This window comes from Corticium candelabrum, chromosome 1 (assembly GCF_963422355.1).
Source record: "Corticium candelabrum chromosome 1, ooCorCand1.1, whole genome shotgun sequence".
In the NCBI taxonomy this organism is placed as follows: domain Eukaryota; kingdom Metazoa; phylum Porifera; class Homoscleromorpha; order Homosclerophorida; family Plakinidae; genus Corticium; species Corticium candelabrum.
Genome location: NC_085085.1, coordinates 9352397 through 9492305, shown reverse-complemented (window position 1 = coordinate 9492305; position 139909 = coordinate 9352397). Strand labels below are relative to the sequence as shown.

At 41.2% G+C, this 139909-nt stretch overlaps 15 protein-coding genes and 2 pseudogenes across 33 annotated transcripts in view; 8 read left to right on the top strand and 9 right to left on the bottom strand.

Moving 5' to 3' along the window:
- Window positions 1–10634, top strand: part of LOC134182100 (uncharacterized) — a 13281-nt gene extending 2647 nt beyond the window's left edge. Inside the window, exons 1-8 of one of the 2 annotated variants that reach the window (XM_062649449.1) lie at window positions 3257–3640; window positions 6113–6198; window positions 6284–6419; window positions 6483–7255; window positions 7320–7437; window positions 7501–7586; window positions 8632–8773; window positions 8833–10634. In XM_062649449.1, coding sequence (XP_062505433.1) covers window positions 6196–6198; window positions 6284–6419; window positions 6483–7255; window positions 7320–7437; window positions 7501–7586; window positions 8632–8773; window positions 8833–10298 — 2724 coding nt within the window. In that variant the 5' untranslated portion in view covers window positions 3257–3640; window positions 6113–6195 and the 3' untranslated portion in view covers window positions 10299–10634. Of the gene's footprint in view, window positions 1–3256; window positions 3641–6112; window positions 6199–6283; window positions 6420–6482; window positions 7256–7319; window positions 7438–7500; window positions 7587–8631; window positions 8774–8832 lie in introns of those variants that run through there. The other variant, XM_062649441.1, reaches the window with a different exon arrangement.
- A 7592-nt stretch (window positions 10635–18226) lies between these two features.
- On the top strand, window positions 18227–23625 carry LOC134193591 (uncharacterized). 3 transcript variants are annotated; one of them, XM_062662432.1, is made up of 9 exons: window positions 18227–18278; window positions 18342–18459; window positions 19629–19714; window positions 19775–19910; window positions 19981–20750; window positions 20825–20942; window positions 21011–21096; window positions 21688–21829; window positions 21899–23625. In XM_062662432.1, exons 1-9 carry the CDS (start codon window positions 18237–18239, stop codon window positions 23350–23352), a joined length of 2952 nt encoding a protein of 983 aa, XP_062518416.1. In that variant the 5' UTR covers window positions 18227–18236; the 3' UTR covers window positions 23353–23625. The 3 variants fall into 3 exon arrangements, with proteins under 3 accessions (XP_062518416.1, XP_062518407.1, XP_062518424.1); XM_062662423.1 differs by having other exon boundaries at window positions 19629–19910; XM_062662440.1 differs by lacking the exon at window positions 18342–18459 and having other exon boundaries at window positions 18229–18306; window positions 19629–19910.
- A 1475-nt stretch (window positions 23626–25100) lies between these two features.
- Window positions 25101–29647, bottom strand: LOC134191088 (uncharacterized). The gene is made up of 5 exons (XM_062659656.1): window positions 28932–29647; window positions 28786–28862; window positions 27046–28725; window positions 26003–26222; window positions 25101–25790 (listed from the first exon to the last, which is right to left on the bottom strand). The coding sequence occupies exons 1-5, from the start codon at window positions 28965–28967 to the stop codon at window positions 25317–25319; spliced, it is 2487 nt and encodes an 828-aa protein (XP_062515640.1). The 5' UTR covers window positions 28968–29647; the 3' UTR covers window positions 25101–25316.
- A 20-nt stretch (window positions 29648–29667) lies between these two features.
- On the top strand, window positions 29668–33361 carry LOC134194902 (carbohydrate sulfotransferase 1-like). The gene is made up of 2 exons (XM_062663919.1): window positions 29668–30107; window positions 32438–33361. The coding sequence occupies exons 1-2, from the start codon at window positions 29668–29670 to the stop codon at window positions 33291–33293; spliced, it is 1296 nt and encodes a 431-aa protein (XP_062519903.1). The 3' UTR covers window positions 33294–33361.
- Window positions 33362–33973: 612 nt separating this feature from the next.
- LOC134184039 (carbohydrate sulfotransferase 1-like) lies at window positions 33974–35928 on the bottom strand. The gene has a single exon (XM_062651645.1). It carries the CDS (start codon window positions 35893–35895, stop codon window positions 34219–34221), a length of 1677 nt encoding a protein of 558 aa, XP_062507629.1. The 5' UTR covers window positions 35896–35928; the 3' UTR covers window positions 33974–34218.
- A 528-nt stretch (window positions 35929–36456) lies between these two features.
- LOC134192349 (26S proteasome regulatory subunit 10B-like) lies at window positions 36457–49785 on the bottom strand. The gene is made up of 15 exons (XM_062661085.1): window positions 49674–49785; window positions 49484–49563; window positions 49376–49415; window positions 46257–46309; window positions 46123–46190; window positions 45950–46064; window positions 44150–44237; window positions 44009–44070; window positions 43066–43132; window positions 42896–43014; window positions 41191–41229; window positions 41048–41129; window positions 37120–37200; window positions 36990–37061; window positions 36457–36923 (listed from the first exon to the last, which is right to left on the bottom strand). Exons 1-15 carry the CDS (start codon window positions 49765–49767, stop codon window positions 36805–36807), a joined length of 1179 nt encoding a protein of 392 aa, XP_062517069.1. The 5' UTR covers window positions 49768–49785; the 3' UTR covers window positions 36457–36804.
- A 16-nt stretch (window positions 49786–49801) lies between these two features.
- Window positions 49802–59826, top strand: LOC134192326 (mitochondrial potassium channel ATP-binding subunit-like). Of its 4 annotated transcripts, none has more exons than XM_062661054.1 (21): window positions 49802–49920; window positions 51647–52070; window positions 52481–52633; window positions 53752–53897; window positions 53951–54026; window positions 54091–54231; window positions 55194–55279; window positions 55338–55435; window positions 55500–55605; window positions 55973–56045; window positions 56118–56231; window positions 56295–56367; window positions 56426–56559; window positions 57132–57203; window positions 58696–58752; window positions 58808–58866; window positions 58944–59006; window positions 59335–59393; window positions 59446–59496; window positions 59559–59596; window positions 59654–59826. In XM_062661054.1, exons 1-21 carry the CDS (start codon window positions 49844–49846, stop codon window positions 59735–59737), a joined length of 2184 nt encoding a protein of 727 aa, XP_062517038.1. In that variant the 5' UTR covers window positions 49802–49843; the 3' UTR covers window positions 59738–59826. The 4 variants fall into 4 exon arrangements, 3 of the variants coding, with proteins under 3 accessions (XP_062517038.1, XP_062517045.1, XP_062517055.1); XM_062661061.1 differs by having other exon boundaries at window positions 49806–49869; XM_062661071.1 differs by having other exon boundaries at window positions 49809–50236.
- Window positions 59827–61112: 1286 nt separating this feature from the next.
- Window positions 61113–62142, bottom strand: LOC134191872 (leucine-rich repeat-containing protein 20-like). The gene is made up of 2 exons (XM_062660508.1): window positions 61895–62142; window positions 61113–61668 (listed from the first exon to the last, which is right to left on the bottom strand). The coding sequence occupies exons 1-2, from the start codon at window positions 62100–62102 to the stop codon at window positions 61376–61378; spliced, it is 501 nt and encodes a 166-aa protein (XP_062516492.1). The 5' UTR covers window positions 62103–62142; the 3' UTR covers window positions 61113–61375.
- A 28-nt stretch (window positions 62143–62170) lies between these two features.
- Window positions 62171–64146, top strand: LOC134180306 (acylpyruvase FAHD1, mitochondrial-like). The gene is made up of 3 exons (XM_062647437.1): window positions 62171–62311; window positions 62383–62479; window positions 63653–64146. Exons 1-3 carry the CDS (start codon window positions 62232–62234, stop codon window positions 64133–64135), a joined length of 660 nt encoding a protein of 219 aa, XP_062503421.1. The 5' UTR covers window positions 62171–62231; the 3' UTR covers window positions 64136–64146.
- Window positions 64147–64232: 86 nt separating this feature from the next.
- On the bottom strand, window positions 64233–67705 carry LOC134180294 (uncharacterized). Of its 2 annotated transcripts, none has more exons than XM_062647424.1 (3): window positions 65718–66841; window positions 64989–65045; window positions 64233–64582 (listed from the first exon to the last, which is right to left on the bottom strand). In XM_062647424.1, exons 1-3 carry the CDS (start codon window positions 66160–66162, stop codon window positions 64233–64235), a joined length of 852 nt encoding a protein of 283 aa, XP_062503408.1. In that variant the 5' UTR covers window positions 66163–66841. The 2 variants fall into 2 exon arrangements, 1 of the variants encoding a protein (XP_062503408.1); XR_009969960.1 differs by having other exon boundaries at window positions 64326–64582; window positions 65718–67705.
- Window positions 67652–78471, top strand: LOC134180285 (DDRGK domain-containing protein 1-like). Its single transcript, XM_062647412.1, has 8 exons — window positions 67652–67808; window positions 67875–68009; window positions 71254–71354; window positions 71410–71511; window positions 71705–71827; window positions 71889–71927; window positions 77652–77708; window positions 78170–78471. Exons 1-8 carry the CDS (start codon window positions 67715–67717, stop codon window positions 78368–78370), a joined length of 852 nt encoding a protein of 283 aa, XP_062503396.1. The 5' UTR covers window positions 67652–67714; the 3' UTR covers window positions 78371–78471.
- LOC134190629 (jerky protein homolog-like) lies at window positions 74491–75849 on the top strand. Its single transcript, XM_062659091.1, has one exon. It carries the CDS (start codon window positions 74491–74493, stop codon window positions 75847–75849), a length of 1359 nt encoding a protein of 452 aa, XP_062515075.1.
- Window positions 78472–79383: 912 nt separating the features above from the next.
- On the bottom strand, window positions 79384–82879 carry LOC134179012 (thymidylate synthase-like). Of its 2 annotated transcripts, XM_062645929.1 has the most exons (5): window positions 82288–82879; window positions 80141–80241; window positions 80009–80083; window positions 79877–79948; window positions 79384–79812 (listed from the first exon to the last, which is right to left on the bottom strand). In XM_062645929.1, the coding sequence occupies exons 1-5, from the start codon at window positions 82826–82828 to the stop codon at window positions 79675–79677; spliced, it is 927 nt and encodes a 308-aa protein (XP_062501913.1). In that variant the 5' UTR covers window positions 82829–82879; the 3' UTR covers window positions 79384–79674. The 2 variants fall into 2 exon arrangements, with proteins under 2 accessions (XP_062501913.1, XP_062501909.1); XM_062645925.1 differs by having other exon boundaries at window positions 80009–80241.
- Window positions 82880–82970: 91 nt separating this feature from the next.
- LOC134195030 (uncharacterized) lies at window positions 82971–90618 on the top strand. Of its 11 annotated transcripts, none has more exons than XM_062664052.1 (9): window positions 82971–83090; window positions 83148–83332; window positions 83391–83418; window positions 83491–83583; window positions 83640–84381; window positions 84450–84550; window positions 84613–84690; window positions 85742–85881; window positions 89183–90618. In XM_062664052.1, the coding sequence occupies exon 9, from the start codon at window positions 89223–89225 to the stop codon at window positions 90468–90470; it is 1248 nt and encodes a 415-aa protein (XP_062520036.1). In that variant the 5' UTR covers window positions 82971–83090; window positions 83148–83332; window positions 83391–83418; window positions 83491–83583; window positions 83640–84381; window positions 84450–84550; window positions 84613–84690; window positions 85742–85881; window positions 89183–89222; the 3' UTR covers window positions 90471–90618. The 11 variants fall into 11 exon arrangements, 10 of the variants coding, with proteins under 10 accessions (XP_062520036.1, XP_062520021.1, XP_062520029.1 ...); XM_062664067.1 differs by having other exon boundaries at window positions 83022–83090; window positions 83148–83177; window positions 83228–83332; window positions 83491–84381; XM_062664037.1 differs by having other exon boundaries at window positions 83148–83583; window positions 83640–84225; window positions 84288–84381.
- A 1733-nt stretch (window positions 90619–92351) lies between these two features.
- Window positions 92352–94747, bottom strand: LOC134187705 (protein-glutamine gamma-glutamyltransferase 4-like). The gene has a single exon (XM_062655861.1). It carries the CDS (start codon window positions 94725–94727, stop codon window positions 92655–92657), a length of 2073 nt encoding a protein of 690 aa, XP_062511845.1. The 5' UTR covers window positions 94728–94747; the 3' UTR covers window positions 92352–92654.
- An 8624-nt stretch (window positions 94748–103371) lies between these two features.
- LOC134194802 (uncharacterized protein K02A2.6-like) lies at window positions 103372–104532 on the bottom strand (annotated as a pseudogene).
- A 1955-nt stretch (window positions 104533–106487) lies between these two features.
- Window positions 106488–107196, bottom strand: LOC134194613 (uncharacterized; annotated as a pseudogene).
- Between the last annotated feature and the right edge of the window lie 32713 nt (window positions 107197–139909).

Here is a 139909-nt window from a genome sequence, read left to right as displayed (position 1 = left end):
CTTGTATTTTTCAAAACAACTCTACAGAGAAAAGAAACATCACTCGTTCTATCAATTTAGCACAGGAAGGTCGTTATGGTGATGCTGTACGTGCTCTCACTTCCACGGTTTGTGCTCCTTATTATGACAAAGATGCGCTTGATGAACTTAAACGACGTCATCCTGAACGTGACCTCCCCATGTTTCTGATGACATGCCTCCAAGTTTGACATGTGATTCGACCTTAGTTCTTAATGCTTTGAAGGCTTTTCCCAGAGGTACCAGTCCAGGTGTTTACGACTTAGAGGACAGCACTTGTTATGCAGTAGCTGGATCTGTAGCTCCAGCCTCGCAGATTTGCCTGGATGCCTGAGTAGTGTCGTGGGTACAATGGTGTTATACATCTGCAGGGGAACTCAGATTTGGTTCACATCGTATATCGTCTACAGCAGGGGTTCAACAAGGTGATCCACTGGGTCCACTTCTGTTTTCTTTGGTAATACTGCAACTCTTAGGTGATATTGGTCCTCTCTCAGGTATGCAATTGAATTTATGGTACCTTGAAGACGGAGCGCTTGTTGGCTCTCGTCATGTGATTTGCCATTTATTGAATTTGAAGTTGGAGAAAGGCCCTTCATTTGGTCACAAGCTCAATTTAGACAAATGTGAAATATTTTGTCCAACAGGTGACCAAATGTTCTCAGAATTTCCAATTGTTATACGTCAAATCTGTTTGATCGAAATTGGAGCAGAACTTGTTGGTTCTCCAATAATTGGGTCTGATCACTTTTTTGATGAGTTTATTAACAAACGTGTGAACAGTGTTCTTCAAATGCAGAGTTGTTTACGTGATCTCAGCAATTCATAAATTGAGTTCCATCTTCTTCGATCGTGTCTTGGTCTGTGCAAGATCAATCACATTCTTCGAACTGTCCATCCTAACCATACCATGTCTCGTGTTACTGCATTTGATGCAGGCCTTTGTCATTCTCTGGAAATATTAATGTGTGCTTTTTTACCTAATCATGCATGGCAACAGGCGATTTTATCCATGCATTTGGGAGGTCTTGGTTTCAAACAAGCAAAAACAACTGCACCATCAGCTTTCATTTTCAGTTGCAATTCTACTCGACAATTTAATTTTTGTTACTCCAACTATGTTCAGACATTTGGTGCGACCTACTTTACATCCACAGCAACATCTGATGCCTTACTTTCTGGATACATACCTGGAGAAGATGAAGGTCACAGTCATTTTAGGATATTTTTGTTGATTTTCATAAGGAGGTTACTACAGACTTGTCATCTATGTCTTAGAAGTCTCTACAGTCACAGATAGAGTGTTCCATCTTTGCTAATCTCAAGGAATCTCGCAGCCTTCGAGATATTGCTTGCCTAAACACCGTATCATCGATTCATGTTGCAACCTGGTTGTGGGCATTTTCGAAGTTAATGTTAGGCCTCACTATGGCTTTGCATGAATTTGCAATTGCAGTCAAACTCTGGCTGGGAATTCCTATCTTTCCAGATTTTTTCCAGGCTACACGTTGTATGTGTGGACATACAATTGATTCATTTGGAGATCATCTTCCACAATTCAGACGTCATAATGGTCTTCGGGACATCATGTATCACACGTTACTTGTTGATGATGCTGGTTCACGCCTTGAGCTGGAGAGGAAGAAAAAGATGCTCATCACCAGGCGGATGTGGAAGCTGCAGGCGGATGTTTCTACCCTTTGATAGTTGAAATGTTTGCTTTTTGGACACCTGCTGGTTTAGCTACACTAGGAATAATTGCCTCTAAAACGATGACAAAAACTAGACTTTCAGTTAGTCAAGCATTTAGTAATTTGTTCGAACAATTATCTGTTCGTCTCTGGCAGTTTAATGCTAGAATATTAAATGATAGATTAGATTTAGCAGTGGATGTAGAGTGGTGGGATTTACCCAATGTATAAATACAATATATGTGTGTGTGTGTGTGTGTGTGTGTGTGTGTGTGTGTGTGTGTGTGTGTGTGTGTGTGTGTGTGTGTGTGTGTGTGTGTGTGTGTGTGTGTGTGTGTGTGTGTGTGTGTGTGTGTGTGTGTGTGTGTGTGTGTGTGTGTGTGTGTGTGTGTGTGTGTGTGTGTGTGTGTGTGTGTGTGTGTGTGTGTGTGTGTGTGTGTGTGTGTGTGTGTGTGTGTGTGTGTGTGTGTGTGTGTGTGTGTGTGTGTGTGTGTGTGTGTGTGTGTGTGTGTGTGTGTGTGTGTGTGTGTGTGTTTTACACCCTATATATGTGTTTTACACCCTATGTATGTGACTGACCTAATAAAGTCACGTTCTGTGTGCCATACCCTGCATGTGCACATACTATCTGCTACCTATAGCGAATTCTGAGACAAACCAAAGTAAGCCTATATCGGCTGATATCTGATAGCTGATACAATTATCGGTACAGCACTAATCAAACGACCTATCACATGCCCAAAATGATCTACAGTGTTGAGCAGGAGGAATATGGCACACACAGGGCATGGCATGAGAGGATCAACTTAAGCACGGACCCAGGATTTTGGTGTCACCCAACTTTGATATTTCTTGCACAACTGCAGAGTTCTTGTAAGCCTCTCAGTTTGTTTTATGCACAAAGATTGGCAGCAGGAGTTTTCTTATCTACGGACTCTGGACTTTGCTGTTTGCTTCCCTGTATGGGGATAGCGTGACTGTTTTACAGCTGCAGAAGGAGTGGAGAAAAGGAGGTGTGTGTGTGTATTTGTGTGTGTGTGTGTGTGTGTGTGTGTGTGTGTGTGTGTGTGTGTGTGTGTGTGTGTGTGTGTGTGTGTGTGTGTGTGTGTGTGTGTGTGTGTGTGTGTGTGTGTGTGTGTGTGTGTGTGTGTGTGTGTGTGTGTGTGTGTGTGTGTGTGTGTGTGTGTGTGTGTGTGTGTGTGTGTGTGTGTGTGTGTGTGTGTGTGTGTGTGTGTGTGTGTGTGTGTGTGTGTGTGTGTGTGTGTGTGTGTGTGTGTGTGTGTGTGTGTGTGTGTGTGTGTGTGTGTGTGTGTGTGTGTGTGTGTGTGTGTGTGTGTGTGTGTGTGTGTGTGTGTGTGTGTGTGTGTGTGTGTGTGTGTGTGTGTGTGTGTGTGTGTGTGTGTGTGTGTGTGTGTGTGTGTGTGTGTGTGTGTGTGTGTGTGTGTGTGTGTGTGTGTGTGTGTGTGTGTGTGTGTGTGTGTGTGTGTGTGTGTGTGTGTGTGTGTGTGACTCCATTGTGAAAGAATTGTATTTGGTGAGTGTAAGCATTTTGGGACCTTTGTGTCACAAGTTCAACTCAATAGGTTGATCACAGGCATAAATTTCCGTAGGCAAGGAACTCACACAAAATTACCCATCTTGACTCGAGTATAAATTACAACTTTGTTTTGACTTGGGACGGTGGCAGCCACCAACTGTGACTTTACAATTAGCCACTGTGTTCCTGAAGCGTCTTTGGCTGCCTGCATCTTAGTTGTCATTACAAGTCGGCACTCAATCATGTCACTTTCTTTTTGCTGTTTCATTTTACAGTTGTACCGCTGCACTCCAACTTAATTCTGGGACTGTGCCACATACCCACGAGTTCTCTTCAATACCAAGTTGACAAGTTCTTAGATAAGACTGTAAAGTTCCCGGACTACCAAAGATAGGTGAAGACGCTTTTCTTAAATATTTTTAGCTTTAAACATGTTTACATTACTTAAACTAGGTTAGATTGGAGCAAGTGGGAGCAAGTGGAGACGTGCCCGTATATTCAAACTATACTGTTCAAGTTGGGACATGTAACTAGCAGACCAGAATAATTTCATTTCGAAAGGATGTCTTTGAAAGGGATTCACTGTCTGTTTCTGTGTTTAATATGGTCATCAACGTGTAGGTTGATGTAATTTGCTGATCTTTTATTGCCCACTTAGTCATATTTGCATAGCACCTGTCGTGTCCTGTTAACTCAGCTTGCTGATGGCACCTGTTTGATAACGAAAAATGTTTGTAGTCCTTCTGACAAGTCTCAAGAATTTTTCGTTGGGTGTAGAGATGCAACTGAATGTGAGGAAATCTTGTGTTTTGGTGTGATCCTGAATTAAAAACTTGTCTGAGACAGTACCGTTTATTGCAGACACAACATTCAAACTTCTCTGCCTGTTTTTTAATTCTCTATATGTACAGTGACGGCAGAAACAAAATTTACAAATTTTACACAAAAAGCTTATCATAGTTTTTGGGTAGTAGATCTTCCTTTGTCATGGGTTGAACATTTGTAACAAGACGTACATTGGCCCAGGCAAGAAGGCTAATCTATCAATTCTCTATGTCAAACCGGTAATATTGGCCAATGTTTACTCTTTGTTTCAATTGATCACATCTTACAAGCTAGAACGACTTTTGGACTCAGGCGATTTGGCTGTTCAACGACTGGCACAAAGTGGAGTGTATCAATAATTATCTGCAACTTAGCAACACAAAATTTCTTCCTGCAAATCTTGCCAACTCAATGCCTAAAACGAAAAGCGAATCAGTAGTTCAGTATTAATGCCAAGATGAAAATGAGGAAACCTTGACTCAACATGATATACCAGCTCCATGGCAAGGTCAGTCATAACAACAAACAGCATTTACTATTCGACAATTGCTACCCTTTCAGATCCGATACAAATGGTCTATAATCCCTCTTGTGGACATGCTGTCTCAGAAATTGAACTTAGTGTGATGGGAACGAACCGTAACAAGTTCTTACCTTCTGCGTGCCGGAAGACAAACACTATCACAAGTATGTAATGACTGCCTAGTATTACTACAAGGGGCAGGTACACTTAGAGGCATAATCAAATACTCTCTGTCATGAAAGATGGTCTCAAAAGCTGTTTAATAGATGGGTTTGCAATGGATAGCGATCTCCCTAGAGAAGAGTATTCCTATTTTCAATAAATCAAAGAAAGCTTTGCTCCACTGTCACACCTGACATAATGATTTACAATTCAGCAGAAAAGGTGTTCAACCTAGAATTGATAATACCTTGATCAGATGCCAAACAAGCAAAAGAGAATAGATATCAAGACCTAATTGGTGGAATAGCTGCCACTAGTATCAAACCGCACTGTATACCGTTGAAGTTGAGATTCATGGAAGCACAATTTACTATTAATTTTTGAGGTTGAATGACGTCTTTTCTCAAATATAACGACGAGATCCAATAATTATTGAGACAATTAGTCACTAGGAAGGCTGTCTGTTTGTATGTGGTGACAAAGAGACTCTGCGATTTAGAGTTGAGCCAATAGAAACACGGGTAGTTTGCACTAACTTTGCATAGTTAAATCGAGCATCACTGTAGTGTTGATTGTAAATGCGCTGTTACGTGTAATATATGCCAATGTTGGCATGACTTTTCGGTGCTTTCCTTTAAGACAGCAAAGGATTTTCTCATATTAATAGATATTTGACACCACTCGTTTTGCTGTTTGCCTTTAGTAATTCAAATATTTTGGTTTTAGCTTGAACAAAATTGCAACCTAGACACTGTATTACGAAGATGGTAAAATCCTTTAGTACATTAAATAGTAAGTACCTGAAGAACAACACAGTTTTAAATTGGTTTAGGCAAATTTTCCAAATAATAAAAATTTTGCTGTTAGTGAGTGTATTAATTAACTTATTTGTAACAGTTATTGTTGGCAATTGAATCATTTTTGGTTTACGAGTGACATTGTATATGCATTAGTGCAATGGGATTAGCTTATTTTAGAATGTAGCTATGCTTCAGCTTGCAGAGGGCATTGATATCTTTAGGTTGTTTCATTAGTTGGTAGCATTACTAAAATCGGGTTATGACTTCTGAAACAAAGCTGTTTTTCCTACATCCATTATGGATTTGTAACTAAACTGTTTAAATCTATCTGTCGCAGTTTGAGTTGAGTTTGAGCAAGTGTACTTGCTGTGATGTGTAATCAAAGGCTTACAATGGCGTTTGGCGAAGACTAGTGTTTTGAGTCTTTATGCGCTAGTTAATTAAGAAATCTTTTAAGATGTTTTTGTGTTGAGGTTACAAGGTTTTTATAGTACGTACGCGTGAGATTCGACCGTGGTATGACTTTGTGGATCACATTTATTTTATCTTTGCACAGGAGAGTTTAACTTTAGAGCTGCTGACCATGAAACATCTAAAGTTCGAGAACTAGTTGGCTTTCTTGGCTTTAAAGCAGGCAATATGGTATGGAAATTGTCGATCATATCAGCCCCTTGTATGACCAGAATACATATGTGTTTAGTCATGCGTATGTCATTGTTTGTTTTAGGAGAATGGCCTGTGTCAAGATATGATTATGTTAGGTTGCAGACAGAGCAGACCATATCTAGAAGTATTTGATCAACTTGCTACTGAGGAGTTGGCTTGCACAACATGCCCCATTGTGGACAACCTACTGCACATTAGTAAGCGTTTGATTATCTAATCAAAATTTGGATTGTGCAGTCATTACAGTGAGGATGTTGTAGGCAGTGTTCCTTTGCTAGTGGCTCATCTTGCCTGTAACTACCACTTGCGCTTTGAGCACTTTTTGTTGACGACTCATGACGACTTGATGCCAGTTCTGCAAGAAGATATCCTAGCTGCTGCCGATTGTGTTGAATATCTTACTGCAAAGATGGGAGTGATGTTGGACGGTAGTGAATGCCGTCTGTCTTGGAACAGATTGAAGCAAGCAGCCCAGGACTGTTTTATTCGTCGTTTGTCGCGCGATCGGTTAGACGACATGTTTGTTGATCATGCAAGACAGCTTGCAGCAGAACTGTACCTTACATTGCCAGATGATATAGCGGAAATATTTGTTCCTTTGTTTTCTTTTCAACGAACGGCTTTAATCGTTGGCCATGGAAGTCTTCCTGTTGGAGACGACGTCATGAATTACCTGACGTCGTCAGAATTCGTTGCCCTTGTCTGTCCTTCCGATCGATTTCTGTCGAGCATTGCTGTCTCAAAGGGTCTCCTTATGAAGTCACTTGATAGCACTTTGACTGCAGTGGAGATGCACGACTTTGCACAAGTCATTATATGGCAAACACGAAACTTCATCTACCATTTTGAACCAGGTATGATTTCTGTAACAGGGGAGCCTCTGCCATTGATGTCTTTACCTGCGGAAAGCAATCGTGTCACTAGCCTGTTTGCTGATACCTCAAACGAATCAGAAGGAGAACGTGCAAGTGAATGCATTGATTCTGCTGGTTCACACCCATCCGCAAGTATACCGTCAATTAGAGAAGCAATGGTATTGCTATTACTTTTCTTCTTACTTAATGAAACGCTATAGTCGCTTTGATCACTCGATCTAGGTTGCATTGCGTGAGTCCGTTGGTGCATACCCGTGGAGATTGTTCTTGAAATATTTGCGCAATGCTGTAGTTGAACACATGAATACCAGCGACAGCACAAGAGCGTCGATTAACCCTCGTAAGACTTCTGCACTTATCTGGGACAACCACTGGTGATATATTTAAATCCTTGTATTTGCAGGGGAGCCGAGTTTGGGTGCTGTTTATTTCGACAGTCACCTTGGACGTCAATTGATGGAGCTGATTGGATATCGGGAACTCGGTTGGGTAAGTAATGATAAGCAATGTTTAGATTCAGTCTTGAAGGCGGCTTCGACCAGCCAAGAACCTTGCATGGAGCACAGGAACGTTAGTAGTAGACGCAAAAGACTATATTTTCAAACCCAGACAGAAACAGTTAAACATCTGAATACATAATTGACAGCAGAGTGTTTTCTGTCTCACAGCTCAGCTAGGCTATGTGTCATTTGGTCCTCAGACACTTTTTTTACAGTTTATTTAGCACATCAAATTCGTATTCTGTCAAGTCAAAGTAGTTTGTAATCTGATCAAATTCACAAGACGTACGTCAAATGAATTGGTAGTGTGTCAGATCAAGTTTGTAATATGTGAAGTCAGATTGGTAACGTGTCAATTAAATTGCCATTGTCAAACCTAATTTTGTAATGCATCACACATCACACAATGCCAAAAGCATTGGCCAACTGTAATGGAATTGGAAAATTTGCCTATTGGAAATTGACCTCAATTAATGCGCAATGTCTATCAATTCTCTGAATTTTTTAAACTTCACTGGGTTTGGTGAATGTCGACATTGCTTTGCTATTGTTGCGAAGTAGCTCTATTTGAAATGGATGTGTGTAATAGCATTGATTGTGATCCATACACTAAAGTCTTACCTACTAGATGGGACGTCTTGCGCATTTGATTAGATATCTTGCTAATTTGATTTGACACCATCCAGATTTGACTTGATGGACAACAAAGTTGGTTTGACAAGTTACAAATTTGGTTGAGGTATAACACTTTGATTTGACATATGGACAATTTGATTTCACAGACTACAAACTTGATCTGACATACTACAAATTTGATTTGACGTCTTGTGAATTTGATCTAATTCAAACTACTTTGATTTGACAGAATACGAATTTGATTTGACAAGTGACAATGTTGACCTGTAAATGGTGTATAGACGTATGTTAAGCTATTGCATGTACATGCAGAATGTTATGGGCGTGTAAGCTGTAATAATTGCTATGTGTATATATATAGCGTTTCTCGTGTGTTGATTTTCTTGGCTTGCATGTAGGAGAACCAAACAGCCACTACGTATCGCCTAACTATGTCGAATGTCGGACACCACCGACAACAACTTGCTACATTTAAACAGCTGGCAGACGAAGAATTGGCGTCGACGTCATGCCCAGGCGTCGAGCAGCTTAGAGAAATCGGTTATATAGTCATTAACACACATCATTGGAAACTCTATACTTTCTTACTTTGTTTCTAGATAGCATGCCGTTGTGGATTGCTCACTTGTCGTACAATTTCCACATTCGGGTTGCGCTGACCATTCTGACCACCAACGTCCTCTATTTAGAATTAGTGACGGAAGACATTCGTTGTGGTTTGGAATGCATCGACTATCTCGGATCAAAGTTGAACATCATGGAGTCCGAAAGCAGCTGCCAACAAGTGTGGCATGCGACCAGACGAGCAATAGTCGCGTACACCGATAATCGAATTAAGCATTTCGTGAGCGAAGTGAAGTGTCACTTGAAGTCATTTGCCGGAGAATTATTTAGGAAACTATCAACAAGGATACCTCGTCGACTTGTTTCTATTTTCAATCATTTTTATACCGTTAAACTCGCGGCTGGCATTTGTGCGTCAGGAGAAATGCTCGTTGAAAAGAATATTGTACTCTATTTGGAGAGTTTTGATGACATGCCGTCTCGTTGTATGTCAGAGAGATACGTGGAGAGTGTAGAAAGGATGCGATGTTTACTATTCAAGTCGTTCGACGAACGTCTTGCCTTACGAGATGTGTTGAGAATATCGGAGATCGCGGCGTGGCAGTCGAGAAATTTTCTTTACCATTTCCAGTCTCAAACCGTGTTCGATTCGCAGACAAATCCGTTGTGTGAAGAAAGGCTGCTCATCACAGGTGGCGTGGTCGTCGACGTTGATGTGTCACGCGAAGATCGTGATGAGAAACAAGATGTGAGTGAAAAGGCGGAAGACGAGAAGACGGACGAGGACGACAGCAAACCTTCTGAGATTAAAATTGTAAGAATATTAGAACAAGTGAGATCGTCGTCGTCGTCGTCATCAGTAACTGCAAATGCAAGACATAGTGCAGCAACATATGATGAATTGCAGTCTAACGATAAGGAAGATAATGGAGAATTGGACGATTGTACTTCAATAGTCTCAATAACTACAGATTCGTTACAAGAGATTCGGAGTTGCTTGACTTGTTGTCGTAGTAGGAAAGAAATTGCGAAACTTGAGGCGGATGTTTGTTGTCTTATATCTGCGGATGTGCGTAAGCACAGAACTCTGGAAAATGATCTTCAAGAGTTGCAGTCAGTCATGCTGCCCTCGTCTAAACTACCGGGTGTTATTTGCGCTGCTTTCAAAGATGTAATAAAGGAAAAAACGTCTTTACTTGCTGACGTGACGGAGCGGCTCACTGAGTTAGATCACTTGATGGCGCATGCGCTGAGATTATCGCGAGCGCAAAATTGCGCGATGGAGCAGTTGTTGGCAACTGTGGACGCCTTCAGGATTTTAGACTTTATCTTGAAGACGAGCCGGACTGATGGAAACGTTGTCGACTTGCTTTGCAGTGCAATTCATTTGTTGTCCTCAAATGAAATTTGCAACGTCACCTGTCACATGGGGATTCAATCAGATCTCAGTGTATGCAATATTATTCGACTTGTGAAGCAGCAAACTGGCAACAAGTGGTAGCTATGCTGAGTCTAAGTATATATAGATCGTGTGCAACCCTCTGGACGATCAGACCGATATGGCAAAGAACAGTAGTGTGCTATCCGAAAATCTATTGCTAGACAGCTATATTTTCTGATATTGCATTAAACGCTGCTAGCTGTCAGTTTGTCAGGTTTAGTAATAGATTTTGGAACGCATGGTTATCTTGTACATTGTTTTCTAATGGTACCAGCGTCTTGTTTTATTATTGCTGTCTGTGCTTTTCTATATGACATTGCAATCGCCATGGTTATTGCGGAAACATGTTGAACCTCTACCTTTTAACAAGACAGATCAAATACGGAAACTCAAGTTTAAAAACTCGTTTTTATGAAGTCACAAGTTATGACGTCATCATTCAATAATCAAGTTGTTTTGAACACTCTATAGTCTACTTCCAGAATCCTTGTGCGCCATCGTGTGTGACCACCTTGATCAAGGCGATAGCGCTGCGTTTTAATGTAGTTAGAGCGCGTGCTGGGCCTTACATTTATATATATATATATATATATATATATATATATATATATATATATATATATATATATATATATATATATATATATATATGGGACCTATAATATAATATATATGTTTATATATAAAAAAAAAAAAAAAAAAAAAGAAAAAAAAAAAATATATATATATATATATATATATATAAATTTGGAGTAATAACTTCACAGATTGTTGGTGACAAGGTTACGTCACCTAATGAGTCATTCTAGTTATGCGTGACTCACCAAACAAGGTGGAGGTTACTTGTAGAGAACATAACGTCATAATACTCTAATCGGTTGAGATATTTTATATAAACGCTTTAATTGCTGCTAATCGCGAATTGTTAGTTAATTAGCAAGTTCTGTTTCCAGACAGACAATACACGAATACGTATGACGTCATGGATTACCTACTGTCAAGCAACACAGTCGCTCATTCGATGTCGATGATGTCACACTTGGCCGTGTGACAGAGCTCCTAAACATGACATAGACTCGACTGCAGCCAATATTCGTTCTCATTCGATGGAAGGAACAGTAAAGTCTCTACTTGTCATTGCAGCTGTCTCCCTTGCTCGCAATGGGGCTCTAAGCAGGTTCCGTGCAGTAGAGTAATTTTTAAAGAAGCGGTTTGCCATTGTTGTTCGTTTCTACAGCGTCTGCAAGAATTTGCCTCTTTTTGACCACGAAGGAACCGTTTGCCTTTCTCTAAACGATTATCTTCACAAGGTAGGTCTATTGAAAATGTTCAAGTTAGAACTAAACTTTCATACAACGTAGTTCATCAACGCGACTGCGAAAGGTGAAAAGGTAATTTATAGCCTTTATAAAGAGTATTTGTAATTGTTACTATGAATCTTTATTAAGGGATCATCAGGAAAGATCGGTCCTAAGGTAATGCGCGCTAATTAATGTTTGTAGTATTCATGTTTAATCTAGATAGTAGTATATAGTAATTCAGAATCATAGAGTTGAGTTTAATACGTTTGCCATGTGTCGTATACTATAGGGAGAACAAGGTGAAGTTGGTAGAGAGGGGAGGACAGGCTTGCAGGTAAGCTTTGTAGCGTTTTACCTAGCTAGGACAGCATACAAAGGATTACTATACTCGTGTTTGTAACTGTAGGGAATACAAGGTGATGATTCTAGCATCGTAAGTGTTTTGTTCACATGCCTTACTAACACTGACAGCCTGTCGCGTCGCGAACAAATACCTGCCAAATTGCGTAGATTTCCGACTTGTTCATGTCACCTTCGTGGTTGCAAATGAACGCTCGTTTTGTGGAGGCACCTACGTACACCGGTGTTGACTACATCGGTTTCTCGAAGGGCAGACCGCGGCGCCAAATATTTCAAGTAAGATATTGTTTTTCTCTCGAGTTTGTTTTCTTTAATATAATTTAATGATTTAATATAACGATTTATATTTAATTTAAGTTGATTTCCTCTAACGATTTAGTTCGTAGTGATTGGCTAGATATATTACTTGATACTGTAAAGTTTTACCAGGGGACAGACCATGGACACCCAATGACATTAAGTGAGAACTCGTCTATTAAGTGGTAATGTTTCAATGCCTTTCAAAGAGTTTATTTATTATGCCTTAGCGATCTGCTAAGGCAGAATGGCTAAGTATTTCAACGGTCAGCGTCGATCTTGCACAGAGTATAGAATCATGCATGCAGACGCTAAATTCATTCAAATGTGTTTGATTTCTCGAGAACTGCCTTAATTTTGTAACCTTCGCTAAGCTTCATTGACAGTGAAAACCGCCACAGTCTAGCCGTCATATGTCTTTTGTTTTCATTGAGAAGTCTTCGGCCCATCTGTTGCTCCTATACTTGCTTCTGTAAATTCCTTGCTTCATCTTTCTAATCATATTTTTGGTTTTCTGTTCATAAAGTCTTCGATCTTGTCGTCTGGAAAGGCAAAGAATTGTTCCAACATTTCTGTAAATTTCCAATTTTGGTATGACAGAGTTTCGACTCTCAACTGCCTCCTGGTCGGTCTATGTGATAAGACCAACTGTGTGGGATTCGAATATGCAGACAATGGCGTTTACTACTACACCTGGACAAACCCACCTCCTGACGATCATTGTTATCAGAATAATCACGGAATGCACCGATGGCCTGATAACGCTTCTAATCGAGCTACGATCACGTTTGACATGACAGATTCTCAGACCATTGCTATGACATGGTCACATTACACGGACCATGCAACACTGTACACATCTGACATTGCAATAGACTGCAACAATGGGCTTTGGATCATGGGTTGCAGATACAGAGAAAACGACTCGTTTCGTATGCGTTTCTTTCAGACGCAAGTCAAGATAAACAAACTGTAAACAGTCTTTGCTCTTACTGTGCACTATACGAGTAATAGATTGTTGTCTGATGTGCCTACCGACGATAGTGTACAACGTATTCACAAAGTGTAGAATTTGTCTTGCGTAAAATTAGAGCATCGAAGTTGACGAAAGTCAAGACAATATTCAGTTTATGCACACAAATGAAGTCACGTTATTGTACGGTAACTTGTAGTCTAGAGTCTATTATTACATATATATATATATATATATATATATATATATATATATGTATGTATGTATGTATGTATGTATGTATAGCAACGGGACTCGAAGTGCCTCACTTTTACCACGTGCTCGTCTTGTGACGCGGATGGTACCATATGCACTTGCAAGCATACGCAGACGGATAAAACACTACGCCAAATTGACACTTATCGACAACCAGTTACTTCGACTACGCTCTCACTACTTCACTCCAGTCAGCATGTCGAGACGGTACCGTAGAGTTTGCCCTTCTGCCATGCAGAGATCTGCTGGTATTTACGTTTGCGTGAGAAACTTTTGTTGCTGTGATATTGGTGTCAACAGCATTAGATTGCATACAAAATTTAAGACTAGGTAGTCTAACAGTAACTCTTGATAGCAATAGGTATAGGTAACAGAGTATTCCACAATGCGTCATCGCAAACCCACATACCTAATAATAACATCAAAGACAACCGGTTTGCGCTTTACTAGAGTCTATTTACTTCAGATATTTTCTTATCGGATGTTAGGGTTGCCGTCATCGAAAGAAGATTATTTCATTGCGTTGAGAGTCGTCAGGTCTTGTCGATTAGTGAATAGCAATTTGTAATATAGTACTAAAGCTACAGTTACAGGGGTGGGCATGGTCGGTGGGGTTGACGCTCAAATTCCCTTGCTTGTACCTGGCGCTCCGGATTATACGGGATAGCACGAGGTACTACACGTGATCAACTTTAATTAAAAAATGGCGTCTTCATTTTCCCAACCTGAATCTGTTCCGGATTCTTCCTTGAAGACTAGAAGTAGGAAGGCTCAAGAGAAATCACGGATCCAAACAGTTTTGAAATTCTCGAAAGCGGAACCACTCGGACTCCGTGTAAGAGGTAGTACTAGTAAAACTCGTTCAGAGCGAGAGTGTAGTTCTCCGGAAAGTGACGTCGGCTCGGAAAATGTTTACAGTGGAAGTACCAGGATTGAGGGAAATGAGAGCGAGGTACACGACAGTTATCTCGATAGCAACTCTGTAGTAGCGGTGTCCAGAAATCTAGTCGAAGACGCTGGCGGATCTCTAGAAGTGCACCTAGTTCCTGAAGAATCGGCATGTTGTGAGGCTGCCGCTGTTGACTCTCACGAGGCCGATGAAGATCTTAACGAGTATCGGCATGCACCCACAAGAAAAAGGAGAAAACTTCACTTTCAAGAAATTTGGAAAGAAAAATATTTGATGGCTCCTGGCGAACTAGCAGATACAATGGTGTGCATGATATGTGGTCAGCAACTAACGTCTCTGAAGAACAGCACTGCTAAACGACATGCCATTCGAAATCACAAAGATTATACAACATTCACTAAAGAAAAGAAGCATGAAATTTCAAGACTTTTTCAACAAAGGCAAGTCCAGAAGAGGCGGCAACAAGAATCATTACACCAGTACACTGATCCGTCTAGTCTAAAGGTGACGACGTCTTACAAACTAGATTTCACTCTTGCTAAGTATAAAATGCCGCTTTCATACTGTGATGCTATGGTTGAGTTTGCTGTAGCAACGGATCCAAACTCCGATGTTTTTCGGTCAATTACTGGTAGTCGTCGCACCGTTACAAGAAGAACAATGGATCTTCATCAGAAAGTTCTAGTGCCTGAAGTACTTAAAGGGATCAATGACAGTCACTTCTGGTCACTGATGGTTGATGACTCTACTGAGACCGGAACACATGAGCAAATGATATTGTATGTCAGGTTCATTGATTCGCGTCTCCAGTCTATTGTTACTAGATTTCTGGGTGTAAAGAGAATTGAAGGTCACCCCAACGCAGAAAACCTTTGTAGGAGTATCAAGTCTGTAATTGGCAGTGAAGGATCTGGTTATGCTCTACCAACAGACCGTTTAGTTTCTTTCACCACAGACGGAGCATCAGTTATGTTGTCTTCTCAGAATGGCGGTTTAGGTAAAATCAGAAACGAGATAGGAAATGCTAAACTTCTGTCTCAGCATTGCTGTCCTCATAGACTTGTTCTTGCATCAGAGGCTGGTCATCTGCTGCCTGATTGGATAGAAAAAACTGTAGCCTCAGCCATCGACTATTTCAAAGGCGGTCCTTGCAGGAGAGACGAGTTTCAGAAGTTTTTACAACTGGCTGAACCTGGAGGGGAATATCGTCGAATAGTCGACTACCATCGTATCAGATGGTTGTCCCTCCGCGCTTGTGTCGATACTCTGTGTACTGTTTTCCCCATTTGGTTAATTTCTTTGAAAGGGAGAAAGGCAATCAGCAAACAACAGCCAGACTAGAAAAAAGGCGGGCAAATTGTACAGCGACCTGTCAAAGCCAGAATTCTGTGTCTACCTGTACTTCTTAGGCCACAGCTTGAAATTCTGGCTGACCTAAACAAGGTGCTGCAAACCGGCGAGCAGTCAATCCACACCACTTATCTAAAATCCGGGCATGCAGAAAGACGTTTGTCTCTTCAGTAGTAAGGGACGTTGAAAAAAGTGTTGACGACTTTGACAATCGACTAAGTATGGACGAAGCCATTAGAGGACTGCCAGATAGTGAGTTTCAAGAAGAGTTGAGAAAGTGCGAAGAGCATTCGTTAGTGAGTGAAAGAGAGCTGAGAAATATGAAGAAAACCATGGTTTCGTATGTACAGGAAGTAGGGAGAGCACTAGAAAAAAGGTTTAGTAATGAGAGCTTTTATGCAGATCAATGCAGCTTTATAGAACCACTGAAGAGAAATTTTCAAAAGGCTGACATTAAACAAGTCCTTCAAATGGTTGATAGTGGGTCATGGTTCAACGTAGACAAGTTGGAAAGACAATACAAGTCATATCTATTTGACGGTTCTCTTGACTTTCTATTTACTGACACGTGCGACAGAGACATCACACGATTTTTTCTCACCCTCGTCCAGCAAGAAGAATTCAGCGAGCTTGCTAGATTGGCGTTGCTACTGCTAACAGTATCACCAGACTCAGTAGCCTGTGAAAGAGGTTTTAGTGTTATGAACTACGTAAAAAACGAATACCGCACCTCCTTAGCCGATTAGACACTAAATGCTCTAATGGCACTAGCGCTAGACACCAGATCTGTTGCTGAATTTCCGTACAAGTGTGCTTTATAGATAAAGGTATAGACAATGCAATTATGGACGTTTGTTGTGTGCGTGCGTGTGTGTGTGTGTGTGTGTGTGTGTGTGTGTGTGTGTGTGTGTGTGTGTGTGTGTGTGTGTGTGTGTGTGTGTGTGCAAGCGACGTGACGGTGCGTGCCTGCCTGTCTGTCTGCAAGAACAATCTGTCGCTCGCTTGGCGCTCACTTGATTTTCCGTGACGCTCACTTTGAGCGCCATAGCGCCAGTTGCCCACCCCTGACTTAGTTGTCTGTAGCAGCACGGAAAACTGCGTACAAATGGCTCTAAAATATACAATAAATTAAAGAAATGACTCAAAAGTTTATATTTGCATTGCATGAACAAGAGGGCTGTTCAGCTAAAAGTTGAACGTCTTCGTTGTACATAGGCATAGATACTGTTGCAGTCAAATTAATAGCACAGACCTGCATCTCTGTATATATTTCATTCACATGCTACAGACTAAATCCACTATTGAACATCTAAACAGTGACGTAGACATGATATGAAAATGGGTGCTTAATTATTACCTACCTATGGCGTTTAGCTCGATTGGTTTATATGCATTTTATGTAACCGAACGTAATTTGTATGCCATTTTAATTGTTACTGTTAATAAAGTTACAGATTTATAAACACGGAGTAAGGATATTGTATACTCAAGGTCCTTAGAGGTGACTACCACAAAGAGGTGGGGGGGGCTGTTCATCTTTGTGATGAACAGGGGCTACACATCTTGAAATATACTTTGCAGAGACTATAGTATCGACGATTCAACATTCATATTATCCATGATTGCTTCCATGCAGTGCTATACGAAGGGGATGCTAGCATGTCAAGACTAATTAAACTCCAGTATCGTCACCCATCCGCGCTTGATCTAGAACTTTGCTTTTGTAAATCAAATAAATCAGAATGAATGTTATGAGAGAGTCGCCAGATACTGTACATGAAATAGCCGAGCTTATAAAGAAATCGCCCAAGTTCAAAGTGTTATCATGCAGCCTTTCCCGGTCTTTCAATATCGCATTCTTTGCTTTGCTAACACGTTAATTAGGACGGTCGAAGTCTTAATAGCTGAAGAATTATCAAGCACTGATGGGACGCATCAGAAGATGCTGTATAGTCGAAACAAAACTATACTTTCGACTTCTACTCTAGACTATTTGTTAGATAGCAACTTCCCAATGTTCAATTAATCTTGACCCCAAAGTCTGCCAAAATGTACTCTTGAGTCTTGAATCCGTAGTGTATCATACCAGTCACTGAGATTTAGTAAATATATTTTAATTCACAAATACTCGTACAGTATGCTTTAAATTATTCATTATCGCTCGTAGTGCATTATTCACCAAATTTATGCAAATTTATTGCAACGTTTAGATTGTAGCGATGCTACCCATCTTTGTGGTCTAACGAGGTCAGCCATTAGTAGGAAATAATTCCGTCTGCAGTAAAGTATTGAGCATGATGGGAAACGGTCATTTCTAAATCTGTGCGACTGGATGTTTATCTAACGGCAACAGTCACTGCCAACATTATTTAATAATTCATACGGTATATATATATATATATATATATATATATATATATATATATATATGTATGTATACCGGGGGACCACATGCATAAATGCTAGGAATCTGTATTTTGGCAAATTAATCGCTTCGTGAGGCTTTAGATTTCCATGGGCATGCGCAAAACCGCATGGATACAATTAAGCTAATGGATCGTCACGAGACGAAGCGAACTCTAGAAGAATATCTTGTTAGCTCATTCGAATCACGCTTAGCTGGTTAGTGTCACTAGTAAACATGTTGTGATGTGTAGGTCAACGTGAAAGAGGCAGTTCCTCCGGCTCCCTACAGACTCTTTATGAAAGTACTTAGAGCTGCAGTTGGAACTTATCTCATCAATCGAGACGTCACCACTGGGACCTTCGATCAGAGTTAGAGCACGCAGGACTGCCGGAGCACGTCCCCCGTAACTGGACACCATTACGCAGTCAAGGGTCGATTTCCTTCTAGCAGGATGTGCCCCAAGGCACATAAGACTTCTGATTGCCAACTTTAGTCCGAATTAGAGCAGACGCTACGTCGCTCGCAGCTTCAATTGGAAGCGTCTCCTCCGCCCCCCGTCATGGGGCACCGCCTATCATAAATATTAATAGAGTGGACATCAACGGTCGACAGCCAACACACCATTTACTTTATTTCTGAATAGCCACTACTTTCTGACTATCTAGTTTGTAGCCATGTGAGCATGTGATGCAAGATAATTGGCTCCATGCCTATGCACCTTTTGTAGCTACGGGACAGTGTCCATGCAACAAAGTTGTCTAGAGAAAGAAAACGATATTTTGTACCAACGAGACGTAGAATGTCACAAACTATTACCACTTTCAATCTTGGCAACTACGTCAACCTATTGGCCAGGCCAAGGATGAAAAGAGTCCTTTCGAGTGTGTGTTGATATTTGTGTCATAGCTTTCATCAGTTTTAGTAGTAAAAATGGTTGGGTTTTGCTAACTAGCGTTATTGGACGCTGAACGATAGAAGGATCGAGTGTGGACCACTAACTAAATTAATTTGCACCACATGCTCAGTACAAACCGGATAATTCTTGTACTGACACTGTTGTGAGCATTAGTTTAGGAAACCGTTGAACTTTGATGTGCGTTAGATGGTGGTCGGTCTTCAATACATGGTGGAGACGCCTTCAAGTTGCGAGCAACGTAGCCGTCCACGACTAATGATTAGCTTGGATCAATCGTGTTCATCAGAAGTTTTGTTTGCTTTGGACATATTCTGCAAATTCGATCAAGCCTTTGACTGTGTGGTTTCTTCTAGCCGACTTCCAACTGTAGAGATGATGTCTGGCAACCGGGGCGTTCTCTATTATAACACTATACGTTTACTTACTGCACTTTCATAGAAGCTCCACTTTAGTCGGTTCTAGATTACTAGTAATATCCGTTCAGTTATTTAATTAAGTATCCCATCACACTGTCGTTTATATTGAGTGATTTTAAATACTTTTGATATCTGTTTATGTTCACTACCTTCATTGTTGAGTACCTTGTGCCTCTGTGGTTAACTTGTATTTTCTGTTGCACAGGAGAGTTTAACTTTACAGCTGTTGACCATGCGACCTCTAAAGTTCGTGAACTGGTCGACTTTCTTGGTTTCAAAGCAGTCACTTTGGTATATCTGCAGTATCTTGTTTCCCTCTATGCTCCATGCATGTGTTGTACGTATGTACAGGAGAACGGCTTGTGTCAAGAAATGATTATAGCAGATCATGAAGTAAGCAGACCGTGTCTAGTAGTATTTGATGAACTGAGTACCGAAGAGTTGGCGTGCACAACGTGTCCCAATGTAGACGATCTACTGCACATCAGTAAGCGTTTCTCTAGTCAGAATTGGCATTGCAAAAAATAATGAATATATACTAAGTGAGGTTATTGTAGGCAGCGTTCCTTTGCTGGTGGCTCATCTTGCCTGTAACTATCACTTGCGTTTTGAGCACTTTTTATTGACAACTCGTGACGACTTGATGCCAGTTTTGCAAGAAGATATACTTGCTGCTGGCCAATGTGTTGAGCATCTTACTGCAAAGATGGGAGTGATGTTGGAGGGTAGTGAATGCCGTCTGTCTTGGAACAGATTGGAGCAAGCGGCACAGGAGCGTTTTGCTGGTCATTCCCTAAACGACCAATTAGAGAACATGTTTGTTGAGCATGCAAAGCAACTCTTACAAGAAATACGTCTTAAAGTGCCGACAGTAATAGCGGAAATTCTTTCTAAATTGTTTGATTTACACAGAACAGCTTCAATTGTTGGTCATGACAAGCTTCTTGTTGGAGAGGACCTCAGCAATTACTTGGATTGTTCAGACTTTATTGGTTTTGTTTGTCCTACCGATCGATTTTCATCGAGCATTGCTGTTTCAAAGGCTCTCCTCATGAAGTCACTCGATAGCTCTTTGACTGCAGTCGAGATGCGCAATGTGGCACAGGCTGTTATATGGCAAACACGAAATTTTATCTATCATTTTGAACCAGATATGATTGTTTCAGCAGACTCTCTGCCATTGACTACTCTTGAAAGCAATACTCTCACTACATCATCTACTACTGATACCACAAATGAATCATCAGAAGAAGAAAGTGCATCTGAAAACATTTATTCAGCCAGCGTTTACCCACCTGAAACTCAACCGTCGGTTAGAGAGGCGATGGTATTGCTATTACACTTTCTCATAATTCCCTAATTAAACCTTATATAAGGTCACTTTCCTCCTTCTCTATCTAGGTTGCATTGCGTGAGTCTGTTGGTGCATACCCGTGGAGGTTGTTCTTGAAATTTGTGCGCAAATCTGTTGTGGAACACATGAAAAACAGCGACAGCGCAAAAGCGTCGATTAACCCTCGTAACTCTAAGGCTATTGTGCACATGAGTGATTAGTACTAGAGATATAATCTTTTCCTTTTGTTGCAGGTGATTGGAATATATCTGCTGTCTATTTTGATAGTCACCTTGGACGTCAACTGATGGAGCGGATTGGATACCGAGAACTTGATTGGGTAGGAGGGCAATTAATATGTGTAGATGTGTAAGTCTTAACTTAATCTTAACTTAATCGAAAGCGCCATGCAGGCAAATTTGTATGGGTCAAAATCTATATACGATGTTAGAAATTAACAGGCAAAAAGCAAAGCACAAAGAGGTGAAACACCGCGATACATGTTGGCAGTTAATATGCGTTTTCTTTGGTTTTGAGACATTGCACAATCGGGCTGGTTGACGTGTCATTTAGCCTTCTGGAACTTCAATTTGCAGCCCATTTTCAATAACACGTGTTTCTCCACTGCTTTAAACGCACACGATGTCTAGAACGTCTACTGAAACGAAACAGTAAGATTAGAGGCCTATATAGCAAGATGTCGACTTGGCCCGATGACTTCGGGAAAATATACTTTTTTTGCGTGTAGGCGATTTTCGTAACATATATAATGGTTGGTATACTACTAGTAGTCGTTGTCTTGATACCGAAATTGAGGACGTTTTGCAGCACGTGTTAGGCTCAAATACTGGGCTGCATCCTGGAATCTTCATGTTTGATAAAGTATTGTTTAGGATGTGCCAATTAATTAATATTGTGGTACTGTATGTAGGAAAGTCAAACAGTAACTACGCATGACTTGATCATGTCGAATGTTGGACAACATGGAGACCAACTTGCTACATTCAAACAGCTGGCAGACGAAGAACTGGCTTCGACAGAATGCCCGGGCGTCGAGCAGTTTAACGAAATCGGTTATATGTTTATTATCACGTACGCGTCATATCCTTTGCCAAACTGATACTTTGTATTAAACATTTTAGGTAGCATACCGTTGTGGGTTGCGCACTTGGCTTATAATTTCCTCGTTCGAGTAGGGCTTACCATTCTAACCGTCGACGTCCAGTTGTTTGAATTAGTGATGGAGGACATTCACTGTGGTTTGGAATGCATCGAATATCTTGCATTAAAGTTGAACATCATGGAGCCCGAAAGTAGCTGCCAGCAAGTGTGGCATATAACCAGACGAGCAATAGTAGCATACATCGATAATCGAGAGAAGGATTTTATGGGCGAAGTAGAGAGTCACTTGGAGTCATTTTCAAAGCAACTATTGAGTAAACTTTCGACGACAGTACCTTATTCACTTGTTTGTATTTTCAATCATATTTGTGTTGTTGCAAGTGCTGCTCAGACGTGTGCGTCAGGAGAAATGCTCGATGCAGACGATGTTGCTTTCTTTTTGGGAAGTTTTGATGACATGCCGTCTCGTTGTATGTCAGAGAGATACGTTGAGAGTGTAGAAAGGATGCGATGTTTACTGTTGAAGTCGTTCGACGAACGTCTCGCCTTAGGAGATGTGTTGAGAATATCGGAGATCGCGGTGTGGCAGTTGAGAAATTTTCTTTACCATTTCCGGTCTCAAAACGTGTTCGATTCGCAGACAAATCCGTTGTGTGAAGAAAGGCTGCTCATCACAGGAGGCGGCGTCGTCGACGCTGATGTGTCACGCGAAGATCATGATGAGAAACAAGATGTGAGTGAAAAGACGGAAGACGAGAAGACGGACGAGGACGACAGCAAACCTGCTGAGAGTAAAAGTTTAGAATTATCAAAACAAGTGAGGTTGTCGTCGTCGTCATCAAATGCAAGAGAAAGTGCAGCAACATATGATGAATTGCAGTCTAACGATCAGGAAGATAATGGAGAATTGGACGATTGTAATTCAGTACTCTCAATAACTACAGATTCGTTACAAGAGATTCGGAGTTGCTTGGCTTGTTGTCGTAGTAGGAAAGAAATTGCGAAGCTTGAGGCGGATGTTTGTTGTCTTATCTCTGCGGATGTGCGTAAGCACAGAACTCTGGAAAATGATCTTCAAGAGTTGCAGTCAGTCTTGTTGCCTCAATCTGAACTGCCGGGCGTTGTTTGTGCTGCTTTGAAAGAGGAAATAAAGGAGAAAACGTCCTTACTTGCTGACGCGACGGAGCGGCTCACCGAGTTAGATCACTTGATGACGCATGCGCTGAGATTATCTTGCACTCGTAGTTGCACGGTGGAGCAGTTATTGGCAACGGTGGACGCGTCCAGGGTTTTAGACGTTGTTTTGAAGGCAAGCCGGACGGATACAATCATTTTCGACTTGCTTTGCGGTGTAATTTATTTGTTATCCGCAAACGAAATTCGCAGCATCGCCTGTCACATGGGGATGCAAGCAGATCTCAGCGTAGATAATATTGTTCGACTTGTCAAGCGGCAAACTGGCAGCAAGCGGTAGCTATGCTGAGTCTGATTAGTTATGGTTTCATGCAACTATAAGCAATGACGATCAGACCAAAAGCGAAATATCTAGACACAGTAACACATATGCTATCGCAAACGCCATACACACTCAACTGCTAGATGTGTACTCTAGATGGGAGCTTGACTTACTTACGGTACTTGCATGATTTGAATGTGCTGGCAAAGTTTATAAATTTTTAGCGGCCATTTGCAGTAAAAAGTGTAAGTGTACAACGATTGTAGATGACTTTAGAAAATACGATTAATATATATATATATATATATATATATATATATATATATATATATATTGTAGCCTTTCGTACGGTATCATCACAAACCTTTCATTCACTCTACAGTCCAATAACATACCCGCATACTGACTACAATTGTAGCACTCAGTTTGCTTAACTAAACGGTCTATCATTAAACGATCGGCAATATAATAATTAGGTATGACGCCTATCAGCTGTTTGTTCATTCTAGTAATATGTCTGTGATTTTTGGACGCAAAAATGGCATGCATTTAGGAAATGAAATCAATCTATATTTAACCACGGCGCATTTGCATAATTTTCTAACTTGTGTTAAATTTTGGTTTTAGTATTAATTAAATGGATTTTTAATTAATGCGAGGTCGTCTATGAGCGCAGCAGCATATTCAAGATATTCCTATAGCAAAATTAATTATTAGTTTAAGCGATCAAAATGTTAGAAGATGACATGCAGTGCTACGGTCTTGTGATAAGATTACACAAATTGTTTTCATATAGTCGTAACTACTCCAGAAATTACTAAGTAATTTATTTATTTATTTATTTATTTATTCGTTTGTTTGTGGGTATATCTATTGTTGCTATATAAGTGTAACCATTATTACAATGTTGTTTTGTTGTTGTCGATATTATACTTTTTAATGATTGTTATTCAAACGGAACACGTAAAAGGCACAGTTGGTCAAGCACATACAGCAATTGAAGCTTTACACACTCACTTCCATGTGCTCTGCAAGCCCTCTTACCTCAGTGGTAAGAGGATGGACTTGTCGCGATGTACATATACGATCACAGTCTAAGATACACATACTTCTAGACTCTACCTATATGCGTCGTGTACTTTTGTTGCACGGTCGAGTAATATCAGTTGCCGTATCGTGACGCTACGGGACTCCAAGGGCCTCGCTTTCACCACGCTTCGTGTGCGACGAGGTGCCGCGATACCGCACGCCCGAGTCCTACATGTGCGAGACGAAACAGGCAACCACACGTTCACAACACCGCGCAAAGTACAGTATCAAGTATTTCGGACAGACCGATGTCAATTGCAACCACCTGTTGCTTTGGTCAGACTTCAGCTGCCAGCGTGCTCGGTACATACGTCATCAGCATGTAATCAGCATATCTAGACGGTACCGTATAAGATCGCCCGTCAACCAGAGATTTCTATAATTGACAGTTAATTACGGTCGCGCGAAATGTCTTTGCTTATCTTAAATTAATTGGTACAAAAGTAGTCGCTTCCTACAGTATCAGACAGGTTTGCCAATTACCAGTAATAATAGTTAACTCAATGCCGTTGTAGCAATATCAAGGTGACCGACTCTTACTGAGAAAGACATCTTGGTAGGAAACGATACCAGTCAATTCAGCTCAAATATCTAATGACCATATCGTATACACATATATTGCGGCCTAGTACACATGCAGTCACAAACTGTTTGCAGAATCCTCAATGCAACAAGTCTGCACAATATCAAGATAATTTAATTTATCTTGCACTCTCATTACTACACACCCAACGTCGCCCTCAGGCGTCTGGAATCCGTTTGTATCACACAATACGCTTGAAAGCAAATATGCGTATACGTTTCAACCGTCAACTAACTGTACAGTATGCCTTCACTTAATTAACCATCGCATGCGAGGATCATACACAGAGACCATGCAATCCCTTGCATGTCTACGTCATTACAACAGCCTTACTGACCGGTGAGCCACCTTCGCAGTCCAACAAGGTCGGCCATAAATACGAAATAATTTCGTCCGACTTGGTATTGGCCGAGTAAAATCGAGAGTGATAATCGACGGTGAAGTATTGAGCGTGATGGGAGACGGACATCGGCGGAGACTGGATCTTCATCTCCCAAGCAAGTTGCGAACAGGCGCTGATAAATTCTCTGAGCTGAAAACACGACTGTAGAATGGGTTTGTCGGCGTAGTGTAGCCATAAATCGTTCGCCACGTTCTCCGAGATGTCGCCGGTAGTGAAGTCGACGGCGGAGCGACGGAGATACGAGAGACAGGCCGCGTCCAATTGCTTGGCCGCCGCCGTTCGGATGTTTTGGGCTTTGCTGTCGAGGCTCGGAGCGTGAAGAAGCGACCGCACTCTCTCTTTCACTTCACGCACTGCCGATGCAGCGTAGCTAAACGACATCTAAAGCAACAAAATTATGATTGGCAAAAACGGTGATCATGCATTAAAACGAGTGGTCGTTGTCAAACAACCAGTCTAAGAGCGATGTGTTGTTGCCCACCGTTATACTGTCCCATATCGTCGTATACATCGTTATTTGTTAATACCGGTAGTAAGTCGAAGCGGTAGATATTAACGAGTGCCACAACAACATTATGTGATGTACGCTATACCTTGAGGACAGTAAAGAGGAGGTGCGATTTCCAGCTCGCTTCGTCTACTCCGTCTTCTGATAGGTCGATATCGATATCATCCAAGCCATCCAGAGCGTCGACGCGTTGCTGAGAGTAAAGTTCTTCGTATTGTTTGATGAGCTGCGTCGGTCGCAGGCCTAACGAAACGTCCTCAAATTTGCTGCTTGCCTCGAGTTGCCTTTGAGCTTGCTCTGAAAGCCTACGGTTAAGCAAACATTAACTACAGTCAAATTCGATTCGTTGTCTACACAGTAGAATATCAAGTCCATAGCCGTATATACGATCCATTATGTGTGCAGACGTGCATATATACGTACAAGTATCGTATACAAATCAACGCCTTCTGGAAGCCTCTGCCTGATTACCCGTCAATTTCGTTGGTTACCGCATAACCTGTCCTCACCCCATCTAGATACATCAAAATAGCTTGTTGGCTGCTACAAGACAATCAACTGCATTTTATTTCGGGGTCTGCAAAGGACGAGAAGTTTGAACAGTTCATTGGCACGTCCAGCTACTTCCATGTCTGTACGATAACTATTAAATTTTGTGTTACGCAAAGTTTGCACAAACAATCCTTACTGACTAAGGAGAGTTTGCAATTGACTAACGAGACTTTGTCGTTCCTTTTACTGTACTGCATAGACGTAGGAACAGTGGGGATCAAAAGGGCCGCTGTCCCAATAATTTCCTGCCTCATTGCAGTACTCGTAAATGCAATAAGACAGAAGCATTTCGCACAAGATTCGTAATGTTTGGCCTCCACAAACCTAAAAAAACTTCCAACGCCCATATGTAACTATACCACTAGCCAGTTCGAATCTACAACTCATCGCTACCTATCGATGAATTCAGACACAACAGCTGCACAGAACAACATCATGGTATGTACATGATATATATATCACTATATCACTTTCTTAGACTCTCGTCTCCACGATTGCAAGCATACATACTTGATCTCTCTATGCCACATCCCAACCTAATGCGAACCTCATTGACAGTCATGTGTGTCTACTCACCTGTCGGTCAGCTCCTTCTCTCTTTTCTTCAGTTGATTTATCTTCTCGTATGCAAACAAGAGCTCTTGCCGCTGCCTTTCAAATTCATCGGCAGACGCCGAACCGTCTCGCCGTCGAAATGAAGACGCTCTAGAACCCCCACGCGACATCGAGGGAGACGCCTGAACGCTTCCAGCGACAGACGGTGGCAACGACAGCTGCCCCTGTTGCGCCAAGTCAAAGAAAACGGATCGAAGTCCCTGAGACAAATGAGCCGAGCTCGCTTCGCTCGACGTCCGAGACACATGACGGTGCCCGATCACGACCGACAAAATTTCCGATTTCTGGCTGCTGCTAAGGAAGTTGTCACCGTTTTGAGAAATTTCTCCGTTTGCATGTTCTTCTATAGTTGCCATGCTCGTAGACGATATGCCGTCGGAAGCTCCCATCGCCAGTACGGTCATCTCGGCCTCGGCATCTTCTCTCTCCATCTGCTCTTGTCGCACTATGTCCGCCTGACACTCATCCCACAGCCGCAGCAACAGACCAAACGCGTGCACGTGCCGCAGAATGACGGGACCGACGGGCTCGTCCATCGACACGCCCATGTACTCTACTTCGGCCTTGATCTGACTCATCATAGCCAGCACGTCCTTGTCGTTGCGCAGGCGTTCGTCCAACATGTCGATCAAGGCCGGGAGATTGCCTCGCCGATTGACGGGCTTTACCATCGACATGAGCGTCTGGTTTCGAATCAGACGGTCCTGAATGTGACGCTGAGAGACAGCCATGTCGTCTTGCGGAGCCTCCTCTCCTGACTCGACACTCAAAGAAGAAGAAGAAGACGACGAAGACTTGTTTGTTTTACGTCTTCCTAGACTTCGACTGCTTCCCGGCCTGTTTATTTTATCACCAACGCTGAAACTTTCTAATTTGTCGGACGACGTCTTCAAGTCTTTCAGCGTCTTATTGACTTCTTCTACGATTGCCTCCTTGAGGGTCGGAGCATGCGCTTCAGCTCCAATTCTAACATGTTGAGCTAGAGAGTCGACCAAAAGTGTCATCTGTTTACACCGTGTGTCCAACTTCGCTCTCAGTTCGGGATAGTGGCGGATAATGACGGTCAGTGTCTGACGACTAACGTGAATTTCTTGAGCAAACATATCTGGCTCGTTCTCTCCCATTTCGAGCAGCACGCTCATCTGAACGGCTAACTCGTCACACACAGACTTGGGAAACTCGACTTTACTGTTGCTAGCTGACTTCAAACGATCGATACGCGAGAACAAAGCGTCGACGGCCACGATCGTCTCCGGCATTCCCTTGACTAAGTTTCTGTAAGGAAGCGACTCCAGAATCTCCGTCAATGTTTCGTCGGCGATGTCATGAATGTACGACACAAGTTGAACGTATTTGCGGTTCTCGAGCGTTTCGTCGAGCCGTCTCAATGCCAGATCTTCGTCCGACAGAGCGTTTTCGGCTGTTGTGGAGGAACGATTGGTTGTCGACTGATGGCCACCTCCATAGCCTTGCAGCCACGTCGAGGCCTTGAGCTTGAAGCTTTTCACTTTGTCCATGATATCAGCAAAACCTACACGTTTCGAGCAGTCAAGTCGCGCTCGGCTCTGGTGGAATAGAGTTCTAGCTATAAACTGAGGCAATCTAGTATGGAACGCCCAACTGCTCAATCGGTGGTACCGCCTACCAAGCCCAATATCACGTGATCTGCATGCAGTAACTCACATTTAGACACGTACGTACAAATTCTGGCGTGGCCCGCAGAGATTTGAGCCTACAAATTTCGGGTACACTGTACAACAGAATTGTGATTCAGATGCCTGCAGTCAAATGATACAAAAGCTACAATATCCAGTCTAGATCTACACAGTCGTATGCAAATACTTCACCTTCACAGTGCAAACCGGCCATAATGTATACATCATCTCTAATCAATGTAATGAACTGCAACTTGACTTGGTCGTCTCTAGATTAGCCATCTTGTAAGACCAGCACTGTACTAGATAGACTGTCCATCTATTTCACGTTTCTAGCGTAGTGTAGCTCTACGTATACACACAGCACAAAGACAATAAATCTCCATTTTCCTCCCAACTTGTCTTTGTTCATACACATGTACAGCGATGCAGCCAGCTACAAGTCACGTGACACAAACACAATGCAGACTACTATGGTATCCATTCCAAGTGCCAGACTAGTAAGGTATCCATTCCAAGTAGGCATTAACAGTCCAACTCGTCGGTCTCCCATGGCCAGTTTGCTCACACGTACTATAGCTATACTAGCCTATACTTCTTGTCTCTAGATCTAGCTAGAGTACCTACTATACAGACCAAACGGCTTAGCCGGCCCGTCTAGAACCATCATCTTCCGCAGATCATACACACGGAAACTGAGAAGCTGTTGCCACATGCTGAAGGCATTCACAGTGCGAACAAACACGTAGATATACCATGCGATGACCATATACCATGCGATGACCACGACGGCACCGGAAACGAAGCTCTCACCCTCGGTATCTCAAAACCGTCAATGTAAGACTTCGACATGCATATTCAAAGGCACTCCACAGGAAGACACACACGCACACACACACGTCGTCGTTCTCATCCTTGCGAGCTCGACATGAGGCGAAAATGTCGGCAACAGCGTCTCTGCGCAATCTCCACTCCGCCTACTCTAATCATGTCAAAAGGGCGACTGAAAGTCTTGCTTTTTGTATGTCTCACTTCGTTCGTTATTCTTGTAGTCCACTTCCTCCTTACGACGAAAATAAACGCTAGAGAATATAAAGTCAACGACAGGACAGTCGTTCAATATCGGAAGGAATCCGTTCTTGAGTCAACAAACGGTCAGACTCTGTTGAGGAGGATAGGCAGCCTTGGGATTGCTTCGGGGAAATTGAAAAGTAACAGGAAGCTTATATTATTGATTACCAATATGAGGTCTGGGTCTACGTTTCTTGGTAAATTGTTTGATGCCAACGAGAAGGTTTTGCACGTCTTTGAGCCATTTTGGCCAGAAGTTGACGATCTTGGAAGGCGTTGGAGTGCTACGGACGACAGGTGTGTGTGTGTGTGTGTGTGTGTGTGTGTGTGTGTGTGTGTGTGTGTGTGTGTGTGTGTGTGTGTGTGTGTGTGTGTGTGTGTGTGTGTGTGTGTGTGTGTGTGTGTGTGTGTGTGTGTGTGTCGTCCGTCCCTTGGTCTGTGTCTGCGTTTAGGTGTCTGTACGTGTACATGGTTCAATGGTTGAACAAGACTTATGCAGTATAGTGTAGGCTGTAATGGTTTTTCCAGGATATGTCCTTTCTCCCTTATACCTATAGTTAGAGTCATTTCAAAGTCATGCACAAATGGCATTGCATACTTTAGTTCAATGTGCAAAGCAATGTGGGCAATACCCTGACGTCATTCCGAATCGCCGGAAGAAACATTCAAACCAAACTTTGAGCTCAAGTATGAGTCAGCTTGTGTACTAGTTAATTAATAATTGATGTGTTGTTATGCCCCTCCATGATGGGCAAGTGGGTTCTTAACCTCCACCTGGGCACCCACGAACCTGGCAGGTGAACCCAACTGGTTTCATGTTTCTGTTCACATGGTGATCAATGACTAGCCAATTCGATATATATATATATATATATATATATATATATTATTGTTAATTTTTTATTAATTTTATTAGTAATTATTAATTAATTTTAAGCATGCCGCTAAGAGTAGCTTTGTCCCAACACTTCTAAAATTGAAGCAATTGTATTTGTTGCTTTTGATACAGTTGATAATACAACATTGTTGACATTTTCACAAGCATACAAAGTGCTTGCTTGTTCAATACCCCTACTCTCTTTCTTCCCAAAGTGAATGTGATGTTGTTGATGTACAAACCATGCATTGAAATGACATGACAATATTTAACTGGACCGTAGTAATGTAACTTTTTATGTGGAAGGTAACGCTTTAACGAGCACATATTGCATAGAACTCAATGAAATATGTCATTTATACTACTGACGTGTTGGTCAGTCTCACTGAAAGATGCCATTTGCAGTTGTACGAAACCGATATAATGCCCTGGATACTCACTATCAAGGGCGGCCTGTCATTTTCATTCCTACCATTATAACCAAGTTCCTTGTCACTGATGCTGGGGCGTACCTGGGGCATTTTGTGGGTTGGTTGTTTTAGTTCTCTAGTGGACCTCTCAGTCAGCTTAACATGCATTATTCTAGTGGATTTATTTATTAGTTACCAGGTCTATGGGAAGACATTTGTAGCTATATGCATATACACTTTACATTACATGGAATCTAAATCTGCGTCTCGAATGTGGGACCCAGACTAGCACTTCAGCAGCTACAGCTTCTGTATACGACTTGTGCAAATAGTGCATGCAGACTCAGCAGAGGCGGATCCAGGATGGGCAGTGGGGGCATGTGCTTCCTGGATTACATTGCCAAACGAAAACTTCGAAAATTGCTGCTGCCAGACATTCCATTGCAAGATGACTTCGAAGATTCAAGCTTTGACAGTGATGAACAGGACAAATCTAGGTGGTTGGGTATATGAGTAATGTAATTGTTGTTTAATACAACAAGACAGCTCTAATAACAAACCATAGAGTGTCTATAAATTATAATTTATATTATACACGTGTCACACTTAATATCTAGACTACAAGTTTGTGCCTTCAGGCATAAGCCCCTCTGGAGTCTGCTCGGTTGTGTACATGCAGAGGTACTGTACAAGCGGACCTCCACCTGGAGTGGGTTGGTTCATTTGCATCCCCCGAACCCCCCATAAGTACACCCCTGCAGACGTGGAACTAGGATGAAGAGAAAAACATCGAGAAAGTTGAGGTAGAGGCAACTGGGCTTTTTGTGAAATGCTAAAGTGTTCTAGAACAAATTCGTACTAATACGCTGTATGAGCCACTACATTAGCAAGTCCCATATGCACGGATAAGCAGCATATGAACATTGCTTGATGCTTTCCAGTCATGAAACAGAGAAATTAGACAGCGAACAGTCTTCACTCATTTTGCAACCGATCAACATTTTATAAGCATATAGGGGTTGTTACCTCCTTACCTAGCATGCACTCGTGTAACTGTCAATAATTTAAACGACCTCTAAGATAGTGTACTGTTAACGTTGAAGCTACATTATGAGTCATTAGTGAAACATCACTAGACCATAAAAATGATTTTGGGACATGGTCATGTGGTGAGATTTGGCCTTGTATTTGTGCCTACCATTTTGACACTCTAAATTATCTTTGTGTGAGACAAACATGTCCTGGTGATGCTATACAATAGTCTATGGATGTGTACTGTCTTATCTTGGCTAGATCGCTTGCTGTTTTGTTCTCTTGACTAACAGTGCTTTTTTGATTAGAAAAATAGGATTGTTGCAAAGCTTTTCGACATGCCACTTTGACTCGCCTTCGGCTCTTACATTTCTTGCAGAACTCTCAAGTGGAAGAAGGCAGTGGACAAGATACTATTCTACAGCACTCTCATCTGCAACATTCTGCCATGACACTCATCTGCAGGTCAAGCAACCCGAAATGAATACCAATTGCTCGTTCAGTCCGACAGCCATGCAACAGACTTGCCTATCCAAGCAAGCTGTTGTGCTGAAGGTCATTCGACTAGCCAACATTTCTCGTGTTGAGTCAGTCCACGAACATGCAATCATTAGACATCAAGGTATGAGTCACACACCGGCTGAGTTTCATATTTTGCATCTTGTTCGGGATCCGCGTGGTACAATACACTCTAGAATGAAGATCGGGCGGCTAAGACGGGAATATCAGTCATACCATCCCAATGAACAAAACGTTGGCAATGAAGCGATGGTAGAGTTTAGTGCAAATCGACTCTGCAAACAGATTTCATACACACTGTCTGTTGGTGAGAGCAGACTGCCGTGGATTCTGGGCAAATACTTCAGAGTTCGATTTGAAGACATTGCCTTACATCCTGTTGTGCAAATGACTGAACTATTTCATCATTATGACATGGAAATGAAGCCTGAAGTACTCCATTGGATTCAAAGCAATACACACGGTGCCGCTTTACATAGTCAACCCCAACCCCGTCAGTCTTTGCAAACAAATCGAAACTCAACATTAGTTGTTGACTCTTGGAGGATATTGTTAAAGTCAGCGAAAGGTAGAAAGTATGTGGATATAATTGAGAAGCAATGCTCAGACGTTATGAGACATCTCAGATATGACCTTGCAATGTAGTAATATAATTTTAGTATATTTAGTTAATTGAGTTATCACTAATTTTCATTAAAAATTTCAGGCAGTGTTGGCAATCAGTTGTCTGGACCTGCTTGCAAGCATGCACCCGTGCAAGCACGCACACACACACACACACACACACACACACACACACACACACACACACACACACACACACACACACCATACTCTTAACAGCTGCTTCTCCAGCATGGAGAAGGAAACTAATGCTAGATTATCACCTGTTTTCCCAATCAAAGAATTGAGGTCTGCAAAGCCACCATTTTGGTTGTTGCTTCTGCAACTATGTGTGAATGGGATGTACACCAGGGCTATGAGCAGAATCCTTATTAGAAGCACTAACAAGTCACTGTGTCTTCTAATGACAGTAATGTGATGGCAATTGTTTCTCTATCACTAAATTAAATGAAAGTGTGTACCGTACCGAATCAAAAAATGCTACCCTAGGCTGACCGACGTAATTAATGGTTTCATCCTTGAGTTCTCTTACCAGCACCAGCCTGAAAACCGGTACACCTCTACCTGATATCCATATCTATACACCATTGAAGTCTGTGGAATGGCAACATAAAAAATTCCATTTGATTTTTTAGGTGATACTTCTTGCACAAACAAGTCACACCCACAAGTCATTTACCATGAAACAGCAATCATATAGCTCAAATTGATCCAGTCAGTGTATTGTACCCTGTCTGAGGACAAACGTCTGTGAATAATTCAATAGAGCTGAAAACGATTGACTACAAAGTACAACAGACATAGAACTAGACTGCTATTGACTAGAGTCACTCTCATTTCGATCTCATGGTTGTTACCTGCTCAACTTACTGGACAGTTTTTATTAAGTTTATCCATAGCTTCTACAAAATATCTGCTCAGTGTCTCTACAAAGTTATTTACATATTTAGTTGACATGTGCTCTAAACAGTTCTTTATTTTCCAATTCATACCCCAAAAATTTCATGACATGCTGACATCTCGACTGCATGATCTGGATATAATGTCTTCCTATAGGAGCTCTCAGAAGTGTTTTCCAAGCTGTCACTACCAACTCCGAGTCCCTGTTTGTCCCAAACGGGTTACCTCTGTTGGTTGCCGCATGCGTGTTCTGTTCAATCCACTCCAGCACAGAATTGCTCATCTGAAGACCATAACGATTATACAACTTTTTTGCTGCTAACTGAGGTTTTAGAGCAATGTCTTCAAATTTAAAAATATGATAGCGGTCTTTTAACCAGTTTGGATGACTATCAGCATAGTGTAAGTTTGTCCACATTTCTGTGCAAAGAGATCTGGCTTCTGAGTCTATCAACAAATCTCTACTCGGTATCTTTGCTGTATTCCCATGAATTGCTAGAAAGTCCTTTTCCAACTGTCCTCTTATGCGCATTCTCGAAAAAAGGACAGCACGAGGATCTCGTACCAAATGAGCAACTTGTAGTTTAGCCGGTTTCTCGTGGCCTAAAATGATTCCTTCGGTTTCAATGTTCACTAGCTCTCTCAGCAACATGATGTCAGGAATTCGAATACTCTTTACCACAGTTGCTTGCTTTGACATGCACACTCGATGGAAGATGTGGCTTTGAATAACAGGACATCGATTCATTTCTGGACAGTTGCTGGGACACAGAGGTGGCGATGCAAGTACATGGCTATTAGCTCTAGATGAATATGTCGATAAACTGATATCTTGCAGAAACTGGTGGCCAAGTTTTGTCTCAAAATTACAAGTCGATATCGACTTCAGTAATGCCAGGTTCAATTTTTGAGTATCACTTTTGCTGAAATTTTGACTAACTGCTAGCCTCGATATCCCCTTCAGTGGCTCATAGAAATAAAGTACGTCGTCACTTTTCTCAAATATTTGACCAAAAAATGACGAACCTGTTCTCATGTTCGCAACTATAATAATTAAGTCCCGTTTGGGTCTGGAAGACAAACTGTTGTGGACACTATTCATATTCATTTGATCCACAAGTGAAAAGCTGCACAGCATAATCCGAGCGCGCCTCATGGCAAGTGCAGTGAGCTGAGACTGAGAAACAGCAACTTTGGCTTTCTGAACGTCAGCCTTCGACTCCACATCAGACTGCACATCAGACTGCACAACACGGAGCTCCTCTTGATCAGATGACGAAGTTCGACATTTCTTGAGATTAATGGAAATGATCTGCTTCGTCCTTTCATAATCGCCAACTATTCCTCTTTCTCTAGCAGATCTTGCTTGTCGTATATTTTCCTCCCATAGTCTGTCCTCCAAGACGTGCAACTTTCGGTAGAGTTGCGACAGAGTTGCGTGACAGACGTGCTCGAAATCAATACTTGTATAATTACTACTAGTTGTTGATTCTGATTGTCTTCTAGTCTGCTGTGGGGTTTTGGTTACGCTTTCATTGACACTGTCGTGCATTCGACGTAAACCTCGCAGTCGATCGTACGCATGGTAGGAAACAACTGGTTGTCGAGCTGCACCACTAGAACTAGTACTGAGAAAGTAGAAGCCAGCAAGAAACAAAAGAATAGATACAGAAAGTGCCAACAAACCAAAACGTCGGGAAAAATAAAATCCCAGACATCGCATGATGCAGGTCAACCAGCCTTTTTCTGATGCAGCTCCCGGATATTCTCTAGAAATCCCGGATTTTTGATTTGTGTAAACGCACACTGTAACAGGTTTTCACACAACTGCAAAAGTTGTAATTGCAAGCTATCTAAGTCGGTCCCAGCATTAATGTCAGTAGTGAAAACGACTCTCATTTGGTTCTCTTTCGCATTATCACACGCACCTCTAGTTTGTTACGTTTATAGAAGTCTGAGAAGAGATTACTAGTCTGATATTATGACTTTTGACAGCACTGTATGAACACGCCTATTTAACGCGCGCTAGAACGGACAACCTTACCTTACTCAAGTACACAATTGAAGATGTCTCATTAGAGCTTATAGGGGTCAATACAGTATGTGAGATGATCTAGTGTCTATACTATAAACGACTTGCTGATGATATTATTTGTACACACAAAGGCATACATATAGACTACAGAGCCATTAATATTAATAGGGCTAGGGAATTGTTTGCTCAATAACATCCAAGAGAAGAATGTAGCTAAATTTTAGTCAATCCTCTGAATGACACCGAGGATAACTGTAAGAGCTACATTGTAGTAAAAATATGTCAAATACAGCTCTTGTTTTGTAACATGTTTGTAGGAAACAGTAGAAAACATACAACAAAAAATGTGATTGTTGAGACTGCTTCAGGTCGTGCAGCCAGTTGCCCAAAACTTCACTCACTGTATAATGTCCAGTCTTACTTACATACAACAGATGAAATCACTACTGTATGTATATAGGTCTTCTCATACAACACAAATGGCTTTACGTGCTCTTGTTCACTTACCCTACGAACTTGCATCACTAACTTCATACAGTAGAAACACACTTTCCACGCATGTTTCTCTCAAGTAAAATTAGTTCAATCCCAGTCAAACTAGACCTGTTTATATTCTAGTTTTGTTTCAAGCTTCTTTCCTTCTGAAACTTTGCGAACTGCCTTCATAAAGTCTTCGTTTACAACATACTCTCGTTCGGCTCGTAAAGCAAACATACCTGTCAAGTGCCATTTACACTTTACCCATAAAGTAACACAATAAGCAAGCCATGAAGTTGACCTACCTGCTTCTGTACAGACATTTCTAAGATCGGCACCATTGAATTCATCCGAGAGCTTCACAACAGCTTCAAAATCTGCAAACCAACTCAAACATGCTCAAACTAATCTAAACACCCATCACTGTTTGCATACCAATGTCATCATGCTTTGTTATTGGCGCTGCATGAATTTTCAAAATCTCAAGCCGAGCTTGCTCATTCGGAAGTGCAATTTCTAAAAACAGGCATAATGATTTTGCAAAGACATATTACACACAGTATCTATAGATGTCCACAATCGTCTGCAGCTACATAGTTCTGCTGTTGTAACTCATTTGAGACGTACTAATGATGATATCAATATGCAGCATATCTATTCTCCATCCCTTATTGTAAATCTTTTGAATTGTTGATCATTGCTATTTATTATTTTCAAAATGGTATGCTACAGTGTAGTCTGACTATATATCTGGAATTGATGCTGTCAAATCTTCAAATTAAATGAGAGTAAAGACAAGCAGCACAGCTGACATAGCAAAGAAACTGTTAGGAATCTAATAAAGAACATTTCCAGATAAATTTAACAGTGTAAACAGCCAAAGCACCACCAATTTTAAATAATCTTTTATTGCTTCTGCTTTCAACACAAACAAAAGTTATCAGTATGACAAACAGGAAATCAAGCAAACACAAAATAGACAGACCATGGTATATTTTTCCATACAGCCGTGATAACTAACAAGCAAGAGTATGGATGTACTGTAGCCCCTACCAACATAGCACAAAGCTGTGGTGCAGCAAACAACTAGGCTCAAGAGTCTTAAAGCTAGACTACCAGTTACTACAAAGAAACAAAAGCAAAACAGTAAATCTAATCCGTCTTCCTTGCAGACGCCACGCACACGTCCTGACACTCCCACGCAGTAGTAGACAAACAGACAGACAGACAGAGAGTCACACAGATAGACAAGCAAACAGACAGACAAACAGACAGACAGACAGACTGTAATGTATTGCGTATTAGACTTCACCATGTTTCAACGAATAGTGCCCGATGGGGTACTATTTTTTCATAGTTCTATTCTAAAACACAGGGCATTACTTGAGCATGGGCATTATTGTTTCACAAGCATATAGAGACTGTCGCATTGTTCGTTTGCATACCATCACACTACACAAAAAAACTACCTAATCTTACAGTTACCCCTGGCTACTTTCGCTATCACTTGAGTCGTATTCCTGGTCTGTTGCATACGTTGAATCTTTATCTTCATTGTCACTCAGTGGTCCTATCAGGGTGTTCATTTCATCACAACCGTACACATTGATAGATGTGCATGCATATAACTGGGTTTAAATACTACCCCAGTAGGGCCCTAATTAAGCATGGGGCATTATTATTTCATATAGGCTCACTATAGGGCATTATTTGAGCATGGGGCACTATTAGCAGAAATACGGTAGTTGAGAGTTGCCTAGTTTGATTTAGCCTGTAATAGTTCCTATTTATGAATATATTGACAGACAGACGAGACAGACAGACAAAAAGGCCAGACGAAACAGACAGACAGACTGCTAGACAGACAGACAGACAAAAAGCCAGACGAAACAGACAGACAGACAAAAAGCCAGACGAAACAGACAGACAGACATGAATAGTTGTACGTAGAACCAAGCCCTATTGGCTTGGGTAGTATTTAGTTGCTTTGCTTAGATGGTGTATAATAGTTCAATGTTTGAAAATATATGTATTGACAGACAGACCGCTAGACAGACAGACAGACTGCTAGACAGACAGACAAACAAACAGACAACTTGTTTTACTGTCTTCAGATACTACTAATCACAACACTTACTGCAAATAATAAACTAGTTGGTCCCTTCTACCATATTCTAGAATTACTAGTCACTGGACTTGGTACTCACAAAATAGACAGAACAAATAGACAAACACCAAAACAAAGAGAAACACATGCACACACACACACACACACACACACACACGACTTATGAGTCTTTCTCTAGAGAGTGCCGTATTTCTGCGCATTTAGCTGCATGCCAGTATAAGCGGGGATTACCAGAAACTTGCTTGTTGAACTCTGGTAACGATACCGGCATGCCCATACAGCGCGAGGGAGAGCCAGTTATGGCAAGGAAGCAACTACACATGCATGGTAATTCTACTGAACACACACGTAATTCGATTCGTTGACCTAGAGAATGCAGCTTCCCCGAAGCCCAGCTAGAAAAGAGAAACATCAAGTAGCCAGAAGGTACCGAGAATGGATTCGCAGTGTGGCAGAAGATCGATACACAATCGAAAAAGCTAGCAATACTATGCATATACGACGAGCTCTGTGGAAACAAAATGAAAGACGCCAGGGAATGTGGTGTCTCGTCAGTGCGTACATGATTAGGTTTGAACAAGCAGAACACACAGGGCTGACAGATAAGGAAGAGAGGAAGACGATGAAGAAGAGAAGGATGAAGACAAAGAAAATCAAACATTATAGGGTTGATCATACACTACATATAGATGAAAAAGTATACGTCTTAGTGTTTATTTATGTTAGTTCAATCAATATCTAAGAACGGATGCAGTATAGATCTATGGGTCCAGTCTACAGGGGTTTGGTCAAATCACTCCTCTTTCTCCGGCATGCCAGTATTCCCCGGGGTATACCGGCACCCTGGTAATCCCCTGCTTAAACCGGCATGCAGCTAAATGCGCAAAAATACGGTAATAATGTAAACCTTTGAGTACTAAAAATGATGAGTACAGTTTCCAAACGTATGTTTACACAGATAAATGCACTGCAACAAGCTATTTGGCATACTATCAACTATTACCCTACTACCTTGTTTAGAATGGCATCAGCAGTGTAGAATATAACGATCGGTCATTGGTCATTGACTGACCAACTGGTGTTCTTGACCGACCACAAATTTGGTTTGATCAAACATACCTACATGACTGGTCAAGAGAATTATTATTGCATGAATGCATGGTAGGAAATCAATGAGCAACCTGAAACTCCACACATCTGACAGAAACAGCCGGCAAGATCTAATTGTAGTAAGCAGTGTAGTAGTTGTCCTATAGCAGTGGGAAAATAGGGAATTATTTTGGCTCGGACAGACTGAGCCTTGGTAGGACATTCTTGTATGGTCTTACATGTCTAATTAAGTGCCTCCCCTACTGCAGCCATTTTGCACGTAATTTCTATAATATAACCAACTTCCAAGGCAGAAATGGTGTTAAAGGCAGCTGAGGTATTCTCTGGGTAAAGCATGCTAGGAGGCACTTAAGTTCATGAAACTAAAAGTTACACCATTGGAAAGGCCATCGTGTGCTAAGTTTACAAGACAAGGTCTACACTATCGTACAGGTGGATGTTTTGTCTAAACACATCCTAACACTGATGCAGTAATTGGTCGGACAAACAACACATTTGGTGGGACATTGTCCTATGTCCTACCGTTATTTTCCACACTGTATAGTATATTTAGCAGTGTACATACATAATACATACAAATTTTTCAAATATACCATTTGTCGTAGTAGAGCTATAGTAATACCCAGGTCCACAAACCTTGTATAGCCACAAGTAGAAATTAGTAGAAATTAGCAGCAATCATTGATTGCCAGTATATGTAACCACCACAACAACCACCCCTGACGTTATCATAATCAACAATGCAACAGAACAACAGCAAAAAAAGCCAAATTTTATGTTTATATTTTGATAATAAATAACCACAGTAGTGAATATGATGTGACAAATAGAGACATTAAACTAAATTTTGATGCCGATACTATAATTACAAGAAAGGATTGTGAAATCAAATAAGAATGCCTAAAATTTAAAATGTCACGTCAACAACCTCTTTGCTAAAGCACGATGTCTGACCAATAATTTTGCCATAAATTCCACTGGCATGCTTAATCATAAACACAAGGTAAGCTATACATCAGCAATAACAATGTTCTCGGGTACACACAGACTAACTTCAGAACAAACACATTTTAATCCACTAAACAAAAAAAACAAAAATTTCAGATCTAGTGCTAAATTACTCACGTATTTTTCTGTCTAAACGTCCTGGACGAAGTAAAGCCGGGTCAAGAGTATCTGGTCGATTTGTTGCCATAATAAACTTGACCTGAAACAGCAAACATTCAAAGTAATATCAAGCTCAATGCCATTGAAACCAATCCAGTTACCTGTCCTAACTTGTCAAAGCCATCCATCTGATTTAGCAACTAAATATTACAATACAGATCAAGCATCAATATAAAACACTAATAACACTCCCAGACAATAGGATTAGACAAAATACAAGTTTAGCAACTCAGAGATTTATGCTAAAATTCTGAGGCTACGTAAACAACCTCAAAAGATGTATGATGTGAAAGCAGTTCATTGAAAGAAAACCTGCTAATGCATAAATTCCAGCAACTCTGATCTACAATTCTCTATTATCAAACAGTTTAGCAGCCAATTCCAACTGTTTCTGGGTTATTATAAACAACTCAGTAAGCATTCCATTTGTGTAAAACAAATCAAACAACCACTCAACTCAATCAAAGCAGCTAAAACTTCTCTAACAAATACTTTGAATTTCAGTTAAGGAAAATCTTATATAACTTCGTACTTATTTTCAAATCACAATGCATTTCAAATAGGTCTTGCCCCCTACCTTCCCATCTATTCAAAACTATTATTACCACACATTCTTAACCTTAGGCATGGATGCGCTAGGGTAACAATAGTGTGTCTGTGGAAGGATGGAGGACTACTTGGAATGCAGCACATGCGCTCATTGTTATCACTGGTGTTAAATTAGCATGCCAGATGTGGACAATCTCATGTGCCAGCCATAGTGTCCAGCCTCCTCCTCAATTAGCAGGTGTCAGTAGATGTGCAGCAGCTGGTCTAATGTAGCAGCGAATTTGTTCTGACCGAGGATTTGTTCCGAGAGGCAATGAGTACAAATGTAATATTATTGAAGACGCCTTGCGCTTGCCCAAAGAAGTTGCCTAGGATTTATGTGTCTTTCTTGCGGAATTGTTCTGGGGTAGAAGTCCCGTAAGTCGGCACTATTAACATACGTTACTGTGTTACTATTCTATTATCCCTAGGTGAACACTATAGCATATCTTGTTTTGCGGCAAGCACACCTAACCTAGGTTTTATAGTTTATTCTTGCATTAGCAATTTGTCATTGCCTGCGTCATGCCCTAGACATCCGGGGTCCCAAACTTACAGACAGAGACTGTACATAATCAAACTACTTTATAAAGCCTCACGAACACATCCAATTCTGTACATCGTAATTGCTTAATACAATTTACATGCAAATTTGCATCCGTTTGTCTAAACCAAACATACGTAAACGGTAATCCACGCATTGCTATAAAGTTGCATTGCCGTATTTATCAGTTAGGGACTACAAGACATTTAACAAAAAAAGTTACTAAATGATGTTCCCCGGAACAAATCCGCTACTACACTGTAATGTCTCTACTCTCTGGAGCAGCTGTCCTTGTTGTTGCCTACAATTGGTGCTCTTCAAATTTGTCACTATGGTTAGTATATGTAACATGCCTAAGTATCCAGATATCAGCATGCTTCTCAATGTTATTAATTAAATATTTTATGTCTGAGCTCCAAACATTTCAGGGAAAAAATTATGGAAAGAATATTACTAAAAAAATTAGTAAAAGTATGATAACACTAAACTGGCATTTGATTTAGTTCTAGTTCTGTCAGGTTACACACTTCTTCAGTTCCGCTCCGAGAATTGCAAATTAAATTTAACGTTTGTGTTTTGCTTTTAGATCTGCTTGCATAATGTTATTGCTATCAAACCTACCTGCATGTACACATACATGATATGTTCAACTGGTAATAGCTAACTATCAATACCTCCATCAGGGTCCTCTGAATCTCCCGATCAGCTGATGAACCTTCTGAGAAACGGCGACCCCCTATTGCATCTATTTCATCCATAAAGATAATACATGGCTGGTGATCTCTTGCATAACCTAAACAGACACGTTCAGACACAACAGCTTCTAAAACATTGGCACTTTTACCAAACATCTCTCGAATGAGGCGGGCACTTTCTCCAATGTACTTGTCCACTATAGAGCTTGAAACAACCTAACAATAAATTAATCATTATTGTACCAAATATAAAAAATAACGTCACTAAGATTCTTAAAAGCATGGGACAGTTTGAAAAAAAGTGAGGCTCTAGCTGAAAGACAGATTTTCAGATTTTCTTATGGTGTTAGATAATGTAATAATGCACAAGTTAAAAACAGACTCTGCAAAGTCGTCACACTATTGCATAATGCAGTCGCACAGTCTCAGAAGAGGCCCTTATGGAGTGCAAGCTCAATTTGTTATATGTTAGTGCAACACGCTTATCCTCTTTTGCCAATGTGATGTCCACTCCTTAGCAGCCTGACCAAAGTCATAGTCCTTTACACCAAGCCTTTCAATGAAGACTCGCATCAGTCTGTTAAGTGTCTCTGATTCCATTCTGTTTCTTACTGTTGTCCAAATACCTTTTTATTGCAGAAAAACAGCGTTCAAGATGATCAGTACTTACTTACAAAATTCTGGCAAAGCAGCAATTTTGGGAAAATTAGGGAGACAGGAAACAGTTATCCACTCTGATTGTAACATTTCTGGCCAACATCAGCATCGTTATCAGTGTCATAGTATGCAGACAACACATCCAACCATCTGTTTCAACCTCTTGAAAGTTTGGATCTAATTACTTTTGAATTTTAGAAGAGTTATGACTGGAGAAAGATTCCAATTATTAGATTTCTAGTAATCTGTCATAAATTTTCTAACAAATTACTGCTGGATTTGCATTGGAACCCGCATCTGCACTGAGGCTTAACAAGCATGATGTGAACCAGCAACCTTGTTGGCATGATAATAGCAATAAATTCTAGTAAATGTGGTCTCTCACTATAGTATTACAGAGCATTATAAATGTCAATTTATTCAAACTTGTCATACCTTCAAGAAATTTGCATCCAGTTGATGAGCAACAGCTCTTGCTAACAAAGTCTTTCCAGTTCCTACGACATCAAAGTTATGAAGATAAAGTTAAGAAGACATCCAGGATTCTTCAGCAAACAACACAACAAAGAATCATACCTGGTGGTCCATACAACAAACAACCTTTTGGAGGATTTATTCCAACACGCTCAAAAAGTTCAGGATTTAGAAGTGGCAACTCAATAATCTGTAAATGAACAAAATCTAACATACAAACCATTGCTGCTACTTACATAATGTGTCATTATAGAATGAAGTAAGATTGTATTAGCAGCCCTCTTAGTGGCAACAATTTTACTAAACATGACATCAAAATTTTTCAAATGACAACTAATCAAATGAAAAAGCACTAAACTGCTGAACCCTTGGCTGCTACAACTGATTTTGTCTAGGAACAATATGGAACAGCTGCTAGTTAACACCAGTGATAAGATCCCATTGCCTGGCAGGCTAATTAACACCAGGGATAACAATGATCGGACAAGCAAGCAAAATGTTACAAGTCACTTTGGCTATTACTGTGAACAGCTGTTATTAACAACACCAGTAACATGATCACATCACCTGGATTCCAATAGGTTGGTCGTTGGTCTAGCTACAGAGACATTACTGTAACCCTAGTACATGCACAAGGGTTAATTATTAGTTGCCAGTGGTCAATTTGAGCAATATTAACTATGAGACAAATCTGGTAAGATAACTAAACAGCAGCAACCCGTCCTTCACGTGTCTTCACACATGAAAAAGAGCAAAGTGCTCTTCAAATGCTCCATGGCTGTGTTGTATCACAAACAAGCAGCACTATAGAAAAGAAACTGAGAAAAAAAGTAAGCTGTGCTGACATAGCATCAAACACCCATGCGCAACCCACTAATAACAATATATTGCACATTTCTTCCTCATTGCTTATCATGTGAAGCCAAAATAAAACGTAAAATGCGGTATCAACTGATAGAAAATGAAACGTTCACAGCTTTATCTAAACCAACACTTATTTAAGAAAGTTTACAATTAGGTGTGTAGCATACCCTAAGCAAGAGGCCACATTACCTTACAGCACCATATGCATATGTACATGTCAAACCAGATGGTTTGTGACCAACGTTTTCCAAGCTTTGATTGCGAGTCATGACATTGTAAGAATCTCATGGGCGGCTATATTAATTCACCAATTTTACATTGCTTGTTGCTACTGTAACTCTTTCAACTGAGAAACTAAGTGCTGCTGGATTGCCTGAAGAGAGAACACGCTGATAACTTCTTGCTAGCTACTGATGTTTCCTTCACTTGCCAATGGCTAATGAAGCTAATACCTGAACTTAGAGCCTAATAGAGGGCTGTGTACATCAAGATACTTTCTAATTTACATAACACAAACAGAGGCAAAGTCTAAAGCAAGATGTAAGAATGTAAATGATAGAGCATTTCATGCTGCTAAAAGATAAATCAAAAGTATTTCAACTCCACCAACGTGGAAGTCTTTTATGAAAAACACCTGGTGACAATTACAAAATACCTGCCTAGGGCACTGGCATCTTAAAAACCGGCACCAGAGATTCGTAAAAAAAAGAAATCTGTAGAGAAGCAAAATGTATCTGTGAAGACTACAGAGATAATGCAGATGAATGTTACTTGAAAAGCATGTATCATTGTCACAACAAACACGTACTGTATATGTGTCAGTTGTTAGACATTCTTCGTCATATGCCTGTGTTTCAAGAGACCAAGAGCAAAATTTATCAGAAGCACCAAGCTCCCGTCCCATTAAAAAGACATCACATTAATCCTCAATGTAATAACAACGTTCAGTAAAATTCACTCTAAACAGATTCTACACCACATACAAATGTAAGCAAAGTATTTAATACACAAAAATTACAATTAACTACCAGACTTCACCTCTCTGAGTTCTCTTATCTGTTCACCAAGGCCTCCAACGCTAGAGTAAGTGACATCTCCAGGATCCTCTGTTGTCATGTTAAAGACAAGAGGATCAACTTCTCGAGGCAAAATCCTACCAGTCAACATACACATAATACTAGTACTTACATATTGATTAAACGATATCAGACCTCATAATTGTGAGAGTAGTCATGTCTAGAGCAACCCTAGTGCCTTGCTTCAGCTTTGATTTATCGACCTAGTAACAAAAGTTGCAAAAACATGAGTAATATGTGTACAAACTGCACAATTTGGCCAATTCTACCTGACGACGACAGCCAACAACATAGCGAGGACCATTGGATGCCTTGACAATCACTACAATAGAACGTTGTTGTCAGTATTACATCTCTAGCAACCACAGCAAATAGAGTAACCTATGGCAAATGTAGTTTGACTGATATATACAAATAGTTAAACCAAGTAAAATGGAAAAACCTCGTTATGTATATGATGTTCTTTAGAGATTCAAGTACTTGTTTTGACTATAATAAGACTACTATTTCTAGACTCATGCTCACTTAAGTCCCAGAATTAAGCCTCATTATCAACTTTGGCCAACTGTTTACAATTTTCACATATTTAAAGTGCTACTTGGCACTTGCCACATAAATGTTCGTTAGATTTCTGAACCTGTTGGGATGATCTGTTTCAAATCTCTCACACTTTCCAACCACACATTGATGAAATTAAGAAAAATAGATTTCAGTAAGTAGTATTAACAGCTTAAAACTGATTTCATTTCAGTTAGTATTGGCAGTCACAAGCTCTCTTTAGGCTCTTGATGCAGAACATTAACAATATTAGTCAAATAAAGCAGAATTTAACTTCAGTTAGACAATCACTTCCATGCATTCTAACCTCAACGTCTCATGTTCTCAAGTAAACTTACCATGGCATGTTAGGTCTTACTCAACAAACTACAATATGATTTGCAAGCCAAAACAGTCAGCAGACATCATACCGTCTGTACATGTGTGAAATGACACAACAGTGAACTACCCTTGTAGAAGTTGTTATATGGCAAATTGGCACTACTGTACCAGTTCAGTGGCAATATGTAAGTACATATTATTTTACAAACATACTTCTAAATCAATAAATCAAATATACACAAGGTGTCTCAGAGTTGCCGAAAATTATAAGCCACATTGCTAGCTAAACACCAATAGGTCACTAGGTGAAGTTTTCACCCTATAATACAATACGCCAACCCCCACTTCCGTAGCATACAATAGAGTACCAAATACAGACATGGGCATAATTATGGAGCCACCCCTCATATCAGCCGAGGCAGGAAAATCAACAGAACATTGCAGATTTATGAATATACCTGCCGACCCACCTAAAGCTGCATCTGATTCTACATCAAATCATGCTAATTGAGTATTGATATTGTTTTGATTGAACGCTTTGACAACTCGTAGCAACAAAACGATTAAGGGATGACCAAACTAACCACCGCCCCTATGCATTACCATGTAAAAAAGCCGGGTATAGTTCAACGGGTCACACACACACACTCCAAATAACCCACACACACACTCCGTTAAATTCTCAATACTTGGTTGCTCCTCCTCTCGCTCGTCCTATAGCCTCAATTCGTCTTGGGACACTCTCTATCAGGTTGTTATTAATCCCTGAGGTATTTCGCGCCAAGCCATCTGCACTGCTTCCCACAACTCTTGTTCGGTTTCAGGATGTTTTTCATTTGCCCGAACCTTCAGAACATGCCATAGATTTTCAATGGGGTTTGCATCTGGCAACTTAGCAGACCAGTCCAAGACAGTAACCTCATTGTCCCGCAGCCATTGCCTGGTTGAGCGCGAGGTGTGAATTGTCGCGTTGTCTTGCTGGAAGATAAAATCTTCACCGACTAAACAACGAGCATGTGGCAGCATGACATCACCCAGGATCTGTTGATAGTCTTCTGAATTCAGACGGCCTCGTATGCAATGAAGAGAGCCTTCACCTTGAAAGCTGATGCAACCCCATAGCATAATGCTCGTTGGATGCTGCACTACTGGCTGACAACATTCTGCGCTAAATTCCTCCCCTTTTCTCCGCCACACGTACAGGCAGCCATCACTTCCGACGCTGATTTCACCTCATCGGAAAAGACAACACGTTTCCAGTCCTCCAACGTCCAGCCACGATGGGTGACCGCCCACGCACGTCGACATCGCTGATGTTCACGATTCAATTGCAGCTTCTTGCGAGCACAAATTCCTTTTTCCCTGAGACGGCAAGTGATGGTTCTTCGGGACAATGACTTCCCACATGCCGCTGAAAGTCTACCTTGCAACCGTCTCGTCGTCACCTTTCTGTCAGTAAGTGCAAGTCGTTCGAGTAAATGATCCTCCCTAGCTGACGTTGATCTTTTCCTTCCAGATCGCTTGATGTAATCACTACTGCCTTCTTCCCATCGTTTCACGCACTTCTGTACTGCCCCACGAGACTTTCCTACCAATCTGGCAATTTCACGATGAGACAAGCCCGTCTGGTGGAGACCTTCGATCTTGCCTCTAGAACATGGGCTGAGTTGGCGAGCGCTTGGCATTTACGCAATAGAACACGACAGTGCGATACTGAAAAATCAGCTGAATGCAACTTGAGAGAAAGCACAGGTGATTTGAGAAGACAGCTGACCATTTCCCCACTAGAAATTGCTTAGCGCTCAATCGAAACAGCTGATTTCTCTATAACAGTCGCCATATTTCTGTACATTGTTGCAAACCTAAAGTCACTCCATCAGCAATCTTTGCTAACTGAACTGTGACAGAAAGGACTGGACAGGACATTAGCACTGCAGAACAGTGACCAACGAATGTTAGTCTCAATTGCTGGTCTAAACCGTTCATGTTGTGACGTCACAAGAGCAGATGAGAATAGACTCAGAATATGCAAGTAAACTGAAACGTATAGCCTCTATTTAATCTTTGAGTATGTCTTCTAAAATAAACAAAGTCATTTTATTGTTTAGAAGCTTTTTGAAAATGATTTTGATTATTAACTTTCAAATTTACTGATTGAACTGACAGCAAGACGCAGTCATGTGTCTCAACAGGTCACACATCTCCTGCAATCTCAGACATGTGGATGGCACAATCAGAGCCATTACCTCACCATTATGACTTGTTTTAATTTACTACAAAGTGCAGCTGTCACTGTAGATGCATCTACTTGAACTGTCTGAGAAAGTCTAATAACTTCTTAATCTGGGTCACATGCTCAGGGTGGCTCCATAATTATGCCCATGTCTGTATGATCATCGCTGACTCTGGTAAACCCTGCTTTACCAGCATGTTGGGGGTATTGTGGCATACGGGAAAAAATTTGCCTTTGAAAGCTATGGAAAATATTAAATCCTTATTAAACCCTTACATTTCTCTTCCGTCAGTTGTCGAAGAACTTCTCCAACGATCTACAATTTCAAACACTGTCAACGCAAACCACATGCATGGATCCCCGAACCTCCATCAACCAGTTCACCTGCCCAACGCTCTGCAAGGCCTTCAAATCGTTTTCGGACTTGTCGTATTCCTTAGTCAAATCTTTCGTTCGTTCCCGCACTGCAAAACAGCACAATAAGATGCAGACAGCGCACTGATGGTAGCAGAGGATGAGAAACAAGCGAACCACAAAAAAGCGCACCCTTCTGCAGCTTAGTATTATTACTTACAAGACTTCAATCTGGCATCTATTTCTCGATGCTCCATTAACCTTTTACGGTACTCTACAAGGGCCTTCTGGCGACGATCTTGCTCTTCTGTCATCTTGAAGTTCTACTAACGCGCATGCGTATAAATCTATACTCCAACCAGCTAGAGGTTTTTGGTTGATACATTCTTCATGACGAGAGGTTTATTCGGCAAAAGGTGGGTGTCGAGTCCACGTGTCACAGCATTGAACTGTTGGCGTCAAAGCAGGTTTGTAAGTCTTTATGTATCCTACGTGTACAGACTGATTTCGTATTTTCAGTTTGCTCTTTCTGTCTTTGAGGCACATAGATATTTATACATGCAAAGCCAATGTACTTAATAACATTCTGTTGGTTCGTCTGTCCTTTGTTTGTCTTTTGCAGGTTTGCAGATCTAATTAGCAGCCTGCAGTGTGTGTGTAGATCTGCAGATCTAGAGTCGATCTGTATGCATGTTCGGATTGTTTCTCTGTTTGTCAGTCTTCTGTCTGTCTGTCAATACATTGGATCCGCACTATTCAACAGCCCAAAGTGGGTTACACAAGGTAAAGATCAAAATCTAAATAATTAGCAAATGAATTGACTGAATGTCTGTCTGTCTGTCTGTCTGTCTGTCTGTCTGTCTGTATGTCACATCTGTCTGTCTGTCTGTCCAATACATATATTTGAAACATGAATCTAACAACATGCAATACTGTATGTAGCTACAAGTCCAACTATACAGAAACACCTAGACACTAAACAGAACAAGTTTAGAGCTAAAACACTGTCTGTCTGTCTGTCTGTCTGTCTGTCTGTCTGTCTGTCTGTCTGTCTGTCTGTCTGTCTGTCTGTCTGTCTGTCTGTCTGTCTGTCTGTCTGTCTGTCTCAATACATATATTCTCCGTTTAAATCAAATGTTTACGTCATGAGCAACCTAACACTAACACGACAAGGCTATTACGGTCCTGAAGCATACAAAATTACACTGAGCACACTACCTTTCAACGTTCTAATCTAGCTATGCTAATGAGTTTGTCCGAGATGACGTTCGCATTGCAACTTTGTAGTGCCACTGAAATGATTGATTGCCGCTTGGTCTTGAAGTCGGTCTCATTTTATCTTCCTTCATCATCCCTTACACTCTTGTTCAAATACTTTACTGCTTGTCCCCCCCCCCCAACCGCCAAAATGTTCAAAAACAAGAGGAATAACCAATGGGAAGGACCTTTCTGTAAGCAGCTCAGAATTATTCTGTCTGTCTGCCTGTCTGTCTGTTCCTTGTGCCAAGTATTGGCAGCAAAATTAATGAATTTCTTGTGCCAGATTCTTCAGAAACACACTGTGGCAAAGTTAAGATCCTTACAAGGACATGGAGCGGGATCATGGCTGGATAACTTTCCTTCTTATGATAAGCACACCCTTAAACCCAATGAATTTTGCATAGTATAGTATTTGAGATTGGAATTGTCTTTGCCCTTTACTAACTGGGTGAAAGTGTGGGATTTAGTCAAGGGATAGACGTACTTGCAAGGTTGTACCACCTTGGTGTGGAAGTTGTGTGTGTAAGGATGTGTAAATTCATTTCCTAGAAACCTAGAATCTGACAGTGAAGATTATAGTGAGCCCAGATATAAAAGTGCATGTTATTTCAATACAGAATTTAGATGTCGATGTTTGACATGCTTGTGGAGCCATGTGTGTGTGTGTGTGTGTGTGTGTGTGTGTGTGTGTGTGTGTGTGTGTGTGTGTGTGTGTGTGTGTGTGTGTGTCTGTGTGTGTGTCTGTGTGTGTGTGTGTGTGTGTGTGTGTGTGTGTGTGTGTGTGTGTGTGTGTACGTGTGCATGCATGTGTGTGCATGTGTGTGTGTGTACTACTGTCGGTCAATGCTTGTTCCGTTGTATTTGTGTTTACTATTTGTGCATCATTCAGGTGTCATTCAAGAAATTATGTTTCAGTAGAGTTTATTGTTCCAGGCAGTTTAGGAGTGTGACATATCAATATATTATGCGAACGTTTCATCAATATCACACGAGGAATAACAAAGTTTGTTATATATTGAGAAAATGCTTCTATAGTGCTGTACCGAGAGCTCAGAATGTTGTTTTATCTACTCATAAATCATCATTAAATCTTCTGTCAAGAGTGTTTATTGGGCTCAAGAGTGGTGCATTGTATATTGGTGCTCCTGTTGGCATTTATTATATTTGTCATTATTCTCAACATTTACATCTATTGCATCGAGCATATTGTGAAGACTCAGTAGGAGTAGATGACTCTGGAACTCTTGGTGATGATATTTCTGAAGAACTGGAGACACAACAGCCAGAAAATATTGCCTATGCTGACTTGCTGGATCTACTGTGGCCAGATATTGCATGGCTCATTTTGGCAATAGGGGTACGTATGCATTGAGATGGTCAGTGACTGACCAGTGTTGATGAGTTATTGTTACCTTTGTGATCAGTGTGCATGCAATGTAGTTTTGTGTTGCTTTTGTTTGTCTTACGTGCAAATCTTGATATCTTTCATGCACTTGTGCTAGCCTAGATGCTCTACATACATGCATAAGTTGTTGTGCAGTTGTATGTATTGTTCTGCAACTTCTTGCTTACATGCTTGTCTGTTGTCTCTCATTGGCTTTCTGTCTTGTAGTTGAGCTGTCTGGTTTTTCTTCACTTATTTGTGTGCTCCTTTGTCTCACCACATTAAAAACATTATTAATACACATTTATGTATTTTGCATCGTTTTCCTCTGTATTGATACTCTCAGTGGCTTTGAAAGTGATTGTTAATTAATTCTGTTTCAGAGTGCATTTGCTGCTGCTGTTGTCAACATAAAAATTCCAATTCTACTTGGGAAATTAGTTAACATTTTAGCACATACACATGGTGACTTTAGAGAATATTTTGAAACTGTCAGAGTACCGTCTCTTTATCTTATTGCAAGCTATCTCCTGCAGGTGAGTTGGTGGTGTATATATAACTTAATTGAATGCATAATGTGGCAAACAAATGCAGCTACCTGCCTGTGTTTGCTTTGAAGCGTTGCTGTTGAACTTCTTCCGTCTCATATTGTTTTCTTTGATCGTTCTTTCTTTTCCTTTTCTGTCCCATTCCTTCTTTGTTTTGTATTCATTCTTATTTTAATTTTTTCATTGTTTGATTCTTTGAGTTTCTCTTTCATTTACATATTTTTCTCTTTTCCGATTACTATGGCATTTGTCTATTTGCTTTTTCTTATCTGTTTGTTTCTGTTGTCCTTCCTGTTGTAGATTTGCTAATGGTTTCACAGAAAACAAACTAAACATACATTTTTGGTGTGTGTGCATACGGTAGTCTGCCAGTGTGTGTGTCTGTGTGTGTGTGTGTCTGTGTGTGTGTGTGTCTGTGTGTGTGTGTGTGTGTGTGTGTGTGTGTGTGTGTGTGTGTGTGTGTGTGTGTGTGTGTGTCTGTGTGTCTGTGTGCGTGTGTGCGTGTGTGCGTGTGTGTGTGTGTGTGTGTGTGTGTGTGTGTGTGTGTGTGTGTGTCTGTGTGTGTGTCTGTGTGTGTGTGTACAGTAGATTTTAAGGACAAAAAGAGTTTCTACATGTAAGAAGTGATACTGTTGTGGATTTCACATTGTGGATTTGGAAGATAGAACTTCATTTTGGAGTTATGGGTGATATCTTTGTGTGCATGGATTATTGCTATATGTACATGCTGCTGTGGATTTTAACGACAAGAGTGTCTTCTTTGGGTAAGAAATGACATTTACTTGGATTTAGAAGTGATATTTTTATCAATGGATTTATGAGATAAAGCTTCATTTTTGAGTTATCAGTGATTTATCGGTGTGCATGTGCAGTAGATGCATACGGTATTTTAGCTGCCCTTTGTGTTTGTCATACTGAACATTGAATGCCCCCAGTTGATTGCACATCGGGGCATTGGCACCTTTGGTGCTTTTGTTCTGAATCAATAAGAGATTTTGCATGTATCTACATTGTATTGTGATCATGCATTGTTTTTGCCAGTCTTTTTTTTGAAATCTTCTGTAGTTTGTTGTTTGTGTTTGCAATGTGTTCCATGTTGTTGTTAGAGCTGTCTTACTATCGTGTACATATGGATGTTGTCACGAGTTGGGGAACGAATGGCAATGCGCTTACGTTGTCGTCTCTTTGATGCAATTGTGAAGCAAGATATTTCTTTCTTTGATCAACACAGAACCGGAGAGCTTATATCTCGGTGTGTATCTATCAGCGTTGTCAGTCTTTTAGGCTGATTGTTCTACTTATCAGGCTGACAAGCGATGTTCAAGATTTTAAGAGCTCTTTTAAGATATGTATATCTCAGGGTCTTCGCAGTGTCACACAGGTTATTGTTACACTTGTATGTGTATCTAATGACATAGAGTGTATAAATTGTTGTATGTTGTTAGACCATTGGATGTTTCTTATCTTTATACTTTATTTCGCCTCGTTTGACTTTGATGTTGGTTGGAACTTTGCCAGTCATTGTATTAGTCGGCAGTGGAATTGGGAAGGTTCTTCGACAGATTTCTCAAAAGGCTCAAGATCAGGTAATTGAATCTATGCTGTAACACTGCTTGGTTATTAAATGAATTTTAGAGTGGGAGACTTAAAATTTATCTAGTGTTGCAGTATTGTAGATGGTGTTTCATTCAATGTTTGAGGACAAATGTTAGCAATTCAATTGATACTTAAAGGTGTCCTGAGATGCATGTTGTGTTGCACAGTGAATGTCAACATTCAGTTTGCAGACATTTCTAAATGTTGGTTACTGTTTCTCTTGCTATTATTATGAAGAATGAATGCATCAGTTGGAATTTAAAATATTATGAAGATTTGCAACAGAGGCATACTAGCATATGCAATTAGTTGCAAGTGTGGTGTAGCGATAGACTATGTCACTGCAGATTCAGAATCTTATTTAGTGTTTGGTAAGGTGAACTAAGGATTCAATAGTTGCAATTTTCAATATCTGATTTGCTTTTATGAGAAAACTGTGTTATCAGAGCCAAGTTTAGTTGACAGAAAATTGGTTTCTTTGATATGTATGTCTTGACAGGAGATCTTGCACTGTACATCTGGAATGCAAGTGAATTTGTCAAATCCATAAGCAGTTTGGACAAGAACTGTGCTTGCCTAGAAGCATTCATGATCTGAGCATACTGAATATATATTCAGTACTGTACTTACTTCTTTATTCAAATGCATGCATAACCAGTCTAATATATCGCAGAAAGCCAGTCGATGAAGCTAAGTATCCGTGCTGTTGGGATGGTCTCACATGATGGCATTGCCTTTTTCATGTACGATCTTTACCATCTGTTGATATCATTATCTTCTTTTATTGCAGTATCAGTGGTATGTTAAGGAAATGCAACAAATGAAGTAGGCTAAATCACAGAAACACACAGTGTGTGTGATTGCTGAATTACAATTATAATCTAAGTTTAATATACTAGGCAGTTGTACAAGTGGTTGACTTACATTGCATTGTAATTGCTTATGCTTTTAGGTTGCTAAAGGGGCTGCTGCTGCTACTGAAGCTCTTGGCAGTATTCGAACTGTAAGGGCATTTGCGATGGAAGATGCTGAAATCAAGTAGGACATTGTAGTTATAATTTCTGTACTGTATTGCGTCACTCATTTATACTTGTAGAGCATATCACGATGAGGTGCAGAAGTCTAAAGAACTAGGAGAAAAGCTTGGATTTGGTATTGCAATCTTTCAAGGACTAGCAAGGATTGCTGTGAATGGTCATTAAATTATGCTTTTACAACTTTGTTGCTTTTCAAGATTGTCTCTTTATGTTATGTTTAGGTGTCACATTGCTGGTCTTGTTTGCTGGCGGCACAGAAGTTGCGGCTGGACGTCTGACTCCTGGTGACCTCATGTCTTTTCTCGTTTCAACCCAGATGCTTCAGAGGTTGGAATAGATGCTAGATATATGTAGACTGCTTGTTTTTACAAATGACCAGTTTGAAATTTTTGTATTATCTTGAATTTTTGTTATTTACATTAGATTTAATTAAGGCTTTTTTAATTTATAAACAATCAATTATATTTTTGAGATCATTTCACATGTATCTGTGATTTGGTTAACAGAAGCATGAATTTAGAAAGAATATGTGGATGTATGCACATCATTTGTCTTGCACAGGGAAATAATGAACCTAGTTAATAAATACAGAATATTTGGTTATAATTTTATTAATTTGAAATTTGTATTTAGACTAACTTCAGTGTGTGACCAGCAGGGTCACTTGTCAATTTTGTTTTGGCATATTTTTCAGATCTCTTGAATTGATTTCATTGTTATATGGCCAAGCAGTGCAAGGAACAAGTGCTGGTGGCAGAGTATTTAGAGTCAGTTACGTGTTAATATTTGTTAATGCTAAATACATTTTTAATTTTTTAAATGGCCTTATTGTGTTTCAGTTTATCTTCCTGGAACCAACTATACCTGTGCAAGGTGGTCTATCTCTTGATAAAGTTGATGGTAATGTTGAATTCAAGCATGTTACCTTCTCGTATCCCAACAGACCTGGACAGGTGGCTTGATTGTACCATGTACTATCAAATCTGGAGTCTATTTGACGTTTTTTATATTTTCAGGTTGTGCTGCAGGACTTTTGTTTGTCTATCCCTGCTGGCAAAACAGTGGCATTGTGTGGTCCGTCAGGAGCAGGTTTGTTTGGGTGCTCTCAGTGAATTTTTGACTTTTTTCAGATTTTACTTATATGTAGGAAAATCAACCGTAGCTGCATTGCTAGAAAGATACTATGATTTGGATGAAGGGCTTGTGCTGTTAGATGGGAGAGATATTCAACATCTGGATCCAAGATGGTTGAGAGGACACATTGTGGGTTTTATTAATCAGGCAAGTATGTCATTGGCAGTAAGTTATTTCTCTGTGTGTTAATAATGGTCATATTTGTCTTAACTAATTAGTTTCTTGCTTATTGCTGTACAAGCTGGCAGATGCTTTTAAAATCAGTGTTAGGAAATGCTTGTGTATTACTTGCATTTGTTGTATAACTATAGCAGTCTTTGGTTTGCTCAGAGGTATGTATTACAGAGATATGCATGGATTCGAAGTGCTATGCTATATTTCTCTTATTCCTTTCTCTATTTTTTTGATGTGTTTTGTTTCTTTCAGCCTTCTCTATATATTCCTTTCTTTTCTTTCTCACCTCTCAGATCTGTTGTTTTCTTCTCTTGTTTTTCTCTTTTAAGTCTCTTTTTCTTTTCTGTCATTTTGGTGTGTGTGTGTGTGTGTGTGTGTGTGTGTGTGTGTGTGTGTGTGTGTGTGTGTGCGTGTGTGTGTGTTTGTGTGTGTGTGTGTGTGTGTGTGTGTGTGTGTGTGTGGGTGGGTGGGTGTGTGTGTGTGCATGGTGCACTGTTGACATCATTTTGATCAATTTCACGTAGTCATCGTCTTATTGTTTGTAGGAACCTGTTTTGTTTGCTACGTCAGTAATGGAAAATATTCGTTATGGAAAACCTGATGCTTCAGATGATGAGGTAGTTTATTAATATGAATTAATGTAAAATTTAAAAATCATTATAATTTAGCCATGTAAGAAATGGGAATTTTTGTAAAAGTTGTGTGACTTAGCAAGTAGCATACAGTATTTGCCCATAATAACGCCGTGGGCATATAGAAAAGAAAGTCTTTTTTCTGGGCATATACTAGGGCATGGACGTTATTTTGGTCCCAGGCGTATACTTGTTCACAATATGCTGTTTTTGGCCAGTCATCATCTAAACATTTGAAGACAGATACACCACAAATGCCCATATTTGCATGCTAGATTAAAGGTACTGGTGTCCGTACAGCATCAGCAAATTTAACCAGAGTCGCTGGCCTGAAGCCTGTCAACAGCATCAGTATTGGTAATTGCAACAAAGACATGAGTCTAGCGGTAAGCACTTTCACTCAACACTGACACTATGAATCAAATGCACACACAGAGACAGATGTTATGTGGACATAATTTTGTTTATTCTCTGCATACATATCCTGGGTGTACACATGGGCCTGGACGTTTTTTTGGGCAGAAAGTTCAGACCTGCTACATGTGGGCGTATAGACGTTATTTCGGTATGGGCGTTATTACGGGCAAATACGGTACTCAACTCAAAAAAATAGATGGCTGGAATGACTTCTGGTTTGTGACTAGTATGTGTGCGGATGTGTGGCTATGTCTGTCTCACTCAGGAATGTGCCATGGCTCCTTTAATTTGGTCCAATCACAGAGCGGTGTTTGCTGTTAACTGATAGTACATGACAACCACACACAATGGACTAACCACCAATCAGATCCACAAAACGTTCATGAGAGAGTTTTTACAGAACAGTGTAAAACAGGTTTGCGGTATGCATGTCTTGTCAGGAATAGAAAACAGAACTTACCTGTCAGTAACTGCTAACGTGAAATCAGTTGCTTTGTGGCTTGTTACTGTACTTTGATGATTCAAACTATTTACAGATTTGTGGTCACGTGAAATGACAGTCGTTGCAGAAATTTTAGGTAAAATTTACAAGTAGCACATGCACTTAAACGAAAATAGCATATAAATTCATAATTCTTTACGACAATGCGATTGTGGTTCCCAGAAGTCTCATAGCTGTGGAAGCAATGGGTGTAAACACAGTTTTAATTACTAGAATTTAGGAATTAAGGCTTGACGTGCTTAAATGCAAGCATAGCTGAAATCACAGTTAAGCTGGTATGGTACATTGAGTTAATTTAGAGACATGAATTTGATTCGGTGCTATAAAACTGATATAGAGTTTTGCATGCAGAGAGAAAATGATTTGATAAAGAAATGCTATATTTCTTAGCTTTGCCTTTTACAAGAACTAGGAGATGGAGTATGTGTCTCAGATCTCAAACTGCATGTTATTGCTATTACGAACACAATCAAATAGTTTTGTCGACATCAATGCGCTCTGGGAAGAGTAGTTTCTGTAACCAGAGTTCTTACTACTTAGTTAATTAAATATGTACAGGTGATACAAGCAGCAAAGACAGCGAATTGTGATCAGTTTATACGAGACTTTCCACAAGTAAGATTGCATAGCTAATTTTGACATGCCAATGTCATCACTATTTGTAATTTAGGGTTATGATACCGTTGTTGGTGAGAGAGGTCTTACTGTATCTGGAGGTCAGAAACAAAGGTCTCATGATTCTAGCCATTCTTTGTTTGCCAAAGAATATAGAGTCTTAGATTCAAACTTGATGATATATCTTGTAGGATAGCTATTGCTCGAGCCCTCTTAAAAGATCCCAAAATACTAATCTTGGATGAAGCAACTAGGTGAGTTGTTTGTTATTTGTGGAAGCTATGAGACAATGCATGGATATGTGAATGATGTACTGACAACATCTTTAGACTTTTGGCTATGACTGTCCTCTTCTTTCTAAATGGAGGTGTGTGTGTGTGTGTGTGTGTGTGTGTGTGTGTGTGTGTGTGTGTGTGTGTGTGTGTGCGTGTGTGTGTGTGTGTATTTATTTATTTATGTGCAAGTGTGCAAGTGTGTATACGTGCATGCGTGCATGTGTGTGCTTGCTTACGCATGCATGTGTCAGTGTGTTCTTTCATATCAACTGGTACACACTTAATTTAATCATTGATATCATATTAGTGCTTTGGACGCTGAATCAGAAGGCACAGTTCAGGCTGCTTTAGATACGGCTTGCAAAGGTAATTATGTCAGTCAAAAAATGACATTTGATTCAATATAATTCTTGTTTAGACAGAACAGTTTTAGTGATTGCTCATCGATTAAGTACTATCCGTGAAGCAGGTTTTATATAAGTAGAGAAGCACCTACAGACAGTAGCTTAATTGTCACTTCCTTCTTCTTAGATCTGATTGCAGTTCTGTCTAAAGGATCTATAAAGGAGGTGATCTGCTCACTTTTTCTTGTGTTTGTGTTAGCAATGTAGCTACTCAATGTATAGCTTGGATGCCATGATGAATTACTGAGGAAAGGGAATCTTTATGCTGAGTTGGTTCGTCGTCAAACTGCTGAAAGCAATTTGTGATTTGCAGTATTGCTTTGTTTGAATGTATTGTGCATTTTGATGATCCACTCACTATCTTTGGCAATTAAAACTGTGGCAGTACAGTACAATTTCTACTCACGGGTGTGTGTGTGTGTGTGTGTGTGTGTGTGTGTGTGTGTGTGTGTGTGTGTGTGTGTGTGTGTGTGTGTGTGTGTGTGTGTTTGTGTGTGCCTGTGCCTGTGCACTCGTGCACGTGGTGTGTTCTGTCACTCAACTGGTAGCAATTCGTAAATGGGCAGTGTCATCCATGGATCAGATGGTTATTCCAAGAAATTGACAACAAGATTAATTGCTAAGCAAGTATAACAATCACCTACTGGCAGAAACAAGTATTCAGTGTTTTTAGAACATTTAAATTGAAAATATTCAGATTGCTGCTCCTCCCAATTTTCTATTATATGGCTGAGAATAGTCCACCTTTCATATGAGCTATATCAGAACAATTTTTGGTATCAATATAGCACAGGATTTCCAAAAGAAGACTCTAGTGAGTTGCACATATAAGACAGAGATTGCAATGGCTAGGTTGTCATTAGAATGGGCAATAGTCAACGTCAGAAACATTTGTGATGGAGTAGTCTATCAAATCAGAAGTGACAAGCTTATGGAAGACACTTTTTAAAATCTTTGAATGTGTCAGTTGAATTAGGTAAAGACCATCATGCTTGGAGTTTGGTTCTGCTAGGCCTAAACTTGTAATGGTGGCTGAAATTCAGGTGTGTGTGTGTGTGTGTGTGTGTGTGTGTGTGTGTGTGTGCGCGCGCGTGTGTGTGTTGGAGCAAGCTTGCCTGTCTGTGTATGCACACAAATATGCTACCTCATCATTTTATTTTATGAATGTGACCCTTTTATAATTAATGAAAGGCTCCAAGGTGGAGTCAGTGTTTGACCACCATTTTGAAACCATATGGGACTTCTACAGAGACCACATTGGGCTTCATCTTTTATGAACCCATACCAAGACATCTCTAGTCCATATTGACTATGATGTCTAGGTGACAATTAGGCATGTTCAGTGCAAAAACACACATTGACTTCAAGGGTGTAGCCTTGGATTGTACCAGTTTTTGTGGACATGTTTTACCACGTGCAAGATGAGTTCGTAAGCATGAAGCTTATTGTGCACTAGTCTCGCGTAGCCAGAATTTGCCGGGGGATGACCCAGCGGAAGGGTTCTGGCTACGCGAGACTACTAATTGTACACAATATAAAACGTGTGTAGGACAACGAAGGCTTGGGTACACTGGGTACTGTGTTTCTCCCAATTCATGGCCTGTCATTTGGGACAAAAGTACACTGTCCATTGGCTAATAGAACGATTGTGCACGATTGACGTATGGAGACTAAGCCAAAGCCAAATAACTCTTTACTGGCAGCAACACAAATGATACAAAGGACAATATTATGCATACTATGACATCACACTTATATGAAGAGTAGTCTACATGGCGAGAAGCATGCATACTGTCATCTTACATGCCTCACTCTAAAAGTGACATTACAGGAGGTACTTAAATGTAAAAATCTTGATCAAGTCATTATTAAAGCTCCGTGTGTTATTCCACTGTCAACTTATTTACATCAGCTAGCTGTGGCACCAAGCCTGAAGCAGGGTCATCAAACGTGAACTGTGACCCCATCAATCCTGGCAAGAAACTGACTTGTAAGCATTGGTAATGGATTTCCCCTCAAGTCCAGCTCATTGAGACTTTTCATTTCACGTACTTGATCAATGTCAATCTCTTTGATTTCGTTCTCTTTTATGATAGCCTTTCTCAGTAAAGGGAGTTGCACAATAACAGAGGGAAATTCTGTGAACTGATTTCTTGAAATGTCAAGTTGTCGTAACTCTACCATTTCTACCATTTCAACAGGTAGTCCAGTTAATCTGTTGCCTGACAGTGTGAGTTCTACAAAATCAAATCATCAGTATTAGCTAATTAGGCAAAGTAGATGCAACTATAGGTAAGGGGCATCATGCAATCTGATGAAAGTATCTACTATACACTCACTTGATCAATGATGATTGGCCATAACATGCTACCAACCAGTATACACACACCACACACACCACACACACACACACACACACACACACACACACCTTTAATTAATTTACAGCGCGTGACACTCTACCTTGTAGGGCAATAAATTTGCTGCAAAATTTGCGAGGTAGAATTCGTAGGATATTGTCATCCAGGTTGCATTTTACTACCGGAATCTCCCGTAAAATGTGATAGATTGCGTCCGGCATCTTAGCCAATCGGCAGGAACTCAAATCAAGGCTTTTGCTCTCCTTCGCATCTTCGCATCTGTTTGCAACTCTAGCTACGTCTTCAGCCATTAGCAGAGAAGTCTAACCGTACGAAAATAGCAGCAACTTGTATCACATGTCATGATCACATGGTTCACGTGACCTTGTCTTCCTTGAGTCGCTTAGGTCCACTGTGTACTCACTGCTCTGCCTGGTATCATGGCTGGACGAGCGGCTGTTGACGTGAGAGCGTTTGCCAGCTTTGGTCGGAAGATTGTAGCTGTTGGACGCAACTACCGGTAAACGATCATGATTTGGACATCACTACCTCGTCTAGAGTTGTGGCACTGTCTAATTTCGTTGAAAACAGAGAACACGCTGCTGAGCTGGGTAACACGGTTCCTACTGTTCCTCTTATTTTCCTGAAGCCTCCGTCTTCTTATCTGGGAGAAGGAAATTCTATCATAGTGCGTATGTATTGCAGTGATTAGTAATTAATTATTTGAAATTTGTGAAATTGATTTTATGGATTCCTTGTGTGTGTGTGTGTGTGTGTGTGTGTGTGTGTGCGTGCGTGCGTGCGTGCGTGCGTGCGTGCGTTTGGTGTGTGTGTGTGTGTGTGTGTGTGTGTGGTGTGTGTGTGTGGTGTGTGTGTGTGTGTGCGCGTGCGTGTGTGTGTGTGTGTGTGTGGTGTGTGTGTGTGGTGTGTGTGTGTGTGTGCGCGTGCGTGTGTGTGTGTGTGTGTGTGCGCGTGCGTGTGTGTGTGTGTGTGTGTGTGTGTGTGTGTCCATGAACAGCTAGGCTAGGTCAGGTTTTGCTTCATTAGCTCGGTAGCCATTGGCAAGTAAAGGAAAATTTTGTAGTCGGAAAACAAGTTTATCTGCCAGCTCTGCATTCTTCCCAGCTGTGAGAAATGCTTCCAGTAATCACTGTAGAACATTATCCAGCAGCAATCTAGATAGTCATATATTCGGTACAACAAACAATCTGAAATGAGTACATGCATGAACAGGCTCTGGAAGTATGATTTGCATTTAACAGCATGAAAATATGATCATTTTGGTAGATCACCAATGGTCTGGATTTGAAATACGCATCATGTGCATTGGGAATGCCAACAGACTTAAAATACTGTAAACAAGTCCTGAGTTCTCGTAATTACACAGGGAATGGCAAATGTTTGTAGACGTTGGGGGAGGGGCTCCAACAATGCTGTTTGATCCTTTATATTTACCACTTGACAAAACATTTTGTATCAGATTTGCTAAAATAGTTATTAACCACCAGTCATGTTTACTTACAGTTTCCTAGTCTACAGCAGTTACTGCTGGATGATACAACAAAACCACAGAGACTTCATTTCCTTTGGGGCATTCCCCTCTCACTCACAAAGTCTTCCATTATGCCTTCCCAGTGTTTAAACGTTAATTAATATCAGCTGTTTCATGTATCACCTGTATCACAGATGGGTCATGGTAGCATCTAATATTTCTTTATTATTCGCCATCTGAAAATTTAGTTGCCATGGCCACTTACAGGGCTACGTGTGTAATTTGTTTGTTCAATTATATGTTTACTATTAAAGTCACTCTATTATTAATTGTGGACTCTCATAAACATGTGATGAATTATAAATTCAGGTCCCTGATGGTTGTTCTGAACTTCACCACGAAGTTGAACTGGGCGTCGTTATTGGTAAACCTGGACGTACAATTCCTGAATCACATGCAATGGATCACGTGGCAGGTTATGCTCTTGCATTGGACATGACAGCAAGAGACCTTCAGACAGCTGCAAAGAAGGCCGGTGCCCCATGGACACTTGCCAAAGGTTATGACACATTCTGTCCAATCAGCAGGTTCATTACGAAGGATGAGTTAGCATGTCCCGAGAACACTCAGCTTTGGTTGAAGGTCGATGGCACTATGAAACAGGACGGAAATACAAAGGACATGGTATTTACTATTCCTCACTTAATCGGTTATATTAGTCGTATCATGAGTCTTGAGACTGGTGACCTGATTCTGACTGGTACACCATCAGGAGTCGGTCCTGTTGTCTCAGGCCAGACAATAACAGCTGGTCTTGGAGACATACTTGAAATGAAATTCTCTGTTGCTTAGCAAATAGCTATGTACTGTATAAAACAGTTGATCTACCCTCGGAAGGCTCCTGTCCAGCGTCTGTATAAAAATTGAAGCATTAGAAAATACTGATTTCTTATACGTTTGACTCATGTCTCTTCTGCTGTTTCTTGGTTTGCCTTCTTTTCTCGTAGCCATTGATTTCGTCAATGACTTTGCCTTTAATCCCTACTTCAGGATTCCTGCAAGCTTTGAGCAATGTCCGTAAGGTGGCCTTTTTGCCATATTTTAGTATCCATTTGTGTATAACTTGATGAAGCTTTTCCTTGTCACCATCGTGGTTAAATTGAGATGCTATGTCAGCAAGGTCCGTGTCACTGAATTTCAAAGCTCGGCCAATTTGGCGCCAACGTTCATTGCCCCATTTTTTGACAGCATTGACATGTTGCAAAGTGACATGTTTATCAAGGTGAGGATGAATTAAGTCTGCAACACAGCTTACAGAAATTTATAATGCAATAATGATAAACAAATGTCAACTGTGGGCCCAGCATTTATGGTAGTCAATAGAAATCCACAAGTGCTACACACACACACACACACACACACACACACACACACACACACACACACACACACACACACACACACACACACACACACACACACACACACACACACACACACACACATACACACACACACACACACACACACACACACACACACACACACATACACACACACACACACACACACACACACACACACACACACACACACACCATTACTACCACCTGGTGACCACTGCTGCCGCCGCCACCGCTACCACCACCACTGGCACACACATGCAACACACATAACTACCTAACAACGCGAGCTGTATCATCACCTTCATCATCACTGTACGAGCTACTGGTGTCATCACTGCTAGATAAACCTGTATTCACTAGAAAGAAAACCTTACATCAGATAGACAACATTTACTGTCATAGGGTATTTTAGATGACACCATGCAAGCGTACACATATTAAATGCTGAAATTTTATGTCCACATAATGGGAAAAACTACTCCATGTATAATAAGGTACATACATATACATTGGTGCATGAACATAGTGCAAGATCTAGAATTACTTGAGTTCGAAGACTGAGTCTGTCAAATAGATGTACCCAGCAGCTCATCTTCACTTCTAGAGTGACACCATGCATGAAGATCTCCAATATCAATCAATATTCTGATGTGCATTATGATAAATACACTCTTTGAAGTCAGCTAGAACATTGCCTATAGATTGCGGTGCAATTATTTTCACTATTGAGCAAGCCAAAATCAAATGGTGCAATAACGATGTTCCTAGCAGGCTGTGCTGAAATAAACGGACATGACACCATCACGAAGCCATAATAAGCAAGTATTCATGCAGCATGCATGATAAGCTAGGTGGCTGATGATGTCATGGACAGTTTATATCGACCAGCACAGAAATCTCAAAATAGGTAGAGAAGTTCCAACATTTTGACCTCTATTTTAATTAATTATTTTTTAGCCTATTAATGTATTAATTGAAATATCTAGACATGCAGACACTTCTTTAATTCTAATTACAAATTTTAATACCAGACGATGAGATTGTCCGTTTCTTTGCAGGAGGTGCAGCAGTACAAGACTGGTGCTGTGGAGCCTCATCCTCGTCTCTGCAGTTGGATCTGCTAGATCTAGAAGAGCGTGCACGTGAGGCAGCTGCAACTGGCCATGGTGCCTCTGCAATCTGCGGCCGGCTTTCCATGGGATCCAAGATGTCTCTGACGATGTGCTCTTGTCCAACCACACTCAGTAGGATGGCACGAAATTTGCCGTATGCTTCAGGTCCCTTTTTAGGTAGGATCTCGTTGAGCAACAGACGAGCCCTGTCCTCTTCGATCGGAAGTGCAGAAAGTCTGTTGTATTCTTCTCTGTTGATCAGCTCGTCAGCTCGTAAGCGATCTTGTATCAGACTAACCCTAAGGGTATCAACTATTTTATGTAGGCAACGAGGTACAACGTAATCGAAAGGAGCAAGCATAATAAATCAACTACAAAATTTGAGAATCACGTGATGAGTAGGGTTAATTTGATCTTTTTATATGGGAAAATACAGTAGTGAACGATGCCCATGGTTTCACATATTTTAGGTCGCAGATTGTAATTGTCTAGGTACATGTACTACATACGTTAACTCTAGAAGGTGGATGATTTCTATGCTTCTAATGTCAGGTGCAGATAAATTGTGCTTTGCTTGACTTATTAGGAAAGTTCATCGTATGTATAGGACTATAGCTATATCTCGGCGTTTTAGTTTTACTGTTAAAAATTATTAATTTGCTTGATACCCACAAGTTAATTGCACAAGCAAGACAGAGACCCTGGCGTGTATGAGAGTTCATCAATACACGCTACACCTGTGGCCTCACAATATAACCAGAAAATGATATCGATGCAGTCTTCCAGAAGAATGAGTTAAGAGTAAAAGAAAAATGCTTTTGTAGACCTGCGATTGATGAAATCTTGAAATCTTCCAGTCTTCTCTTCAAGAAACATACATTCCTGGTCATTAACATTTTAAGCCCTTACTGCTAGAAAAGTGGCAAAAACAAAGTAACAAAGGTTACTGGTATTGTTAATGCAATTTTCCACTGAAAATATACAGTTTAAGTAAAATGGCTGTTGCCATGACACTTTCAGTAACTGTTAACATAAGCTGATCAAACAGCAAGCTTCTTCTTGTGAGCCTTTCTCTGCTTGTTTGGCTTCGGCTTGATTCCAAGCCACCGACTTCTTCCTGCTTTTCCCAAAACTCGATTTCTGTGGTCAATATTCGACACCCGACCTAAAGTGGCCATACATTCTCCTCTTAAGTCTTTCAGTTGGCCAGAAGGAAGCCGAATAGTAACCAGATTATCAGTTTTCCTCTGAACTTTGGCCACCGTTCCTGCCGCTCGCACAATCTGTCCTCCCTTTCCCGGATTCAATTCAATATTATGGACCTCCTGACCTATGGGAATGTACTTCAACTGATACGAATTTCCACGTTGCAACTGCAATTTATCGGGTTGGCCCAACTGCGCCGTAATCACGTGACCGGCATCTAAACCATCCGGGGCAATGACGTACTTTCTGCTCCTTCCTGCGACGAGCGCAATGCGCGCAGAACGACAAGGATCGTACTCGATATCGAGAACTCTCTCGCGAACCTGCTGAGGTGTAGAACGAGAGAACGACAGTCTCTTGAAGTCGATCACTCGATACTTTTGTTTGTGTCCTCCGCCTTGTCGACCGACCGTCTTGTGACCGTGCCGGTTTCTGCCGCCTTTCTTGCGTAGGCCTTCCGTCAGGCTGCCTCCTAGATTTACAAAACTTGTGTGAAGGACACGAACGCACAAACTTGAGTTTCCCAAAAAATGCCTCGAACAAGTCAAACTGTGCAGAGACAGCTGACTTAAAACAGTGTTGCTCCATGGAGACAAACGACAAACCAGCAATAGACCCTCACGAAACAAGCCAGACATTAGATCTGGTCACGTGCTCTAGTTGCTTAAATAGCCCGTATAATTTGAATCGTACACCTAGCGTTTTCGATGGACCCGTTGTTGTGGCTTGTAGCTGCTGCAATAGCTGCCATAGTCCTACTTTTTGTGAGTAAGTACAGAAGGAGTAAGGGCCCACCTCAAGGTATAGCTAGTCAATCGTCGGTTAGCTACTAAGTACTTGTATCTGTTGTCACATTGTCGTTTCTAGAAGAAAGAGAACGACAGGATCTTCAGCAAGATGAAGCGCTAGCAGGTCCGATTCCGCGTCATCGGAGGGGCAGAGACAGGATGTATGCCGGTGTTGCTGCTCTGCGGCGTGCACAACAAGAAGGAGAAGATGTTGGTATGTGTGAAAAGTTTATTTGGTCGAAATAATTTACAAAAAATTACAAGGTTTACAAGAGGTGCTGCTACAAATTTTAGGGAAATTTTGTGATTTGTGGTTACTTAATTTAATTTAAGTAATTAATTTATTAATAGTTAACAGTTATTTATTGAATTAGTTGCTAGTTGTTTTGCCTACAATAGGACTTATGTTCATGTCGTATTGAAGCCATTATTGTACATGTTTCCTATTTCAATTTCATGAGTTAATTGTAAATTGATTGGGCAATATCGTATTTCCTCAAAAGACTGCTGCCCTTGAATATACACTGCAGAGTCCCACTACTAACTTGAATGAACACTACCTTTGAATGAACGACCAATGGTAGATATTGATATTTGTTATGCATACTTATACTGGACATGTGTCTGAATCATCTGAACTGAACGGCTGTAACATAAAGGGCCACTGACACGCTAAAATTTTTGAAAATTATTTTAAACTTTTATATGATAGTTCTAAAGGTGTACATACCAGAAGAATTTTTAGATTTTTTAAAAGCAAGAGTTTTATAAGAAAATTGTGCTGTAACATACTACCGGTTTAGCGTATCCGGTTTTGAGCAGCAGATTCAGGGTGTGTACATATGATGTAAAACTGAGAACGGATGTCGAGTTAGCGCAAAACGTTTTGATGACTAGAGGCAGCTAACATGACAGAGCAAGCGGTTCTAATGATGAAGACGACGGCGATCTCAAGAAAGCTTTGCGTGATTATACTCTTTACAAGATATGACTGTTAGCGGGCAAAACACCATAGTTTACAGCTACGTCAGTCTCCGGAATTGTCGTTGCATGACGGTTTGAAACAGTCTGTGTGCATAGAGCCTTCAGTATCGTATGGAGTAGATACTGGTGATGTGGAGAATTGCTCGGAAGATGATCAAAGTGAAGCCATAGAATAGGTGGAGCTGTCTGACTTTGAACCTGTCACCGGTAAGGTGCCATTGCTGGTAGCACCCGAAGACGAGCAAAAGAAGCGACTACTTGATTTTTGTGGTTTGAACAGTTTAGGATGATCTACAAGTCATGTAGTATTATTTTGTTTAGGTGTACAACTATGTTCTAGTGGTGGTTGCTGACCTCTGACCATCATTGTGGGTGTTGCCAGAACATACTTGGAAGTAATGACAAAAATTGCATCATTGAACACCCAGGATTCTCTGGTGTCTGCAGATTGCATACAGCAGGTCTATGGCATTGCATGAACCGATCCTCCTCTAATTCATGAGAAACAATTGTACCAACAATGCTGACTTCAACAATGGATTTCTGTTCTGCACAGAAGATATACAGATATACTTCTTACCATCAATTAGCAAGATGGTGTAAACTGGCTGTCATGCCTCTTGTCAGCAGATTCTGTTCCACCATATTTAGAAATTGTTCAGTGGCTCATAGTTAATTATAATCAATTTAATTCATCATTATATGTACACTTCTATAAAGTCTAAATATAACCTACTCTCTTTCTTTCACTTTTTTCATATGCCAATCTCATCTTTCTTGGTGTTTCCAACTGCCCAGTCTTCGCACTGTCTCAATCAGTATGCACGGCATTCGGCTCAATTTTGGTGCCCGGTAGCTGAAACTAAATTGCTTGCACGATTTTGGCTCATCTTCAAAGCAGTCTGCTTCGAAATAGCGAGTACACAAGACGTAAGAATCACTTGGGGCTTCCCAGCGATCTCTCGTTTGTCTGACTTGTTTCACCCACTTTCATCTTTGTTCGGGGTCTTCGGAAACCGAACGAGCCTTACACCTTTCACGGTATGATAGCACCCAGCTACCACACATTGTCTGGCCATTCTAACCCTAGCACACGCTCAAGTCTTGTTGGTTACCTATTTCCTTTGCACTAACGCGACATCCGTTCTCTGTTTTACGTCATATGTACACACCTCGAATCTATAGTCTCGAACTTCTAGTCTGGAAGTTCAATGCTACGAATCTACTGCTTGAAATCAGATGCGATAAACCGGAAGCACATTACAGCACAATTTTGTTATAGAAACCGTGCTATTAAAAGTCTAAATTTATTTTTCAACTTTCATATAGAAATTTAAGATAATTTTGATTTTTGCGTGTCTGTGGCCCTTTAAACTTGAAATAGTGTATTTAACAGAGTTACTGTTTAGATTAGCTAACTATTAAACTACATGAACAGTTGTTGTGTTGATGAGGTAGTGATATGATGTAACTATATGTAGTAGTGTAACTATATGCGTTAGTGCACAGAAGAGCTACCAGGTGTTAAAATTCTAGTGTTACATGGTCATGAGTGAACATGTTATCGTTATCAAGCTGAACTCAGTAACATGTATATCAAAAGCAATTTAGGGAAAGTTATTTGGAAAGGCAGATTCAAACAGTGTTAGCTGCACTTTCAGTAAATGGAAGATACTACTCACTTGCAAAATGAACAACGATTGTTTGTAGTCATCAACGTGTGTTTGTGTGCATGTTTGTCTGTCTGTCTGTCTGTCTGTCTGTCTGTCTGTCTGTCTGTCTGTCTGTCTGTCTGTCTGTGCACATGTTGTCTGTAATAATCTGTTACACAGATTTGTTTTATTTGAGTAGCTTCTTATCATTATTCATCAATAAGCATTAAAACGGCTTGGTCACAGTTATGTGCATGAGTGGCTTGAAACATTTCCTTGTTAGATGGTCTCCCTGCACTGTGTGCTATTAAGAAAGTGTGTGGGATATCGAGTAACAGCTCAGAATAAAAAGGTTATGCTTGTATAGTAACCTGAGCATGTGTGATTTTGGTGTACCATACTTATGCATTACAGCACAACTGTCACAAAGTAAGCAATGGTGCTCTTACTGGCAGGAATTAGCATGAAATGCTTCAACTTTTTTCCATTGTTGCAACACAACATAGCTTTCCCAGAGACATGAAGTGTACAGATAGGTTCCTGTTTGCTTTTCGTTGTCTGTCTTTCTTTTCCACCCTCTAGCTTAGCTAAGTAGCATTGTCTGATGAGCCGTTTGGTGTACGTAGCAACTGTACCTAGAAATAATCCGTGTAACTCTTATTTTTTCCGACTATCGGCAACAATTATGGTTGGTTTTAGTATGCCTGAAGTTCTACAGTTAGGGTTTCCAAGCATAAGTTTACTTGAGTGATTATGATAATATTATTTGAAGAAGTGCGCTTTTGTTGATTGTAATCAAGATGGATTGTTTGTTTTGTTTAGAAGACGTTTTAGCTAATGACACTTTTCCATTCAGCAAGAAGATAGGTGCAAAGAAGCTGCGCAAAATGGCAGATAAAGAGAAACAAAAAGAAGCTCGTCAGGTATGGTCCAAGCTGAATGCATACAACACACAGTGGTTTAAACTGGATCTGGTAGCAAGAGGAAGCCATGAGGGAGGACAAGAAACGACGAGAACAACTGCAGATGGAGGAGAAGAAGAAGAAAGAAATGGAAGAAGAAAACAAACAAGAAGAACAGGTATGTAAAACGAAGAGTGCATAACTTGAACATAGCAATTAACACGATGATAGATGTGATAACAGGTAGACGTACACAGGCATTGAATTTGTGGTAGTCAGTGGCATGTGATGTCATTAAGTTAATTGAGATAATGTGCCACTTATGTATAGAATGATGAGCATTCGTACTACACATTTTCTACATATTACAGAAACGACTTGAGCAACAACGGCAAGAAGAGAAAGAAAGGCAGGAACAAGAAATATTTGAACAAATGAGACCTCTATTTTCAGTTGAGGAAGAAGGTGTAGGTGAGCTGGAGACAAGTCAAGAGGTTTGGAGATTATCATAATGGCATTGTTTGATCATACATACCGGTTTGATTTCCATTTTAGTCTGATAATTTGCTGCAAGAGTTCATTCATTATGTGAAGGTGAGCCAGCCTTGTGTGTTTCTGGTAGAATGTGAAATCTTGCACTAATTGTAAAGCATCTCGTGAGTTCTTTAAAGGGAAACTCCAATGGAAATGCAACATAATCTCAAAATGTAGGCTTTATCGTGAAACTTCATGCTGTGCTACTTTCAGGCCAGCCATCGCCTTGGTAGCGGAGAAAACGTGTGTTATGTACGGAGCATGTGCTAGACTGACAGGTCATTGGCACTAAGCTCCGCCTACACCAAATGAATTGCTTCCATAGCTCAGTTATCTTACCAGTACAGTAAACTACACAAAAACTAAACAGGATTGGTAACTATAGAGGGATCTTGTGTTTTAAAGCCTTAGAAGAGCTTTTTGTAACAAAAGTAAGATGCAAGAGGCCGTTTCCCAGCAGACTTGACCCTCTCCTATCACAGAAGATGAGGTTAGCGCAATAGAACTCACCAGTAATTGGCATCCGTCTTCGCACTATTGATCTACGATGAGAAACACGCACAAGGTTCAAGTATGACAATGAAGCGTAGACGTTCTCTTTGAGAGACCTGCATAGGTTGACACGCCCCTTCTTCTTGTTCTAGTCTTACGTCTACGTCAAATTTAGGTAGCAGTAAGGTGTGATCAGCTTTGGTGATCAGCATGGCTTCTAGATGTCTCATGAACCACACTAGAGGATTGAGTATCCGGGAAAGACGAAGGGGCGGTGTATTGCCATGGTCATGAGTCTACACACTGCAGGGTGAAACAACTGACGTACTACAGTCCTAGCTACACCGTCTACATCATTGCACTCGGGTAAAAGTTGAACGCAGACTTGATCAAAGCCATTCTGCACCTGTAACACTTCGCCCAGCAGCTGTTTGAAAGGGGCGTGTCTGCTTACTCAAGAGAACCTCCTATTTGAACCCTCTGAATGTTTCTCTTTGTAGATTAATAGAACAAAGGCTAACAATAATTACCGTTGAGTTTTATTGCACTAGCTTCATCTTCTGTGAGAGGAGAGGGTCAAGTCTGCTGGGAGAAAACGGTGTCTAGCATCCTACTTTCGTTGCAGAGAGCATTTCTAAGACCTTAAAACACAAGATTCCTTTATAGTTACTATTCCCGTTTAGTTTTTGTGTAGTTTACTGACAAGGTAACTGAGCTAGGCAGGCAATTCATTTGGTGTAGGCAGAGCTTAGCACCAATGACCTGTCAGTCTGGCGCATGCTCCGTACGTGAAACGTGTTTTCTCCACTACCAAAGCGACTGTTAGCCTGAAAGTAGTGCAGCACGAAGTTTCACGATAAAGTTTACATTTTGAGATTAGGTTGTATTTTCGTTGGAGTTCTCCTTTAAGGCGTACCCATACATTACACATTTGCAGTACACACACACACACACACACACACACACACACACACACACACACACACACACACACACACACACACACACACACACACACACACACACACACACACACACACACACACACACACACACATTTTACGTTCATAGCATGCTTAGAGCTTTTAAGTTTAGGTAATCAGTGTATCTAGCTTGCATGTACTCTGCAGTATCTATGGTACAGTAGTTAGAGTCAGCTACATAGACTCGGTTAAAGTATTCACAGAAACGTTGAAAGCAAATTGATAAACTATGAAAATACTGATGATTATGGCAATAAGGGTATTACTGAAATATTTCACTATATCTTTATAAATATGAGATATCAAAGTGCGGCCAGCCAGTCCATGTCTATGTGAATTTGGGAATTGTAGGTGAGACTGTTATCTTTTGAGACATTGCAAATAATATGACATTACGTAGTTATGGAGTGGAGTATGGATAACATAACTTGTATGTAGGAGAATTCTTATGGTGAAACTATCAACTGAATGTAGTGCTTTGGCTTTGATTACTACGCTATCAGTTTCTGGGCTGGTCAGAGTTAAGTTGTGGCTTGTGAAATATATATATATATACTAGCTGAGACGCGCAGAAAATTAAATGGTTGCTCTGCATATTATACAACTGTATATATAGTGTTGTTCCAGCATATGCATGTTGAATAGAAAATGATACACTCAAACTCCCCTTATCCGGGCACGTCCGTCTACCGGGAACCCCCGTATTACACAATTGCATCACGTGTATTGCGCGTGGTCCACGTGCACGAGGTCGAGGCAAAGGTCGTGTAATCAAAAGTTCAGTACTAGTCCAGTTTCTTGTTGACAGATAGCCATACTTAGGTGCTAGTTTCTTATTTACAGCTTGTAAGACTTTCCTGAAGATGTCTGAGACTAGACCAACGCAGACGCCTGCCCCGCAGAAGCGAAAGAGGTCTGTGATGACGCTCGAGACAAAGATGGAGATTGTGCGCGAGCTTCAGGGGGGAAAGTCGCAAAGGATCGTGGCTGAAAAGTTTGGAGTTGCTAAGTCCACTGTCGGAGATATTTGGAAGGACCTCCAGAAAATCGAGGACTGTGTTTTGTCTAGTGAGTCGCTGGTATTTGCGAAAAAAATGCTGCATTGTTCGTGACCCAAAGTTTGAACTGGTGGATGCGGCTTGCTGGAAATGGTTTTGTCAGCAGCGCTCAAAAGGAGCGCCTGTGTCTGGTGTCTTGCTTCAAGAAAAGCACGAGTATTTTTTGCGAAGCTCTACCCTGATGCTGACCCAGAGAGTTTCAAGGGCAGCACAGGATGGCTCCGGAAGTTCAACCTGCGTCATGGCATAAAGAACACGGCATTGCGTGGTGAGATTTTGTCAGCGGATATGTCAGCTGTTGGTTCATTTCGTGAGGAACTTCAGAAGCTGGTGGAGAGCGAGGGATATTCCCGGGATCAAATCTTCAATGCGGATGAGACAGGATTATGGTGGCGACTAACTCCTTCTTCATCTTTGAACTCTGCAGGCAAAACACGGGCTGCTAACTTCAAGAAGGCCAAAGACCGTGTCACTCTTCTTGCTTGTGCTAATGCCTCTGGAACACACCGTCTTCCATTGATGCTCATTAATAAAAGTCAGAAACCAAGGTGCTTCAAGCATATGGATATGAACAATCTTCCTGTCCATTATTATGCTCAGAATAAGTCATGGATGGACTGCAGGCTGTTTACTGAGTGGTTCCATGAACGGTTTGTACCATCTGTCAGAAAGTTCTGCCGTGACAAAGGGATTGAGGAGAAGGCACTTCTGTTGGTGGACAATGCACCATCTCATCCATCTTCAGCAACACTTCATTCTGAGGATGGCAGGGTGAAAACACTATTTTTGCCACCCAATACAACATCTGTGATCCAACCAATGGATCAAGGTGTTCTAGACCCAGGTAAGAAACGGTACAAACGTAAGTTGCTATCACACATCATCATGGAAAATGAGTCTCCTCATTTGTCTGTGCCTGAGATCCTCCAGAAAGTCACCTTAAAGAATGTTGTCTACTGGATCTCGGCTGCTTGGAATGAAGCATCAAATGACAGTTTGCGCAAGGCATGGAAGCATTTGCTGCCTGAGTCTGACACACCTGAAACATCTGAAGATTCTACTCCAAGCAGTGAGGTATGCAGTGACATGGTGGACATGGCTGCCCCTTTGGGACCTGATGTTCAAGAAGCTTTTGCCGAATGGTTTGATTCAGATTCGAGTGATGCAGGCCACCAGATCATGGAAGACGATGAGATTGTGGCAGATGCACTAGCACAGGGCAACAGTGACGATGAGAGTGAAGAGGAGGAGGCCATGGAAGACTGTCGTTCAGTCACACCTCATGAAGCTTTCAATGCCCTGGAGACCTCACTGCTGTGGCTTGAATCTCAAAACACTGATCCAGCTCATCTCCTTCTTGTGAAGAAATGGCGTGACACTGCGGCTCGGATGAGACAGGAATCACTGAGGCAAACATCCATTACTTCTTTTTTGTACAGAACTGAATGAGCATGTTCTCTTACTGTTTTCAATCAGTGTACAGTGTACATGTACATCTATTATGTACGTATGTGCATTCACTTACATGTAGGGATGCAAAATTGAATGTTAATCATACAGGTGTACATATGTGGGGGTGTTCCCAGATGTGGCCGTTTCTGAGTTATGGGCAGTGTCCGGTCCCAAGCTGCCCGGATAAGGGGAGTTTGAGTGTATATATGACTTCTGTGACAGCGTCAGCTGACCCTAGAACTCTACTTCTAGTTTTTATAGAATGATCCAACTTCTGCAGAAAATGATACAACCTTTGCCTACTTTGCCCAGTAGTCTGGCTCCTTTTCGTTGCTGTGTGTATGTGTGTGTGTGTGTGTGTGTGTGTGTGTGTGTGTAGGTGGGTGGGTGGGTGGGTGGGTGGGTGTGTGTGTGCATGCGTGTGTGTGTGTGTGTGTGTGTGTGTGTGTGTGTGTGTGTGTGTGTGTGTGTGTGTGTGTGTGTGTGTGTGTGTGTGTGTGTGTGTGTGTGTGTGTGTGTGTGTGTGTGTGTGTGTCTTTAGACACGTGCTCACTGGTCCCTCACTCAGCAAATGTATTTGATAGTCTTTTAACAAAGCTAGAAACGTACTACACTACTGCGTAGTTTCGAGAGGTCAGCATAGCTAACGGCAGGATGGGTGCATGTTCCGTCACGCTGCTTTCGTGACACAACTTCTGCAGAGAAATGACACATGGATGGACGAGCCTATGCGTACGCGTGCCCACACACACACACACACACACACACACACACACACACACACACAAGCGTATTACTTTAATATAGATTACACTGGTTTCCACTACTGTATATGTTCCCCGTGATCATAGAGCTAGTGGAAGTTTGTTACTATGTGCTTTTGAACACATTATGGTTATACATAATACAACAAGGCAACAGTAAGAAGAGAATAGGACAGACTGGGAAGAGTGTCATGATCACTCATATGATGCAGTTGAGTTTGGCATATCAATGTTAGACCTGTTAATAACATTGAGTATAACATCTTGGCTTTAGGTGCTACAAGGCGGTTATAGACTATTTTGATATATATCTAATAGAAATGTGGTCTGGTTTACACAGCATTTTAACACTTGTACTACTTATGTGCCATTTCACATGCAGACTGAAGTCTATTTTGGGGTATCCTAGCCACATTACACACCCTTCATCATTATTTTAGCTATGAGCCATAAGAAACGGGACTTTTACAAGACTTAGCGGGTAGTGTACTCAAAATGTATAGGGGTTGAACTGACTTTCGGTTTGTGACTATGCCTCTGGCTGGCTAGAAATGTGTCACACACTTAGTGCAGTTCAATCATTACGCAGTATGTGTAATTGATTGTACACGGCAACCAGACACAATGGACGAACTGCCAATGAGATTCCCCAAACATTTATGAAGAGTTTTACCAGAACAGTGTAATTCATGTTTGTAATTGCCTGGTCTTGGCAGAAATAAAGAACAACTTACCTGTCTGCAACTATTTTAGCGGTGCTATGGACTTTGTAGTCATATGAAACAACAGTCGCTTAGTACCATTTTTAGATAGATGTTACAAGTACGCACTTGTAGAAGCAAACTGGTGTCTGAATTCATAATTTTCACGACAATCCTTATCTACTGTGGTTTTTAGAAGGCTCATAGCTGTGGTATCAACAGTGTATACATAGGTTCAATTAGTTTATATGGGAAATCTAGTTATCTTGTAATTCTGTGTAGATTTTGTTCAGCTTTTTTATATTAATTTGTTTTAATTGCTGGTATATTGTAGACTCAGAAAGTGGTCCTACTGGAAGATGTGGCATCCCGGTTTCATCTTCGACCTCAGGTAACTGGTAGAATACATCAGCTTACCTTGCATTGTGTAAACACAAACAATAATAATACATCATGGTGGCATAGTAGCATGCCAGCAATCAGGCATGAATACTGTGAGATGGCATAATGCAACTTGCTATGCTTGTTCACCTAGAGCTATTGTTATTCTGCTTTTTGTCTGGTAATTTTTTATAATTAGTCATAAGCACTCACCTGTCATCTTTACTTCTATTCTGATGTTACTATGGTGTGAATGCATTTTCTGGTTTTTGATTTGATCCGGCAGTGTGATTGACGCTGATAGCATGCATTGGGTATTTGAGGCATGATTCTCTTGGTCATGTTCAAGTGTATGATAGTATGCTGGCTGTAGACTGGAAGGTGCACATGCCGACACTCGTACATTTGAGCAGACCTTGCCAAGTTAAGCCATTACATGTTCAAGCCATGTATTTATCGTGTTTGTGTTAGGATGCAGTGAATCGTTTGAAGACACTTCAAAGTGATGGCCACTTGACTGGAGTGATTGATGATCGTGGCAAGTTCATTTACATCTCTATGGAAGAACTGGAAAATGTTGCTCGGTTTATTAAGCAGAGAGGTCGCATTTCTATATCACAACTAGTGCAGCAAGGTGCTTCATTGATTGACCTCAAACCCAGTGATGAATAAGTTTGTAAAAAGGATGTGTAACATGAACATAATAGATATTGACCACTGACACTACTGTGCCCCTGGAAGATTAATTAAATTGAGCGGTTTTTTATCACTTTGTGCACTTTGACCTTTTCATGTGCCCGTTGGACCACCATCAGTATTTGTGGTTTGTTCCAAAGACAACTATGTTTGACATTTGCAAGAGACACTTTGAAACTGTTTGCACTAAACTATAGATGATGCAGACATTTTGACTAACACACTAGACTCTACCCCCAAAGAAAGAGTTCTTTTCACATCTACCATCAGACCTGCTCTATCCAATGACATGTTTTGCTCACTTTGTCACTTGTGTTTTCTTGTGACATTGCTGGAATATGCTATCCACATGAATGTGTGTGTTGAAAATCAAGGGTGGAGTGCGTGTTTGAGCCAGTTGGATTGACAAACTGTGACAATGCACTTCATTCTTGACTGTGTTGATGTAATTGTTCAACATAATGTAAACATTGCATGACATAACGTTTTCAAGTTTGACACCACAATCTTGTGCAAAACAGCTAATCACACTTTATTGCATTGGGAAGAAAATCATTGGAGGGTCATGGCCTCTTTGGTGCAATAGCTCTGTGATTGGAACATTGTGTGCATGATCTGTTGCAAACATGTTTGGAGACTATGTCACTGTGAACTGTCATCGTCAGGCTATGGTAGTGTAAACAGACTGGGTGCAGTTAATTCCTTTGGACGATAGAATTCTTGATGCCCTGTGTTAATCATTTCTCATGCTGGAGAATTGAATTAGGCTTTACACAATGAAACATCATGACTTGAACTCGGCTTATTGTAGTTGCTCTGTTGCCTTCAGACAACTCATACTGACCACTATCATATTGCAGAAATAGAACGTCAAAGGAGTTTGTTGACTTTGGTAGCTTGAATGAGACAGACGGCAGACTGGCTAGCAGCTATCTTAACAAAGTGGGAGATACTTTGCCTACATGTCAGGCATGCAAGAATCCATTAAATTTGTGCCTCATTGTTTTAACAAATCACACTATCTTGTCAGCTAAGAATTTAAAATCTCACACAGCAGTGACAGAACAAGTCATTCTCATCATCAGATTATAGGACATGGTTGTCTTAAAACAAAAGTAAAGGTTATCAATAGCCATTGTACGTCTACACGTGCTCTTTAATTAGGACTTCAAAGAGTGAGGTAGCAATGCACAACTAATAATGTGACAGTCTGTTCATCAAGTGACATATGATAAAGATTCGCACACGTACATCCTAGATTTTGGGAAGGACTAGAACAGTCACACTGCCATTTTCATACTGATCTTTGGATATGGATGGTAGTTCTCCAAGAGGAAGTCCTCGTACTGGAAATTATTTATGTCGGTAACTTTCCTCTTGATGTGCAAAGTTGGGAAAGGTCTTGGTTCTCTTGTCAGCTGAAAACGCAAAGTGGCTATAATTGAAACACAGAGAGCATTGAACAGAGTCTAAGGGTCCAACCTGTTCTCCAAGAGCATCAAAATGATTCAGATACACGTGGGCATCACCCAGTGTGTGCACAAAGTCACCTGGCTAAAAAATTAAATAAAACATAACAGCATAACAACTGAAAATTTGTGGACAAACTGTTACCTTGAGATCACACACGTGAGCTATCATGCACGTCAGTAAGGAGTAGCTGGCGATGTTGAATGGAACACCTAATCCCTGTGCAGTGGTAAGTACATGTATATATACTGTACTATAAATCTGGTTGCAACATACCATGTCAGCCGATCTTTGATACATTTGACAAGATAGCTCTCCATCACTGACATAGAACTGACAGAGTGCATGGCAAGGAGGTAATGCCATCAAAGGAATGTCTGCAACGATCCGGTTTTTTCATGTCAGCAACGCAAATCACAATAACAAGCATACTCTATATTGCAACTGGAACAGACTAACCTGATTGACATGCAGTAATGCAATGTCAGCATACTCTATATTGCAACTGAAACAAACTAACCTAATTGACATGCAGTAATGTAATGTCAGCTATAGTTCCAGTGAGTGCACCAAATTTACAATTCAAGGTTGCATGTATATAGAATTCAATCAGCTTCTAGCTACATCTTGATGTGTTTCAAACAATCAGTATTAGCAAGACTTCACAAAACCTAAGTCAAAAATATCAAACTGGTGGATGCCAATGAAATTCTTCCAATACCTACCATTGGGTGTGTGTTTCAGTGTTTACTGAATGCTTTGCATGCAATGGAATCCACTCTTAATAAAATTGTATTTCACAAACTCGTAGTAATATATTGTAATAGTTTTGCAACCATCAAACGCATTCAGCTCGTTTATGATCCAAAAACTAACTTTTGCAATACAAGAGACTCTCATTTTCATGGTTGCAAGATATTATAGAGCTATGATATACACAGCCAAGAATTACTATACATATGACATGAGTATACATATACAATTTGAATCTTAAAAGGGCTCTTTTGTGCAATCTGCGAGACAAAACAGAACTAAGATCTGAGCCAAGTTGTTCACCATCAATGAAATGAAACAAGCATTTACATTGATGGCCATTAAATGCAGTAAGCAACTATTAAAATTTATATCAGACTGCAAAAATTTCATGTCTACCACAACTTGGGTACATCCATAATTCAGGTAAATGTGAGCAAACAATAGATTGGCAAGAATACAAGTTGTCAATTAAATAAAATATTGGATTTAGATTCTCAAAAAATGTTCAGCTCAAAATGCATCATGAAAATATCTAGAAACAGAAGAATTGGACTACTGATGACAAATCTAAGCTATTTGACAAAAGCATGTGCATGTGCATGTGTAAAAATAATCATTATTTCTACTGCAACTACTCTATTGTTGTCAGAACAGGTTTCTTAGGTAGTAAAACCAGTGGTGCTGCTGCTGATGTACATGTTCTAATGTACATAAAAATCTATTCTGCAAAATTGAGCAATGTGATTGCTTGCACACAAACATGCACCTACATAATCACTCACTCACCACCCAACCCAATGACACACACACACACACACACACACACACACACACACACACACACACACACACACACACACACACACACACACACACACACACACACACACACACACACACACACACACAACCACTCACTCACTCACCCACCCAAGCGTAGACTATCTAAACAATTTTCTCAAATTAACGTGTTGTTCTAAGTTGCTGTAATGGTCGGATATTCTCTATGCTTAATTACGTTGCTAGCTCTGTTCACTATTCTGATCATGTTCCACCCACCCACTCATGTATCACCCACCCACTCATGTATCACCCACCCACTCATGTACCACCCACCCACTCATGTACCACCCACCCACTCATGTACCACCCACCCACTCATGTACCACCCACCCACTCATGTACCACCCACCCACTCATGTACCACCCACCCACTCATGTACCACCCACCCACTCATGTACCACCCACCCACTCATGTACCACCCTCCCACTCATGTACCAATCACTCATGTACCACCCACTCATGAACACCCACCCACTTATGAAGACCCACCCACTCATGTATCACCTACCTACTCATTTGTAGCACCCATCACTCATGTACACCCACACACTCATGTACCATCTACCAATTTACTCTCACCTACCACATGACAGCCTACTCACCAAACCCATGCACATACTAGTACCCACCCACCAAGACCAGACACACACACTCTCATCCATACATGCACACACACACACACACACACACACACACACACACACACACACACACACACACACACACACACACACACACACACACACACACACACACACACACACACACAAACAAACACAGGATGATGATAATGATGATGATGATGACCAATAAAAAATTTACCTATTGGATTCCAAGCTACCATTATAATTCTTCTGTCGTCAGGATTAGCCTTAATCTTCTTTATGACCTCAGTCAATTGGTCCACGCCTTGGTCCTTATAATCAGCATACATATCCTTATACTCTGCACCAAAGTGTCTCCACTGAAAGCCATAAATTGGGCCCAAATCTCCTTCCTCCCTGTCCTTCATTCCTAAACAATCTAGAAAATCCCGAGATCCGTTAGCATCCCATATTTTAACGTTTCTATCGCTGAGCTCTTTTGCATTGGTACTTCCTCGAATAAACCAAACCAGCTCTTCGACCACGCCCCTCCAAAACACTCGTTTTGTTGTCAGAAGGGGAAAGGTGTTCCGAAGGCTGAACCTCATTTGTGCACCAAAAATAGAGTGCGTTCCTACTCTCGTGCGATCAGCTTTCCTGTTGCCGTGATCCATAATGTTGCGAATGAGATCGAGATACTGCTGTTCTTCGTGCCTGCAAGGCAGCTGCGAGGTTGATGTAACCTTAGTATCTTCGGTTGCTCTGCTTGTAGCCAACATTTCAAAGACGGCTGTTGATCACTGGTGACTGCAAGGGTGACTTGCCGCCAATGTCTAATTTCGCGGGCTCTTCTTAACGCACGCTAAACGTATTTGATTCAAACAGTCGGACAAGCTGCTGCATTCACGTTCATCGCATAGGAGAGGCACTATGCTGAGAAGTCTGCATGTCTTTGTCAAGAACTCGTATGATTAGAATTGTTGTCAGCGGCCGTCCTCTTCGTTCCAGGATTCTCATCTCGACAAGGGAACGACGAGGAGAGTGAGACTCGTTGATGTGTGAGAGTGTATGTCTTAGTAGGTAGACAATGTTGCATAGGTAAATCAACTGTAGGCGATGGAGCTGAAGGTTAGTGCCAATATTAATTAGATAAATTAATTAAATTGGACTTTATCTAGGTCGTATCTCTTTGAGACCGAAGGCCAAGTGTAGACTCATACTGTAAAGTTATATATAGAGCTAGTGCTGTGGAGGTCAACTGAACAGTTCAATAACTACTAATGGTCAAAAGAATAAATAAATAATTAATACTAAACTTTTTAAAATTGTGCTTATTTTTAGGATTTTACGTAAGAATATTTAGATAAGTGTGAGTGTGATTTTTGTTTAAGAGTTACTAACTATATATTTATTAATTCATATTTATGTTTTATGTCTATAGTATAGTTGGGACATGCCTACTTACATTGTTGGGATTTGGGTGGTAATGTTCAAGTATGTAATAGGCATACATACACTATCTCTAAATTCAAAGGTAAAACCAATCTAGCATTATATGACCATAATTTGACAGACAATTGTTGTATTAAGTTGTTTAGACTTTAAAACGTCATGTGACTCATTGCAGAAATTCTCGATGCTGTGGAGTGTAGAATCTTGAGACTGCATGGTGTCCAGAGACCAAGAGTTTCCACAGCAAGTGGATGAAAGATGCCACCAGCTGCTCTAACTCTATCAGTGTGACAAAACGTCTTTGCTAGCTTCCGCAGTTTCTGCAGCAACTTCTCTATATCATTTGCATGTACACAGCAAAATACTATTAAAATATAAAAATATAATAATATAATTATTATTGATTCTGAGACTGTTGATATTGTAACACACCTTTTAGTTTACTGTATGTCCATTGTGTTGTTGTCTTGTTGGATCTTCATTAATTGAGTGTCCAACTAATGTTTGTCAGTTGACGACAAAAGAGGGCACACTGAAGTTTATGTAGCTTCCTGTTCAAATAATGTTCCCAGGCTCTCATTAGAGGTAATTTATACTTCAGTTCTGAATTATTATATTATTTCTTGTCTTGTAGCAGTTGTTCTTTTTTCTATTTATTGGACAAATCAGTACATTAGTAGAGTCTAGATATTGTTGATGATAGCATTTGACAGTACAGTTTTGAGTGAGTAATTGTTGCTTGTTAAATTTTGTGTTGTGTTGGAGATGACCCAAATTTTACAACAGATTGGTGAAGGACATGCCTATAGGACTTAGGAATGTCTATCTGACAGATGTATATTATGGTGAATTTTACAAGCATTTGTACTGTACCTGAAAGGTTATACAATGTTCATTTTAAACTTGACGATTGGATTAAACATTGAAGATGTTGAACTTTCAATACAGGCACTACAGAAACGTTTACGGATAATGTAGTTACAGAGATAAACAAGGTTCTACCTAAACCAAGGCAATGGGAGAGCTTGTCAAATTTGTGCCACAATATGGTTTTAGTTGATTAGTTTCCTCTTTTGTTGTAGAAGTTGGAAAAATATATGCTGTTGTTTAGTCTCAAATGTGGCAGTGGAAAGGTGCAACGCATTGGTTCTTGAAACTTTTCATTGATCAACTGAGCCAACTGTCAAAGGTAACTGAAATGATAGCATACCACAATGCAGTACTCGAATGCGAATGAGAACAATATATTCATCTGTCATGGCAAATAGTAATAAGACTATAAGGCATACAAGTATGATACGTACATGCTTGACAATATTCAATTTTATTTTACAGTGGAATTTGTAAGTATTATTTCTAGGGTAGGATTTGACTCCATCAAGACTACAGAACATCTTTGTGCTGGCCAAGTCTTTTATTTTGTGCTAGGTCTTTCTGCCCAGACATTTATTAGGTTTTCAACCAGTTTGAAGGTTGACATGGTTGCACTGATTGTGAGATTGAGGGAAAGTCTGTTGCAACACAAGGGGCACACAGCAGTGTTTGGAAACCAGGAAGAAGAACTGACTCTGAGAGCCAATCAATCTGTTGCAGTTAGTGCTACAGCTGCTTTGGGTAACGAATGGGATGATATTCATCTGACCGGAGAGGGCGTGTGGCCCTCCAATATTTTACCTAAGCTTGATTTTGGCCAATATTTATTCAACTTTATCCATGTACCGGTTGAGTGATCTGCTAATATTTAGGGATGAGTGACGTAGAAACCGATAACATTGATATGACACACTTGCTAACACTATATAGCAATAATGTTGGTTTACTGTTTTTACTGTGTACCATATATGAATAATTAATAACACATTTAGCCTTGTTTGCTGAGCCACGCTCCTAGGCAAATGGTGCCTCTTCAACCTATTAGGTTGAGGGGCACACATTTCCCTAGGGCCATGTGTGTTGTGTAGTTCGTGTTTCTGTATTCAGTGTTTGTGTACCCCAGCCCTTAGAGGGAACTACACCTGAATAAACTGGTCTGATGGAAATATACCATTAACATGAACATTAACATTAATGACAATGTTTGTATGTATATTTCTCTGCTTAAGTACCACGCATGATTCCAAGTTATACGGTATGTTTGCTGTATTCTGTATAGTGAAAAGTGTCAAGAGAATTGGACCATCTTAATTCTGAATATAAGATTGGTGTTGTGAAGCAAGTTTTCATGATTACATGCATCGTAGGTGTTTGAAAGTGATAATGCAAATCTGGTTTGCCGAGAAGAGCAGTGGTTATGATTGTTACATTGGACATTGCCATGCCCAGGCTGCCAGTTGAAATCACAAAGCTACCAGGACGTTTGGCAAAAATGAATGATTGGAAGGTACAATTAATTAACATAAATGATAGTAAATTATACATATAGGTATGTACTTTGACTGTGCATTGAGCTGAAACGTATGCGACAGTGCGTGCCTGTGTGTGTGTGTGTGTGTGTGTGTGTGTGTGTGTGTGTGCGTGTGTGTGTGTGTGTGTGTGTGTGTGTGTGGTGTGTGTGTGTGTGTGTGTGTGTGTGTGTGTGTGTGTGTGTGTGTGTGTGTGTGTGTGTGTGTGTGTGTGTGTTATTAATGTCTTCTTGCGTAGGTGTAGGTGTCTAGAACTGCATTGTGATATCCGCAAATGTCCACTTACTTTACTATTATACTATATTTTAATCAATTATGTCTGCAATTTTTGTATTCCATGGACTCACTCTGAGTCTGCATTTGAAATTGAGTCGATAAACAGCAAGTTATAGGTTCTTCTGTTTATGGGAAGAGACATGTTGAGAAACTAGTTTGTCTTAGATATGCTCGAATATATATTTGACAAGAAAATCTTATTGCACGTGTTTGCATAGATTTGTAGATATTGACCAGTGGCATACATACACATACATAGCTGATGGTGTCTGTAGAGATGCAAAACCCGTTTTGGAAAGTGGCAACGTATATAATGTTCAACATAATTACAGGATATAGTGATATCTATAGGTATGCATTGTAATTTCCTGTACTGAGGTGGCATTACTGACAGAATGGTTGCATGCCAAGCGCAACCTGAGTAACGGTCTGGGCACTTCACGGTTGGTTTACAACCTATTGGTCCCATGAGATACAGCCTTAGCTTCAATGAGACCCTGGATACTCGCCAGTGCTGATTGGACCAGAGAAAAGACTCAGCTATATCATCAAGTTTTGTCAACTGTTTTACCTCAGTTTGAGTCTGCATTCCTGAATTGCACATGTTGTACATGCTTAATTTATTCATGATCAGTAATCTATCTAAAAAATTCCGTGCCGTAAATTAAGTTAGCGCAATTCCTACCGCCCATAGGGCGGGTGAGGGCTAGTTATGGCATATATAATTTCAGTACTTGCTCAAACAGCGCATGTAGACCTACTGTCTATTCCCTGTAGGTGTGAACTCGGAAGTGAGTAATGAAGTAGAGGTCACATTAGGTGTGAGCACTAAGAGCTGCTCCAGTTGGACCATGTTACACCAATTATCTTAGATAGTTCCAGTTGCTGATCCGTGGTCTTACAAGATAATTGGATTATAACCATTGCTCCACCCATTTGTCTTTGATATGCAAAGTATAATTTTTTCGTTTCTTTATTAGGAAGAGCTTAGATATTTGATAAACAGAAATGCCAGACTTAGCGGTTTCTAACCATACCGAGATCATCGCGAGAGTCTAAAAAACAGCGGAGATATTGAAGATTTTCAAGTTTCACACTTATGCGGAACAGATAGTAGATACTGTTACTATGAACTTGCAAGTGGCTACTCTTTGAAGAACATTATTGGAGCAGTGTATTTATTGAATATTTTGTATGCCTAGTCAGTTTGAGATTGATTATAGTGATTTATGTATATTTTTCTAGTTGACAAAGCAGTCTCGCGTTGCCAGTCTGGGGTTGCGAGGACGTTTGTCATTCTCTGCAGCGTCTTGATTGCACGTAGACTGCATTCAAGGTTGGTTTTTGTTGTCTGTCCCAGTCGCAATCAGCTGCACGTATGCTTCTCATGTTGGTCCTTCTACATTGTGTACAGATCATTGGTTTGTGCTAGCGCGAGTTTAGTTGCAGAGTACTCTACACGTGTACACATTAGCTAGTTGGAAACTTTATTTTGTCGTATCGATTACGGATGCCCAACCACCGACCACGCGAAAGTGGTCTAGAGGAGGATTTGGTCTAGAGAAGTATTCTGCATTCTTCAAGCTTATTGCGAGTTACTATAGTGTATCAGCCACTACGTCACTGATCAATTCAAAGCAGATGCCACTCAAATGTTAACGTCTATTGTAGGTATTCATGTAGCAAGGTGACACCGCATTAATACTCACTATATTATATATATATATATATATATACATATATGTATATGTATATCGTGTACACCGGGAAATTTTGGCGACAGTTTTGATTTGGCGATTGGCGAGTGAATAGCCAAAATTGGAATTTGCCAAATTTGTCAAATGTCTCGTTGCGCACGCGCACATCCGTTGTGGCAAAAATAGCGCTGCACAGATACTTCAAACAATAGAGCGTCTTAGAGCTCCGGATCCTCTGACAAGTCACGTGAACGAGAACTACAACGAGTACACACCAGAGGTAAGAGCTTTATTGGGAGGTACACTACAGAAAACGAGCCCATTATAGAGCTGCATATCGCCAAATTAATATTCGCCAAAATTCAAAAATTGACAATTTGGACCATTTCGCCAAAATTTCCCGGTCTACGGTATTTATAATAGTTATTGCGTGAATGCTTAATATTATTACTTAATCGACAGTGTATACGTCGGCTGTTACGTTACGTTACTGGAAAGACCTCATCTCTATTTGCTAGCCAGTATATAACGCCGTCCGCCACTTTGAAATAGTCTAGATGCGATATCCGTTGCAAACCAAGAATTAAACTTACTACTGTTGGCTTTAATACTCTCCTGGTTTTGAAAATGCAGCACGTAAGTTATTTATAACAAAGAGATCAACCTGCTATTTCTCATTGGATGCTTTCTCTAAAGTTTACTAACGTCTAATTCTTTTCTGCGTCTGTCACTTGCAACCGCATCATCTGTATAGGTTTGTTCTTCTATCTGAAAATTCTCGATGGCTAAACTTGCCAAGAACGTATAAATATACTATAGCATCATTTTGCTCTGCCTGGTATAGTTAATGGTGTTCAGTAGTTTTAATTTTTTAGCTGCATGCGCAATAAGCTTTGACTAGATCTTGTGTACCCGCGGTGTGTGTGTGTGTGTGTGTGTGTGTGTGTGTGTGTGCGTGCGTGCGTGCGTGCATGTGTGTGTGCAACAGTTTCACAGTACTACAGTACTTGACATATCGAGATAGGACCCCATCGAGCGCGTTTCCTTTCATACCTTGACGCTATATATAGCGTCATGTGTTATCCTTAGGGCGGACATGTGTTATCTGTGTTATCTGTATTATATAATATATATATATATAATTTTTGTTTATTACAAGTCTCAGGAGGGACTAACCGTACCATCTATACTGCATCTAGCTAGTATCATTTTAGCATTGCTAGAAAGTTGTTGATTAAAATGACTATCAGATTGGATCATTGAAACATTATGTTTAAGTTAAAGTTAATGCGAATGTTTTCTGTAGGTAAAACAATCGTCGGTGGAGCTTCTAATTCATCTATAGCATGGTCTGGATACTACTAACTGTCCTGTCTGTGATTCCTTTTTCTATTATTTTCCGTAACAAACGGAAAGCTCTGCTCCCCATAATATGGGTAGTAGGTTTGTATCTTATTTGCAATGTCAGACAGTCGCAACAGTGTTATAACCGTCCAGCATTTCAAAAAGTACTGCCACCCTTTTCCTCAGCCCAAGCATTGTCGGAAATCACCAGCTCCGATGACTGTTTTCTCTTCAAATGTGGATCACTCAAGGTTGTAAGGAAGTTAACCAAACACGATCCAGATGTTTTCTCGCATCATTGCTGGCTCGCGTCGTTGAATGGTCGATACGTTGTTGTGAAGCAACCTCCAACGTACCCCTATAACAAAGATGCAATGCAGATTTTTGACTTTGGAAGTCATGTTTGGTCTGAAGAGCATTATGTGAGTGAGGATAGTCTGAACGCATGGATATGGCCCGGTTTAGTTACTCTGCAAGGATTCTCTAGAATGCAATATGAAAACTTAAAGAAAGGAAGTGACTTGGACAAAAACGGATTGTGGGATGAGAATGAGCTTATGAAGTTTGTGAATTCTGTTGTGGAGGTGATTAATAATAGCCCTTCGAGAGAACTGTTTTATTACAGACGTTTGTCTGGAGGTGAGCTTTTACCTACGTTTTATGGCCATTGTGAACGGCAACTTATTGTTGAATATTTCGCACAAGGAGATTTGAAATATTTTATAGAGTCTAAATTTAATGAGCAAGACCGTATGAACTTCATAATCTGGAAGCAAATTGTTCTAGACATGATTCAAATAATCGACCGACTCCAACAAACGAGTCTTGGTCTTCTTTATCATTGTGACTTGCATCCATCCAACTTTGGTGTCGATGACAATTTTAGGGTGAAGATGCTTGACATTGAGAGTTTGTTCATGGCAAATACTGTCAATGCCGCTATCAGCAATCAAATGTGCAGCAACAGCAATGATTTGTGTGCTGTGGAGAATTGCAAGAGTGCATGTAACGTGGAGGAAAATAGTTGCATTCAGTTAAGAACTGATTTCAACTACTGGGCTTTGTGCTCTCAGATCTTCTATAGGAACGGTCACACGTACAGTTTGATATGGCAAAGGACAAGTTTGAAAGAACACTTAACAGTTGAGGAGTATAGTCTCTTGCAGCGTTTAGTTGAGCAATGTGCATTGAGCACAGAACGTGCTGACCAGATTGTTAATCTGATCAAACGCTTAATTGAAAGATTATAGCTCTTTTATGTGAATATGATATTGCTTCATGTAGCCTGGTGAAAGAACAGTTCACTAGTGGTCATACGCGACAGTTTAGTATCATTATCAACATGATATACGGGCATTCATACAGTCTAGTCTATTCCATGAATAACATAATACAGAAACAAAGAAACCACTAATTATGTATAAAGAACTATTCAGAGCAAGTCTGGACAATTATTTAAGTAACATTGCTTTCTACACCGAATCAGTTCAAATAATAAGATAATTTCTTTCGCACCTCAATAAAGGTACAGTTTCCTCTGGAGAGGGCATTACGAAAGAACAAAAAGACAGATAACAACTAACATAAACATACGCTGGAATACACCTAAATTACAACACAAGGTAGGATATTCAGTCTATCACAGCGATTAGGCAAGCCAGCTTCTTTTCTTTGCTAAACTTAACCAAAGAGGCTTGAGTATTTTCCAAAGCATGTGTACAACTGCCTTCTAGTCATCTAGTTTTTCATCAACGAATGGTAGTGCTGTTGATCGCAGAAAGAGACCTCCGAAGTCTAACCATGTATTGTTTCTGTTCTATTTTTGGCATGCAACGTCGAGGAAGAGCAGGGCTAGATTCAGCCTCCTATAGCAAACCCTCTCGCCCTGTGGTGCTCGGTTCTCGTTCGACACGACAACGCTGGTAATTTCAGCAACCCTAAAGTTGCGACTACAACCTCTTCCAAAATGTTTAATTGCCACTGTATCTATATAAGGCAAATCACGAGTGTGTTGGGTGTAACCGTTGACCGAATCTGAAAAGTTCAGGTGTTAACATTTGTGACACCAAATTTAATACACTACTAGAGATCATTAGCAATCATTTCGGTCGCACACACCATTGTGTACCCACATGTGACAAGAGAAAAGTTGCGCCATATTAGACAAATAGCATTTATAGTTTTAGAGCCACAGAATCGTACTATATGTCTCAAATTCAAGGCTCATGCACCCACCGTCAAGGATTTGCGACAGCTGGCTAAAGACTTCGGCCCCAATCGGTTCTATCGTCTATGAAAGGCAGAGCTTGTAGAACTTATAGCTACGTCAGCCCCTATCCCAACCCTAACCCCAATGTATCCCAGCCCTTATTCCAAGAGCCCCTCCAGAGCTACATTTACTTAGAACCATTGGTGCACTTCCTGGGATCTTAGACAGAACCTTGATTGTCCACAACCCCTTGCACAATGTATCAATCATGTGTTTGAGTATCTGGTCACACGCAAGATGGTGGGCTACTGTATTTCATCAAGTATATTACAGGACAGGAGATGTTACTATATTGTGGGTATGTACTGGTCTCTTTCACAGTCCCTCTTACGGCGCGCAGGCGAGAGGAAAGTGGGCGGGGTGCGCGCGCTAAGAGGCCTATGGACTTTGAATGAGGCTAGGTATGTACGTACCTCGGAAACAGGACTTCGGATTATCAATATCAATGATATCAATCTGGCTAAGCCTAGCATTGTCAATCTACAGCCTGGTCCTCTATGTAGCGCCCTGTATTGGCACTGCTGTTTGTCGGTCGATGGTAAAAATATCGACCTTGGATTACCCAACGAGTGCTGAGAGACATTAGAAAAACCCATGGGCTATCTTCGAAGATTTGACAAGATCAATGCATGCTGATGTGTTCTATCGAATGGATTTCAATACAGAGGAGGCTCGACGAGTGGCAGATGAGAATTCCCCTCTCACCAACAAATATATTTGTGTCTTTGTTTGAAATTCAGAAATCGTATCAAGTCAACCGTATTGTCAAAGTATATAAAGGTCGATTTTCTTAAATTACTATATGTGTTTGTTTAAAAACTTGAATTCCAGTGTGAGACTATGAGACAACTTGAGGTCCAGTATGAGACTCTACCACAACTGTTTAACGTCAAACTGATAACAGCAAACTTTGACAGTACAATGCTGTAACATACGAAAATAGCACCAAAGCGACACTAAGCAACAGTTACAAACACTTGAGCTGAGACACCCACTCTCACTCTAAGACGCAGAATCTACGAGCTATTAAGCATTGTATAGTCACGAAAAATTCAGCAGCAGTCAATATGTCCAATTAGAGCGAGAAGCAACAAGAAAAGCAACATGGAAAGCAACAAAACGGTTTCTGCATGGTCACATCCTCCTCACAGAAGCGCACTACGGGTTAACGACCATTGGCCGCCGTACACTCCACAGTAGCATATCCTCTAACTGACTTAAACGTCTCTGCTGTGTCTAGCGTTGCTAATATAAATCTTGAGCCCGTTGTTGATCCACAGCCCACAGTCACCGTGCGAGACATAGATCTTGCTGGTGGAATGTCAGGAAGATGTTCAGTAGAGACATCAAAACTGGGGGCGAAGACATACAGTACAACGCCAGTAAGAGGAATTGAGAATGGATTGTCGAAGCTAACGGTTACCACCAAATCAACGGAATCAGGACCGGTTTCTTTTCTTGTCACTTGCATGCTCAAACTGTCATACGCCAAGCGAAGAAGAAGAGCATCATGAAACACAAAATGGCCAGATGAATTGCACACGCCCACCTTGAACTTAAAGATTGTCGTGTTTTGTAAGTAAGGGAGATAGTCATCCTCGGTAACAGTAATGTATGAAGATTCTAGGAACAGTCTGACAATTCCAAGGGATTGTGATGTGTAAACAATCGGTTCCATCAACACTAACAAACTACTCTCTGGCACGCTCGTGTTTCCTTGAGTAACAAAGAGATTGAATGTCTGCCCAACCGATGGTATCTCCGGACTAGCTGATAGTCTGAGGCCATTTTCTCGACGACATCCAGAATAAGGTGGAGGCAGTAGGATTTTGCTGTCTGTACTTCTCTTCCCAATCAAGTGTTTGTAATTCCCAGTTATATACAATGGGTTGTTGTATGAATATACCGCAGCGCCTCTTCCAGGTACCTTAGTTACTATACTAACACCTACTTCATTCCTATAATATAAGAGATTGATTGGACACCACCTTATTGCATTGACTTCCGCTGTGACAAATTTGGTATCATAGTTAACATCGTTAAGTAAATCTTGCTTGACGTATGGTACATAAGCTGGACCAGTTTGGTAATGATTGCCAACTGCTAAGGGTGAAGGCTCCTGTGGTGTTGCATCTAGAGCATTCCAATTTGCTGGTTGCTTCAAGTCCGGTCGAGCCATCCAAGCCTCTGACCACACGTGGAAGTTCCACACGGATTCATCAGCTTGTTGTATTTTGTCATACTGTCTTAAAACTGATAGGCGGTTGTTTGCTAAGCCTCGGTCATGATGACTTTTATAATTGGTGATCACTCTGGCAGGAATACCTCTGGATCTGAGAAGACTCGTAAGTAAAGCGGCAAATACCCAACACTGTCCATACTTTACAGGATTTTTCAATGGTAGCCAGCGATTAAATATGTCCGCGCTGCTAGCCCAACGCCATGGTTCTATACCGTCGCCATACCTTCCATCCCATCTTCCTATTAAGACTCTAGTTGCCGTTAGTGGGTCTCCCAAGTAACGAGTAAGTGCACGGGCATAGAGATATGTATTAGCAAGTTCGTTCGCATTCATACGCTTTTCTATCTCAAGTCTTGTCCTCGTCACTGCCTGTGATCTGACAGCATAGTCCCATCGCACTCCACTGGCTCCCACGAACAGAAAGCCCAAGTCGTTGTAAAGATATTCGTCCACCAAATAATTTGGTAGTCCGCCTGCTCCTCTCTTGCTCCTATAATTTTGTTCAACGTCAAATATGACCTGAACGTGCACCAACTGTTTGGGAAATTGTGAACAAGAATGCTTCACCGTCACTTCGTAATCGCCCACGGGCAAATGAGGAGGAATGAAGAGGAGGAAACAATGACGGTGTCTTGAATAGACAGAATAATTCTTTCCAGCCATCTCGTCATACTTGCCGTCAGTCCACATCCAAACTGTTGAATTGCGATTTTCATCTCGTAGCCAAAATATTGGACTGCCAATGCAATGCTTCCAATAGCGAACAACAAATTCGATCGGACGACCTCGCCTCGCTATAATGAATGAAGGCCCGTCTCGTACGTATGGCCTAAATTTGTCTGTCTTGTGGTGGGCCATGTTTGCAGCAACTTTGGCGTCGAATTCCATCTCACCTCTGCGCTGCAACACCGGAGAGTCACCTGGAAGGCTGCATTCGTCCGAAAACGCAAACGATATTGCAAGAGAGTGCAACAAGATTGCACTGACAACGATCATTTGAGCAAACAAATAAAACTTCACTAAGCTAAACAATCACGCTGGTCTGGAAGCAGATTGCTTCGAAATGAAAAGGCTTGATTAAATCACGTGACTCATAGGGATCTTCTCGGTATCGGCTATGACGCAAGTAGACAGTATTGTCTTACTAGGTGTTTTAATTGGGCTTATCTTTCGTCGCCACGTGCCATCCAAGGTGTCTCTTACGCCTACATACGTCCTATCGTGGATGCACAAACAGTGAACCTGACATGTCCGATTGGAAGATGCGAGAGTCGGCGGGCTTGTTGAGTGCCGAATGGTCCAGGTCGCCTTTTAGGGGAACAGACCGGACGTTGGAGGGCAATAAATATAACGATATGAGGATACAGTTACTAATTAAGTACGTATTCTAAGTAGACGTTTAGTATACATAACGTTTGTACTTGAGCATACACTGTACGTACAAGTACTGTATAGTGTATTCATATACCCACTCCCCTTTGTTTACATATCCATGGTGTTGTCACACAAATAGGTTTTGTCTTTAGCTTTTGCCCCAACTTTGGTACTCTCGCTGCTACAATTGGTGGGAGAACCCATTAGTAGTCGAACCCTAACTACAGTGCAGTTCGTCTACTGGTAATCTCGTAATGCCGCCGAAGAGACCCCAGAGATCACAAGCCCTATATCAGCTGCAGGTGATCATGAGTTTGATCTAGATGATTATTCGTCAAGTCGTTGTCGCAGTCAAGATCTCAGTACCTTCCGTTTGCTACTGCCTGTGCAGCTCGATATTATAGTGTTTTCGGTTTAAAGAAGGGCTTCGACCAGAATTTCAGGTAGAACTCGAACGTGATCAACCAGTAATTTTAGTTGATGCCGTTTCTAGTGCCGAGAAAGCAGAACGTATTAGGAAGAGGGAAGAAAGTCCTATTGTTCAAGAAGAATGCTACATACTTAGTAGTTTACCGCAATTCTTCGCAGCCGCCTACGTTTGGTTAGTTAGGTGTCAACCCACGTGTCACATTTGTCACGTTCTCCGCCTCCTCTTCTCATGACTTTCAACTCAACTGCTTTGTTCTTCAGTAATCTCAGCTTCTAGACCAACAAGGAGAAGTTTTGAAGCTACTTCAAGCTCAGTCTTTTTCTTTTTCTGTTCCCTAAGGATTACTCACACCACACGTTTGCCCGCTTCTTCATTTCGAGGTCATTGCAATTATTGCAAGAAGTACGGTCAGCCAAAGCAGCCACCGCCCATCAATTAGCACCTATAACTAATTGCTACGGCCGCTCATGTTGTGAGTGTCGATCACATACACAAATTACAGGCGACAACTGAAACCAGTCTCTCTCCGCCGAGGATTGACAATCGGGGAAATGGCGAGGGAGGAGTGAGACTGTGTCGAGTCTGGTGCTGCTGCCCCTTTAATATCGAGATTGGGGCATCGCTTCCCGAATACTGGACGCTATGATCTAATAAATGTTTGTTTCAGCGAACGATGATCGAAGAAAATATTTGGAAGTTCTGTTGCTTGCAAGTAGAAATAATATTGGAAGATGTTGCAGTTGACTCGCTTGATACACGTTGTTGTGATCATTTGTGTACATGCTGCTCTGGCTTCTGCCACAGTCTAATCGATGAAACACTATTGAACCACGTTCAGTTAAAATCAAAATGGCGGCAGTCTGTTACGAAATTTTTGCCTCCACCCCGATCTAAAGACGCTTCGGCCTTTCCTGAATTAATTCACTTACTTAAATTTAATTAATTAAAAGAAAGTTTCCGCGAACGGGGAGCACATGCCCCATTTTCTCCGCCTGTATCCGCTTATGCGCTTGTATACATATGATTGTTAATATTCGTTAGCTACGTAACGTGCAGTCTTAATGGCAATTTTGCGTCTCTGCAATCGAAGCGACCGTGTCCTGTTTCTCGGAAAATGTACCGACACTGTGTATTCGGTCTCCTGATTACAGAAATCTACAAACGTAGAATATCTTTAGCAGCACAGAGGATGAACAGGTCAGTAGCCATGCAGAATGCGCAGTCTTTAGAACTGTAATGGACTAGCAATCGATGTGATTAATTGCTACACTTGCCTCTATGTACAGCGACAGTATACGTCTAGGCGTTTCATTTGCACGGACACGTAGCTCTAGATATCTGTGTAGGCTGAAGGCTCCTCAATACGCATATATGGAGGGACCACTAACTACCTTCTGCGTTTCAGAAATTCGTGCCCTGCGCAATTGCACAAACAAAAGAAACTTTCAAAGTTCCAACAACAGAAATAGAGTCAAACACTTACTCTATTTGACGAAGAATACGATTCAGGAACGCAATGACAATAGCTCATCTCTAAAGATGTCTCTGCATGATGAAACATTTGCGCGGTTTCTTTGTCTACCACAACGACAAGTTAAGGACGGCACACAGTCACTTTTACAGCTTCATGAACCATTTCGGGTGCATACATGTATTTAAACCATCGATATCGGTCATTGGTTCCGACACCTTGTCTCCGAATTGCTGCAGCTATTTGCAGTCCTATAGGACTTCATATGCTTTACTTATGTCTATGTAGACGACGACTGTAGCTTGACACTATATAAGACCCTTTACAATAGACATTACTTTGAACAGAGTAGTGAAGGCCTATGTCAAAATTCTTTAAGACACACCCGCTGTGTTGGGGTAACGTGCACTAACAGTACCATGCCTGGTCTGGGCCTGATACGCAAACGCTTCAATCGCAAGAAATCGAAGCGTTGCGATGGAAGACGACGCGTACAGTCCACACGGGACTGGTGCGGGCGAGCGTTTGAATGAACCGGAAGGTGTAGCGTTCGCGTCGTCGAGAAATTTTAGACGGCGGTCGACCCCTCAAGAGGGGACCACGTGCACTCAGGAGAATTTCTTTCATGTGACTGTCGGCTTGCACAGGTTCGGTATTCGCGAACCAAATTCGGCGGAGATCTGTCTCGGGGCGGCGGAGATACGCCTGGCCAAGCACACAGGTGCACAGACAGACTGACACACAGACAGCTCTCCTTTATTCAGCTATGAGCCTCTAGGAAACGGGACTGTGGAAAAGTCACGAGACTTGTAGAGTAGCGTACTCTAAACGTATAGGGCTGAACCGACTTCCGGTCTGGGGACTACGTGGCTGACTGGCTGACTATGCCTGTCACGCTGCAGGATTGTGCCACGCCTCCTTTGTGTCGTCCAATTAGGGAACAGCATTTTCTTTATGTCGTACGTGGTAACCAAAGACAATGGACGAACAGCCAATCTCATGCGCGAAACTTTCGTGATAGAGTTTTCTTACCAGAACAGTGCATGTAGTTTATATTTGCGATTGCTATGTCTTGCCGGAAATTAACAACAGAACTCACCTGTCTACAACTGATGACCCAAAATCAATCTATTTCTTTGCCTACGACATTTATACGGGAATCTAACATTACGTAACCATGAGCGATATTATGTCTTATATGCGATAATTCTCGATGCTGTATTTCGACGACTACAGACTAGTTACGAACTTTGCGGTAACGCGAAACGGCAGTCGCTATGTACGATTCTAGATACATTTTACAGGTAGCACGTTTAGAAGAAAATAGCGTGTATATTCGTAATTCCTAGCGAGAATTTAGCCCTACTGTGGTGTTCAGAAGGCTCATAGCTGTAGAAGCGACGGTATACAGTTAAAACACAGCTTCAATTACTAGTTTTAGGTATGAGCCATAAGAAACGGGACTTTGTATGTAAAAATCACGAGATTTGACGAGTAGCGTACTCTAAACGCATAGCGCTTAACCGACTTCCGGTCTTGGGACTATGTGGCTGGCTGGTTGGCTGTGGCTATGTCCGTCACCCTGCAGGAATGTGCCACGCCCCTGTGTGTGGCCCAAGTAACATTTTGGGGGCCAAAATAGTCTTATCACGGAGCAGTATTTCCTTGGTGTTGACCGTCGCAACCAAAGACCATGGCAGAACAACCAATCGGATGAGCAAAACTTTCATTCTATAACGCAGTTTTATTACCAGAGCAATGTAATTTATGTTTGCGATAGCCAAGTCTAGATGGAAATAAACAGCAGAACTTACCTGTCTCCAACTGCTAACTGCGAAGTCAACCACTTTCTTGGTTTTAGTATATTTATACGAGAATCTAACATTACGTAACCATTAGCATACTTTAGCCAATCATCTGGCACTACTAAAGGAGCATTCAGGAGATAGGCGCTAGGCTGCTGGCTCCGCCTTCGCTCGCTAGTGGGAAATCTCTACCTAAGCAAACCCCACAGCTTTACGTTAAGATCGTTTAAAAACTTAAAACTGACGAGGAGTTTCAAGAATACCGTCCGCCAAGTGAAGCGTTTGTTTTGCGCTCCATCAGATCACGTGAGCCTTACTGACGCAATCACGTTCCCGGAATGTCTCTCTGTTGTTTCCGTCGCTCAAAGAACGTTGGAATCCGTCGTGCTACTTTCAGAAAGTCTACAGACTGACCTACTTTCTTTCCTACTGACCTCTCTGTCCAGCAACATTCCAGAGAATTGGCGTTTTGTGAAATTCTTTGACGTTAGAGGCAGTGGACGCTGGCGTCGACCGTGTTCTAACAGTTTACGAAGCACTCATCCCTACGCAGGAACACTTTCCGCGAACTCCCTCGATCACTGAACCTCGCTATTTCGGCTGCGCACTACTCTGCGCACTAAAGCTGCGCAGTTCTCCGGAATGCTCCTAATAGTACGGGAACCTTGAGTTTCACCGAAGCTATATACTTCCGTCACCATGTACAGTTATCTGTTATATTATTAACGCAAAGTAAATACGAACGGTATAAATTTTTCTACCGGGTCACTCTCTTCACGTATTATTATTAAATCATACATTTTTAGATTCTTCTTATGCACAAGAGCGTGGAATTCAATAATGATATTTGCATTTAATTGATTCGATTTATTAGAAAATGCATGCAATTATTACTCATTACAGAAAAAAGGGGAAACCAACAAACAATGAGCAAACATATTTATATTCATTTATAGTGTTCCGCAATTTGATCACTATCGCAACAGAACTTTACATAAAAATTGCGCTAATTGAAGAAAGAAGCTCAACTTAGTTTTTGAATAATATGCTAGTTGGAAGCTGATAGATCGCATAGCGGGAATAATTACCGTAAAATGGAGTGTCATTGCTTGGTTCAAATCCAATGGCGTCACACAATACAGCTTTTGCCCTTTCCTGGAAACTGGAGCTGTTGAAATGACAAATGAACTGCATTGCACCATTCTCGGCCTTTCCATAACATTCGATCGCAGAAGCAACAGCCAAGAGAGCTTGCTTGAGCAAAAGAACGAGAGCGTAATCGCTTTCATCTCCTGTCACTGTACAACACCACGTGGAAAGTATTGAATAATTTACCGCTTTTCCATACGCCAACGCTTGCGGCTTCCATTGATCTCTTGTATCTCCAGATACGAATATTCGATAGCCCAACGTTTGTAACATTTTGAGATTGTTCCTTGTAGTTGAATAGACACAATCAGAATGAGCGAACACTCCAGCAGGCAAAAGTGGACTGTCAATAATCTCTAGATCACAGTCACTCGGTGAAACTTTAGCGGTCGAAGAAATCAAATTTGATGCGGGCGCGTCTTTGATTGATACCACGTCACATTTTGCCTCAATAATGTTAATATAATTTTCTAGCTTTTCTTTAGCTTTGGACAGTTGCTGGTGTCGATAGTGTGACGCTTGGTAACAATACACTTCCTTGAGTCTATTATAAGTAAGGAATTTGGTTGCGCCAATTGACTCCGGTGATGTCCATGCTCTTATTGTGCGAACACCTGGTTCGAATCGGTCGATTACCATTTTCTTATTGATTCACCAGTGGACAACTTTGTATTTCCTCTTCCCTGAAAATTGGCATGAGTACGTACTCCAAAGCAATACATTGATCTGCCATAATCTTGCACTGCTTGCATCATTACATGTATCTGTCAGCACGATTTAAACAAACGTTTTAGTTAGCTAAACGACACGCAACTTGCCCAGAATTCACCATGCACATATCTATTTATGAATGAAAGATTGTGTTTTATTATATTACATCAGATCCTATACATGCAGCTTGTACAGATTCCATGACGGAGCAAATACAGACACTACCACAACTAGCTGCAGTGGTTACGCACTGCCCACTACTTCGTCAGTAGATACTTTACAGTATCAGATGGTATTGTTTTGGCAGACCCGGATCCAGGAATTTTTGAAAGAGGGGTCACCTGGTAGCAGTCATTTATAGAATTACTCATTTTCTCTTTTTTAATGTATAAAGGCACGAATCGTCCGCAAATAGAATAAGAGAAGACTTTGTGACAGCGGAGGGCAGATCCCCGGTATAATAATGGAATAATAATGGTCCAAGCTTAGAACCTTGTGGAGCACCTCGTACAACAGGGACCTTAGGGAAGATAACATCTCAAACTTTCACAAATTGTCGGCTGCCGGTAAGATAGTTAGAATACCAGCGATGAGCAGTGCCATCGACTCCGCCAAAAAGACAGCTTACGAAGAAGTAGACGATGATTCACAGTGTCAAATAATTTTTGAACACCAAGGAGCACGGCTCCCGAACAAAGGCGATTATATTTTGCTTCGAGTAGGTCATCCGTTGGTATACTGACAGCATCCTGAGTTGATCAAACTTTTCGACAACCATATTGACATTCTGATAAGAGCGAGTTCCCTTCCAAATGCTGACTAAGATTGATAATGACAAACTGTTCCAAAGGTTTGAGACAATTGGCAGAAAAGAGAAATAGGCCGATAGTTCGTTAGATCACTTCGGGCACCCGATTTAAAGACGGGAGTAATTTTGGCATATTTCCAACCACCGGAAGTTTACCAGCAGCGCCAGCTAGGTATTGAGGAGTGCTGCAAGAGAGGGAGCAATGGCAACTGCACCAATTTTGAGATATTTTGCTTCTACTTTATCCCAGACACTTGCTTTGTTTACATCAAGTTTTGATAGTAGATTATGAACCTCCAGCTTAGTAATAGTCGAGAAATAAGAGAGATTAGTAGATTCTTGGAATTGCTTCTTCATGCGACTTAGAGCTCTGGAATTCAGCAGTCTCAATTGTCCCGACAACTGAACTATATTGTCTGCCAAGAGCTGCTACGGGTGGTAACTGAACAAAGAAACTCTATTGCGCCTCGAAAGTTGATTTTTGATGGTATTCCAAAAAATTTGAAGGACACTTTTGCATGGCAGTTAGCTTTTCCAAAAAGAACTTGGCCTTAGCGTCACGAAGGGTATGCTTTACTTCATTAAAAATTCTCTATAAAATTTTGATAGGTTAATAGTTCATCAGTTGTTCTCTTTCGAGAAATTGATGCCATACTGCAATATTCACGTTTACGGATAAAATCAATAATAGTGGGCGACCTCCAGGGTAATGAAAGTCGAGATCGTTGTCGTCGTCTTTATACGAAAATGGCGATTCACTATTTGCATGAATATAGACCTCCAGGCATTCCACTGATCATTAATCTCTTTAAACGACGAAATAATTGACCAAGGCGCTGTCTTTAAGTCATCTAAGAATTTCATAATACACACACTACTTTGACGTCGAGAAAACCGGACGAATCATATTTTGTGAGCTTCTGACAGTACAAATGGGATTGTGATCACTCAATCCACTTGCAGTCCGTCACCGTAGGGCCTCGCTTTTGTTTCCTCGAGCGCCTGTCCGCACCCCCGCATATAGCTCCACTTGCTCCGCCACGACGAAATAAGCATTTTATTGCAATACATAAGATTAGGACTCTTTAACATCCCCAGAAAACATGTGTTACATAGTGTGACATACGGGCTCGGTGTTCGAACACCTCCGCAGTCAACAGTGCGATTTGAGACCTTGTGGGGAAATGAAAGTTGCATGCTGAACGCCATGCTAAGCCGGAAGCGGCAACTCATCTACGCACTGCAACAACTTTGAGTCGACACGCCACTAGACGGATTTCTCACTAGAAGCTTGTCTACCGTACTATCATCGTACGGTGTTGTCAGAAAACTAGATTCTTTGAGACAGCCGAGAGCTCATGTCTACGAATGCTACTTGTTGTAATCACCTTGTGTAGTGGCCTCGTCAGAGAGTTCTATTTCAGTGCCACACTACGCTAATCTCTCTCGCGCATGCCCATCCCCAAAACCCCGTACCGTTATTTATGCTACCACAATACCCCCTTCTAACAAAACAACATGACTCCACTTAAACCTCTATGCTGTTTCTGACTCCCCTCAAGTTTCTACTATATAGCTGCGTTTTAGCTTTAGCTGTTAGCTTGATAGGTCTGCTAGACCGAGTGGTCCTTCCCTCTTCGTAGAGACCGACCCTTGTTGGACTCCGTTAAGCCCTCCCTCTTGGCAGTAAAGGCTGGCTGTGATTCCACATGTGAAGGTGACTTGAGGTCTTGCAATGATTGCTCAATATATGTCGCCGATCTACCAACTGTAGAGGCAGACTTTACTGGCGGAGATGAATTAATATCTCGAGACGCTTGTTCTGTGGTCGTCGTGAGTCGTTCTTGCAGAGATGGTACCTCCTTTTGCAAAGGCTCTGGTTGGATAGGATTTTAATGTTCCTTCCGTGCCAACGCGAACACATCGTATGCACTCATTGTGATGTCTGCCGGTGTTTGATATTCTCGCACATGACGCCGGTTCCGCAATAGCATTCGTTGGCCGTCTGACACCTTACTTGCTGTCCATGCTGCTGCACCACCTTCCACCATCGCTCGGGATCGGTGTAACCATCTTGGAGAATCACCACAGTGCCCGGTGTTAGCAATGACAGAGGCTGTACTCCTCTCTTTGCATCGTGATACTTTGCCATTTGAGCTTTGGCTTTCACCTGTTACTCTCGGGTTACAATCACAGATGGAATAGAAGTTGGTAATCTGGCTTAGGGTAACACGGTTGAATAGTGCCTCACTCGCTGTTACTCCCAGCATGCGATGTCTTGAGTTGCGGATATCGATCAAAATCTGTTGAAGTCGCTGTGAAGAGGGAATGGTTGCCCGGAGACCTTGTAGGCGCTCCCATATTAGCCGGTGTAGCTTTCCATCATGCCATTAGACTGTCGATAGCAGGGACTAGATTTCACGTGCTAAACGTCGAGAATAGACAGAAACTGTTCCGTTTCAGTGGATACAAACTGAGGTCCATTATCTGACACGATGACTTTTGGCAGCCCAAATAAAGCAAATATTTCCATTAACTTTCCAATGACTGCCGCTGATGTGGTAGATGTTAGTGGAATCATTCACTTCTGGGTACCTGGACCCACAGACTACAACAGATAGACATGTTGTACTTTCAATTTTCACCAGGTCAACTGCTATCTTATTCCGTACTCCTTCAATATCTGACGGTTGCAAAACTTGTGCATGATTGGTATGTTTCTGCCAACATACACTGCATCGCTCCGTGAACGTTACCGCATCTTTAGTCAGCCCTGGCCACCATATCCTCGTTCTTAGACTGTCCAGAGAAGCATCATTACATGGATGGCCCTCGTGAGCTACTTGTAATACGGCAGGGCGAGCTGACGCTGGTATCACAAGGAGTAAAATCCCGTCTATGACTGTGAGTTGGTCACGGACTCGGTAAAAAGGTTCTTCCATAGACTCCCCATCTCTCCATGCCCCATCTACAACTCGCTTGATTACACGACTGATAAGTGGGTCTATGGATGTTTGTTGAATATCTTTTGCATTTATAGGTGCTTCCTCCATTGCATCCCCAAATACTCCCTCATAGATCGAGTCTCTTCTGGCGTCTGTGTCTTCTCAGAGAGGGGATCGAGAGATAAAGCATCCGTACACAACGAAGCGGCTGCTCGGAATGTGCGTGATTGAAACCTAGTAGGGCATCAAGGCTACTAGCAATCGCTGAAGACGAGGTGGAACCTCTTCAAATGGTTTACTGACAATTCTGATAAGAGGATTATGATCCGTAAATACTTCAAAAGATCGTCCTAAGACATACAGTCTGAATCGTGTAATGGCAAACACCACACCTAACATTTCACGTTCCATTTGAGAATAACGCATTTCTGTGTCTGTCAAAGAGCGGCTGGCACAGGTAACTGGTGTCCATCTGCTGTGCTCATCTAGTTGCCATAGGATAGCTCCCAGTCCATTTGGAGAAGCATCGCTGATGGCGGTGGGAATGGAACGAGGTGTGTTGAAGTAGGCTAACTTTAACAACGGTTGGGCAATCTTCGACTTGGCGATTTCGAAGGCTTCTTGCAGTTGCTCAGTAACCGTGAAAGGAACTTGCTTAGCCAAGTGACGAAGTGTCTCTGTTGCCTGGGAGAGTTGAGGAATGAATCTGCTCAAGTAGGTCGCCATTCACAGACTCGGGACATGGCATTTCCTGTATGGCTTTCAATTTGTCTTCATCTGGCATAATTCCTTCCTCACTTAGCCAATATCCCAAGTACTTAACGCGGCTCTGCCGTACCTGGCACTTGGACCAATTCAGTTTCAAACTAGCGACTGCTAGACGCTGCAGAACCTGCTTCAGTCTGGCGTCATGTTCGTCTCGGTTCTTTCCGAAAACAAGTGTGTCATCAATGTAAAATGGAACACCCTCTAATCCCATCAGAATAGGGCTGACCACGCGTTGGAAAATTTCTGGGGCACATGCAATGCCGAATGGCAGTATCTTAAACCAAAACAGCCCACAATCTGATGAGAACGTGGTCAAGTCCCGGAATTCTGCTGACAATGGTAGCTGATGAAACCCCGATTCAGCATCAAGTACCGAGAAAACAGTGGATCCAGTCAACATGGCAGTGATTTCATCTAACGTAGGCATCATATGTCGTTCACGAATGATTGAATTGTTCAGCTGCCGATAGTCAGCGCACAAACGCAGCCTTCCGTCAGATTTCCGTACTGGTAACAAAGGATACACCCACTGTGTTGCTTTGGGAACTGGCTCAATCTGTCACAGACTCGATTGAGTTGGTCACGGTCATCGTGAGTTGTAGATGGGGCATGGAGAGATGAGGAGTCTATGGAAGAACCTTTTTACCGAGTCCGTGACCAACTCATAGTCATAGACGGGATTTTACTCCTTGTCAACCGATATGTGATACCATCCTGTAGCTGTTTCAGCTCCTTTGTAATATCCTTCCAAATACCGAAAGCGTGACGTCTAGAATGCGCTGCTACTGGTCTGGCCTCTGGGTCCAGCCTAATCTCAATAGGATCCGTCTTGACAACGTTGATATCTGCCGTACAGTAGCTACAACTGGGTAATCACATCTTGGCCAAACAGTACCTTGCTTCCAACTGGCACCACAAAGCATGTGCAGTTGCAAGATTTGTCTTCTGCTGATATTGTAACATCAGCTACACCCAATGTTTCAATCTTGCTATCACCATATGTCCTAAGAGTGTTGGAGCTGGATCTTGTGTCAGAAACCATATCCTTGGTGATAAGGGGGTGTTGCTCCTGTGTCCAGTAAGCCTTGACATTTCTTGCCATTGACCATGAGTGTCAATGTAAAGACCTTAGAATCTACCGTAGCTTGAACAGTATAGGCAGTACCATAGACTACATTCGACTTATCTTCTCTCCATAGAAATGGTGTCTGTTCCTCTACGGACCCAGCTACTGGCCGTTTCTTTTTTTGTACACAGACTGCTGCAAAATGTTCTGTTCTGTAACACTATGAGCTCTATGCCTCTGTAGCTGGGCAATGCTGTTTGCCTCGACTGTGTTTTCGCCCACAGTACCTGCATGTGGGAGTTTTTCCGTTGCTGGATTGAGATATTTTGTTCACCACACTGGGCGTCGTTGCCAGGGGTTCACAGCTGCTGGTGTCATATAACGTACTGTCTAGCTGTTATAGAAGCCTCTAACGCCACTGCCTTAGTCATAGGATCACTTAAAGTAAGATTGGAAACTTTCACCAACTCCTTGCGGATTTCTGCTGCCCGCAACCCAACAATTAACTGATCCCTCACCTGTCCATTGACAACAGTATCTAATTTATCAGACGCAACTCACAAAGCTCTACCTTATCGTAGACGGCCTACAAAGGCGGTGATGGACTCGTGTTCCAATTGTATGAGCTTTCGGAACTTGTACCTTTCGGACGTCGTCTTGACTATCGGGCGAAAATGAGCGAGTACTGCATCTGTCAAAGCCCGATACGAATCGCCGACATTGCCATCCTCCTGGTTGAGCCGTGCCGGAACGACCAACCCTTTCACCATCCGTCTCAGGTCTAACCCAGCTAGATTCATGAATAGCCTCTTCTTCTCCTCATGGTCAGTCGCTGCACAGATAGCTAGGTAGTCATTGACGTCTTCTAGCCAGAGTTCAAATTCGGCCGCCACGTTCCCGCCATAGTTGGGGACAAATTCCTTGGGATGTCTTCCCATTCGTTTTGCTGCAATTTTCTTGCCTTTTTCTATCCTGCCGACTACGCCAATGTAGTGGTCTCGTCAGACAGTTCTATTTCAGTGCCACACTACGCTAGTCTCTCTCGCGTATGTTCATCCAAAAAACCAGTATCGTCATTTATGCTACCACAGCTTGCATTACCGCTGATGCTAACGTCAAAGCCACGCCAGAATCGGCAGTGACTGCAAATGTAAGGCTACTGTATACTGTACAACTTGTCAAACTACTTGCTAGCGTATTCTCCTGTTAAGCTTCTGACTAATTAGATGTTGATCTGTCTTGAAAAGAATTGTCTAATGTAATACACAACGCATGTCTATATCACAGCAACACATTAGACTACTGAAGTTTCTAGTACAGTGATGACTGCGCTGACTGTGATGACTGTGCTACAATTAGTCAACTAATCAATTAATGCACTATCTATTAATAATAAACTGCAGTATCATGCCTTTATAATTATTGAAAAATTGATCTCATTTGCATATACTTGTAGTACCTATAACCACTATTTCTCTAGTAACAGACTCTCTCTCTGATTAATCTATGTTCGTGTGATATTGAAGTTTTGATAATAATTAATACTATGAGTGATTATTAGACAAAGTGACAAGCAACACAACACAAACTTTCCTGGACACCAGACAATAGGATGTGGTAGACTCAAGAATGCTATCATCAGTGGCAATTACTTCTGGTAACTTTAGATCTGGACCCGACTCTTCACAAATTGTGTTGTCATCATCATCGTCTTCACCCTAGTCAGAGTCTCTTCCAATCTATTCCTCATTCTATCTACAGTTCAATTTCTTTTTGCATCTGAAATTCATCGGGATCACTCTCATAACATCCAGACTGGAGATTAGTGCATAGTACACACCGGCATCCAGGATCACAATGATGCTCCTTCTTTGCACATTGACAACGTTTCATCTGACATCATGTCTTGCATGTACATCCTTGGCTTAGCCATGCAACTCTCTCTTCAATAAAGGCAGTATGCTCAGGAGTTTTCCAAACTACTCTCAACTGGCCTGACTGAATCATCCTTCCTGACAAGCTTAGATCGCTGACAACAATCTCTTGCAAGTTGGCTTGACTCCACATCCTGATCACCCAAATTTTTGTTTTCTTGGCACTAGAGACTTTTGTTGAACTGCCAGATTCATCTATATGTCTGGTCATCCAGTGCCTTCTGACAGATTGTTTATATTTGTGACACAAGCAAGATTTGGGTTGATTTGATTTCAAGAGCAGATACTACCCACTGTTTCAACTCTTCATTCTTTCAATTTTCTCAATTTTATGGATCTCTCTGCAGTGGTGCCACACTTTTTCTCTTTCCCATATTAGATGTATAGTACGTAATGCATGAAAAATTGAAACAGTTAATTAAGCCTGTACACCTCTTCAACATCAATCCAATTGGCTAGCTACGACTCCGTAGCTGTGTGTTGTGTGTTGTGTGTTACTGCATTACTGTGGTGATGCGATAGACATAATCAAAACACTTACACAACTATCAGCAAACTCGAAATCAATTTGATAGAGTTACAGAAGAACAGAACACGCGAACATTATGAAATAATATTACAAAGAAGTAAATAAATATCGTAAAAACAGCTCAGCGCAAAGAAATCTCAACAGAGAAGTGATATCCCACCTTATAAGACTGCTGAGGCGCTGAATCGCTGTTTCTACGTTACGATTTATCTTACTCCCATTACCACACAGTGCGTCAAGTTTGGAGTCAGAAAACTCACGTGTTCGCAGATGCACACGAGATTTTAGAGTGCAGTAAAACGCGATCACATGCCTTCTTTACAATTTACTATGTTGTTGGTGGAAAAACGCCAAGAGACGGCAGTGTGCTCAAAAACTAGCGAGACGCTACCATGTGATTAGTCTCAAATACGCATGTTGTCACTTACGTTGACATCTTCTACAGACAGTGATCTTCTCTCTAGTATCCTTCTTTCCAAAAGATTTCCAAACGCAACCACGCCTATAAAGGCGGAAAGCTCCCGGATATTAAGTAAAATCTAGCCCCGCTCCCACAATACCAAGCCTTGGCTGACGGACTGCTTGAATCCAAAGATGATGTTTCGGTGAAAAATAATGGGCAGTAACTAGAATTGCATCTATAAGTGTAGAAGAAGTAGCTGTGATGCTAGTGGGACATTTTCCGGATTATTACCCGTTATTTTCGGGTTTTTACCTATTACAGAAAAATGTGAACCAACAAACAATGAGCAAAACATATTCATATTTATTTAAAATGCTCCGCTATTGATAACTATCTGCAACAGAACTCTACATAAAAATTGCGGTAATGGAACAAAGAAGATCAACTTCGTTTTTGAAAAATCAATTAATGGGAAGCTCATAGATTGCATAGCGGGAATAATTACCGTAAAATGGAGTGTCATTGCTTGGTTCAAATCCAATGGCGTCACACAATACAGCTTTTGCCCTTTCCTGGAAACTGGAGCTGTTGAAATGACAAATGAACTGCATTGCACCATTCTCGGCCTTTCCATAACATTCGATCGCAGAAGCAACAGCCAAGAGAGCTTGCTTGAGCAAAAGAACGAGAGCATAATCGCTTTCATCTCCTGTCACTGTACAACACCACGTGGGAAGTATTGAATAATTTACCGCTTTTCCATACGCCAACGCTTGCGGTTTCCATTGACCTTTTGTATCTCCAGATACGAATATTCGATAGCCCAACGTTTGTAACATTTTGAGATTGTTTCTTGTAGCTGAATAGACGCAATCAGAATGAGCAAACACTCCAGCAGGCAAAAGAGGACTGTCAATAATCTCTAGATCACAGTCACTTCGTGAAACTTTAGCGGTCGAAGAAATCAAATTTGATGCGGGCGCGTCTTTGATTGATACTACGTCACATTTTGCCTCAATAATGTTAATATAATTTTCTAGCTTTTCTTTAGCTTTGGACAGTTGCTGGTGTCGATAGTGTGACGCTTGATAACAATACACTTTTTTGAATCTATTATAAGTAAGGAATTTGGTTGCGCCAATTGACTCCGGTAATGTCCATGCTCTTAATGTACGAACATCTGGTTCAAATCGGTCGATTACCAATTTTTTTATTGATTCAATAATGAACAATTTTGTATTTCCTCTTCCCTGAAAGTCGGCATGAGTACGTGCTCCAAAACAATACATTGATCTGCCATAATCTTGCACTGCTTGCATCATTACATGTATCTGTCAACAAACGTTTTAGTTAGCTAAACTAAACATATTCCATGACGGGGCAAATACAGACACTACCACAACTAACTGTAGTGGTTACGCACTGCGCATTATTTCGTCAGTAGATACTTTACAATATCAGATGGTATTGTTTTAGTCTACTACACATGCACACTACATATAAACAAACATAACGTATCGATTGTCTATAGTAATAACAGTTATAGTAGATATGTGTCTGTGCGAATGGGCGAATGGGCGACTGCCACAATGGCAAACATTATATTAAGATTAAAGTGTAAGACTAAGAAACTATAGTTGTGAGAGATGGGCACTAGTTTTCCTGCGAAGTCGTGCACATGGCTTGGCTGCACTAAACAATAATAATTAGTGTGTACAAGTTATGCTTCATTGATACAGTATTTGCATGCTTGCAAGACAGCGTTGAAAAGCAAAAATAATAACACAGTATGTTTATGTCTTAATAAGTCTACTAAGTCATGTATGTATGTGGGTCACTTGGCAGCTTCTCGGAGTTCTATTAGCCACAGTGAGCAATAATCAGATCTAGAAATGTTGAAAAGGCGCGTGTTCGCATGCATTGCCCTCACGCTTCCTCGTCTATGCACATCAGTTACGCTTCAATAGCTGCTTTGCAAGTTCAATAAAGTACAACTTTTACGGTGAAGCCGCGTCACTGTCTTGCAAGAAAGATGCTCTTGCATTGACGTTCGGAAGATGCTCTTGTATGGACGTTCGGGACAGCACTTACGTCGTCTGAGAATTCCTTCTAAAAACGTCAGGAATTCGTTCATTAACCATTATTGACTTAACTTGAGTATGCTTTTCTTTGAGTATGCTTTTCTGCTTTTCTCAGATGTATTATAATAATCTATGTGCCCAGATACGTCACGTTTTAGAAAGCGTATAGATTTGACGATTTGCTTTGAGTCACTATCTAGTAAAACGTTTCACGATAACCTTCTCGTATATGCAGAGCCGTGCAAATGTATTTTTAATCATTACACGCTAATCCGCTATTTCTGCAAAACCTTTGTCACATCTTCTAACTTTAAAGACACGACTTGCCAGCTAAAACTGACATTTTTGCTATGTATACTATACTAGTATTTCTAAATTTTCGTCAAAATGTTTGTGATAACATAAATATCGTTAATTTGTTGTGACCCGAAAACATGCTGGTAGCATTATGCAATACAGATGCACAATGAAGTACTCAAAACACATTAACGACCACGACGAGTAGGTATTTTGGCATGTATATTTATGCGTCTGATAGCAGGTAAAACTAAAAACTTTGCTATGACATCTATATTTTGTTGTTGTCGACGTATGACACCCATCGTTTGCAAATTCATTATGCAATTGTGAACATTTGACTTTAGTCTTACCTGGTAGACTTGTTTCGTTTGAGACGTATATAAATGTAAAGATTTTATTAGTGCAATGAATCGTGCAACATAATAATTGTGTGCATCGAACATGCATATAAAACAACATTCTATCTCATATTATATGCTTCACTGGTGTGTTTACAATTTGGAAATTCTATATAATTTCACTTACCACACGTCCATTTAGTTCGGCTCCAATAGCGTAAACAGAATTGTAACTCGAAAGATTCTCAAACACTAATGGGACTATATCATGTTTGTAGAGACTATCACAGATGTTTTGAACGTCTTTCAAGTCAGATTGTCGTAGCAACCGAAATTTCAAGTCTCCTGGTCCAGTGAACGTGACATCAGAGTTTCTAGATAAGACACCACTTAGAATTGTATTTGCGACCACGTTTCCTAAAGTTGCCAAGAAGAACCGCTTGCAAACGACGAGAAAAGAGACTGTCTCGAGACCTCAGGTACCTTGCACTAATAATTGCCGGTATCGTTCTAGAGCTTATGCGGTCTTCGTTAAAAAACAAATATTGTACGTATTTAATTGTAAATCATAATGACACATTTTAAAAGCACCGTTTTTCCGCGTATGCGCAGTAGCTGCAAATTTTTACAAGATGGCGAAGCCGGAAACGGTTTCTGGCTACATAATTGCTCACATACTGTAGTTACCATAACGCTGCAGATTTCAGGCTAAGTTAAATTATCAATGCAATAAAGTAACTTGCGTTATTTATATCCTTGAGAGTTGTGTTAGAGTTCCTGTAGTTTTAGGTAATTAATTAGATTATTGTTGTGGTTGATATACGACAACTGACATACAAATTTAAAGAAATCATAAGTGAAACGACAACAAAACAAAAGAATGACTGCTACAAATGGTATAGGCAATAATATATCTATTTGTTGCATGTTTGGGTGTTATTTCGCCGTTGCTATGATTCTTTTTCTCGTTATATTACACTCCTACCATAGCAACCCAACCGCATGTTGTATATTTACCGGTCAATAAACGTTTATTGACTGGTCAATATCTGTATACTGCTTACTGACATAAAACACAACTAACTTAACGAAAAATAGCAAAAACGAAAACCAAATAGCACTCAATACATGGGCATACCTATTTTAGATTGCAAGCTTATTCTTTACCAATAATAATGTTCACAGTACTACAGTTTGTAAAGACGCAGTCAGAAATGACAAATGGCGCCGGATTCTCTCTTCCCGTTTCTGACGGCTGTTCAACCTGGACTACTTGAGCTCATCTGCCTGTTCCGTTGTCTCTCCGGACTCCTTGACTTTTACGTCAGTGTAATCTGTGTGTGCATGGCCATTATCCAAAACTTTGCACGCTGCCATTTGCCGCAATTCAGATGGCTCTTGGTATTGTTTCAGTGCTTGCAGGGTTTTGTGGGCGGTTCTGCCTTGAATGACATGTTCAGGAACTCCCACTTGAAACAGCGTTGTCGCACTAGAAGCTCGAAGAGCGTGATTGGTTCGAACTGGAAGACCAGCTTCAGCTGTCATCACTTTCATCATTGTAGCCAAAGTGTTATGACCGATTACTTGTTTTGAATACCAAGGACCAAATGAAGGTGTAGAGAACAAATATATATAATAGAACGCTTCTCGAGAAAATCCTGCTGGCAACTTACCTAGATGTAGAGATCCAAAATTTTTACGTGGCAACGGTCACCAGCTTCTTCATTAGCGTATCTGATGAACCTCAAACCATAAAATGGTATTTCCTTACAGAGTCACGTCGGAGTTTGACTATAATTTACCTTGTGCCTTTTTGTTTGGATGCCGTAAATCACTTAGTCCACCACTATGATTTTTGGATCCGTGCTCAACGTAACTGTAACAGGCTTTTTGACAATTCGTCTGTGGTTTTTGCTGCATCTAGATGTGAATCCTTCGTTGAGAGAAAGTCTGTCTGTCGGTACCTTCAAATGTTTGCATCACCCAACTGTTGCAGGCAGTCGTGTTCTTGCAAACCGTACCCTTGCTGTACTCCTGTACTTTGTCCGTACTCGTCTTTTCAGCAAATCTGCTGTCAAGCTGGCTAGTACTAGTGGTAAGCTCTTTGGAACCAATGCGTCTCATCTTTGTTGGCGGCTGAAAGTCGTCGTCCTGGTCATTATTACGGTCTTCTTCCAATCCGACATCACGCTGGCAAAACACGTGGATACTGTACTGTACTAATACGTTTGAGCACGTGGCCTTATGGGGCTGACGTGCATGTCAACAACACTTCACAGCTGTCAAAATGTGGTTGTTTGACATAAAACTCTAGCTGTCATTGCAATACACAACCACTCTAATTCAACTTGAATAATCTATGAACTCTAATTACAGTAGGATGTTAAACATGCAACAAATAGGTTAATGCATGGTAGGGTCGACGATATCCAGTTTATTGACCGAGGTCTTGAGGGGCTTCCCGAGATAACTAGCCGAGGCAAAGCCGAGGCTAATTATCGAGGAGAAAGCCCCTCAAGACCTCGGTCAATAAACTGGATATCGTCTCCCTACCATGCGTTAACATATATATAGTAATATTACAGAACGCATCAAGTTTGTGAACGCAATATTGTGAAGTTAGATTAACTTAACACAAACTTAATTTAAAAATTGATTTATATTTGACGTCTTCTTATAAATGTCTAGGCATGTCCTAAAGTGCACTTTACTCTGTGAAGCAACTTGTTTTACTATGCTGTCATTTACAATTACTAATTGTGTCAATATTAAACATTCGATTAGCTGGCTTACGGCGCGTCTCCACTAGGGCTTAAACATGTTTACAACCTGTTTAAGTCTAAAGATGTTTAAGAATAACGCGTCTCCACTAGCATTAAACCTGTTTAACTGTAAACCTAAACAGCTCTTGCTAAACATGTTTAAGAGGTAGTTTAACAAAAGTGGTTTAGGTTTAACGGTCATGTGATAGTAACGCGCGTTCCACGACAATGGTCGTTAGTTCTTTCACACTGTTCTTTGTTTTTCTTTGAAGAATATTGGAAGAGGACAGAATTACGCAATGTCAGAGAGTGCGTAGACTGATGCTGAATGTCAGGAGAGAGCGATTTCGGCGAATACAGAGACTTGTGTGTCTCTGATTGTCCTTCAGACGACCAGAAGACGATCTCCGATTGTCTGGTGCACAAAAAACGAATTTGCGCGGTACAACAAAGTCCCGGATAATTTTTTTAATAGCCCAAAATAAATGGACAAGTGGAGACGCTGTCAACTAAACATGTTTAGAGTCTAAACGTGTTTAACGTTAAACATGTTTAAAGAGCAACAAGTGGAGACACAGCCTTAGTGACAAACGCAAATACATAAACCTATTCCATTTATATAGTTAAATTCGTATTTAAGTTAATTAATTGGAATGGCTTAGTAATTAATAATGTACACTACGCTTATACAAAAATATGTGCGTAGTGATGCCAAAGGCACAAGACGGCGAATAAATAAATAACTTACGATAAAATTGCTCGTATTAAACATGCGAAGTGCATATGCCGTAATTCGGGCGCTCCCTAAGTAGAGACTTCAAAAAATAATTTTGCCCTCTGACTACTTGAAATTGTGGAAGACCATGCAGAGTTTGCATCACGAATCAATATAATGGTAGTACTAAAGTGGCATGGCACAGCTAGCACAAACAGGGTCAGATATCTGATGGGATTGAAAACTGAATGTAACTGGCTAATACACGTAGATGGTCTAGGCAACCGCTATCACTACTATCACTTCACTACCATCACGTAACAGTTGAGCAGAGAACTAATTAATGAAGCAGATTGAACCGTCCAATTACTACTACGAGATCTAAAAATAATTAGGTGTCTGGAAGACGTTTCGTTCAGAACCTAAAAGAATAATTCTAGCCTCAAAGAGCGTCTAACCTAGAATGGCCACTGAATCACAGCTTTCAGTGTACTCTTGACCACTCTCTATATCAGATCATTTCCAACTACTTGCTGCATGTCCCTTCCAGAATTGGACAATCGGTTCGATAAGGTTATCCTTTTTTCGGAATAGTCAGCAGTCTCATGCAGCGGCTGAAAAAGCCTAGAGGAAGCATTATCACATACCTGAAACATTCGACTATTTTGGAAGAACCCAATCAAATGCACCCATGCACAATGAAACTGGATACTGATAGGCTCACTCAGCATACTTATTGATACGCCGACGTACATGCATGTTTTGCTCTGACACCTGTTGTCGTCAACTGACTTTCCGCGAGGTTAAATCACCTAAGACTGCGAGCATCGATCCCGTTGAACTGTAGAGCAACTGGCCCCGTTGTTTGATGCGACAGTCCTCATCCAACATATATAGCTAGAATTTGATCTCTAGAGGTACTACTACCGTAGCCGTGTAATACGTATACAGAAGAACATGCACAAAGCGGACGCGAAGACAGCTCTGCACGAAGCTACAAATTTCGCCGACTTCCACTAGCTCACCTTTGTCTCCTTTGTCTCATTAGAGAGACGTGACGTCTCTGAGTTGCTGCGCATGTAGTCAGCGGTCGAAAGAGTACGTGTCTGTACATGTTGTCGACAGTAGTCTCGTCGCTATAGCTTTCGGTGGTCCTTCCACGCGAGAATATCAACGGGGTTAGATCACGTGATGGTGTCTAGTGTCGAGGTTGTACAACAGGGCAACACTGTAGAAGCCGTACTGACAATTTATGTTACATGCATATGCTAATCAAATTACTATAGCCGATACATCAAACATCCATGATGACTACAGTTAGTTCATCTAATTAATAATAACTAGTAATTACTAGAAGTGAGGCTCCAAAACCTGGCCGCTGAGGACCATTATAGCTACACAACTCATACATCATTTATTAGAAAACCTTCGTTCTGCATTGTCTAATCATTCGCACTTCTAGCTCATACCTTTTTTAGAGAAGAGGTGTGGCATACTTCCCGATACATGATAACGGTGTATGAAGTCTTGCAATTGTCTTTTCCTAATTGTATAGCACGCGTATAATTGATTGCATTGTGTGAGCACATGATGGACTTCACGTGAGTCCTTTCCACGCAACTTCGTGTAGTACTCGACCAAGTCGCAATCCTCGACTTTGGCAACAAAATGAATCAATCCGTACCGTTCCAATTTTTCAAGTTATACGCACTAACGTGTTTGCAAGTTGACACAATCTTTTTATTAAGTATTTTTACTTCTCCATTCCCTGCAATCCTTTGAGGTAATAAGCTGCATATTCTGCTGAGAGATAAGGGTCTTCTCCTCCCACCTCTTGACCACGACCCCATCGAGGATACTTAAACAGATTGACGTCAGAAGCCCAGAAAGCCATTCCCGTAATGCTATGGTTGTTGAGAGTTCTAGCTTCCGTTGACACGATTTTTCCTGCTTCTAGCCACAAGCTGTAATTGAAATTGAGGTGGCACCTAGACCCCGCACGATGTCCCCGATCCTTCGTCGCTTCAACCAGCAAGCGAAGCCACATCCGGGGTTTCGGTCACTTCTCCATTGCCAGGCCTTCAAAGGAAGACGGACCGTACTACGAAAGGAGACGTGGAAACACGGCCAACGAGTATCAGGAGGTTAGAATTTGAAATAGCCAACAGTTCAATGTAGGATTTCCTGAACTCCTATTTTGGAAATAAAAATTTATTTTTAGCACAATCTCTTTCTGTTCGTCAAAATGCTCTAAACTGCTTTGTAAACAGTTATTGCAATCATTAAAAATCAAAGAGGCAGCACCTATTAATTTGTAAGGTGACGTCATCACTGCAATTTATACAAAATTGACTGCAGACGTTTAGAAGATTGTGGCTGCATGCTGAATGAGTGGCGGTAGAGCCCACAGAACCGCAGCGGCCGCAGTTGCTATGGCCGCCCCACTATTCGAAATGTTGACTTCTAGCCAGCTGCCTATTGCTGCCAATTTGCGGCCATATAAAGAGCTGATTAGTAGAATAATAATTTTACAAAAATGTTATTGCCTATTGTGGGTACTAACTAAATTCCTAGTACGTGTCCGTCGTTGTACTTTATGTACAATTTGATGGCTTACTTGATGTAATAAATTCTGTTGATTAGGTAGCTGGTCGCAGCGTGCGTTAAATTGCATATGATATCCGTTAGCTTACGAGATTAACTTAATCATCATCACCAAACGCTGCTGGACATCTAGCAAATGTGCCTAGCCCTCGGGGCACAAATGACGCTACAATGTTAATTAACTACTTCATTACTCTTAACTATAGACCCATCAAGACCACGTCAGTCAATTACATCATCTCTATATCCTCAGTCAGACCACGTAAGCTCCAGTTGGTGCCTTTTAGTCTACAGCAGAAATGGAAACAATAATACTCTGTGTACGACATAAGTGCCAGCAATTATCTTTCCACCCCTACTGTAGTCTGCTATATATGCCGGCTTGAACGTATATAGTATTTTGGACGAGCAAGTAACATTTGCAATGTTCTAATTCTGACAGTTAAAATCGGTGCTCATAAATTCCAAAACGGGAATAGTTTCCATAAAATGGAGTGTAATCGCTAGGCTCAAATCCTATCTCGTCACACAATACAGCGTCCACCAGCCTTTGCAGAACAGAACTACTGAAATGACATATAAGGTGCAATCTATCATTCCTTGCTTCACGTTCTATTGCAGAAGCAACAGCTAAGCGAGCTTGCTTTAGCAACAGAATAAGGGCGTTATTGCTTTCGGCTCCTGTCACTGTACACCACCATGTAGATGAGATGGAATAGCTTGCTGCTTTTCCGTAGCACAACGCTCGTGGCTTCCATTGACCTAATTTTGTTTCTCCAGACACAAAGAAGCGATGACCAAACTGTAGCAACATGTTGAGGTTATCCTCGGTAGCTGAATAGATACAATCGGGATCAGCAAATACACCAAAAGGAATCAGACAGCTGTCGATAATCTCTAAACCACTTCCAATTTGTTTAGATGTTGATGCAATCAACTTCGACTGAAACGAACTTTTGATTTGTATCACATCACATTCTGCCTTGATGGTTTGAATATAGTGATCCAACGCTTCTTTGGCCTTGAATAATTCTTTATGGCAATAATGAGATGACTCGTAACAATACACTTCATTGATTCCACTGTATGTAAAGACCTTGACAACGCCAATTGCATGTGGGTCGGTCCATGATCTTAGCGTTAAAATATTTTGTTCAAGTTGGTCAACGATCAATTTTTTAATCGATGGTAAAAGAAACAATTTTGTATTTCCTTGTCCAAGAAATTCTGCATGAGTTCGTCCGCCAAACATATACAATGTTTTTCCAAAATCTTGTACTCTTACAAATGTAATGTGTACCTATAAACACAACAAAACAGTATTTTTACAGTAGAAGCTAAGTCACATCAAGCAAAAAACATTTAATGAATTAAACCATGCAGTACATTTTTTGCAGCAGATAGCAAGTATTATAAAATGGCAAGTACCTAAGTAATCGTATTTAAGTTAGAGGTCTTTTGGTAACATAAAAGTGCTTGTGTGCGTGCGTGCGTGCGTGTTTCTGTGTGTGTGTGTGTGTGTGTGTGTGTGTGTGTGTGTGTGTGTGTGTGTGTGTGTGCGCGCGCGCTTGTGAATGCACGTGCAACGTCCAAGTACTTACCCTTAGAACTTTGGCAAGCATGCATTAGTGCAAGTGAGCTGCGACTTGCATGTGTTATGTATATATATATATATATATATATATATATATATATATATATATATATATATATATATATATATATATATATATATATATATCTATGTATGTATGTATGTATGTATGTATATATATATATATATATATATATATATATATATATATATATATATATATATATATATATGTATGTATGTATGTATATGTATATACACTATGCACGTACCTGTCGTTTTCCATCAGATTTAGTTACCTTAACAAAATCTCATTCGTGTATTTGGATTAATAATTTTTGCTAACTGCTAATTGAAACAAGTTGTATAATGATTTCTACAAAATCAAAAAATTGCTGCTGCATCTATACATGCATTAGTAATTTATTAGTCAAAATGACCATGCTTATTCCAACCCACCACGCGCCCATCTACTTCTGCTCCGATAGGATAAACGGACGGCTGATTCTCAAGATGTTCAAACAATACCGGAACAAAATCGTGTTCAAATAGACTTTTGCAAACGTCTTTTACGCCTTTTATGTCAGTCTGTTGTAAAAGGCGAATCTTCCAGCCATTTGGAGCAATAAACGAAACATTAGAGTTCCTGTATGCAACAAAAACGTCAGATGACATGAAAAAAGATACAGTACTCAGTACATATAAAAGTCATCACAACAAACGATTGAGTAACAAGGTTGAAATATATAAAACAGAAACAACAAAATTGACAAAGCAAAAGTACATTTTGTTATACTCAAATACCATGGTATATTCTGTCAATCATCATAATACGATATCAAGCAGAGTGTTGTTTCTTAACAAATTGTTGCACCAAAGAGATTTTTCGGTGTTCTCTACTTACACAGTAATTACGTATTTCTAGCTGTTCAAACATAGCAAACACAAGAATATCCTACAATCTACGTAGTGAACCTGATCAGACAACATTTATAATTTTATCCTTTTATTTCAAACTTGTTTCCTCCTGGATTGTAGTATAACGTAGGGTTAGTGCTTTTTATAATTAGAAAACTAAAGACGTTTCATCTTAGTATCATTCAAGTTCATCACTGCTGGATACAGGTATAGTCATTTGACCATCATGAACAACGTGTCGCCCCGACGTACAACACTATAAACCAAATATAGCAAATATGCAGCTAACTTATATCCATTGATGATTTTAAATCTTTAAATTTCTCAACTAGAGATCCCACTTCCTCACAAAGAGTATATATAATATATTTGCCCTGGAATATACAGTACACGTACTTACCAGAGCTACTTATCTTAAAATTCCATTGGCATATAGATATACATAAAGTTAGAAAGTTGCTAGAGTTAGAAGTAACGGAGGTGGACGATGTTGATCTCAGGAGAGTATGGACGACTATATAACGATATACACATCCGATATTCATAGTCACAGTTTAGTTCTGTTCCTAGCTGGTGAGACTCTATGAATGGGAATGTCAGGATATAACGGAACTTATGCAGCTGTGATGATTGTTTTACCGGCCAATGAGATATGAATGAGTTCAGTAATAGTTTCGTTGCCTTTGTTGTGTTATGATCTATCTTAAAATCAAGTCTTATGCATGTAAAACCACGACTAACAACAGAATTTGTAGTATATTCTCAAGTATATAGTCCCGTTGCTACGATCTTTTACTGCTCATAGACACAGACCGCTGCAATAGGCAAACCGTAGAATACACCGTTGGTCTTTGGTTGCTATATAGTATTACTAGCTTGATCCAACAGCAAGATTGTATTATCACAGCTGCACCGTTATGTACTTACAATCGCTGTCGTTTTGACCTATAATGAGCATGTTTCCGTCATACTACAAACCATAGATATTAGTACGTGGGAGGGCGCGGGATGATGGGACTAGAATTTTGACCGGGCTAGTAGAGCAGGATTCACGTAAATTAACACAATTCTGGCGTGTTTGATTTCCACGTTCTGTACACGTTAGCAAATTTACACGAATTTGTTTCCCGTCTATGCTAGTACGTCACATCTAGAACACGATATATATCTTGCTTACTTCGGCGTCCCAAGTAAGTAGGAAATTGCTCCGTAGATACTGTCCGAGATCACAAACAGGCGTTTCAAATTTGGTGGAGATCCAATGCGCCGTCTAGAGAAATTCGAGCGCAAATGGCGGCGAGTTCGATCGGTAAGAAATTGCCCATTGCAAGACTTTGGAAGACCGCGACATTTTACTATCGATATCGGCGTGCGTCCGTCATTCAAACTTTGAACAACAACAGCATCCTCGCTGATACGGTTGGGTCAAGGGCGTCACGTGACTCTCAAAAGTGGGGCTCATTACTAGAGTTGAACAAGAGACGTCATAGAGAAGACGTAACATATGTCAAAACTAAGATGTTTTAAGACTGCTTCATTTTTAAGCAACCCAACATCCAGATAATATAAGAACCACGCCCTCAAAAATGGAAAGATAGCGTCTACTCTAGTCCATAGTGCGTAAAGCCCAAGAATGCCTTGATCGGGTTCGTGGACTTCAAAGGGGCCCCTCTATTTCGAACAACGAAATGTGCGTTTGCATTGTGATGTGGAAGTCAAACGCAGTCTTCATGCACGGTTTCGTGGCGACTGGCCCGGCAGTTTTGGCGTGATCGATGTTATGGACAGACAGACAGATCAAACTTTATATTTACAGAGATATATCATTGACTTGCGTGGCCTCCGGCTTTCTCTCATTAATTATCCGAGGTGTAAGATGTGGGAAATCCGTCGAGCACGCAAATCAATATATCCCATAATCCCTTCCTCCCATTTAGTAACTACTGTAATATGACTGCCTCCGTGTAGGCAATAATATATATATATATATATATATATATATATATACCTAGTATAGTAATATTTAATTATTACTCAGGCTTAATACTTATATTTGCCGCTGTCTGATATGTCTAGGCAAGTACTAGGATACACGTCAACAATTTGCTTGCATAACTTTTGGTATATAATGGTATAGCACCATGGCAGTAGCACAGCTACAGCACACTGACAGGATCACTTCATATCTGATTGTATTCAAACGGTGACTGGCTTCTACACATCGTTTACGCTATCACTTCACTACCATCACGTAACAGTTGAGCAGTAAGCAGGTTCCAATTACTAGTGTAGGTCAAATATTTAAGTGTCTGAAAGGCTCCTCTATCAGAAATTCAAAGCTAATTCTAAAGGGCTAATAGGCTAGAATGGCGCTTGAATTAGAGAATTTCGGTACTTTACATAGACCACTTTCATTATGGTTCATTTCTAACCACTTGCTGCAATGGGTTATCTTTTTTCGAAAGACTTCTAACTTCGACATTCTCAAAGAAAGCCCCTAAAGAGATATACGCGAGACGAGATGTTTGACTGTTTGGGAAGAAACCTATCAAATGCCGCTAATGCACCCATGGAATGAGATACATACAGGATGCTGGCTACTCTAATTAGTCATACGACGCCGGCAAGATTTGCTCTGGCGCCTATTGTCGTCCGAACCTACTTTCGAACATAGCTGTATAGCTAACCCTAACCCTAACCCTAACCCTAACCCTAACCTTAGGACTCGTTGTTCAACCGAGCATCCTGTGAACGGAAGAGCAGCCTGCCCATCTGGTTCGATGCGACTGTCCTAGTGTAGTCGTATACTAGAGAAGGACTTGCACGTTACAGTAGCTGGCACAAAGACAGCTGTGACGCTACACATTTCGTCAACTTCATTCAACTAAACATGTGATCACTCACCTTTGTCTCCTGTGTCTTGTTAGAGAGACGTTTCGTCTCTGAGTAACTGCGCATGTCGTCAACAGTCGAAAGAGTACGTGTCTGTACATGCTATATGACAGTACAGTAGTAGCAGTAGTACTAGATAGCCTCGACACTAGGCCTTTTGTTTTCTGTGGTCCTTCCACGCGAGGATAGCAACGGGATTAGATCACATGATATTGTCTCTCTAAGTTATTAAAACTTAATTAAAGGAAGGCATCTTCTAGTATTGAGCTAGACTAGTACGAAAGTCAACACTGCATGTAGAAATTGTACTAATAATCATACTACATGCTAATTAAATTATTATAGCCGATATCCTAGACATCCATGATGAATTCATATAAGTTAGTGAGGCCCGAAAACTGGCCACTGAAGACGATTCTAAAAACGTACACAACTCCTACAGGATTTATTGAAAAATCCTGGTTCTCCGTTATCTAATCATTCCCGCCTCTACCTCATATAAATATATAAAGATATATAGCATTTGCTAAAGAAGAGGTGTGGCTTACTCGAATATTGATATAACGTTGGAATCTTGTCAATTGACATTTCCTGATTGCATGGCTCGCGTAATTAGGGTCACCAGCAGTGTCGGCATGTCGACTCAGTGAGGGGGCATAGCCCTAGCCAAAATTTGGGTTGTCGACATTATACGCTATGCAGTTGCCTAGGCTTGTGGACAATTATTCGATATTTGCCTTCCTGCTACTGGTCAGTCATAGATTTAGAGCTTATGACTACTATGACTATTATCTATAGGCGTGCGAACCACGAGTCCACAGGGGATTTGCCTCCTCAATCAACAGCTTACGGTCACTATATATAATAGATGACTGTGAAAACGAGCTATATACAAATGCAAAAAAACCAGGAGCTCCAATAATGGCATCCAGGTTCGAGCCTCTAACCTGAATGCCATTCCTACTGTACGCCTCTGAGTCTGCACGGTTTGACAGCGACTGATATAATTAATTAAGAGCCCCCGTGCACAACATAGTCGATAGACACCATTTGTATGACCTCACTCTCTGTTACTAAAATGTAGTGACTAGTCCCTTGCCACTATTTTTACACTTCAAGACTATTGCAATCAAGTTCATAATCGTCAGCGATAATCTTCAAATCTTAAGATAGGAAATTGGAAGTCAGAGGATTCCACGCCTCTCCTCATTTAAATGGCCTGAGATTCTAAAACGACCACACTCTAACTCGTTGGGGTTCACTAACCCCCGGAACCCCGCAGCTACGCCTCTGATTCTAAACCTTAGACCTCAAGACAATTTTTTGTAACAGACTGTGTCTTACCGTCTAGCTGTAAGTTGAAACTACATTCTGTCATTACATGGTATACTGTCACAGTAAAGCAGCAGTGCCACCTCATTGCTAGTTGTGAGTTTGTAAAGTTGTCGACAAGCAAACCTAATTAAAACTCTTGATGATTCGGCACGTCAAGAATTTTATTGAATGAGAATTTGCAACTGTAGATATTTACACCAAATCTTGGGCAATTAATTAATCTTGTTACAAATATTAATTTCTTCTCCAAACAGGATCTATTGGGTGCATGATAAATTCGCAACAAAACAGTTAAGCTCTCAAACCCTGTTGCCAAACTGATAACTATCACATAATAATTAACGACCTTTTCTTTTCTCTGCATGCATGAGCCACAAATTTTAAGCCTGGGCCACAATTTCCCCGATTACCATAGAAACAGAAATCCCGAGAAATTGTTCTGCACCTTTCAGTAAAATTTATATCTGACGAAGTTTTTAAAGTAACTGTGTATACCGTCTATATATTTCCTAAATATTGTAGATACTTAATTTAGTTTGTTTAGTACAGATGCTGTATTTGATGCATTTCGCACTACTCTGTCAAAGTAAGTCTACAATCTAAAGAAAAGCTGTCTGTCTGTCTGTCTGTCTGTCTGTCTGTCTGTCTGTCTGTCTGTCTGTCTGTCTGTCTGTCTGTCTGTCTGTCTGTCTGTCTGACTGTCTGTCAATACATATATTTTCAAACATGGAACTATTATACATCACTGCAAAGTACATAACTATAACTAAAGTCCAACACTAGTAACAACATAAAACTTGCAAACTACATACGAGAGGCTAGACTCTAGAGCTAGGTACAAGATACGCAAGTCAGAAGAAATGAATCCAAAGAAGACCAGGAGATGGTGACGACAGAATCCGAGAAGACGCACTAGGCCACGAGGGCAAGGTAAGGCTGCGATAATCCCAGATGCTGAAGTCACAAGATGGACGACAAGACGAAGAGGTAGACGAGATGATGACGGCAAAATCTGGAGAACACGCACTAGGCCACAAGGGCAAGGTAAGGCTGCGATGATCCCAGACACTGAAGTCACGTGCACAAGATGGACGACAAGACGAAGGAAAGACGACATGATGACGACAGAATCTGGAGAAGACGCACTAGGCCACGAGGGCAAGGTAAGGCTGCAATAATCCCACACGCTGAAGTCACAAGATGGACGATGAGACGAAGATGAGATGACGACGACAGAATCCGGAGAAAATGCACTAGACCACGAAGGCAAGGTAAGGCTGCGATGATCCCAGACACTGAAGCCACAAGAGTGAAGACAGAACGCAAACTCGATCACAACAAAGAAACATAAGCCACGGAAACAACATACGACGAAAAGCAACTCAACAAAAGCGTTCATTCCAGAAACGGGAACTCCACACAACCGAATAGGACTGACGCAGCCAACGAAAGCGGAAAGAACTGCTGACGCCAAAAAGAATCCTGAAAAAGCTCTCCTCTTCTGTTGATGACTTCTACTTTGCAGAAACTGTACGTTGCAAGCACCGCTTCCATTCATCCGGGGTCTGTCTGTCTGTCTGTCTGTCTGTCTGTCTGTCTGTCTGTCTGTCTGTCTGTCTATCTGTCTGTCTGTCGATTTCCTACCGACAGAACACGCCTCGAACCCATGCATCTCCGCTGGCGTGCGAATATCTCCGTAACGGCGTAACGAATCTGTACCGAATTTAAACTGCACGTTTCCGACGTCAGACGGCACCTGCGCAGCGTGTCGCTTATTGCTTGCGACGTTGGAAAAGGGAAGATATTTTTGCCTATATCCGGGTCTCGAAAAAACGCCCCAGTCGTTTGCCCGTCTACGCCAGTCGAAGAGTTGCCACGGTCGATACACCTGTTGCCAGCAATGCCAACAACGTCTTCGAAGAGACGACGTTCAACGGGACTGTCGAAATTGCGAGAGTCACTGTGAGTCGTGACTCGGTGTATATACGGGAAACAGATTATCCGGGTGAGTACGTAACTGCACGTGACTTTCAAGTTTCTGCTGCTCGGATATATTGCCGAACATGATTCTCTTCAAACAGATGCCAAGTTCTATATACCTGTTCCTCGCAACGGCAGATGCAACGTCTTCGAAGTAACGCTGCGTCCAACGAGATTGTCGAAATGGCTTCAACGGGATACTAGTAATCAATAATCCAATCAACGGGATTTTTGGAAATGGGAAACTCCGTTACATTTTCTTTGCCTTCAACGGGATTCTACTTCTCATGAAGAATTTCGTTCAGAGTTATATCCCGGTCAGTGATATCACGTTCTGAGACTATTGATTGTTATAGAATTCTGTCTGACTGTTAAGTATTCAGAACGGAGTAAAAATGCATGTGAACTCATGCAACAACATAAATTTGCATACAACTTTAAATTAATTAACTTTTATGAGAATTCTGTCAGAGGCTGCTAATTCTGTAACTGAGATATACTTCATGAATGCATACAACGATAAATTTTTAACTAAAAACTAATAATAATAATAGAAATTTACTAACCATTAGTATATTAACAAGTCCAAAAACATTTTGAGAAAATGATGGGTATGTAGGGATGGGTATGTACTTATGTCATTTATGCCCATCTCGTTCGTCACATTCACAACTGCTGCAAGCGATATAGGTAAAGAGATTGTGACGTAGGAGATGGGCATAAATGACATAAGTACATACCCATCCCTACATACCATCATTTTCTCAAAATGTTTTTGGACTTGTTTCATATATTTTTTAGGTATGTTAAAAGTATACTACGTGAGCACGTGTGTGTGTGTGTGTGTGTGTGTGTGTATATATATATATATATATATATATATATATATATATATATATATATATATATATGCCCCGAAGATGGAAATGACAGTTTTAGTAAACCAAGTGCTTAGCATTTTGAACATGTGAGAATACTTTCATGTTCAAAACCCCAGGATATACCACGTGGAGGTTGCACTCTCTGTCCCGCCCCCCCTCCAACCATAAACAGTCCTAGTAAACGTGTGCAGCTCAGCCGGGATTTCAATCTTTGATTGCATCTCTAAACAACTCCCACGTTACGCTCAGCATACACGAAAGTATGTAGCAGCTGACGGATGTACGTAATAACACTGATTGCATCTATAGACAACTCCCATTAGCTAGGGTTCCACGGAAGAGATAAACGCTTACATGCACAGAGAGTCAGACAGGACGCCGCGCCGTTGAACATAGTCGTACATGTTCAACTACACGCAACTGTAAGCAGCATGTAGCTAAGCAGCAGGTGGAAGTGGCAGCTAGGCTTCCAAACGGTAGTCACATGTACACACGTGACCGAAACAACATGGCGTTGTGGGAAGCACTACGTGGAATTGCATGGCAGCAGTTGACTGATGCAAGATGACTTTGCACATTTCTAGCTGTTGGGTCAGTGCAATTCTTCGGACAAGAGCGAATCGTTTGGTGTGACTCTCGTCGTTACCCGAGGCCCGGATTTCCGGGTGGAGGGTACAGTAGTCGTTCGATGACCCGACGACCAGATGACCGTATATATAATTGGTTAGCGCTAATGCAAATGAAGCTATTTCGACCAATAGACGAGAAGTAGTGTCATTACTGACCAATAGACGAACGTGATGTCATCATGAGGCTCCACCTCTCTTTGTTTGGTAGCTGCTAACGAGAATTCGGCCATCGGGCGTCCGTCCTGTACGTGGTGTTTAGTCCTTTGCTTTAAGGGTTTAGCACACAGAAACAACGCCTGTAGTTTACAGTTGCACGTGTATGTTTCCCCAACAACAGCCATGAGCGAGGGTGTGTACGTAGCTGTACCGGACTTGTGACATTTTGGTTGTTCCACAGTGTTTCTGCATAGTGGTTCTGCAGTCTGCCAGCTTGAATTTTGGGTGTTCGTGGCTGAGCGGCAGTGGTGTTGTTGCAAAGATCACTAGTGTCGTCTTCAACAGAAATTTGGCGCTTGACGGGAATTTGCGAAGGGTAACGTGCATTGTCCGTGACAGCGTCTGTCTGTCGGACGAAGCGGCTCGGCTGACCTATAAGTATGCTAGTGCGTCTCTATTCATTTTGTTTTACGGTATCCAAAGTCAGAGCGAACAGACGCCTAATTAATCTACATGTGCACGTGCATGTTTTCCCGCAATGATGTTTTGTTTTGGCTCTGGGGTCACCTCATTACAACAGTAGGCGACCTCTAGCTAGAGAAGCCGCACAAACAACAACATGCCTAGAGAAGTTGCACAAAGGACGAGACATTTACATTCTTGTGAGCTGCTTGTTTGGTCTCCATTTGTAACCTAGGTTTCCCACCAATACAACAAACAGAATAATGATCACGCCCGTTACTTCATCACGTAAGGCGAAGATTGCCAGCCGGCCTAGCGTCTAGGCTCTCCGACTTGTAACATTAGGCTTGTTCCATCAATTGGAAACAACTACCTTTGTAACATGCATTTAGAAACAACGCCTAGCTAATCTAGCTGCATTTGTAACGTTCCCACATCTAATTTTGTTTTGGCTCTGGTAGCTATGCCACGCCTAAAACCAGCCATAGTTACGCCCTCAAAAGCTGCACAAACAATCACCTGCACAAAGAACCGACGAGCGAAGATTGTAAAAAATAGAATCGAGGTCCTACGGGACGTTGGCTGACGGACTGCGTAGCTACCCGTTGTACACGGTAGCAGCCAGTCACGTGACTTACCTCAAGCTCGACCTGTGACCATTTCAATAATGCTTCTTATTTATTACCCACATCATACCATTCTGTCATACGATTTTGTCATAGCGCGACTAATTTACCTTCAAGGTGCATACCGGCCGAGGGTTTGCACTTCAAGTGCTTCTTCATTCTTTATGTTTTCGAGAATGTTGATCATCAGTCTACGCTGCATGTTCCGGTTTGCACTTTGACAATGGAAGTTCTAGACCCCACCTCATGCATTGATTATGGTCCTGTGTCGTCTCCTGTTTCTTCTACGTTTCTTGAAAGTTTCGGCAAATAAATTGATCCAGTATCCCGAGCTTGTCGGAATCCAATTGCTGCTAATGGCGGTTAAAAATAACTTTAGGCCATTGGTCAGTATGTCGATTTATTGTCTGTTGGCAATGAACATGCGAATCAGACATTCTTTTGCTGTTGTTCTTGATTTTACGTTTCCAGTCCTCGATCCATGGTTCTGATTTTCTTCGTGAAGTCCATGCAGTCTGTTATCAGTTACGGAGATGGAACCATACGTTACTATAGGTGGTCAGAATCCTGATCAACTTGCCACTTTGTCTATCTATATTGTTGGTTTTCAGAAGACGGTACTTCAACTTTCACTGACCTGAATGGTTCAACTGGTCGTCTTTGTGACTACTTCGTCTCAGTCTACTCCAACTCTTTTGGATCATTTGCATAGCTTTCATACATCGATCAACCATGGATTATTCAAATGTGACGCTATGTCTGAGTTTCTGCCCTGCTGTAAAGTCGAGTAACAAAACTTCAGTGCATGAACAGGGCCCTCCCTATCGTTTTGTCATCAGCCAACGGAGACGTTGAGCGCCAAATCAACGCGATGATGACAAAAGGGGTTACGTGATTGACGTAGTTTGATGATGCACCTTCAGACCCGTAGGCTGGGGGGTTCGGGGGGGTTAGAACAAACCGCCCGCTCAGCTGTGTAGGCCCACTTTCGATCCAATGTAATGGCGCGCTAGACTTGCGCCCAGTCCTTCCCGCTAGGTTGCTGCTCCACTTACGCTAGCAATCACGTGTGCATAGGACCATGTGGTTTCACACGTGTTGTTGGCCTAAGCACGACAAAAACACGTGTGAAACCGCATGGCCTTCATCAGCTAGCGCGCGTGATGTAGCAACTTGAGGACTTGACATAATGGCGCGTACTGCGAGAGACGCGCCTCTTTATTTGATAAACCCTACTAGTAGCATCGACCTTTCATACCTCGGCATCTGCTCAATTTACATTGCGCATGTGGCATTCACTAGATATATCCCGCTGCTAAGTAGTAGCGTGAATTTGCTGTGAATTCACATTGAATTTTATTGTGAGTTTGTTGTGAATCCGTGTTGAATTCGCCGATAACACTGACAAATTAAAAAAAAGCGAAATTAAACCGAAATTGACCCAAGTTTGCTTTGTCTTGACCACCTATTAAATTGCCATTCGTTTACTCGATTTCTTTGCAAAATGGCCAAATTCGCGTAGGAAACCGTCGAATTCACACGGAGACCGACTAGAATTGGGATTAAAGTGCGGTCTCTTACTATTAACATTGTAATTCTTCATCTCTGACTCTAAACTATTCGTAAAACACGCTGGGTATTCTAATAACGACATCAAATTGTCAGAGCAGTCTGTCCATACTTCTGCTGTAATATTGCGCACCTCGATCCTCTGGAATCTTTGCATGAAAATTTGACAAAATGAGCAATCCAGGCCGGGGCAACCATGCAAATTGATGCCAGCCTGCTCCTAGTCTTATCTATATCATTCAAAGCAGTAGACTGCCAGGGGCGTACCGTGGCCATTGGAAGTGGGGGGGCTGAAATACCCGAACACTGACACGCCCCTTTGACAAAAATTGTATTAGTCTGTTTTTTGTACTTCTGGTTTTGCTGATGAGACGACATGGTGTCAGTGAAGTAGTGTTGATCACGGAAACCGATGTCTGCAGCCTAGTGTGAGACACGCATGCTCGGCCTCGAACATCCAGACTGTAAACAGACGCGCACGTTTACAAAAAGCTACGTAACGCTAGTTTTCACCTGACAAAATGGGAAACGCCCACAAAAACTGGGGGGGCTATAGCCCATTTAGCCCATGCCACGGTACGCGCCTGAGACTGCTATGCTCATCTTCATAATCGCAGAATCTAGCCTCGTCCCCAGACTTTCTCACACTAGTCTTGTGAATCAATCTTGCATTAAGTTTTGTTTTCGCTTTTTGACTTGTAATTTTCGAGAATTTCTTTGTGTTTTTTTTCTGTACGCGCTTCTAAATATATAATTAAAAAGACCAAAAAGACCACGCGACGAGTTTGTGACGTCATTGGTCCCATTTTGGTGTATTACGCATCCTCCACTTCTGAAGCCAGGCTACGCCCCTGACCTTCTGATGAAGTCTGTACATGTTTAAAGTCTACAGTCACTCATCCATGCAGTACATTCTCCTAGACTCGTCGCTCGACCGCTGGTGTTCCTGCTGTTAGATTTGATGAATTATTCTCTTATTCACACTTATAATGTAGATTTTGCAGTTGTAGTATTTGTATTTGTATTTTTATTACGTTTACTACGGAAAACCCTCAACTCAGTGGTCGATCTTCGGGTACCGTACCAAGCTAAGTGAAAGACTATCTAATATTTAGAACACATGGATCTAAATATCATCTACACGGCAACAGAACTTCCGTAGAAGCAGCTTAAATTCAGAGACTTTAGAGACTATTCTTAGTCTACATGGAAGAGAATTCCAGAACTTTTGAGCACGATAAAATGAAGACTGACGAAGTGTTTCAGTGTTTGGACTAGGCAGATGTAGTCCTAACTGAGTAAGACGAGTGTGATAATAATGATTTTTAAGTGAGTGATACTGGAAGTTGTCACTGTTAGCAGCTAAAGAATGTAGACACCGGTGAGCGAGTGTATCTATGTAGAAAGAGTGTCTGGCCTGATGTGATTCGAGACCAAATTTTAGTTAGACCAAAGAAGACATATTTTTAGTAGATTCCCTTGGTTTCAGGCCAGAAAGTACTCTCCAAAACCTTTTTTCAATTCTTCTCGGAATATTCGTTTCGTTATGCCAGCAGTGCCATTATTCCATACAACAGCGCAATAATTTAGATCTGGCTAAATCACTGATTTCACTATAGCTAGTCGCGAGTGGTGGTCAAGGAGACGATGACAACGATACAAAATCCTAATGTCCCTGCCACTCTTCCTAATAACTGCGTCGAGCTGCGGGCGCCAGTTTAGATTTTATATAACACCTAGATATCTTGTTTTTAGATATTAATTACTATAACACCTAGATATCTTGCTGAGTATGTTGGTTTGAGGAGATTTTCACCAAAGTTGACGGAGTAGTTAGACAGCATCGAACTGTCGCGAAAAGTTTTTAAATAGCAACAACTCAGACATTTTTCATTCAGTGCCATCATGTTGTGTTAGGCCAAGTTGGATAGAGAACTGCAAGGTAGAAGTCACTTCATTAAATGATTTCCCGCTTGTATCAAGGCACGCATCGTCCGCAAATAGAATAAGAGAAGACTTTGTGACAGCAAAGGGCAGATCCCGGTAAAATAATGGTTCAAGCTTAGGACCTTGTGGGAAACCTCGTACAACAGGGACCTTAGGAGAGATAACATCTCCAACTTTCACAAATTGTCGGCTGCCGGTAAGATAGTTAGAATACCAGCAATGAGCAGTGCCATCGACTCCACCAAGAGACAGCTTACGAAGTAGACGATGATTCACCATGTCAAATACTTTTTGAACATCAAGGAGCACGGCTCCCGAACAACGACGATTATCGTTTGCTTTGAGTAGGTCATTCGCTGGTATACTGACGGCATCCTGGGTTGATCTACCTTTTCGACAATTATATTGACATTCTGGTAAAAGCGAGTTCGCTTCCAAATGCTGACTAAGATTGTTAATGACAAACTGTTCCAAAAGTTTGGAGACAATTGACAAAAGAGAAATAGGCCGATAGTTCGTTATATCACTCTGGGCACACGATTTGAAGACGAGAGTAATTTTGGCGCATTCCCAATACAGGAAGTTTACCAGAAGCCAGCGAGGTATTGAGGAGTGCCGCAAGAGAGGAGCAATGGCAACTGCACTAACTTTGAGATATTTTGCTTCTACTTTATCCCAGCCTCTTGCTTTGTTTACATCTAGTTTTGATAGAGGATTGTGAACCTCCGGCTCAGTAATAGTCGAGAAATAAGAGATTAGTAGATTCTTGGAATTGCTTCTGCGACTGAGAGCGCTTGAATTCAGCAGTCTCAATTGTCCCGACAACTGAACTAAATTGTCTGCCAAAAGCTGCTATAGGTGGTATCTGAACAGAATAGACTCTATTGCGCCTCGAAATTTGATTGATGGTATTCCAAAACTTTGAAGGATACTTGTGCATGGCAGTTAGCTTTTCCCGAAAGAACTTGGCCTTGGCGTCACGAAGGGCATACTTTACTTCATTACGAATTATTTGTAGAGGTTTCGATAGATTAATCGCTCATCGGTTGTTCTCTTTCTAGAAATTGATGCCGTATGGCAATATTCTCGTTTACGAATAAAGTCCTTAGTAGTGGGCGACATCCAGGGTAATTAAAGTCGAGATCGTTGACGCCGTTTTTATAGGAAACTGACGATTCACTATTTGCAAGAATATAGACCTCCAAGTATTCCACTGATCGTTGATGTCTTTAAACGAGAAAATCATCGACCAAAGCGCTGTATTTATTCATCTAAAAATTTCGTAATACAGGTACTACTGTGACGTCGAGAAAACTGGACAAATCATACTTTGTAAGCTTCTGATATTACAAATGAGATTGTGATCACTCAATGGCGTGGGCGTGTCTTAAGGAATTTTACGCAGGCTTTCACTAGACTCTGTTCAAAGTGATGACTATTGTAAATGTTCTTTGTCTTGTTGTCGTCCGTTGTCTATAGACGTAAGCAGGCGCGGACCTGGCATGCTTTCTATTATGCCCGGGAAGCACCCCACCCAAACAGTTAGTAGTCTGGCTACTCGAGGCTACGGCTGTCACACCCGGATGTGAGCTGCAAACGGGTAAGAAAAAGTGATTGCCGTCGCGTCCTGTTCGGGGACAGGGAACATTTGAAAGCGTTCTCTCACCAGTAAAACGTCTGTGTGAATCTGATGTCGGAAGTCCATCCGTTGCAAATGCAGGTAAAGCGCGTTGTCTTGACTCTGCTGAACCACTCTAGCTAGGGCCAAGTGTTGATGGCATTCTGTTTGGTTTAGACATTGCAACCGCACAGAACGTTTCCAAGGCTGGACTTGTTCTGCAGAGCGAGAATCGGAGTAGCGTACCTGATAGCGAGTTGGAGAGTGTTTTCCCGGAAGCGTCTGGTAGTGCTTGGGCAGTCCCTGCCGACGTTGGTGCAGCTTGACACGGTTTGAGTGATAGTGGATTGCCAGTATGAAAGCCGTTAATCAATCACCACTTTCAACCAGACAGCCAGTTTCAATTTGAAGCTAGATTGCAGAGTGATGGAAAAAGACGTACATTTCTTTGAGACATACGACAACATAAACTTTCATTCTCGGGAAGCACCCCCACCGTAGGGCCGGGGCCGCGCCTGCGTAAGTAGAGCATATGAAGACGTATAGTACTTGTCAATAGCTGCAGCTTTTCGGATACAAGGTGTCGGAACCAATGACCGATATCGGTGGTTTAAAATATGCACCTGAAAAGGTTCATAAAGCTGTAGGTAACTGTGTGCCGTCGTTACCTTGTCGTTGTAGTAAACAAACGAATCGCGCAAATGTTTCACCAGAGAAAGTATTACTAAAAGACTACTATATCTGTATTTATAGATGAACTATGGTCATTCCGTTGGTGAATCACTTCCTTCGTCAAATAGAGTAAATGTTTTGACTCAATTTATGTTGTTGGGACTTTGAAGGTTTCTCTGTTTGTGCAATTGCGCAGTGCTGAAACGCAAAAGTCAGTGGACTAAGCCTTTAACTGTCCTTCTATATTTAGTTATGCCTATTGAGGCCCTAGCTTCTGGAAAGACACGTGGAAGAGATTGGTGCGTTTACCAGACGGATCTGCCTAGTCCTGCGACTTTGACGATGAGCTGGTATCGGTCACTGGCAAGCGTTTAAAATTGAAAACTTCCGCTCAACTCTAGTAGTTCTATAACAGCCAGCATAGATGAACAGTGTTTTCCAATTGTAAATACACTCTTGAGAATTACTTGCACGCTGAGATTCGACCAAGCCTCACTCCACCCTCGTCATTCCCCGGATTGTCAATCCTCGGCTGAGGGAGACTGGTCTCAGACCGCCAACCGACGTCACTGAGTGCTCGTCATAATTGCATCTAGTTACCGATCTGTATCAGACGTGGAGTTTGTCAGACGTAAATTGTTCCAATAAATGGCTCCCGAAAGCCCATAATTTAGGCAAGATGTAGACCAAGCAGCTAACGGTTCCGTACATTGCCAAAGGCAAGCACACATTACACTTCAGCACATGAACTACGTCTCAGCCGTTTCTTGTCTAGACCCCCATTCGCGTCGGATCCGCAAGCTGTCGAAGCCAAATTCAAAGCGAAAACGACGTGTAAGACGTTCAAAAGCAAAGCTAACTCCTAGATCAAGCGAAGACATAAACAGAAAGCGATAGGGGCGCTGTCCTGGCGATTTGTGAAATGTCTGCAACCTTGCGCAGCAAGGTGGTACCAGTGAGGCATATGGAAATGTGGCCAAGGCAGTGGCCACAGTACGAACTAGTGCCAGCATTTAGTGACATCAGTGGGCGGTCTGAAAGCAGTCCCTCTCCGCCGATGATTGACAATCGGAGAAATGACGAGGGAGGAGTAAAACTGTGTCGATTCTAGGGCGGCTGTCCCTTTAATATCGAGATTGGGGGCATCGCTCCCCAAATACTGGACGCTATGATCTAATAAAAGTTTGTTTCATCGAACGATGACTGAAGAAAATATTTTGGAAGTTCTGTTGCTTTCAAGTAGAAATAATATTGGAAGATGTTGCAGTTGACTCGCTTGATACACATTGTTGTGATCATTTGTGTACATGCTGCTCTGGCTTGTCACAGTTTAATCGGTAAAACACTATTGAACCACTTTTAGTTAAAATCAAAATGGTGGCAGTGTGTTACGAATTTTTGCCCAATCCAAAGGCGCTTCCGCCGTTTCTAGATTAATTCACATACTTAATTAATTAAAAGAGTTTTTGCGAACGAAGAGCACATGCCCACTTTCTCCGCCTGTATCTGCTTATGCGTTTGTATACGTATAATTGTTAATTAATATTTGTTAGCTACGTAACGTGCAGGCTCATTGGCAATTTTGCGTCTCTGCAATCGAAGCGACCGTATCCTGTTTCTTGGAAAATGTACCGACACTGTGTATCCCGTCCCTGACGACAGCAATTTACAAACACAGAATAGCAGCACAGAGTATGGACAGGGCAGTAGCCATGCAGCATTCGCAGTCTTTAGAACTCTAATGGACTAGCAATCGACGTGATTAATCGCTACACGTGCCTCTATATACAGCGACAGTACACGTTTAGACGTTTCATTTGCACGGACACGGTGCTCCAGATATCTGTGTAACCTGTCAAGCAGCTGAAGGATCCTCAATACGCTTAGATGGAGGGACAAGCAACTGACTTCTGGGTTTCAAAAATTCGTGCCTTGCGCAATTGCAAAAATAGAAATCTTCAAAGTTCCAACAACAGAAATTGAGTCAAAACACTTACTTTATATGACAAAGAATGTGATTCAGAAACGGAATGACAATAGTTCATTTCTAGAGATGCCTCTGCATGATCAAACATTTGCGCGGTTCCTTTGTCTACCACAACGACAAGTTAAGAACGACACACAGTCACCTACTGCTTCATGAACCATTTCGGGTGCATACATGTATTTAAACCATCGATATCGGTCATTGGTTTCGACACTTTGTCCCCGAATTGCGCAGCTATTGACAAGTCCTATAGGACTTCATATGCTTTACTTACGTCTATGTAAAGGACAAATGTAACTTGACACTATATAAGACCCTTTACAATAGACATTACTTTGAACAGAGTAGTGAAAGCCTATGTCAGAATTCCTTACGGCACGCCCACTGGGTTAGGACGGGATCCGCTCCGGAAACACCAACGCTTCAATTGCAAGAAATCGTCGATCACTGGAAGCGTTGCGAAGAAAGACGACGCGTAAGTCGACACGGGACTGGTGCGGGCGGGCATTTGAATGAACCGGAAGGTGTAGCGTTCGCGTCGTCGAGAAATTTTCACGGGGGTCGACCACTCAAGAGGGGACTACGTGCACTCAGGAGAATTTCTTTCGCGTCACTGTCGGCTCGCACAGGTTCGGCGTGCGAGAACGAAATTTGTGGAGATCTGTCTCGGAGCGGCGGAGATACGCCTGACCATAGCATACGGGTGCACAGACAGACTGACACACAGCTCTCCTTTATTCAGCTATGGGCGTATAAGAAACGGAAATGTGGAAAAGTCACGAGACTTGAAGAGTAGAGTAAAAGTATAGGACTGAAACTACTTCCGGTCTGTGGCTGGCTGGCTGACTATGTCTGTCACGCTGCAGGATTGCGCCACGCCTCCTTTGTGTGGTACAATTAGGGAACAGCATTTCTTTATGTCGTACGTGGTAACCAAAGACAATGGACAAACACCCAATCGTATGTGCGAAATTTCACGAGAGAGTTTTCTTACCAAAACGGTGCCTGCAGTCTATGTTTGCGATGCTATGTCTTGTCGGAAATAGACAACAGAACTCAACTGCCGACCCGAAATCAATCGCTTTCTTTACCTACGACATTTATACGGGAATCTAACATCACGTAACCAGGAGAGCTATTAGGTTCCATATGCGATAATTCTCGATACTCTATTTCGACGACTACAGACTAGTTACGGACTTTTGTGGTAACGCAAAACGGCAGTCGCTATGTACGATTCTAGATACATTTCAAAGATAGCACGTTTAGAAAAAAGATATCGTTTATATATATTCGTAATTCTTTGCTAGAATTAGCCCTACTGTGGTTTTCAGAAGGCTCATAACTGTGAAAGCTACGGTGTTAAGTTTCAACACAGCTTCAACTACTAGTTTCAGGTATGAGCCATAAGAAACGGGACTCTGCATGTAAAAATCATGAGATTTGGTGAGTGGCGTGCTCTAAACGTATAGCGCTTAATCGACTTCCGGTCTTGAGACTATGTGGCTGGCTGGTTGGCTGTGGCTATGTCTGTCACGCTGCAGGAATGTGCCACGCCCTGTGTGTGGCCCAAGTAACATTTAGTGGGGCAAAATAGTCTCATCACGGAGCAGTATTTCCTTTGTGTTGTCCGTGGCAAACAAAGACCATGGCAGAACAACCAATCGGTTGCGCAAAACTTTCAATAAGGGAGTTTTATTACCAGAGCAATGTAGTTAATGTTTGCGATTGCCAGGTCTTGATGGAAATAACAACAAAAACAGCAGAACTTACTTGTCCGCAACTGCTAACTGCGAAGTCAACCACTTTCTTGGTTTTACTATATTTATATGAGAATCTGACATTTCGTAACGATTAGCGATTTTATGTTCCGCATGCTTTAGCCAATCATCTGGCACTATTAAAGGAGCATTCAGGAGATAGGCTCTAGGCTGCTGGCTCCGTCTTCGCTCGCTAGTGAAAAATCTCTACTAACCATGTTGGGCATCTGGGCGCTATCTCAGAACAAACCTGACAGATGTACGTTAAGAACGTTCAAAAACTTAAAAACTTACGGGCGAATACCGTCCACCAAGTGAAGCGTTTGTTTGCGCTCCATCAGATCACGTGAGCCTTACTGACGCATTCACGTTCCAGGAAATGGTCTCTCTATTGTTTCCGTCGCTCAAAGAACGGTGTAAACCGTCGTGCTACTTTCAGACTGTCTACAGACTGACCTACTTTCTTTCCTACTGACCTTTCTGTCCCTCAACATTCGAGAGAATTGGCGTTTTGTGAAATTCTTTGAAGCTAGGAGCAGTGGACGCAGGCATCGATCGTGTTCTATCAGTTTACGAAGCACTTATCCCTAGTTACGCAGGAACACTTTTCGCGAACTCCCTCGATCACTAAACCTCGCTATTTCGGCCGCGCACTACAATGCGCACTAAAGTTGCGCAGTTCTCCGGAATGCTCGTAGCTGTAAGTCGAATAGTACGGGAACCTTGAGTTTCACCGAAGCTATATACTTCCATCACCATGTACAGTTAGTTATCTGCTATATTATTAACGCAAAGTAAATACGAACAGGAAACATTTTATCTACCGGGTCACTGTCTGCACGTAACAGCACAAATCATACATCTACATTCTTCTTAGGCACAAGAGCGTGAAACTCAAAAATGATATTTGCATTTAATTGATTAGATTTATTAGGAAATGTATGCAATTATTACTCATT

Bases quoted from the DNA above. Each gene is read 5' to 3' on its own strand.
- LOC134193591 (XM_062662423.1), top strand. From the start codon at position 18,237: ATGGATCGTCACGAGACGAAGCGAACTCTAGAAGAATATCTT. The intron at 18,460-19,628 runs GTTAGAGCACGC...TCTGTTGCACAG, and splicing joins CACTGGGACCTTCGATCAGA to GAGAGTTTAACTTTACAGCT. The intron at 20,751-20,824 runs GTATTGCTATTA...TTCTCTATCTAG, and splicing joins CGTCGGTTAGAGAGGCGATG to GTTGCATTGCGTGAGTCTGT.
- LOC134191088 (XM_062659656.1), bottom strand. From the start codon at position 28,967: ATGATGTATACATTATGGCCGGTTTGCACTGTGAAG. The intron at 28,863-28,931 runs GTGAAGTATTTG...ATTTGACTGCAG, and splicing joins GGCCGGTTTGCACTGTGAAG to GCATCTGAATCACAATTCTG. The intron at 28,726-28,785 runs GTACGTACGTGT...TGGGCTTGGTAG, and splicing joins TGCGGGCCACGCCAGAATTT to GCGGTACCACCGATTGAGCA.
- LOC134194902 (XM_062663919.1), top strand. From the start codon at position 29,668: ATGAGGCGAAAATGTCGGCAACAGCGTCTCTGCGCAATCTCCACTCCG. The intron at 30,108-32,437 runs GTGTGTGTGTGT...TTTTTTGATTAG, and splicing joins TGGAGTGCTACGGACGACAG to AAAAATAGGATTGTTGCAAA.
- LOC134184039 (XM_062651645.1), bottom strand. From the start codon at position 35,895: ATGCGATGTCTGGGATTTTATTTTTCCCGACGTTTTGGTTTGTTGGCA.
- LOC134192349 (XM_062661085.1), bottom strand. From the start codon at position 49,767: ATGACAGAAGAGCAAGATCGTCGCCAGAAGGCCCTTGTAGAGTACCGT. The intron at 49,564-49,673 runs GTAAGTAATAAT...GCTGTTTTGCAG, and splicing joins AGATGCCAGATTGAAGTCTT to TGCGGGAACGAACGAAAGAT. The intron at 44,071-44,149 runs GTATGATTCTTT...TTGATGTCGTAG, and splicing joins TTTGTTGTATGGACCACCAG to GAACTGGAAAGACTTTGTTA.
- LOC134192326 (XM_062661054.1), top strand. From the start codon at position 49,844: ATGACGAGAGGTTTATTCGGCAAAAGGTGGGTGTCGAGTCCACGTGTC. The intron at 52,071-52,480 runs GTACGTATGCAT...ATTCTGTTTCAG, and splicing joins GGCTCATTTTGGCAATAGGG to AGTGCATTTGCTGCTGCTGT. The intron at 54,232-55,193 runs GTAATTGAATCT...TTATGCTTTTAG, and splicing joins CTCAAAAGGCTCAAGATCAG to GTTGCTAAAGGGGCTGCTGC.
- LOC134191872 (XM_062660508.1), bottom strand. From the start codon at position 62,102: ATGGCTGAAGACGTAGCTAGAGTTGCAAACAGATGCGAAGATGCGAAG. The intron at 61,669-61,894 runs GTAGAGTGTCAC...TTGATTTTGTAG, and splicing joins CAAATTTATTGCCCTACAAG to AACTCACACTGTCAGGCAAC.
- LOC134180306 (XM_062647437.1), top strand. From the start codon at position 62,232: ATGGCTGGACGAGCGGCTGTTGACGTGAGAGCGTTTGCCAGCTTTGGT. The intron at 62,312-62,382 runs GTAAACGATCAT...CGTTGAAAACAG, and splicing joins GCTGTTGGACGCAACTACCG to AGAACACGCTGCTGAGCTGG. The intron at 62,480-63,652 runs GTGCGTATGTAT...TTATAAATTCAG, and splicing joins GAGAAGGAAATTCTATCATA to GTCCCTGATGGTTGTTCTGA.
- LOC134180294 (XM_062647424.1), bottom strand. From the start codon at position 66,162: ATGCTTGCTCCTTTCGATTACGTTGTACCTCGTTGCCTACATAAAATA. The intron at 65,046-65,717 runs GTATTAAAATTT...TTTTCTTTCTAG, and splicing joins ACGGACAATCTCATCGTCTG to TGAATACAGGTTTATCTAGC. The intron at 64,583-64,988 runs GTGATGATACAG...GCTGTGTTGCAG, and splicing joins CTCGTACAGTGATGATGAAG to ACTTAATTCATCCTCACCTT.
- LOC134180285 (XM_062647412.1), top strand. From the start codon at position 67,715: ATGGACCCGTTGTTGTGGCTTGTAGCTGCTGCAATAGCTGCCATAGTC. The intron at 71,512-71,704 runs GTATGTAAAACG...TACATATTACAG, and splicing joins AAAACAAACAAGAAGAACAG to AAACGACTTGAGCAACAACG. The intron at 71,828-71,888 runs GTTTGGAGATTA...TTTCCATTTTAG, and splicing joins AGCTGGAGACAAGTCAAGAG to TCTGATAATTTGCTGCAAGA.
- LOC134190629 (XM_062659091.1), top strand. From the start codon at position 74,491: ATGGTTTTGTCAGCAGCGCTCAAAAGGAGCGCCTGTGTCTGGTGTCTT.
- LOC134179012 (XM_062645925.1), bottom strand. From the start codon at position 82,828: ATGTTGGCTACAAGCAGAGCAACCGAAGATACTAAGGTTACATCAACC. The intron at 80,242-82,287 runs GTAAATTTTTTA...GGATCGTTGCAG, and splicing joins GGTAGCTTGGAATCCAATAG to ACATTCCTTTGATGGCATTA. The intron at 79,949-80,008 runs GTAACAGTTTGT...TTAATTTTTTAG, and splicing joins CTCACGTGTGTGATCTCAAG to CCAGGTGACTTTGTGCACAC.
- LOC134195030 (XM_062664052.1), top strand. From the start codon at position 89,223: ATGGTCTGGATACTACTAACTGTCCTGTCTGTGATTCCTTTTTCTATT.
- LOC134187705 (XM_062655861.1), bottom strand. From the start codon at position 94,727: ATGATCGTTGTCAGTGCAATCTTGTTGCACTCTCTTGCAATATCGTTT.